This window comes from Cynocephalus volans, chromosome 3, assembly GCF_027409185.1.
Source record: "Cynocephalus volans isolate mCynVol1 chromosome 3, mCynVol1.pri, whole genome shotgun sequence".
Classification (NCBI taxonomy): Eukaryota; Metazoa; Chordata; class Mammalia; order Dermoptera; family Cynocephalidae; genus Cynocephalus; species Cynocephalus volans.
In genome coordinates, this window is record NC_084462.1 from 63358480 (window position 1) to 63490845 (window position 132366).

The 132366-nt window shown below is 47.4% G+C and overlaps 1 protein-coding gene across 1 annotated transcript; it reads left to right on the top strand.

Annotated features, from left to right (window-relative positions):
• Positions 1-54095: 54095 nt before the first annotated feature.
• TMEM266 (transmembrane protein 266) lies at positions 54096-121520 on the top strand. Its single transcript, XM_063088415.1, has 10 exons — positions 54096-54179; positions 57316-57504; positions 73710-73864; positions 76832-76905; positions 90521-90577; positions 91666-91804; positions 94997-95112; positions 108709-108898; positions 119708-119770; positions 120928-121520. The coding sequence occupies exons 1-10, from the start codon at positions 54166-54168 to the stop codon at positions 121518-121520; spliced, it is 1590 nt and encodes a 529-aa protein (XP_062944485.1). The 5' UTR covers positions 54096-54165.
• The last annotated feature ends 10846 nt before the right edge of the window (positions 121521-132366 follow it).

Sequence of the window (132366 nt, forward strand, 5' to 3'; positions counted from 1 at the left end):
TCAACAATGAAAAACTAATAAATTTCAAAGTTAAAGATATTGTTTGAATTCAATTATTCAAAAGAATAATTTCACATATGAACTAAAATTTGTACTTGCCAACCTAAAATATTTCACCTCAAAGTGTGCACTTTGTTTCACTCTTAAATTTTACACACAAATAAAAACTCTTAAGTGATCACATAGAAGTTCTGTTTCTTCATCCTTACAATGAGTGTGCTACCATTGTTTATTGAGAAGCTACTGCTTAAATGCAGGGATATGGACCAAAGGGGTTGTAGACATGAACTGTGTGTCTTGAGTTACCCTGACCTATTATGAATTTACTTGGAAATATATCCAGTAATTGAGTCCATGTTTATTGGGGCCCAACTGTATAAGTGGGCATTCTCTAAATTAATTTCCATGTGGAATATAATGTTTACTAAAGCATAAATAATTAAAACGTGCTAATTTAAAGCTTACTAAAACCTAACAGAAACTACAGAAATCATTTATTTATTTATTTTTTTTATTTTTATTTTTTTTTTTCCGGTGACCGGCGCTCAGCCAGGGAGTGCACCGATCATCCTTATATAGGATCTGAACCCGCGGCGGCGGGAGCGTCGCCGCGCTGCTAGCGCAGCACGCTACCGAGTGCGCCACGGGCTCAGCCCCAGAAATCATTTAGAATCTAGATCCACATGAGATTTTTCAGGGAGGAGTATTTTATCACTGATATTGTTTAGAATTACTGATACATAAAAATTACTGGTATAAAAAGAAGACAGACTTTTATTGGGTTTACTATAGTTTAAATTCTCTGCAGATAATGAGAATTATTAGTGCCCCACTCTTAGTATGCCATCTGCCCTTAAGGTACTGTCCTTGAAGATGGGCCTACTGCATTAAGTACAAGGGTACTTCAAAAGTTTGCAGAAAAATGGAATTAAAAGATAATACAAAAGTACTGTGTATCTTTGAATAGCTAGTTGAGATGATGTTGAATGTTCCCGACATAAATAGGTGACAAATGTTTGAGGTGATGGATATACTAAGTGCCCTTATATTATCATTGCATTCAGTATGAATATACCCAAATACATACAATTATCATGGGTCAATTAAGAAAAATAAATTTTTAAAAAAAGAGAGAGCAGAATAATGGTTACCAGAAGCCGGGAAAGGGAAGGGGGAATGGGGACTGGGAGAGGTTGGTAGACCAGTACAAAGTTACAGTTAGACAGGAAGAGTAATTAAGTTTTGGTGCTCTAGGGTGACAATAGCTAATATTGTATATTTCAAGATAGCCAGAAAAGAGGATCTTGAATGTTATAACCACAAAGAAATGATAAATGTTTAGGTGATAGATATGCTAACTATTGATTGAATCATTATACAATATATTCATGTAATGAAACAACAATCTGTACCCCATGACCATGTACAATGCAAAAAATAAATTTAAAAAATTTTAATCATATGAATCTTTTCATGAACTTTTTAAAGACCCTTCATATATTTAAGCTAGTTATGAAAAAACCTTTTTACAATTAATGTTTATTGAAAGCCAACTGTGTGTATGGTATTTTTTTTTTTTTTTTTTTTTGTCTTTTTCGTGACCGGCACTCAGCCAGTGAGTGCACCGGCCGTTCCTATATAGGATCTATATAGGATCTGAACCGGCGGCCGCGGCGGGAGCGTCGCTGCACTCCCAGCGCCGCACTCTCCCGAGTGCACCTCGGGCTCGGCCCTGTGTGTGGTATTTTGCTTTGTGTTGTATCCACATAGTTAGACACATGAATGTTGTTAACTACAAGTCAACCATATTTATTTATTAAAGCCACCTAAGCAGGATTTTTAAAAAAAACAAACAAACCCACTTTGCTAGTAGTTATTGTGTGTACTTAAATCTTAAATATCATAAAAAGTCACATATATTCCATTTCTTTTCAGAAACTCAGATTGGCTTTCTCTATGTACATTCCAAATAAGTGAGGGCACACTATAAGCCAACATTTAGAAGAGCTTTCAAAATATTAACGTTTTCGTAAACATTAACAATTTAAGGACTTTTTAACTCTGATATCAATCTTTTTCAGACATTCACAGGATTAATATAACCTCCAACTTGCTCTCCCATAATCTTGCAGCTGCACACATGCACACATTTTCTGTTTATGTGATCCTGGTACTCTGGAAAAGACAGCTTAGCAGAAAGAAAATCTGACTTACCTCAAAAGGCATCTTGGTATGGGATATCACACCAGTTACAGCCACATTAGAAACAAGTGTATCTGCCAAAAAAAAAAGTGACACAAAAGGCTTTTAAACCCACAGTCAATTTCTTCCACACCTGCTTTATAGCTCCTATTTTCCTGCTATTGGGTAGCTCCTTCATCTACAAAATTCCCTCTCATTAGTCACCTGCAGTCTACTGAAGCAGCACCTGTACTATTTATAGCTCTAGGATTCCCCAATTTCTCCTATGGATAAGAATCACCTATTCAGCTCCCTGCACCAGAAATAAATAAAAATAAATAAGAATCACTTGGGGCAGTTAAAAATAAAAATCAGAAGTCGATCCCCTCGAGATTAGATTTCAAGGGGTTTGAGGTGAGGCTCCAGAATCTGATTTTAAACAGTGTTCCCAAGCGACTCTTACAGGCCAGGCAAGTTTAAGAGTGAGCCTCCACCCAAAAGCAAGGACTGTCGTAGATCTTCAGTTCCTCTAAATTAATCAGCCTCAAGGACTAATCCTCCTCTAGTTGTTAGGTCTTAGGGTATTTGAAAAGAAGAGCAGACCAAGTTTGGAGTAAGCAGAGTGGCATCTTATGTACACCTCTGATTTAGGTTTTCAAGACCCTAAAGAATTTATCATAGAGCAGAAAGATTTTAGTTTGGGTATGTGCTGTGAAGTAGGACACCACCAGGGAGCAGTATAGAGCTGACAAATTATACATGTTTGGGGATTTTTGACCACACTACACCATAAAATGGTTGCACCTACAATTTCCACAAACTCAGATTACCCAAAAAAGAAAAAAAGATAGCACACTTAAAAGACATGGGTAAAAGATGTTAGCATGTAATTTTCACATAGATTTCTCTCTCTCAAAGGTCCTTATAGACAGTCCTTGTAGGAAAAGAGTTTCTTTGAAGTAGTATGCACCTGAATTTTAAAAATTGTATTAGAACACAAAACAAATTCCAGGTAAACCAGATTCCAGATAAACCAAAGTGGTCTTCCAATTTCTCTCTCTGCAAGTTTCAAAATACTTGTCTGACTCTAATATTTAATAAGCTTTGTAACTGGATGCTTTTCAAAGGTTTTAGTCAAATCTTAATTAGAGTTCTTCTAAGTGGGGAAAAAAAGGAGTGGATAACAACTTGGGCAAGCTATGCCAAGGCTTTTCCTAAATCAAGTGTAGTTGAAATGCTGCCACCACCTGTCAGACATCTATACCTCCATCCCATGCACCCTCCCTTAAATTTTCCTAACCCATTCCTTTCTCCTTTCCAGTCCTTATCTCTTCCTTCTAGAAATGTAGAAGTAAACTCCTCTGGCAATCCAGTTAGTTTCTACAAATATCACCTCCAAGGGTTTTTTCCCTCTGAAATTCCACCACTGGAGATTATAGGTTTGGATTAGAAATGTTGCAAGGTGAGGGAGGGCCTGAAGAAGAAATTTCACTTTTTTCCCAGTTTGCTAAAATTAGATACTTACTCCCTATCTATTCCTGTGTCTAAAAGAAGTATGATCAAAGCCCCTGGGAGCATTCCATGACGTAGGTTTTGAAGTCTTTTAACTCTGCAATTTCCATCATTTAACTAGAAAAGCTGAAATGCAAAGGGGGAGGCAAGAAAAACAAAAGACATTCCTGGGAAGCCAACTAGGCCTAACCAAATGAAAACACTTAAAACCGGAAATCAAGGCCATCTGCAGGGCTAAAGGCCACCCTGAAACCTAGTGTTCTAGAAACGAGGGTTTCCATCTTTTCAAGTATTTTAATATAAAAATATCAGGACCCCAAAGGAAAATGGCTATATTTATTGTACGAGTTGATGGAGATTACAAATAATAAAAGTTACTGACTGTCCTCACAACAGCACCCGCAGACGTTAGAAAGAATGGTGGATATATGAGGACTTTTTTTAACCCACAGAGAATACCTGTGGGTGCATCCAGATGGTTCAGTGACTCCACTTACCCCACCCACTAACTAGGAACCATGGTCCTAGAACAAGCATTCCCAACCGGGGCGATGTCGCCTCCAGCAGGTGAACTCTTACTCTTTTTAGTGTGTAAAGCGCAGATACACATACAGTACACAAGCCGACTTACTTATGTCTGTGGTATTAGAATTTCACGGCGGGGAGAGAGATAAGGGGGAAATGTCTAAGAAGTTTTTAAGAGGGCGACAATGAAAAATGGGACCGGGAAGGTTGAAAAACAGTCCTACAAGGGTCCTCAGCTAAGACCATCAAATGAGGGTACTGACAAGTATTTTTCTCCCCGACAGTACCCTGAGAGTCAGGGGTCTCGGATTCTGCTACGACCGCAGCCATAAAGAGGTGTTTTCCCCTCAGTGGCCTCCAAACGCAGAGGGCACTGCGAGCCGTTCGCTCCCTCGCTGGGTGCCGCGTGCTGATGAAACGGAACAACCGGGAAAGAGCTCTGGAAACTGCAAAGCGCTGCACCAAAGCCACACGAGCTTCCCCTTCTCAGCTGTACGGAACCTCCCGGGCGGGGCCCTCCGCTTCTCTGAGGGGCGCCTCGGCCTCCGCACTTGTTGCTTCTCCACCCCGCCCGCCGCCACCTCACCCCTTCCCTCCGCCACCCCCTGCTCTCTCCACACGCACACACGCGGGCCCCCGACCCTCTCCCGCGATCCCCTCACCCACGCCACGAAGCCCGCGCGCTGTGTTTCGGCCCAGATCGGGGCCGAGGCCGGTCCCCGCCCCCTTGCCCGGCTCCCGCCGCCAGCCGGGCCCGCCGAGGCCGCGGTTTCCTAGACAGCCGCGCGGCCGCTTCGCAGCCTCCGGGACGCGCGCGCGGCCGACGACAGGCGAGGGCGCAGGCGCGGGCCCGGGCGAGCCACCAGCGCGAGGCCGCGCGCGCACTCCCGAGCGCGGTGGGCGGAGGGGCGGAGGGAGCGGCTGGGCCGCGAGGGGGCGGGGGGGCGGAGAGGGGAGCCCCGGGAGCGCGAGCCGCGGCCGGCGCCGCTGCAGAGCCGAGCGAATCCCGAGCCCCGGCAGCAGGTATGTGCCTCGCTGCCGGCCGCGGCCGGGGCTTCCCCTGCCTCACTGCCCGGGTACTGTGGCCGGGGCGCGGGGTGGGTGTCGGTCAAGGTTTTCAGGGTGCGTTCCCGAGAGGGCTGGGATCTTGCCGCTGACCTTCATTCCCCTGGCCCGGGGAGCCAGGCGAGGGTGCATGGGGCAGCCCAGGGCTTCAGCTCCAAGCCTGGGGACCTGCTTCTTATCACATGCTTTTTTATTTTTGCAAACTGCCCTGGTTCGGGTCCTGCTGCAGTTGCCTTACCTCCCATTCTTTGCCTCCGTGTGCCATCTTGCATTTATTAATAAAACATGCAAGCTTGAGCGGGGGGTGGGGGGGGGGGTTGCTGCTGAGGGGAATCCCATTGCAGTATGGCAAGCGGGCGCCTCTTTTCGGTTTTCAGACGTGGTATAGAGGTGGAAATCCCACACCCTGGGGATTTGTGGCTTGGCTGGTCGTGACCACTTCCTAGTGGGCTTCCCCCGTTTGCTTCGAGGCTTCCCAGCGGCAGAATGAGCCGTCTGGAAGGGATGGTGGGTTTTCACCGTCGGGCCAGAATCCCGTTCAGGGGACAGGTGCAAGCTAGGACAGATGGTTCCCTGCCTGTTAACTTGCCAGGGAGGCTTAAACCCAGAAAATTGTCTCACTTGATTGCCGAGAGGAGGCCTTGAACAGAAATCCCCGAGACTTGCATACTGAAATTCATTAAAGGTTTTGCTTCCTAAGATGGCTAAAGCTAGCCACCTGTTGGAAGTCAGACCCCATGAAATTCCCCATAATCTAGCCCACCAATCCCTGTTTCATAGTCACCAGTAATGAGATAAGGATAGGCCCATGTGGTTCCTTCTGTCCTCTTTAATGCTACTTGGCTTTTGTTTCTTTTAAAATAAAACCTACCTATGACATGATGCCCCTTAGGGTATAGATTGAAATTATATGATTTGTTTATATTATGTACACCTATAACATAGTGTCCTAAAGACTGAATTTCTCTTCAGTGTATGTTACCCATTTCCCTGGCTTTCCGCCTTGCTTTGAGCAACAGTCGGAAAAGTGGGATATTTGTAACTGCTTACCTTTTTTTTTCCCCCCTGAAATATTGTGGTGAAAAGAATAGTAAGAGCATAGAAAGAAAATGGTTATCACAAGATGTTGGGATAAGACAGCTGGACTGTAATTGCTTCTAAAATATAGTCAGAGTGCCACATCTCATCACGAGAGGGACACATTTCTTAATTGCTCATATGTGCCAGGTACTGAGCTAAAAGCTAGTTGTGCATGATCTTATTTAATCCTCACAACAAACCTGTGATCTCCGTGTTGAAGATGAAGCAGCTGATGCTTAGAAAGGTTAACTAACTTGCCCAAGGTCACACAGTCAGGGACAAGGTAAGGATGCAAACTTAAGTGCATCTGATTACTGGGGGTAGGGAGGCCTTGGGGGTCACCTTTAACCCAGTGCTGCTGCTCTATCTCCCTCTTCATAAGATCGAGCTTATGCATGAGCACATCGGCTTGGATCTGATTTTTCATTACATAGATTCCACACCAACTTTGTGGCTTTCCAGTAAAAAATAACTGTTGTTGCAAAATGGGTCATTGTGGAATTTTTTGAGGTGGCACTCAGCCTACAAAAAAAGGGTCCAAGAAGTGCTTCCATTTAACTCTCCTGCACAAACAGTTAAATTCAAAAAGTTCTTTCTCTCCACATTTAAACCTATAAAATATGAATGCATCAGATAGAATGGATCACTCATATTTTTCATTATTGCATACCACCCTATCCTTCTTGCCACCCTGCACACTATCTTCTGGTCTCACAACTGGTCATCAGAACATTGTCATCACACTTGCTTGTGAGTTCCTTAATAGGGAGAAGGAATCCTTACCAGCTACGGGCCATAATCCAGTCTCTGATTGTTGCAATTATTTATTTGAAGTTCTTGGAATGTGTGCATTCAGGTATGGATGTGTATTTAATCTTTTTTTTGTTAAGTGCATTATTATAATGCCCATATTGGATTTTGTGCCTATTACTAGCAGTTCTCATGGACTTAAATTGTTGTAGTTGCATCAGTGTAAAACTCACCCACTGGGACTATTAGCTTTTATTCAGGTCACATAGTTGAGTTAGTGGTGAGAAAGGTATGGGTAAATATAAGGAATTATTAGAAAAGTATATCCCATGGAAACTATAGCTTTTTATTATAAATTGATGAGTAATATTAAGTAGGAAATAAAAGACTATCTTTTGTAAATTCTATAAGCTCTGTTTTTCTCCTTGGCCAATATGACTGGTTTTAGAGCATCATGATATTACCTTTTTCATTATACTGTGTTCTGTTGGCAGTAAAGCCATTTAGATGGCATTCTTGCCTCACAGAGAAGACTCAGTTTTGGAAAAGTGCATTTCCCAGTGGTTATGGAAATGCTGAGATGGAATCTTTCTGCCCTGGGGATTTCCAGTCTATGATCAGATAAACTCAAGATGACTTCTGATGTTACTGGGGAAGAAGCAGAAATCAAAGAGAGGTGTTTCTTGATATCTGGGGAGGAAATGGGTTTTCCTATGGGGAGCATCACTATCTTGTCTGGTCTGGAGTCTCATAATTGAAAAGCATTTGAGAAGTGGACTAGTCTACTATCTTCCATTCAAACAGGAGTTCATTTAATGCAGAGCTGAGCATCCTTTTGGGTGCAGTGGCCAATTCAGGGAATGTAAAAATGTTTCTGGACTACATTTTTTTTTTCTCAAAATATATTTAAATGGAGAAAAGCTATATGGGCAACTAGGGATGCTTAGGCATTATTTTTTTTAATTCTCCTCACCAAGGGTTTTTTGGGGGGGAGGGAGAACTAAGATTTTTCTAGCTATCTAACTCACATGTCTTGTGGTGACTGATTATAATATACGTTTTAATATTGTTTAATAAAACACTGGGAACTGGAATGTCTGTCTTTCCTTGACTGACCTTGTAAGCTGCTTGCTTGTAAAATGTGGTTTTTCTTATAGTATCCCTTAATTTAGTATTCTTTAAAATGAGATTTTTTTCAGTGTCAACAATCTTGAATCACAATAGAAACTCACAGCTTACTTTGAAATACTTGATTTTCATCAGTCTCTTTTTCTCTCCTTGGTGGTAGTCATAGCAAGGGTTTTCATTTTTTTTAGAAAGTGGGTTTCTTCCATCCCCTTTCAAACAGAACCTGTCGGAGTTTGCAGATGCTGGCTAAGCACACCCATCCCAGGACCTTCTCCTGTGGTCCAGGTCTCATCCAAGAATACTAGAGCTCCCTTCAGCCCTTTTTCCATTCAGTTTCCCTATGAACCAGATGTTAGAGTTCCTAAAGTTGGATCACAGCAGGCAGGGTGGGATGGAGTCTACTCAGTACTGATAAAGGGCAGAGCCAGGAGATCAATTCTCCTGCATCAACGTCTGTATTGTGGTCTCTTGTATCCAGACTATACTGTGATTTCTGTTTACAAACGTAATATGTGCTCATTGTAAATTGTTCAGACATTACAGAAATATAGAAGGCAGAAGGTCAATGGCCAAAATTTTTGGTAATCTCACTCCTCTGCAATGTCTGCCTTTAACAGGTTAGTATGGATTCCTGCAAATTTTTGAATGCCAAAACTAAAAGCTTACTGTTTGCCAGCGACACTATACATAGATGCATACTGTTTTGCAATTTGTTTCCTTGCACTTAGTAATATATCTTGGACCTCCTGAAGGCCCTTGAGTCGTATGCTTCTAGACACCTTTTACGCGGCTACAGTGGGAGCTAGACGAGAGGAGCCCTGTAACCAGGAGAAGAGGAAGGGAACTGATGTTTGGTGGTAAGAATGTGGCATGTGCTGTGTCCTGCGGTAGGCAGTTTCATATTCCATATCCCTTTGGAGAGACCCTTTGTGGCCAACTGTTTATAGATGGGGAGAGGGGGAGCCCAAAGTGCATGACATAAGGGGCAGAGCTGAAATTCAAACCCAGATCAGCGTAGCTTAAACTCTGGGCTCTTTCCCTTTTACTGCTCTGATTGCAGAATGAAGCGTTTTCTGGCTGCCCATCCTATTCCGCTCCATGCACACCAGCCTCCTTGCTGTTTCCCCTGCCTCGGGGCCTTAGCACTAGTGGTCCCCTCTCCCTCTTTCCAGAGATATCTGCATGGTTTGTTCCCTTACCTCCTTTGAGCTTTGCTCAGTCTGACCACTCCTTTAAATCTACCCCAAACACACAGGCACTCTTACCCTCCTCCCTGTGTATGCTAGCACCTCCTAGCATACTATATTAATTAGTTGTTAACTTTATTGTCTACCACCCCCATGGAGTGAATGCTCCAGAGGACAGAGGTTTTGTCTATTTTGTTCACTCCCCTAACCCTGGTGCTGTGGGAAAAGAACTAAGTCACTGTGGCATCCTTGAATTTTTCCAGCCTCCCACACTTCTTGTTTTTGTTAGCCCTTACTGTTCCCTGCAGTGAGCAGTGAAACCTCTAAAATACAAAGGTTTTATTTGTTCTTTGGGGAAACAGCAAGGAAAGTGGAGAAGAATCTAGAGAGATCTGTCTTAACTTTTGAGCCCATGTTGTGGATAGAGGAAACTCCCATGTAGAGTCAGCTGTAAAGATGGAAAGAAAGTCACAGGAAAGTTGGGGTATGTAAGGAGGCAACAAAAGATACATAGGAATACATATATATATAAATATATATATATATATATTATATACTGTGTAATGATCAAGTCAGGGTAATTAGCATAACCATCACCTTGAACACTTGTCGTTTATTTGTGTTGGGAACATCAAAATCCTCTCTTCTAGCTAATTGAAATCATGCAATAAATTGTTAACTACAGTCATCCTGTAGTGCTATAGGTGTACCTCATTTGTACCCCATATATATATGTACAGCTACTATGTGTCAAACCTTTTTTTTAAAGGACATGGGGAGATGGCCTGGGATGAAGAAGAGACCTGTAAGCGTTCTCCTTTATTTGGGGTGTGTAATGTTTTTGAAAACTTCCAGAGATGTAGCCTGTAGACTGCTTCAACCAACCACCAACATTCCCAGTGGCCTGAGACACTAGAAAAGAAAATCTATAGTCACTCACACCAGCTTTTCACACAGGCAGGTTAGTCACTGCACTACCTGCATTAGCCTGCTGCATTTTTTAAACATTAAATACTTGTTGCAGTCTTCCCTGTTTAAGCCAGGGTGTGAGAATTCTTTGGCAAAGCACTTACCCCATGTGTCTGAGAAGTTTTGGCAGAAAGCATGCACCGTACTCATCACAGCCTGAGATTCCTTTGGCCCAAGCTATCCCAGACTCTCATACATATATCTTTCATACATCTGTTGTTCGCAGTAATTCTTGGGCCACAGCAAAATCATAGGCATTTTGGGAACTGATTCAACTTTAGAACACTTTGGACTGGACTACACTGGGATGCTGACGGGAGTTGATGGTTATGGGAAGAAGTCTGAAATTGCTCCTCAGCCACCTCCTCCTCTTGCTTCCCTCCTCCTCCTCCTTGGTGGCTCTAATTGCTGTCCTAGTCACCTGAATTACCCTCCAGGAGAGGAATTCTCCCTTTAAAAAACACAGCCTCCCTAAAACTGCTTTTGATTTGTAATAACAACTACTCAGTAGCTAGGACAGCAGCTGGTTACTCCAGTTCTCATAGCTCATTAAAACAAGGAATGCTAATAAGTATTTTTGCCCTTTGCAGCCCAGGGTTTTGGAAGTCCAGACTGGGATCAGGCAGCTGTTCTCTATTTTAGCATCAAGCCATAATACATACAGTGCTTTCTACTGCTCTCCCTTGGCTCAAAACAAGTCCAAAGCAACTTGTTTTATCCGTGATTCCCTCACACTATTCCAGCCTAGTTACAGAATTGCCATTACGTCCAGCCAATGCAATGTATAAAATCAAGTAACCCTCCTCTGTAACAGTTTTTCTTGAAATAGTTAGATCTTTGCATTTAACTTGAATTTGATGTAGCATTTTAAAAAAACAATTTCTATGCCACTTGCTAATTCTCCTTTAACCATGACTACTAACATTTGTTACTTTTGCCCATTAAAACAAAAGAACAGGGTGAAACATATTACAAATCCCTTAAATAAAGAAAAAGTTCCATTGATTTGAGAGTCTCAAAAGAAAATCTTGGAAATTTCTCTCCCATCTCTCCCTGTCTTTTCACTGCTAGTTTCTATCCATGGCTCTGTCTACTATCACTCCCCCCTTGATGCCTAACAAGGAACCTATCCTCATCCCTCTACTGAAACAGAACTCTTAAAGGTCACCGGTGATGGCCCAATCCAAATCCAATGGCTGTTTCTCAGATTTCGTTTCTGATGGCTCAGCAACATCTGACTCTATTGACTTCCTCTACTCCTTGAAATGCTCTCTGTTGGCAGCTCCTTGCTAACAGCAACTGTGTCTACGAGGTCTCTCCTCTGCTCTAATCCTTCCTGTTCTATCTAGAGGCAGTCTGGTGAAGTGGTTAAGAGTGTGGGAATCTTGGCTCCAACACTTGCTAACTGTGTAACTTTGAGTAAGTTACTTAAACCCCCTGTGCCTCAGTTTCCTTATCAGTAAAATAGGGAGAAGAGTAGCTCCATCATAGGGTTGTCAGGAAGAGGGTTAAACAAGTGTGCCTAGTAAAGGGTAAGCACTCAGTAAATGTCACCTTTTATTATTATAATTTCCTGTTTAGATATCTTTGGAGACTCCATTGTATCCTCAGCATAAAATCCTAACTCCTCCCTCTGCCAATCAGGGCCTCTAAGATCAAGTTCCTCCATTTAGCTTACTTACTGCTTCGACCCCTCCCACTGTGTGCCCACTTGTGAGCCTTCGTCTGTGCAGTCCCCGTGCAATCACCTTTCCCCTTCGTCTTCTGCCCCTCCTTCCCTGCCAGAGGAGGGAGAGGGTGCTGGGAGCAGCACCTCAAGCACAGATGCCTGTAATGGAAGACGTCCTCCCTTGGGCACGGAGCCTATCTCTCTCAGGCAGATATAAATTACTTAAGGATACCAGCTGTGATTTATACTTTTAAAAAATATCTTCCTCAGCATTTAGCACTATGCTTTACACACGGTAGGAATTTAACTCATATCTTTAAACTACCAAACAATTATAGTTTTACTTGGTCCTTCCAAAATCCTTTTTCCTTCTAAATTGAAACCTGTATTGATCAGTTCTGGAGCCCAGAGAAGCTTTACATAGGAATATTGAGTCAACACCACGGGGAGAGTTAACCACTTCGGAACCTTTTTGGAATGAGGAGGGATAGATAGAAATGATTAAAATAATGAGAGCTCAGGGAGTAATTGAATGCTTTTAAAAATTAGCTTGAAATCCTACCAACCTATGAAGCTGTTAGGATTTTTTTTAAGTGTTTGGAATTTTTTTTTTTCTATCCTCATACTCTCTATCCTCAGAGTAAAATGAGCTCTGGGGGTATGATCAGCAAATCTATAAAGCCTTCAGAGTCTGCTCCTGAGCCACTATGTTCTAGTCCTACTTACTTTTCCATTATTATCCAGGTGAAGAGGACATTGAAGTTAAGTGAAAATCAAAGGTAGGGCTGCCTACTTTTTAAAAAAAATTAACCACATTAACTGGCATTCTGTATTGGCATGGCAGAAACAGCCTGCAGTTTCATCACAGTATCTGCTGTGTCCCTGCGGTCATGAAGAGCCATGGAGTTGTGCTGCCAGTATAACACCTTCCCCTTTCTAACCCTGGGAGCCATTAAGGGCCATGTTCTTTGTGTATTGAGATTGTGAGGCAGAGTTTCTCAACCTCAGCACTATTGACATTTGGGGTCAGGTAATTCTTTGTCATGGGGAGCTGTCCTGTGTATTGTGGGATGTTCAGCAGCATCTCTGGCCCCTACCCACTAGATGCCAGTAGCACTACCACTACCACCCTCCAGTTGTGATAACAAAAGTCTCCAGAAAATGCCATATGTCCCCTGGGGTGCAAAATCACCCCCAGTTGAGAACCACTGCTCTACAGGATCAATACAGAAAACTTAGCATCTTCCTAGTTTATGGAATATAGAACTTGGACAGTTTGGGTCAAGTGAAGGTAAAGATTATAATAGACATGATGACAATATTATGAATTTGGGTTTGAAATTTCTAACAGAGAGGGGAAATTTAGTATCTATAAGCAGTTATAGATTATATCATAAATAAGGAAATGTAAGCAAAGTAGTTACAGAAATTCAGACCATCTTACTCCTAAAGGTCTTAGGAGGTCTGGATGCGACAACACATTCTTGGACCATTACAGTCATCCTTGGGGTATTTTTTTGGCATTGTATTTAAGTGCTCAAAATACTTTTAGGCTTTTACAATAAGTATATTAAACCAAATATAATTAATATTTCTGGAGAAATCTCAGTTGATTACAATTGGAGGAAATTATATTTGACCTGAGGTGGGCCAGCTCTTCCCAGCAGAGGCTGCTTCTGACCATAAAGCTGATCTAAGACAGCACTTTCAGGTGTTTCAGAGATAAAGTAGGAATGTCAAGATACTTTGTGCTTTGGTGAAAGGCCAGAATTGCTCAGTAATCTTCATGGCTGTTAGAAAATTTAGCTATAGACTTGTGATTTAAAACCCATCTCCAATTGACAATCACCATTACATTCTTTCAAAATGTGGTAGCATAAATTCCATGCCATACCCAAAGACTAAAAGTGGCAGTTAAATACATGCTTTCTAAAATATTTAAGGCTCCAACCTTGTGAGAGACCTGCTTTGGCCAAAGATTACCTTAGGCTTGTTAATTGCCTTTGGGAAGGGAAAATGTGCATAGAAGAACCCGGAGATGCTCCCTACCAAATAGTCTAGAAATAAGCCTTGTGCAATTTCCTGAATAAAGGAGGCAAGGTAGAATTACTCATTCCACAGACAATTATGAGCATCTTCAATTTCCACACTTGTGCTAACAGGTGGAAGGAATTCCAAAGATCACATCCAATGCTATGGACTGAACTGTGTGCCTCCCCCTCCCCAAATGCATATGTTGAAGCCCTAATCCCCAATGTGACTACCTAGAAATGGAATCTTAGGATGTAATAACAGTCAAACGAGGTCATAAGGGTGAGGCCTGTGAGGACACAGGGAGAAAGCGGCTATCTGCAAGCCAGGAAGAGAGCCCTTACCAGAGCTCACTTGTGTTGGCATCCTGATCTTGGACTTCCACCCTTCAGAACTATGAGAAAATAAAGCCACCCAGTCTATGATATTTTGTTATGGCAACTTGAGCTAACTAATACATCCAAAACCCTCTGTTTAATGAAACTGGACCCAGAGAAGGAAGCAATTTGCCTGAGGTCAAGCTACTAGTTAGTGGCAGAACTGGAACCTGTGCTTCCTGACTCTTAGTCCAATGTGCATTCCCCTTTCCACACTTTCTCAAGTCATGTAGTACTCTTATTTAATATCTCTATAACCTATGGCACATCACTTCTGTGAGCATCAGGGCTCTTATTCTTGCCCTGTTTATCTCAGGATTTTGTGAGGATCAGTGACACAGTACAAAAGAGATGGTTTAAATTTCTAAACTACAAAATATTTTACAAATATACTCAATTAAGATTTTGTTTCAGTAACTGGAATATGTCTGCCTCTGAAAATTGTAAGTCAGCTGTCTAGTCAAGTAGGAAGCTCTGTGACATAGCACTAGGCTAGTCTCAGGTGGTGGGTTGTCCCTTGGCTTTTGGGAATGAATCAGAGGACAGAGAAGGCAGTAAGAGGTAGGCGACCTTGCTCAGTGATATACCATCTCAAGCAAGACGATTGCTCTTTTTTGTTGATTTGTAAAAGCTGTAGATGATATGAGTTTGCATTGTAAGCAGAATGTCCCTCTTATAAGAACAGAATATCAGAGCTGGAGGAGACCTTGAGAGCTTGTGGTACCAGTCAGAGTCTCTGGTGGTAAGCAACAGAAACCTGCCCTGATGAACTTAAGCAGTTACAACAGTTTGTAAACTAGCAAATATTTTACAAATGTAAATACCATTCTCAACTCAACTTTTATTGAAAAGTGTATCTGGAAGGAATATATTCATCAGAGAGTAACAGAAAATCTGAAAAATGGTGGCTTAAATTGGTAGATAACTTATTTTCATTGTGTAATAAGTCTAGAGGCAGCAGTCCTGGGTTTGTCCTGCTACTCAGGGATGACATCAGAGGCTGATGTTCTATTTAGCATTTTGTTTCTCATGGTCATGAATGGCTGCTTCACCTCCAGACATTTCATCTGTGTTCGAGTTAGGAAGAAGGAGGAAAGATGAAAGAGATGTGTGAAAGCCTCCTCCTCTCCATATTTTGCCTTTATATTGGGGGAGGGATTTATTTCTTTATTTTATTAATCAGAACTATATCAGATGACCACTTCTTAATGCTAAGGAGTCTGAGAATTCAAGTGTTTTGCTTCCTGGCCTCTAGAGTAGAGAGAGAAAAGGTAGAGAGGGATTGAAACAGGGGTGAACGAAGCTAACATATTTATGATAGAAGAGCATGGCAGAATCATAAGGTGTTAAAGAGCCAGCTCAGAAAATAAGCAGGGTGGCCAGGCACAACCAGAGAGCCCTGGGTATTACTGTACTAGTCTGGGCTCAATGCTCGCAGTCAGCATTCACTGCCATACCCTTGACTACTCATTCCACCACAGCTAGTCTTTTGTATTCTTATTAAGGATTCAAAGTCCTGTGTGAGTCCAGGTCACATTTCCATGCTGTAACTACATGACAGGAGTGGGGAGAGAGACTATATATCCCCTCCACCTTGGGCTTCCATAATGTGGGAGAGGGGAGCTTGCCAGCCACTGATCTTGGGATTCCTCCAAATAGAGTACTCCAATGCTTGTCAGCCAAAACTGACAATTATTCACCATCTCCCTATTTTACAGATGGGGAACCTAGGGACCAGAAAGAGGAAAAGCCTCAGTCAGTACCACGAAGTAGGTGAAGGGCAGAGCCAGGATTTTGTCTTATCCTGACACACCCAATCTGGTTAGTCCCAGAGAAGCAGCTACCTTCAGAGTCTTTGCTCAGGATCTTTGACATTCCATAGTGCAAGGGGGTTTGTCTTTGGAGGCAGCTCCTCCTCTCCCTAGCAGTCCATGAGTAGATCCCTTTCTGTCCCAGGATCTGCCCAGCAGCTGCTTCCTCTTTGTATAGTTTCAAGGTTTTCCAAAAGTAAGAAGTGTTTCTTTCCTGCAAACAACATTTAGGATTCCTATAATAGTTTGTTGAATGGAATATTTTGTGAAGATGCTAGGTGGTAAGTATTCCCGCCTTCTAAAGAGGAACAATTAGGCACAACCCCTCAAGACTTATAAACAAGTGGGTGAACTGATCTGGCCACCATTACCCACCTATAGCCTGCGAGAAGAAAAGACTAGGAGAATTCATTCACTGTGCAGAGTGTGAGGGACAGAATACAATTGTTTGTCTCTACTTCTTCTAAAAGGGGCAGGGAGAGGGTTGTTTCCTCCCAGGCAAGTGAGAGGGCTCCAAGACCACTCCTCAGTTTGGTGCCACTGACACAGACTCTGGAAGTTCCCATAAGGCCTTTTGAGAAACCATAGCTGCATCCCGTCCATCGAACATTCAGGATTTGGATACCTGCAACCCAGAGAATGCTATCAGCTAAGGAAAATCGATAAACCATCAGGTATGAAGACTTTTGCCCCTTTACTCCAATCCTTGGCCCTGACCCCCACCTCGGGCCCACCACCACTGACCCTGGAAAATAAGAAACAGCCGAGGAAGGGGAGGACAGAAAGAACAAACTCTGTCCCCTTCCCCACAGTGAGACCCTGAGCTGTGGGTCAGTGGTGAGGGAAGGAGCTTTGAATTGAATGTGGGATCAAAGACTCAGTTAGACCAAATGAGATTTTTTTTAACACTTGAAAATTAGCCTTAATAGTGGTTCTTGAGATTTTGAATAACAGAAAGCTATGGAGTCTGTCAAAGTTGTCAGCAAGGGGTAGGGCAATAAAGGTATTTCTAGTTATAACCACATTCAAACTGTTATTGTTCATTCTCCTTTTTCAAAGATGACATTCCAAATTTTGAAAAGAAGCATCAGACTAAGGCATCAGGATTTCTGGAGTCTAATACCAGTTCTTCCACAAACTAGGAGTGTAACTTTGGGCAAGTCCCTTCACTTTTCTGAGTCGTGGCATCCTCTCCTGTCCAATGATGGGATTGTGCTTTTGTGGTTTAGGTCTCCCAGAATCATTTCTCTACTCTCTAAACTGTGCAGTGCCTGAAAACAGCAGGACAAAATAATTCACACAGTGAGCTGGCTTTACAAATAGTACTTCGGTTATATTTGTTGGAAGAGTCAAGCATAGATGAATGGCATTTGGCAGGATAAAACCTTAGTATATCTGAAACCCTTAATTATACACTGTAGGCAGCTTTGTAGCTTGGTCTGTGTCAAAAGACACCACATTATCAAATGACACATTGTAGAGATATTCAGAATTTTGCAGCAGCTTGTTTGTCTGTGGCATGATTAGCCTGTGTTAGGTAGGTAGCATCTACTTTTTCAAGTGAGTCTGCATTTGAAAACCTGAACATTCCTATATTTAGATTAAAGGCCTTTTGTCTGGTTCCTGTGGAGATGAGTCCATTGAAACTGACCACACTCAATGCGAAGTTTGAGACTTGTACTTCCCACTAGCTGGTGACATACAGTTTATTGGAAATACAGTTTATTTCCAGATTTTGCTTGTAGTCAAATACTATTGCCACACTAGGTGTAAGTTTTATACACAGGTTTTTATGTATTTTTATTATATAAATGTTACATAAAAATCACATAAGTAATACATTAGAAATACTTTTTTGCAATAGAAAAGTAATTATCTATACTCCTGCTACCTATAGATAATTATTATTTATCTTTTGTGCCTATCCTTTTAGACTTATTATGCATGTATACATATGTAAGTGATTTTTTATTTATCATTATTTTTAATTGTGGTAAAATTTATGTAACATAAAATTTACCATATTAACCATTTTTAAGAATACAACTCAGTGGTATTAAGTACATTCACATTGTTATGCAAACTCCATGACTTCTCATCTTGCAAAACGTAAACTGTACCCATTAAACACAAAAACTCTACTCCTTTACAGCTTTGCACTTCCCCCTACAGACTTTGTTATTGATGTCTCAAATTACCTCTTTATAGTATACTTTATGATATATTTTAACATATTGTATGTTCAGTTTAATAACTTGCTGAGAACAGCAAGGAGACATGTGTGATGAGAATACTAAGATTAGGGGGATAGGAAATAAAACTGGAAAGGGAGTTTTTAGGGCCTTGTAGACCATGGCAAAGATTTGGATTTCATTTAAAATTTACTGGGACATCTTTGGAGTGTTGAGGGCAGAGCAGTGACACGACTGAGTTTGTTTTAAAAAGGTCACTTACTATATATGGAGACAGACTGCAGGGGGTTAGGGGAAGACAGAAGAGCAGTGAGAGATTTGAGTAACCCAGGTGAGGGGGAGGTGGCTTGCACTAGGGTGCAGTGGGGGAAAGTGGCTGGATTCTGGATATATTTTAAAGGTAGAGTCAATAGGATTTGCTGATGGATTGGACGTGGGGTAGGAGAGAAAAAGGGGAGTCAAGATTGACTTCAAGATTTTTGGCCTGAACAACTGGGAAGATGAAATTGCCATTTACTGAGGTGGAGATGGAGGAGAAACAGATTTTAAGTAGGGGGAAAATGAAGAGTTCTGTTTCAATCATGTTACATTTTACAGTCTATTAGACATCTAATTGAAGATGTCAAGTCTGCATTTGGATACGCAAGTCTGGAGTTAAGGGGAGAAGATGGGGCTGGAGATAGAAATTTAAGAGACAGCATGTATGGATGATGAAATTCTAAGCCATGAGACTGAATGAGCACACCAAGGCCCTGGAAGAGTATAGATGGAGACGAGATCTGACTGTAGTCGTCCCTCAGTATCTGCCAGGGATTGGTTCCAGGACCCCTGTGGATACCAAAATCTGCAGATGCTCAAGTTCCTTATATAAAATGGCATAGTTATGCATATAACCTAGGCAAATCCTCCCATATACTTTAAATCATCTCTAGATTATTTATAATATGTAATACAATGTAAATGCTATGTAAATAGTTGTTGTATTATTCCTTATTGTTGTACTGTTATCTTTTTATTGTTTTTCTCCCCCCGAATATATTGGATCCGTGGTTGGTTGAATCCAGAGGGCCAACTGTAATGATCCCCGGGGCATGTGAACATTTAAAGGTCAAGAGGAGGGGAGGACCCCGCTACGGAAACTGAGAAGGAACATTCAGTGAGGGCAGAGAAAAACCAGATGGTTTAGTCTCCTGAAAGCCAAGCGAATAAATCCTTTCAAGGAGTGAGTGATTCGTTGTGTCTAATGTGGCTAAGATGTTGAGCATTATATTTAGCAACATGAAGATCATGGCTTAAGTTTGAGATAAAGCTTCAGGAACACCAGGGTCTACGAATACTTGGTATGACTAGTTGGGAACTCCTGAGTCAGTCAGTTCTCTTTCATTTTATTGCTTCATTAATTCAGCTGATATTTATCAAACACATTGTGTGTGTGTCACACTCTTCCAGGAGCTGAGGGTGACCAAAATGATCACATCATAGCCCTTGCCCTCAAAACAGGTTAGGAGTCCGAGCAAGACTTAGCTATATAGGAATGTCAGATCCAAGTCTTCTGATTCTTAGAATTCTTTTCTCATATATTTGCATACATTTTGAAATTGGGGCTGTATTTTGTCTACACAGATTCTTCAACACATCTCGTTAGGAGAAAGCAGCTCTTTGAGCCCTCTAAATTTTCTTCTTGAAGATCTGTGCCTTATTTCTTGTTAGAAAATCACCTCTTCCATTTCCTGATTGTCTTACCAGTTACTAGTTATGTAAGAGAACTTTCCGTTCTGAATGTTAAACGTTTTATCCTCCAGGAGACAGTCTTCTAATTTTCTAAATTAGTTTGACCTAAAATGAATACTCTCTCTTCTCTTGGCCCCTCCAAGCAAATGGGTGTTTTTTTCCTGCATCAGAATAAAGAACAGTCTTGTTGTGGTGTGGCCTCCGATCTGTGCTTTAACAATCACTAGTTCCCCTTACACTCATCAGCCAACAATTATCTAACAAAATTCCAACAATATGCTATATTATATACATTAAGTCTTCTTTGAGAAAGAAAATCCCACTCAGGAAGAGTATAGCAAGTCCCAGGCAGAAATGCTCCCTACAGGCATGGCAAGAAGACCTCAAAGCCAAGACAAGATCACAAAAAGGTGTGGAGGGTAAGGAAATGTCATGGAGGGTTCCTGAGAAGGTGGGGCATTAGGGGGCCTCAGACGGTGGAAAGGATTTAACAGGCAGGGCAAAAGATAATCATGCAAACTCATTTGATATCATATTTAAGGATTATGCTGATTATGATTATAATTCATACCAACAGGCTGGCCTGAAGAGATGGATTCACTGTCATAGGTAATTCACATTGAACCATGTACACATTCATGTGCTTGAGGGGCCTATGGTATAAAAGTTCTGGATTACCTTTTAGAGGGGTGTTGATAGTGCATACTGGTGGTGAGGTACCTTACAATTTGGAAATAAGTTTGCCTTAATTTATCTGTTTATTCTCATTCATGTGTGAGGCACTGAAGATACATCAAAACAGATAAGGTTCCAGGCCTCAAAATCCATAAATGGTGGTGTGGTAAGCCAACAAATGATTCTCCAAAAGATATCCACATCAAATCCCTGGAACCTGTGAATGTGACCTTATATGGAAAAAGAGTCTTTGCAGATATGATTAAGTTAAGGATACTGAAATGAAGAGATCATTTTGGATTATCAGATGTTCCCTAAATACCAGAACAAGTGTCCTTATAGGAGAAAGGCAGAGGAAGATTAGACACACACAGAAGAGGAAGAGGTGGCTTTGTGACCATGAGACAGATTGGAATGATGTGGTCACAAGCCAAGGAACACCTGGAGTGACCAGAAGCTGGAGGAAGCAAGGAACAGATTCTCCCCTAAAGCCTTCAGAGGAGCCAGGCCCTCCTGACACCTTCATTTTGGACTCCTTGCCTCCAGAACTATGAGAGAATAAGTTTCTGTTATTTTAAGCCATCTAGTTTGTGATGATTTGTTATAGCAGCAACAAGAAACTAATATGGGTGGTATTAGTTCTTATGTGAATAAACAAATCATGAATATGGATTTGGAAGAACCCAATACTGTAGTCAAGGTGACTGCTTTGTAATCTTAGGGAGGCAAGTCTAGAACATAATTGTAATTTATTGTCAATTATTTAACAGCCTGTTTAGAGAAAAGCTACCAGGTGGAAGTGGGCCCCAGTATACAGAGAAGAGAAATCAAAGAACTGCAAATTTGCAGCGAATGCCACAGACTTTGTCAGGCCTGAACTTTGTGGTGCTGGTGTTGTCCTGGGAGGGTCACTGGGCTTCTCTGTGGCATGGATGGAGTACCTTCAGGTGTCCTGCATCTTTGCTTTGATTGTGTACTTACAGTCACCAGTCAGCTTCCAGGTATGCTGACTCTGAGCCCTTGGTAGTGAACATGAGCATTTTGGATACTGGAAGAGAAGCCTTCTCTCTTTCCCACACATGTACAGGTGAATATATTTGCAGCCTGATTTTTATTTCTTGTGAGTTTGATTAGCATGACTTAGCTAATCATGCTGAGTTTGGCTCAGCCTTGAGATCGACCAAACGAGAGGCCACATCCTGATAGTAAATTTGCCAAACAGAAGCCACAGGATGAGATTTTTTGATACACATCTTTTGGGTCTTCCAGATACTATCCAATGTCACCATTGATCCCTCCATGCTCCTTCAGGGGACATCACACTTCTCCCTCAATTCAAAATCTGAGAAATGTACTTATCAATTTTTTCTTGACATATATGGGGGTGAACTGAGGAACTGTGAGGGGCTGGAGAGCCCCTTTAGGAAGAATAACCTCAGTTCCTGTCTTAATTTCCTGTGGCTGCTGTAACAAAGAACCACAGACTGGGTGGCTTACAACAACAGACATTTATTTTCTCACTGTTCTGGAGGATAGAAGTCCACAATCAAGGTGTCAGCAGGGCCACACTCTCTCAAGAGTCTCTGGGGGAGAATCCTTCCTTACCCTTTTTCAACAAAGCCAGGCATTCCCTGGCTTGTAGCAGCCTAAGTCCACTGCCTCTGCGTTCACCTAGTCTTCTCCTCTGTGTCTTCTCTTCTGTTTCTTATAAGGACATTTGTCATTGGATTTAGGACCCATGCTAATCCAGTATGATCTTATCTTAACTAATTACCTCTACAAAGACACTGTTTCTAAGTAAAGTCAAATTCTGAGGTACTGGGTGGACATGAATTTTGGGGAGACACAATTAAACCTACTACAGGTCCTAAGGTTGGAAAAGATTCCAAGGCTGGAGTAAGTCTTCGATTATGCTAATTAAATGTGAGATCAACCCGAGCACAGACTAAATAGTTCTCAGTTTGTAAGTGCAAGAGCTACAAGATAGCATGAAAAGCTTGGCATTAGTTCAGAGGCCACCCTATCATGTCAGCAGTGACACACAGTGATGTCTCCTTTGAAGATCCCTGATTCTAAACTGGGAGCAAGTACCTGCCCACTTAGCACTCCTGCCTCCTGTAGTTCAGGTTATTCCAGCAGTACTGCTGTACTCTACAGATGGAGCGAGTTCCCATGTCACCTGCTGTTCTTTGCTGGTGTGGCCACCTGTCTTCTGGCCCGGGGCCTTCACAGCTTTGTAGCTCTCCATGGACACTTGGCATTATTCCAAAGGCTCCTTTTCTCCTATTGGGATAATTTTCTAAGGGTTGCCCGACCTGTAATCACTTGGTTTCAACCCAGGTTATCGCTATCTTGGTATTTGTGCTCTGAGCTCAAAAAGTCGCAGGACAGCAGGTGTCGATGTCACTCTTCTTCTTGCCTATGGTCAAGTTGTTGTCCTCATCTTTAGTTAGCTTAAGCTGTGATGCACTCCAGTGTTGGTTTCTGTCTGATCCTTCTCTCCAATAACAGGATAATGTGTTCTATGCCATAGTGTTACATTTCACATTCTCAAACTACCTTCTTATCTCTCAGTTCACTCATACAACATCCTGGGGGTCAAATTATGCAAATGAAAGCCACTCTATAGGCAAAAACTGCCTCTACCACCTTGCACTGTGCCTAGGCTCACTAAAGATGATGTTCCAGCCATATTGGAGCAAAAAATCTAAAACCAGTAAGATGGAAACCAAATGACTAGGCTTCCAAGTTGCTATGGCTCTTTGTGGTAGAGCCAGATAGACTTGGGTTCCAATTCCAGGTCAGCCACTCACTGAGAGTATAGACTTGGGCAAGATTCTTAGCCTCTCTGAACCTAAGGATTTATATCTGTAAATTGGGGCTAAAACCACATACTTTGAAGAGTTACTGTGAACATTTAGCAAGATCGTGAATGCACGTGAAAACTTCCAACACTGCCAGTGGCATGGTCACTGCTCTATATGTCTGCCCACTGTGATCATGGACACAATCCATGGCACAGCTGAGAAAGAGTGGCTGTCTGACAGCACCATGCAGATTCAGAAAAATGCCCCCTGAACCATGTGACTTTAATAACGCCTCTCCCAACAATTAGAGTTTCTTCTCTAGAGCTTTCCGCATTTCTCTCCCTTTTCTGTTGCCTCAAAGAAGAATCACTCTTCCTTTTCAGAACTAATAGTCTTCATATTCTTGATTCTGCTCCTTCCCATCTAGGTCAGAACTGTATTTACGTATTTCATCTCTTCATCTCTGCTGACTATTCTCTGAGCAAATTCAAGACATGCCTTTGCTTAAAAACACTCTTCCCTCAACCACACAGCCCACTCAAGATACATGTAGTCTCTCTTTCCTTTAGTGGTCAAATTTATTGAACACTTCTAAAATTTATTAATTCAACAAATATGTACTACACAGAACCACTAATAGATACAGTGATGGGCTCTGGGGAGAGCCATCAAGGTTGTTGACAGAGGATGATATTATCAGTTCTCCTGCTCCTTGGTCTCCAGCAAGGTAGTGACCAAATCCTTAGTGACTTCTGGTCTGGTCTCTGCCTGTCTTCCCTCACCTGAGGCCCATTAGTCTCTCTTCTGCAGCCTCAACAGCTTACTTTTAGTTTCTTGAATGTTCCCATGGTCACTTCCACCACAGGGAGGGAACATACTTCACCTAATTAATTCCTATGTTTCCTTTAGATCCCAGTTCAAACATTATTTTCTTCCATGCTCTCACCCTGAACCCAATTAGGTCAGATTCTTCTTTTACCCACCGGTGGACTCATCACTCCCTTTGTTCAGAACACCTAATTCAGTTTCCAATTCTCCCTTTATGAGTGTAATCACTTGACTGTCTTTTCTACCCTGCCCTAAGCTCCACGGGAGCAGGGACCATGACCTTGACCTTGTCTGTTTTAACTCACCATTCTATGCACATCTACTCGCATATTGTCTGTCTGGAGGTGGGCCATCTTCAGACAGTGGTAGAAGGAAGGCAGGGGGCAAGAATGTCTTCCAGGAGCTGGTCAGGTAGAGAGAAGAAAATACTGTATTGTAATGCTTTGAGCAGAGTATTACAATGGAGTTATGCCCTGCATGTTACGGGAGCACAGAATAGAAGCAATTAACTCATGGGCTGGGGGTGCAGGTGTGAAGTTATCAGCAAACACTTCTGAAAAGATGAATAAGCATTAGCTATGCAAATAAGGAAGGAAATGGCATTCCCTCAAAGGAAAGGGCTTAGACAAAGGTGTGAAAGAACTTCATGAGTTGAAGGAACTCAGTGAGGGTGGTGAGTGGAGTGAAGGGATCACGTGGAGAAATAGCAAGAGGCAAGGCTGGACATTTGGGACACAGAGCATGGAGGGCCTCACCTATTACAGAACTCGAACATATCTGGAAAGAGCCAGAGGCCAGTTTTAGGTAGGGAAATAGTATGATCAGATTCACATTTGCAAAGAAATCTTTTTTGGGCAACTGGAACTCTCATACATGGTTGGTGGCATTATAAAGTGGTATAACCACTTTGGAAAGCTATTTGGCAGTTTCTTATTAAGATAAGCATATACCTATCCTATGACTGGCAATTCTACTCCTACGTATTTACTTAAAAGAACTGAAAATACATGTCCAAAAAAAGACTTATACAAAAATGTTCATAACAACTTTTTTATAAGAGCCCAAACTGGAAATAAATGAATTCTCCATCAACAGGTGAATGGGAAAACAAATTGTGGTATATTTGTATAAGAGGATACTACTTAACAATATAACGGAGCACTGATAAATGAATCTCAGGGTATTATTTACTGATAAATGCAATAACCTAGATGAATCTCAGAGACATTATGTTGAGCTAAAGAATCTAAACACAAAATAATTCATACCATATGATCGCATTTATATACAGTTCAAGAATAGGCAAAACTAATTTATGGTGATAGAAATCAGGACAGTAGTTTTCTCTGATGTCAGGGGCTTCACTGCGAAGAGTCATGAGGGAACCCTCTGAGTACAATGGAAATGTTTTATATATCGATTGGGTTGGTGGTTCTGTTCATACCCATCAAACTGTACATTTACAATGTGTGTTATTGTATGTAAACGATGAATCAGTTTTTTAAAAAAGTACTAGAAAGAAAAGACTTCTTTGGAAGCTGTGTAGAGAATGCTGGAAGAGGAGATCGAAACTGGGCTTGGGGAGATTGTAATAATGCAGCTGAAAAATTTTAGGGCCAGAATTTAAGAAGTGGCAGTGGGATTAGAAAAAGAGGGGATGAATTTCTGGATAATTGAGGTGATAGAACTGACAAGACTTAAAAAGTGATTGTATAATAGGAAGGGGTTAAAACTTCGGGTTATACCCTTTGGTAGTGTAGGTATAGTTGGAAACAGTTTTAGGGAGGAGATTTTTGGTGGTGGGAAATGAATTGAGTTTCAGAAATGTGACTCTGGGGCATCCACATTCCAATGGGCAGAACTAACTATGGGTCTGAGGCTTGGGGAGAGTCCTGGCTGGAGATAAGGACATGGGGTCATCGTAGAGATCGTCATGAATGGGGGGGAGTATATGGATTAATCAGAGACAAGAGTTAAAAACAGAACCTTGGAAACGTTGACATTTAAAGGGCAATAGAGAACACGGAGCCCTTGAAGGAATCAGAGATGTTAAAATGTCACATCATAGAAGCCAAAGAAGGGGAAAGTGATTCATAAATACAGAAGGGCTGGGTCAAATGCCGTGGAAGTCAGGTCAGAAAGAACCGCTTTCTCACCACTCCCTTTCTCTTAGTCCGTCAAATTTCCACTTCCTCCTCATGATACTGCAGTGTTTCTGTCCAAGGTGGCCAGAGACGTCCAAGTCTCCAGGTCAGGTGACCTATTCACAGCCTCATCTTCTGCATCCTTCTTGCAGCATTTGACCATCTCCTTGAAATTCTGTCTCCTACACCTTGTGACTCTCCAGGGTCCCTCTTACCCTCACACCACCCTCACCATGGCTCGTCTTCTGGCTCATTCTTCAAGGTTCTATTCTCTTTTCTTCCCTTAACACCCTTTGAAGTGTTAGACCTGTGCTAGGTGCTGATGATACCAATAAGTAAAACATAGGCCTGTCTTCCCGGGGGTGGACAGCATAGCTACAGACAAAGATGAAAATAGATAGCAGTAATGTAGCATGATCAAAAGTTATTAGAGGGGTACTCTGGGAATGAAGAGGGAGCAAGCAGGTCTAAAGAAGTTAGGAAAGAAATGATAAATATAAAAGCATAGAGTCACGAAGAGGATAGTGTATTGATGGCGGGGAATCCTCAGAAGTTTCTTGTGGCTGAAGTTGTAGAATGTGTGGGGTTAAAGGGTAAGAGAGGGGGTTGGAAATAGGAATGGGAAGAGGTAAATTGCAAAGTGTTGTGTCTAATACTAGAGCTTAAGCATTATTCTATGAGCAGTAGGGAGCCAGCAGGGGTCTTAAAGGGGGGAAAGACATGGTCACAATTTTTTTTGTTTTTGAAGATAACTAGATGAATGAGGCATAGTAGATAGGAGAGGCTGAGGACACAGGGGCCAGTTAGGAGGCATCTGAATTAAGATAACAGTGAGAATAGAGAAGGTGATGAAATTCCAGAGATGTTTCTTCTTTTTTAAAAAAATTTTTTGACTAGTCAGTAGAGACATTTCTGATACAGATTTGAGAGGATTTGGCAACTGGCTGGGGGATATGAAAGAGGGAAAGGTTGAGGATGACTCTACAGTTCTTAAATGGGTAGATTTGGGTGGATGGTGACTTCCTGAACCAAAATAAAGATAACAAGAGCAGAAACAGCCTTTGGATGGAGGTCAGATAATGAATTAAGATTTGGATAGACTAATCTTGAAATTCTTATGCCACATTTGGGTAGCGCTCTACTTCAACACATGGATGGTGGCTGAAACCATATTGCTAGATAAACTATTTCGGAAAACCCGTGTAGACAGAGATCATCAGTGGGCAGAGATGGGACATCCAAGAAAACCAGTATTGAAGGGTTGTGAAGAGGAAGCAAAAACTCAAAGGAATCAAAAATAGAGGAAAAGAACAAAGAATGTATAGTGTCCCAAGAACCAAGGGAATAGAGAGTTTTAAGAATCAGAGGGTTATCAACAATGTCAAATTCTACAGAAATTAGTAGGATTAAAAGTGTCCACTCAGTTTGCTAATTACGAGATCACCAGCTAATATGTCAAGATCATTTTTATTGGAGGGCAGTGGCAGCCATAGTGTTGGAGGAGAAGAATAAGAGAAAGCATAATATAAAATTTCAGACACATGCAAAGACTCAGAAAATTTTTTTCTACATAATTCGGTTTAAAAAATTGCTTGAGGATGTACCCCAGCAAAAATAAAGGGAATCTAGTGAAGAGGAAGGCATGGTATCTGAAGAAAAGATGAACCTCAGCCAGGATGACAGTTGTGCAGCAAATCCATGGAGCAATGTGTCTGAAATTGACCATTTAACAGGAAAATTAGAATCTTACTGTAAAATGAAGAAAACATATATTTCTACTTTCTATAAGAAGAAAGGCAATGAGAAACCTCACAGGGATAAAGAAAAACCTGTGGAAAAAGTCATGGACCAAATATGAAGCAAACTAAAATATAGCATGATTTCAAGCAATGTGATGAAGTATTAAAAAAAAAAAAAAAGAAACTCGTATAGTGGAACTTTCTCCATCCAGCAACATGGGTTTAGTAAAATAGTACTGTATCCCTTTCTGTCATGATTTAATCACACTACCTGATTCTGCAGTGAATATAATCATAATATAAATGCTGCTTCTTGGTTTTCAAGTTTGAGATGCAATTCAAGAGCAATTTTTAGTCTTTTTTTTTTTCGTGACCGGCACTCAGCCAGTGAGTGCACCGGCCATTCCTATATAGGATCCAAACCCGCGGCGGGAGCGTCGCTGCACTCCCAGCGCCGCACTCTCCCAAGTGCGCCATGGGCTCGGCCCTCAAGAGCAATTTTTAAAATCATGAAAAACTTTGTATAGTTTCAGAAGAGAATTTATTTAAATCTTGACCTGTAAAATAGTATTGGTACAGCTAATCAAAGTTGGAATGTTGAGAAGGATATTTATAACATAATAGTTAACATTCACTGAATCTGTATTATGTTCTAATCACTATTTTAAGCATTTTACAAGTTACTGAATTCATAGCAATGCTATGACTTAGGTGCTGTTTTCACATCCATTTTCCAGATAAAGAAACTGAGAGGTGAGCAACCTGCCCAAGGTCACAGCTAGAAAATGCCAGTGTTGAGATTGATACCCCAGCTGCCTGGCTCCAGAGCCTACATGTACATCTGCTGTCCTACTTCCGTAGGACAGGCAGAGAAAAGGGTCCAGGTGTCAGCAACCTCGTCATATATCCTGGAGGGGCAGGAGATACTGCCCAAGTTGATACAGGAACAGATTTTAGTAAACTTTTAAAAGTAATCTGAGATGGTTGCCTCTGCAGGTTAGGACTAGAGGTGGGAGACTGAGAGGAAAATTTTACTTTCTGACGTCTTACATACTTCTGAACCATTTGAGTGTTTATTACTATGTGCATGGACTACTTTCATAATTTAAAAGTTCTCCCCTCCTTTGAGGCCATGTTAAAAAGTTTCCTCCAAAAGCTTCCCTAATTCCTTCAGAAAAAAAATAGCCTCTCCATCCTCTGAGCTCCATTCGGGCTTTGTCTCTCCCCTCTTCAGAACCTACTACTTTCAACTTTACTGCAATTGCCCTGGAAAAATGCTTTGAGGACGGAGGCTTTGTCAGATTTTTCTGGGTTATGCCCATAGCCTTGGCACCATACTCTGTCTATGGTAGGTGCTTGGTCAATGTTAAATGAGCTGGATGAGTGGATTCTGCTAATACCAGACTGTCCATTTCCTTCAACTCAGGGAACTTGGAAGACATAGCTTGGGTATATGTCCATGTACAGTCATTTCGCTGCCACTGGGGAAGAGGATATGGACAAAGAAAGAAATGCAGAGTGGACACTCTGCCCCCTCCCTCTGTAAAGGCAGAATCACAGAATATCAACACTGAACTGGATCTTAGATCATTAAGTTCAACCCCATCATTTTACAATACAGATGAGGAAATTCAGGCCAGGGAACAAAAAGGACTTGAAAGCCCACAACTAAATTTAATGTACAATTGTAATAGCTAAATCAGCTTAGGTTTTAAAGTAGTTTTTTCTAGTGACCAAAGCAATATATGTTCATTGCCTATGTTAGGTTTTTTTCTCTATTATCCCTATATTTCTACCTGAATGTGGTTTTGAGATTTTCTTTTCCTTTTAATGGTCTAACTGTGTATGTAATATTGTATGCTGGCACAAATTCTTTCTGGATGTCAGTGGATGATGAATGAGTGGGTGGGTGGGTGGATGAATTAGTGACTTTCCCAGGATCACATGGCTGGTCAGCAGTAGAGCGGGGACTTAGCTAACTATCTCGCTGAGGGATGTTAAGCAGCTGAAGTACCAGGTGCAAAAGAGCTTCAGAGTTGCCATGACAACCACAGTAGTCCTCTAATTTCCATCATCTGTGTAAGGATCAGGCTCAGAACCGTATTTACAGGCAAATAAGAGGTTAAGACCCAAAGGAAGAAACTCCTTGCCCAGGCTCCTCCTGGGATGGCTCAGCCTAGGCCTAGTTCAGGAAGAAGCAGTTTGTTAAATGCCAGGCCTGGTCTGAAAGATGGGCTAAGATAAATGGATCCAAAGGACACTATTATCCAGGCAGCATCAGGTCATGAAGAGATACAGGAGGCAGTCCCAGGTTCCAGTCCTGGCTCAGGCACTAACTCATTGAGTGACTTTGGGCAGGTCACCACCCCTCTCTGGGCCTTGATTTCTTTCCCTATGAAGTGAAATGGTTGGACCAGTCCCTGGATGATGTTCAAGGGCTCTTCCAGTATAAAAATTCCCTAGCTCCACAACTGAAAAACGTGTCATCAGTATCCAGAAAATGCAAATCCTGTTGCTCCTGGGATTTTAGCCTCAGACCCTTATAGTGGGGTCTCCTGTTCATCACTCACAGACTGCTCTCCCCTCTGACAGCCAGTGCAGAGGGAGGGCACCCTGAAGGCCAACTGGCTGCTCGGGTTAGGAGTAGAAGTGGGTGCTCTCAGGCAGCTTGTTATATTTCAGGGACTGCCTTCCATTGGATGGGGCCCTGAGGAACCACTCCAACTACTCTCGTGGTAAACAACAGGTTCCCCAAATGGAAGCAGGGGTGTGCCTTCCTCCTACTGTGTAAAGGTAGTCTTGTGGGAGGTCAACAATACTGGGAAAAGCTGCCAGGGCTAGAGGGGCTAAGACCTGCAGAACTCTCCATCCATGTGCAGGCCCCTAGCTTCTGTCCACTAGTCTCTTCATGAGCCATGGACCTCTCTAGCCTCTCCACCTGCCTATACTCTTCTCTACTTCATTCAACAAATATTTTACGAGGACCTCTTGTTCTGGGTGCTGAGGATACAGTCATAAACAACAGATCTCAAGACAAAATCCCCACTCTCAAGGAGCTTACATTCTAGCAAGGGAGATAATACATAAGTCATTATCATATATATTATGCAGATGTTGAGACATGCTATGAAGAAAAAATAAAGCAGATAAAGGAGGTTAGGAAGTGCAGGCAGTGGTGCTATTTTAATTAGAGTGATCAGGGAAGGCCTTATTAGGTGACATTTGAGCAAAGACCTGAAGGAGGTGAGAGGAGACAAGCCATGGACACCTGCGAGAAGAACACTGCAGGTCGGGGAAGGGCCCAGAGGAGGGCATGTGCTTGGCGTGTTTGAAGATCGGAGCCAGTGTGGCCAGAGAGGTGAGCAGGAGGAGGGAGGGAGGAGAAGCTGGAGAGGCAGCAGGCAGAGTGTAGAACCCTGAAGCCACCACACACTGCCAGGGTAGGAAGTCTTGGGAGGTGGTAAGCAGGGGGGGCGACTTCGGTGACTTAGATCTTAAAGGGGCTTCTGCAGTGTGGAGGACAGGCAAAGTTAGAAATAGGGAGACAGGTTAGGAGTCGGTTGCAGTAATCCAGCTGTTAGATGGTGGGAGCTTGGACCAGGGTGAGAGAGACGGTGAGAAGTGTTAAGATTTGGGATGTATTTTAAGGTCGAACTGACACATTTGCTAACAGATTGGACGTGAGGCATGAAAGGGAGGATGACCCCAAGGCTTTTTGGCCTGAGCAGCTGGAGTTGTCATTTGCCGAGCTGGGAAAGGCTGTGGTGGGGCAGACTAGACATCTAAGTGGAGATGTTGGTAGGCAGTTGGATCTGTGAGTCTGGAGTTAAAGGCAGCAGTTAGGAGAAAGATATATCTTTGGGAGTCACCAGCAAACAGACCTGCTCTGTCCAGTAGAGAAGCCACATGTGGCTCTTGAAATTCAAAATGAATTAAAATTAAATAAAATTTAAACTTCAGTTCCACAGTCTCACTAGCCACATTTCAAGTGCTCAATGGCCACACGTGGCCAGGAGTGACCATACTGAACAGCTCAGATGTAGGAGATTTCCATCATCCTGGGAAGTTCTATTGGACAGCGCTGATATGTCTTAGGCTAGGTGAGATTTCCAGGGGAGTGGATGGAGAAAAGTGAGCATTGAGAAGTTTGGGAGATTTGTAGGAGTGGCTTGTAAAGGAGGAGGAATATCGAGGAGGGGGTAGATTCCTATATGCCAATAAATAAAGTGTGTTAAAGGGAGGCAGGGATGCACTAGATCAAATGCTTTCATTAGGCCGGGTAGATCAGGGATCGAGAGTTGACCAGTAGATTTAACAACCAGTAGGTCACTGGTGACCTCAGTGAGATCAGTTTTGAAGAAATGGGGCAAAAGCGTGAGAGCAAGAGTAGTTTCAAGAGAGAATGAGAAGAGAGGAATTAGAGGTAGCACGTGTACACACCATTTCAGAATGAATGTGCCATGAGGGAGCAGGGACGCAGGGTGGTGCTAAGAGGGGCATGTGAAGTTGAGGGATGTTTTTAGGATGGGGGAGTAATACAGCAAGTTTGAATCACTTCTGATCAATAAAGCCAGTAGAAAGGGAGGAGTTGACGCTGTGGAATGAAGAGGGAAAATTGAGAGAACTGTGTCCTTAAGTAGGGAAGGACAATGGGATCTAATCCCCAACCAGTAGGGCAGTCATGGCTAGGATGCCGACAGTCTGTGCGTAGAATGAAGGGAAGGCAGAGTCAATGCCCACGCTGAAGATAAGAGGGAGGCTGTGAGGGTGGGAGCATGTGGAGGTTTGCTTGTGGTTGCCTCGGTTTCCCCAGGGAAATAAGAAGGAGGTTATCAGATGAGAGTGAACAGAGGTGCTGGAGGTGTGAGGAGAGAGAAGGTATAAAGTAGTCACTCAGGAAAAAGGGAGGAGAGTGGGATTAGCGGATGCAAGTAGGATGCTGGGCTGTACCAAGGCCCTGCTTGAAGTTTGTATTCCTGCCAGAACCCATTTCCAGAATGTACCCTGCTTTGTCTTGTGTGTGTCTACATAAGCATTTTTTTTTTCTTATTGGAAGGTGCTTTCCACTTCCCTACCCCTTTGTCTGCCCAGCAAACTCATGGCTCTCCAGGGCACAGCTTCGGGGTCACCCACTGAGGCTTCTCTGGCACCTCCCTTTCTTCTCCCTGGTGTCTTCTCCATACTTTGCCCATCCCTCTCTTGGAGTCCTGATCATGTCACAACATTGTCACTATTTGCTTACATGACTATTACTCTAAGGCAGGGGTCGACACACATTTTCTGTAAAGGGCCTGATATTAGGTTTTGTGGGCTATATGGTCTCTGTCACACCATCCTGTCTGCCATTGTCGTCAGAAGCAGCCAGACAATATATAAAAGATGGGGCATGATTGTGTTCCAATAAAACAGTATTTATAAAAACAGGCAGTGGGCTGGATTTGGCCTGCAGGCCATAGTTTGCCAACCCCTGCTTAAAGGGATGGCAGGGATGATGTCTTGATTATCTCTGTAGCTCCCATACCTGGTGTGGGATCGAGGTACCAGGTAGAGGTCCAGAAAATGTCTGAATGGATGAGAGATGAATGGATGTGCTGGAATAAGTGTTTGGGCCTGCCGAGCTGTGTTCATCACAGACAGTGTTCCCTTGTATGTACAAGTCCTGGCATATTTGTCAATGGCCAGTCTTATTGCAGTCACATTGTGTATAGGGAAGGTTTGCACATGGAAACCTGAGCCCTGGATACCCAAGAAAGATAAAAAATGGCATCACCATCTACTGCATCAGTGCTAAGCTGCTGCCCTGTCTAGCCACCCTTTCTCCTACTGGGTCCCAGGTGCACACATCCCCTGGTTCAGTGGACCAGCGTCTTCATAAACAAGCCTCCCTCGGCCTCCCACTCCCAGCCTCTGTTACCTGCCATATGCAAGGCATGGCATATACCTACCCATGCCTCACCCATGACCTCCTCCATAAAGCTTTCTATGACCCCCCAACCCACCTGATTTCCCCCTTCCTTTCTACTATTTTTTAAATTGGCAAATAAGGATTGTATATATTTATGGTATACAACGTGATGTTTTGAAACGTGTACATTGTGAAGTGGTGAAATCAACCTAATTAACACATGCATTACTTCACATACTTATTTTTTTGTGGTGAGAACACTTAAAATCTACCCTCTTAGTAATTTTTGAGTATACAATACATTGTTATTAACTATAGTCACCATGTTGTATTCTTTCTCTTTCACAGTCCTGCCCTCCAGTGGGTTCTCTTGGGTATGAGTTCATATGTAGATGTTATCTTCCCAACCACTTTGTACAACTAACAGAGCACAAGAACAGCAGAGAATGCTTTTATCTCTTCTAGACTACTGCTATCCAATAGAAATACAACATATGCAACTTAAAATTTTCTAGTAGCACATTTCAAAAAGTAAAAAGAAACAGATTAATTTTAATATATTTTATTTAACCAATATATCCAGAATATTATCATTTGAAGATGGAATCAATATAAAAAATTATTAATGAGATATTTTGCATTCTTTTATGCATTCTTTTATTCATATTAGGACTTCAGTGTCCAGTTTGTATGTTACACGTGCAGCACATTTCAAATGGGCTAGCTACATTTCAAGTGCCCAGTAGCCACATGTGGCTAGTGGCTCCCATACTAAAGCATGCAACTCACACAGGGCACATGGTAAATATCTAGTAAGTGACTGCACTGAGTACTTCCTGTGAGATGCTTTGCACTTACTGTCTAATCCTCCTCATAGCACCCTTATGAAAGAGGAACTGTTATCCCCATTTTCTAGATGAGAAAACAGAGATTTAAAAGGTTGCTTGTTCCCAACTGGTAAGTTACAAAGCTTAGATTTGAACCCAAGACTGAGTCCAAAGCCTGTCTCTTAAAATAAAATATTTGAGCTGGAAAGTTCTTTAGAAAATTATCCAAACTGCCAGCTCCATGAATATCACTTATGTTCCCAGCACCGAGGCATATATCAGGCACATCCTAGGGGCTCAAATATTTGAATGAATGAATCTGGTCTCACTTCACAATGTGGAAATTGAAATCCAGAAAGGAAAGGAGACTTGTCTAGATCACTCAAAAGAGGGAAGTCTGGGCTAGAACCCACTGCACTGCTCCAGTTCCATGCCCTTCTGTTACACAATTGATCAGCCCCAAGAAACCATAGGAGTTTGACATCTGAAGCTTTCTTTGTATTTGGGGGAACAGAGCAGGTACCTGCTTCCCTGTGTCCACAGCCTCAGAACTTGCCATAAGTCTTTCTTGTTAATTCCCTTCTCTCCCCTTACTCTAGCTACCCAGAAACCTAAAGGGTGTGCAGAGCAGCTGAGCCTGGCTACACGATGCAGAGTCCAGCTCTCCAAGGGAAGCCTGCATAAACAGGCAAAGCTCACTACACATGGCACCACCCCCAGCTTCCCTCTCAGGGTCATGCTTTGTCGTGACTACTTGAGCTATTTCCCTGGCAGAGGGCAGCACGAATCTCCAGAAGGGTCATGCTAACTGGCAGCCAGTGGCTGCCTGCCCTGCTTGGACACCTGGCACTGGAGCCTGGTTGCTGAGACACCCTCAGGCTTGCTCAGGTCCCAGCCAGTCAGCATCCTCCCAGGGAATCCTAGCAGCTTCCTCCTGACAGGGTCATGAGAAATGTCTCAAATTGTAGAAGCTTAGAACTGAAAGGGAATTTGGAGATCATGCATCCTAGGACATTTCAAACTGAAATATACTGCAGATCTGGGGATCTTGTTAAGATACAGATTTCTGATTCACTAGGTCTGTGATGGGGTCTGAGAACTTGCAGTTCAAACAAGCTTTCAGGTAATACCAATGTTACTACTTGTCCAGGAACCACACTTGGTAAAGCAAGGATCTAATCCATCCCTGTCAGCCTTTTGTTATAGGTAAGGAAACTAAGGTATGGGGGTGATTAATTAAAGTCACAGTATAAGTCTCCTAAGTAATAACTATAGTACTAACTGTATTTACTATCTGTAGAATTCTTTGGCACTTATCACAAACTACATTAATATCTTCTTCCTCCTACTAGACTGTTGAAAGCAAGGATATATCTTATTCTACTGAGTATCTCCCTTTGGTCACACCTAAGAGGCCACATGAGCTGTGGGAACCACATGATCCCAGGAGTACATGGTGTAAAGAACCTCCCAGGTGACTCAGCCCCAGGTAATGTGCTGAGTCACCTGGGAGGTTCTTTACACCATGTACTCCTGGGATCAGAGGCACAGTGGGGTTTACCCCACTTTCTGTTTCCAAGTTGGAACCAGAAAGGCCTCAGCAGGTACAAGGCCTGAAGGGTAAGGTGAGGATAAATGTGAAAAACCTATAGGGCGGGAGTTAGCACGGTGTCCAAAGGGTCACGCTGAGTCTGAACTCAGTCCATGGACTGAGAGAGAAGGCTGCTGGCTCACCTCATCACGTGGTGCCCCGGGGACGTGGGAGATGCAGCATGACTGCTTTCCAAGCAAGGAGACAGGCCCAGCACCGAGTTCCTCCAAGGGCTGTAACATTTGTTGAATAAATGCACAAATAAAGGTCAAAAAAGACACAGTAGTAATAATTAAACATATTAAAAGACTCCACGTGTTAAGAAATGACTACACACTTCCTGTCACACTTTAGAAGTAGCAATGGCAAGTTTTTCTATTTGAGTTAAAAATCAGTTTTTTGTTTTTGTTTTTGTTTTGATGCTGGTGAATCGGGTTCTATTCTGGGCACACACAGAGCCAGGCACAAGCCATAGATGTGGACTGCCAAGCACAGTTGCCCAGCAAATGCTGGGGGTCAAAGATGGCCCATGTCTGTCTGCTGTTGTGCTTATTTTCCCAAAGATAAACAAAATATGTGATGAAAAGCCACAACCTGGGAGAAAACATTTGCAAAACACATACCCAATAAAGGACTCGTGTCCAAAATATAGAAAACACTAAAACACTTAAAAGTCAACAATAAGGAAACAAACAGCCCAATTAAAAAGTGGGCAAAAGATCTGAACAGACAATTCACTGAAGAAAATCTACAGATGTCAAATAAGCATATGAAAAGATGCTTAACATCATATATCATCAGGGAAATGCAAATTAAAACAACAATGTGATGCCACTATACACCTATTAGAATTGATAAAACCTGGAACACTGACAACACTAGATGCTGGTTTTAACAAACCACACTAATTCCACATGTTAATTGTAGGGGAAACTGTAGGGAGCAAAGAAGGGGATATTTGAGAATGCTCTGTACTTTCTGCTCAATTTTTCTGTAAACCTAAAACTGCCATGAAAAATGTCTATTACTTTTTTTTAATGTGCTACTAAATTCCAAGGGACGATCAGTTGCTGGACAATTTCTCAGACGTGTTTCTCCTTGGACACAGAGACAAGCTTGCACTGTTGCTGCTGAGGGCACCTCCACCCAGCTGTCCCCAGCACAGCATTGCCTTATTCAGAACTGTCCTTCAAGTTTGATGGATTATTGAGGAATACTTTTTGAATGCAGGAAGCACACTTAATGGGGCCCTCTAAGGGTGTTGCATTATGTTTGTGCCTTTGGAAAACCAAATCTGCCAGATAGAAATGTGCTTGAGAGATTTCTTTTTTAATTTGCTGACTATGAACCCTGACCTTAAGAAGCTTACAGTCTAGAGCAGCTGGTATGTGAGCATAAGTCACTACAACACGAGGTAGAGAAGTGATTCATACCCTGAGAGAGGTACAATTGAAATGGGCAGCAGAGGAAGGACAGATGGCTACTCCCCACCGTCCCCAAGTGGAAGCAATGACAGGGGGTTAGAGCAGGTTGAATTAGAGAGCCAGGTATGAGTGGGGCTTGTAGAATAGGGAATTTGTGTTCTAAGCAGAGAAAATTCTGCAAGCAGAGACAGAGAGGTGAATGAGAGTCTGTGTTTGCACATGCAAGCATGTGCACTGGGAATGGCGCATGAAGGATAAGGAACAGCTTAAAAGGCTGAGGCCACATGGTGGAAGGCTATGACCCTGTTCAGTAGGCAGTGGGGAACCACCAGGTGGTTAGAGTCAGGGAACGAGCAAATCACAGCTGTGCTCTAAAAGAGTCATCAGGTGGCAGTGTATACAATGTGTCCAAAGCAAAAAGTCAGAGGTAAGTACACCTGTCAGGAGACTGCTTTAAGGAAGTAACAAGAACCCAAACAGTTGGAAGCCATCTCTTCTGCCTCTGAACTCCCAAAGCCCTTTGTCCATACCTCTCTTATGCACTTACCAATTTTCACATTATTCACATTTTTAAATTAAAAAAATAGATTTAGTTCACTATAAAGGAGAATTAGAAAATATAGAAAGATATAAAGTAAACAGTTACCTGTAATCCTACCATGCAGAACTAACTACTGTTACCATTATGGGGTCTGTCCTTTCAGATCTCTTCATATGTAAGTCACACTGTACTGTGTTGCTGTTTTACAAAAGTGAACATAGTTTTAAAACATACTTTTTCAAATTACTTTATAGTGGACATCTTTCCTTGTCAATTAATATATCTAGATTTTTTTGTTGTTTGTTTTAACACCAAGGTCCAGGGTTTGATCCCTGTACTGGCCAGCCACCAATAAATAAATAAATAAATAAAATTGGGGTAAAATGCACATTCACAGTGTTATGCAGCCATTATTACCATTTAGTTCCAGAACATTTTCCTCACCCCAAAAGGAAACACTGTACTCATTAAGACAGTCACACTCCATTCCTCTTTCCCCCCCAGACCCTGGCAACCATTAATCTGCTTTCCATCTCTATAGATTTATCTATTTCTTATGAACAGAATCATACAGTATGTGGCCTTTTGTGTCTGGCTTTGTTCACTTAGCATATTTTCAAGGTTCATCATATCCAGATTTTTAAAAATGGAAATATCACTTGTCTTTTTTTTTTAAGTAAAAGACGTTCATGAACAAAAAGTTCTAAGAAATGAGAGGTCTCCTCAAGAATACTAGCTCCCTCCGTATAACTGCTGTTAATAATCTGGAGCCTCTCCATCCCAATCTTTCAGATGAGTGGAAGTTGTGGGGAACCAGCAAGTCACTGCTTCCTGCCACCGTGTTCTGTTGTCTCTGCCTTCCCATCACTTGATGTGAATGTGGGAAGATGTCAGCTTTTCTAGCCACTTTCAGGACTGAGATTCATTTTCAGATGTTAAAATATTTCATCTAAGTCAAAACTTCAATCTCTCATCTAATCAGTCCTGCTGGAAGTTGGACAGAGGTCACCCAATTCCCCACTTCCATTTGAACAGCCATTTTGGAGAAAGCCCCTCAATGATGGTGTTGGTCCTGGTCTCCCCAGTGATTGGACCCTCTGCTGTGGGTACACCTGAGTAGGTCCACATCACTTAGAAACTGGGTCATAGGAACAGATTGCAGAGAAACTGAGTCCATGACCGATGCTTCTTTCCAGCCTAGCCCTGCAGTCTCAGGACACTGCTGGCTATGGAGAAAATTAAAACAGCCCCAGGGTGCCAGCCACCATCTCTCCCTTGGCCCTCTCAGGAGACTTCCCTCCTCCTTCCAAATTCAGAGGTCTTAATGGGAAGGCTCTTTGTGGCTCCTCAGGCTGCTTCTCTCTCAATGGACATTGTGATCTGGATTGCCCCATTGTCTGCTTTCACATCTGAACTCCCTCTCTCCCATCCCTTTACTTCTTTTTGGTCATTTTAGCCAGTTACTAGAAGGGAGAGTTGGTAAGGTGGCTCTAGACTCCCTGATGTCCTAATGTTCAGTTTATATTCATTTTTATCTTATGTTTTAAATGTTTGGTGTTAACAATAACACGATAGTCACCTTGTTCAGTGCTAAGACTCATATTATTTCATATTTAAATATTTTCATTATTGACACCATCATGGTCTTACACTTCATGCATAAATTTAATATGACAGTGTGTCAGTTGATTTCATTGACAAGCTGTTATTAAATTGACTGTGTAGCTTATATTGATGGCTTTCTAGAGACAAGGAAATGTGACGGCAACAGTAAAAATTCTTCACTGCTGCCCTACTTTATCTCATACTGGGATCTAATGAAATACTGTAACAGTGCCTGAGCCAGTCAGATGTAGTCTTCATTTACATGAGGCAAAACTGGGCTCTGACTAAGGGATTTGCCCAGTTTTACAGCTGCCCAGTCTGGGGCCATTTGCACACCCACCTCCTGTGTAATCTGTATTGCTTATTAAGAGAGCCCAGGTGGTTGTTTTGTCCAGTTTGGGTCTTGGAGTGGTTTTATTTGTTTTGTGAGCCTGAACGCAGACCCTGGTGAGAATATATCTGCAGTTTGTTTTGGGTTGAAGGCAGATAAGAAAGGGCCATTGAAGCCATAGCAATGGCCCCAAGGCTAGGAACTCTGGAGATGAAGAAGGATATTCTAAGGGGAAACAAGCTGGGGATCTTAATGGGTCCACAAGAGGATTGGCAGAAGGAGAGGAGACTGGACCAAACTGAGGCTTAGAGGTGTTTGTGAAATTATAGAGAAACTGATCATGGTTCTTAAAGGAGGGACATGAAAGGAAAGGTGATAAGGGGTGGGACAGTTAGGCCAGAGTCTCTCAGGTGGTCAGTCACCTGGTTGCTCAAGGAGTCTCCAGTTCCTGGCCACCTTGTTCTGAATCTTTAGGGTGGCCCAGGGATCTGCATTTTAACCAAGCTCTCCCGGTGGTTCTCAGACCTGCTGCAGCTAGAGCTATTGGTGGAAACCATTGGCCTCCAGGCCAGAAGGCTGATGCCCTCATTACCCTTGCCACTGACTGGAGAAACGGTCCAGGGTAGGGCCAGCTCATCACACCCATGGGAAGAACCTCTCAGCCTTTTCAATTGTGTAGCCCACACTGACCTCCGCCTGCCTTAATCTTGTCATACCTTCTCTCTGTACCACTCAGCTGCATTCAGCACATATCATCTTCAGTCATTATTCACATCTTACTGCCATGGGCCCTTCATTCTGATGAGATTGAAAACTTGAGAGCAGGGATTTCTTTAAACTGTTTTGCATCTTAGTGCCCAGCACCAAGCTTTGCACCTCCCAGAATCTCTGTAAATGCCTATTACCTGAGGAGTCCTGTCCAATAAAATGGCCATCAGTGATGTAGTGAGCTTACTTTCCCTCCAGTTTCAACCCTTTTGGAAGAAATATTTGTTTAGAAGGTGAGATCCTGGGCCGGCCTGTGGCTCACTCGGGAGAGTGCGGTGCTGATAGAAGGTGAGATCCTTCCAGCATCCCTGGAGATTTCCATAGCACACCATCACAGAGCAGCATCCATGCAGCGGGACAGTTTCGAGCTGGGAGGCTTCCATAAAGACCTGAATTCTTCAGAGAGGTGTTGGTGAGTGGCACTTCCCAACTCCTAAGTTAAACCGTGCCCAACCTGGTGCCAAGGGGCACTGTGCCACTGTTGTTCAAATGAGACATTGGCCAACATTTTGACCCTTGTCATCACGTAAGGACCTGTGATCTGTGAGAGGATATTGACTTCCCTGGGAATGAGGACAGGAAAGCACTGCAATGGAGGAGGTGAAGCAGGCATGCTTTTGCCACTTCCTAAGTGTTTCTGACCTATATATTGATACATGAGTTGTTAAAAGAGAATGACTCTTCCTAAAATTCTTATCCTTTGATAATGATTTTTATCTAGTTGGTCAGAAACTCTATCAGATTTAAGCCTGCCATATTTCTAGCCACCCTCTTTGCCAGCTTGTACGTCCTGGGGTACAGGAAGAGAAAGGGCACTTGAAGAAACCCAAGGTTTAACCTCAACATTATGTGATTGGGTTAGTTAGGGGGGTTCGGGATTATGGTACAAGGAAGAAAACAGGGTCCTCAGGGGATTAGCTGTTGTTGAGATAATTCATGGAAATATTGTGACAGGGGTAGTCTGTAAGCCAACTAAGTGTTTTCTTTTGGTGTAAGGAGATCTGTTACTATTTTTAGTCTTATTACCATTATCCTCCATTTTTCTGATTTTCACTCCAGTGCTCCATGGGGAAGAGAGTATAACTAAGCAAGAATTTGGATTTGCCTGGTCCATAGTCACCCTCAACAGCTTGTAATTGATTAAGATTCTCCCCACAAAGGGGAACTTTCGTACTGGCTGTGGCGTGTGAATTGTGACAGCCCTTTGGAAAGCAATTTTGTTTTACCTATTAAAATTTAAAATACTTACTTTTAAGCCCGGTGATGCCACTGCTGGGAATCTATCCCATACAAATGAAAATACCAGTACATAATGAAATGTACACAAGGATGTTTATTGTAGCATTTTTCACATTGGCAAAACAAACAAACAAACAAACAAAAAACCTAAAAATAAACTGTATATCAACAGGGAAATTGTTAACTAAATTCTAAATTACGCAAGCATCCACACCGTGGAATATTATGCAGCCATTAATGAAAGAATGAATTAGAGTTTTCGTACTTGATTTGGTAGAGAAAGATTTCTACAAGATATTATTGAATGGGAAAAGCAAAAAACAGATAAGTATGAATAATATATATTTTTAAAGTAAACAAACTATGAAATTTGTTAGGAGAGTACTTCCAAAAGTTTATGGGAACATTCGTATTACCTTTTAATTCTATTTTCCCACAAACTTTTTGAAGTATCCCTGTATATAGTTTTACAAGCACAAGGAAAAGGAAAGATATACACAGGTCACGTACATATATTAGGGAGTACAACAGAGAGGCAGGTAATGTGTGTAAGCAGGCAAAAAAAAACCCAGACTCCACTAAAAACATGAATTTTATGACACCAATTTGTACAAAGTTATATATGTGCATGTGTATACACATATGAATTAAGAAATTAGAAAAAATATAAATCTTTATCTACTGACTGGAAAGGATGTTCATTTTATATTAAGTGAGAAATGCAAATTGCATGGTTGGTTTTCTTTTGTTAAACACAAACCCACAAAAATCAACCTCTATATAATAGTATATGCTTGCATAATGCCGAGCAAGAATTTCTATACCTGGGTATTGACATAAGGACCTCAGAGAGATTAGAACAGGAAGGGGGAGGATTAAGATGAAAGCTGGAGAGAGGTTTAGCCTTTTAAAAATGCACATCTTTGTATTATATGTGTTGCAGTCAGCATTTGTCTATAATGTATCAGTGATCTGTTGCCACAATAATAGCATGTAACAAACCACCCCCAAAACTTGGTAGGCTTAAAAAACCTTTCCTGACCAGATGGGTAAAGAAGGGGACTGTGCCTGCCAGTGTGAGGAATCATTAGTTACTTAATATTTACAGCTTCCTAAACACTCGTTTTTAATGTTTCATTATTCTGACTTCTTCGATATAAATTTCTATCTATGCATCTGTCTGCACCACTAGCCCATGAATTTCTTGAGTGCTGTGACCCTACCTTATTGTCTTGATAACCTCAGTGTTTAGTATAGTTCCTAGAACATAGAAGGTGCTAATAAATGACTGAAAAATGAATTGAAAAACAAACAAAACAACACATACAAACCTTTATTTAGCTCAAGAGTCTGTGGGTCAGCAATTTAGGCTGGGCACAGCTGGGTGGTTCTTTTGGTCTTGGCTGACCTCACTCACATGCCTGAAGGGCAGCTGGCTGTTGGCTGGTCTTGGCTAGGGTGACTGGGGCAACCATCATACTCCAGCAGGCCAGCCTGAGCATGCTGTCATGGTGATGGAAGAAGTGCAAGAGAGAGGGCAAGCCCAATCACGTAAGTGCTTTGCATGTTTGCCGACAATCTACCTGGACAAAGCAAGTCACAGGGCCAAGCTCAGTGACAGAGTGAAAGGGCAATGAAAAGTTGCATGACAAAGAGGGCATTAATACAATACAGGTAAAAAAAAGGGGGGGTTATGTTTCCAATCTTATCTTATGTAGTGTGAAAAGTATTGAAGAAAGAGGACCTTTTCCCTCCATTTACCAAAGAATAGTCATTTGTGTGGCACTGTGTAAAATTCAGTGGCAAAGTTAATTATATGTAGGTTCCCGACATATTTTGTTTAACATCACGTAAAGCAAAAGATTGCTTTGGAGATTTGCAAAGTGTTTGAAAGGTGGCATTTATACTTTAGATTTACTTGATCGGGGGTGGGAGAGGGTTGGAGGTGACAGGACAGCCACTGCAGCTCGAGCTCATTGGTGGTGGTTCCTCAAATCAGAGATATTCAAGTTCTGCAGAAGCCTTGTAGAATTCTGGAGGGAAAAGGACATCAGGCTGGGGTTGAGGAATGCTTGCTGGGTGGCATACTTTTCTGCCTAGGCCAGACATGGGCAAGGAGCAGTGGATCCTTTGTCCCAGCAGGGTCACATGGTATGTTCAGCTTATGGAAGTGTTTATTAAGGAACTTAGGGAAACTCAAAACTGGAAAAAAGATATGGAAGGGAAGGGAAGAATTATGATAATGGTCCTCTTGATTCTCTTCTCAGAATATGTGAGTAATTATGGATGATTTGTGTATTAGTCTGTTTCTGTTGCTTATAACAAAATATACAGAACTGGGTAATTTATAAGAAAACAAAATTTATTGCTTACAGTTTCTGAGGCTGGGAAGTCCAAAGTCCAGAGAACACATCTGGTGAGGGTCTTGGTGGTGGCGACAGCAACCCAGGGGTCTCACTTGGCAGAAAATGGAGGAGCAGAGAGACTAACCTCCTCATTCACTCTCCTTTTAGAGTCCTCCAAACCACACCCATGACCATCATTTTTAATCCATTCACTGTGGAACAATCCTACAATCTAATCACCTCTTCAAGGCTCCACCTTTTAATTACCATATAGGACTTCCCATTCTCTTTACACTGTCACAGTGGGGGTAAAGTTTCTAATACATAAAACTTGGGGAACATAATTCAAGCTTCAGTGAGTTTGGGGGGACATTCAATCCACTATAGTTTGGTTTTGTGTGACCTTGTTTTGTGTTTCCCGTGCTTCGTGCGAGTCTGCATTACTGTGTAAATGAAGAAGAGCAAACAATAGAAAGCAGAGGGGTCCACAGGAGACCCTGATGCACCTAGAAATGAAAGTCACTGAGGGCTGTCTGCCCAGTCAGCATATTTGCAGCTAAGTATTTTGCAATAGACTGGAGATGGAGTGGGAGAATGCTCAGGTGTGCATTCAATCAAATGATTGATTTTCTTCACTTTAGCTCCTTGTTAATGGAGCAAGGTATTAATGGGTCAGAGTAACAACAAGGATGATCTTGTGCTGTTGTACAGAAACCTTTCTCATCTAGCACAAGAAACGCATCCTTCTCTTCCTGGAGGTGCAGAACATCATGTCCATGAATGGTGCCAGCGCTCAGTGGCTTCTCCCTAGGAGCAGATTCTATAGTAGGCTTTACGTCAACACGGAAAATCACATGCGTGCAATGCTATTCCCAAATAAAAGAATCCCAAGGTTTTATGAGAACACATCCTTCAAATCTCCTGCCAACCACTCACCAATATTTGGCCAGTCTCATTTGGAGACTCAGGAAGCTTATTCAGCTGAACCTCAGAACCATATTGAAAGTGTCCTAACCTGGTCTGGCAGACAATTAGTTCTCTATGCAACAGCCCCTCCCTGCTTCTTCCTTGCTAAGAGAACCAAGATTATGTTTATGGAAACAATATGCCCATCCCCAAGGGATGAACCATGACTAGTCTAGGCTCTTATAGCATTCCTAACCCCTTGGCCAGCTACCTATTGTCCCAGGCTCCTTTGCAGCCATGTTGCCATGTGACCCAGCTCTGCCCAGGGAGACATCAGGAGATGTTGACTAGAGAACTTAGAGAGATAATGCCTATGAATAAAAGATTAGAGCCTTGTGAGGAGAAAGCCTTTGTTTGTTTCTTCTTTGGGAGCTGGTGTGAGGATATGAAAGGTGGAGCTGCCACAGTCATTCTGCAACCATAGGGCAACAAGCAAGAGTAATGCATTACATGCAAAATGGAAGAATGGAAAGATGAAAAGAGTTTGGGTCTTCTGTGCACTGAAAACCATAAAACATTGATAAAAAAAATTGTAGAAGACACAGATAAATGGATAGATATCTGGTGTTCATGGATTAGAATAATTCATACTGTTAAAATGCCCAGGCTCCCCAAAGCAATCTACAGATTCAATGCAATCCCTATCAAAATTCCAATAGCACTTTTCACAGTAACAGAAAAAACAGTCCTAAAATTTGTATGGAACCACAAAAGACCCCAAGCAGCTAAAGCAATCTTGAGCAAAAAGAACAAAGTTAGAGCCATCACACTTCCTGATTTCAAACTATATTACAAACCTATTGTAACCCAAACAGTATGATATTGACATAAAAATGGACACATAGAACAATGGAACAGAATAGAGAGCCCAGAAATAAACCCACACATATACAGTCAACTAATTTTTGACAAAAGTGCCAAGAATACACAATGGGAAAAAGATAGACTCTTCAATGGATGGTGGGAAAACTATACATTCACATGCAAAATATTGAAATTGGACTCTTATCTTACACCATAGACAAAAATCAATTCAAAATGGATTAAAGACTTAAATGTAAGACCTGAATCAATAAAACTCCTAGAAGAAAGCATAGGGGAAAAGCTTCTTCACATTGGTCTTGGCAATGATTTTTTGTATTTGACACTAAAAGCAAAGGCAACCAAAGCAAAAGTAAACAAGTGGGAACTACATCAAACTAAAAAAGTTTCTGAAAATCAAAGGAAACAATTGACAAATGAAAAGGCAACCTACAGAATGGGAGAAAATATTTGTAAACCCTATATCTAATAAGGGGTTAAAATCCAAAATATGTTAGGAACTCACACAACTCAGTAGGAAAAAACAGCCTGATTTTAAAAATGGGCAAAGGCCCTAAATAGACATTTCTCCAAAGAAGATATACAAATGGCCAACAGGTAAGATGCTCAACATCACTAATCATCAGAGAAATGCAAATCAATGAGATGTCACCTCCTACCTGTTACAATGGCTATTATCGAAAAGACAAAAGATAGCAAGTGTTGGCGAGAATGTGGAGAAAAGGGAACCTTTTTTGGTGGAAGTGTAAATTAGTATAGCCAGTATGGAAAACAGTTCCTCAAAAAATTCAAAAGAAAACTGCCATATGATCCAGCAACCCCACTTCTGTGTATTTATCCAAAGTAAATAAAATCACTGTCTTGGAGAGAGATCTGCACTTCCATGTTCACTGAGGCATTATTCACAATAGCCAAGGTATGGAAACAATCTAAGTGTCCATTGACAGATGAGTGGATAGAGAAAATGTGGTATAGATACACAATGGAATATTATTCAGCCTTAAAAAAGAAGGAAATCCTGCCATTTGCAACAGATGGATGAAACTTGAGGACATTATGCTAAGTGGAATAAGCCAGACACAGAAAAACAAATACTACAAGATCTCAGTTATATTTGGAATCTAAAAAAAACAAAAAATGTTGAGCTTATAGTAATAGAAAGTAGAATGGAGGTTACCAGGTGCTGGGCAGGGTAGGGGAAAAGGGGAGATACTTGTATTGAGTTCAAAACTTCAGTTATAAGGTGAAGAAGTACTGGAGACCTAATGTACAGCAGCATGCTGACTAATAATGGTTAATAATAATGTATGGAATACTTGAAATTGCCTAAGAGAGTAGATTGCAAATGTTCTCACTACCAAAAAAACAAAACCAAAAAAAGATAATTACGTGAAGTGATAGATATGTTGATGAGCTTGATTGTGGTAATCATTTCACAATGTATACATATATCGAAATATGACGTTTTACACCTTTAGTATGTACAATATCTCTCAGTCATACCTGTTGGGAAAATATAGGAAAATGGTCAGGGCCCCTCAGACGTTCAGAATCTTGCCGAGCATTTGATGTAAAACATGCATGTGCACCCAGGTGTTCCTTGGTTGTCTAATGTAATTGTGTATGTGCACCCAGGTGTCCTGGGTTATGATTTAAGTATAAAGGACGAGTGGCTTTGCTCCACAACACCCCCCTGCCCCCGGGGAGCCACAGAGAGGTCACCACTCCTGCTGCTGCTGGAGGCTGTTGCTGTAAGCTGTTACTGCTACTGTCTCTGGGATGTCCCGAGAGGCTGTTGCCGCTGCCACCGGGCCTGTAAGCTGCTGCTGCCGTTGCTGAGGACTAAGCTCATACCTTCTGCCAACGGCTCCTGGGACCTTTTCCAGTTACCTTAACATGGACCTGCGTGTGAGAGGTCTGGTGACCCAGTCTGTGTGACAGGCTTGAAGGGTTTGTGAGCCCTAGTCCTGACAATACAAATGGAAACTTAGTATAACTAAAATAACGAAACATTTTGGCTTTAGTTATGATTTCCTCAACCCAATAACTGGCAGTCATGTAGCTTTACAATACCTCAATAAAGCCGGAGAGAAAAAAAAGAGCTTGGATCCTTGGTGATATATATGAGCCACGGCTCCAGTTTGGAATCATGTGCCTTCAGTCCTCTTGCTATAAAAGATAATAAAAGTCTTCATTGCCTAACTGTTAGCTATTCTGTTATTTGCAAACGAAAGTATTCCTAACTGATATACCTTATCTTTGGTTCTTCAGCCTGACCAGAGTAGGTTCTGCTGATAATTTCAACACAGTAGTTTTGCAACCAGTTAACTTCATCTGCAAAATAGGGATAAGAATGACTACTTTATTCCTGCACTGGCCAGCCACCAAAAAAAAAAAAAAATTTACCTTGAGCAAACTTTCTGATTCAGTAGATCAGAGTGTAGATTAGCAGATCAGTATCCTTTAGGAATTTGTTAGAAATGTACATTTTTAGGCCCCACCCCAGACGTACTAAATTAGAAATTTATTGTGTGGTGCCAGCAATCTGTTTTAATAATCTCTCCAGGTGATTCTAGTGTCTGAGAAAGTTTGAGAACCATTGATGTAAAAGGAACAGCTGGAGTGGCTGCATATCAGAAACCACTGGGTACTTTAAAAAGCTTCTCAAACTCTACCCGTGGAGTTCTGATTTGGCATTTCTGCAAGCTGTGTATTTCCCAAAAGGTCCCCATGTGATTCTGAGCAAAACCACGCACAGAAACCACTGAAATGAGTATGAAAGCAGGTCATGTATGCCAAAGGGCTGTTACTCAGGGAAGATGAGAAATGGACCAGGGCCAGGGACAGGGGGAGGCTTCTGGGGTCAGGTGAGCTGAATTATGGCTTTTTTTTTTTACCGGGTAGGGGAGGGAACTGACTAATTGATCTTGGTAGCCTTTTTCAGCCCTCAAATGCCACGGATGCCTCTGAGAAGGTTGAGCTTTGCAGATATGGCTGGAACAAGCAAACATGATACTGATTGTTTTAGTCCGATTTGTGTTGCTATAACAGAAATACCTGAGACTGGGTGATTTATAAAGGAAAGAGGTTTATTTGGCTTATGATTCTGGGACAACTGCATCTGGCATGGGCCTCAGGGTGTTTCTACTCATGGTGGAAAAGCGGCAAGCAGCCAGTGGGTACAAGAGGACCACATGGCAAGAGGAAGCAAGAGAGAGAGATAGGGGAGGTGCCAGGGTCCTTTAAACAATCAGCTCTCGAGGGAACTAATAGAGTGAGAACTCACTCACTATCCCTCCTTCCCCAGGGAGAGCATTAATCCATTCATGAGGGATCTGCCCCCATGACTCAATCAGTTTCCAACACTGCTACATCGGGGATCAAATTTCCATGAGTTTTGGAAGGGACAACACATCCAAACTCCATAACTGATAAATATGTAGACAGACTCATGAGCAAGAAGTGGACGAGACTGGAATTTTACTAAACTCTAAAAAGCAGCCTTACCACCCCCCAGAGCCAGACCCAGTAAATCCGAGACAGGTTTTCTTTTCTCCTTTTACCAGGTTTATGAGACAGCAGGTTTGCACTTCAGATGTTCATTTATAGAGTGCTAGACTACACCTGCTTCATGCTAGGCTTGTGCTTTGAGGGTTATTTTGTTTGGAAAATAGGATTTTTAAATAGCATCCAGGTTTAGCATTTGCATCATCGTACACAATTTTTGTCTTCTAAAATGTGCTGGTTGTTAAGGATCAAGATCTCCAGCTGAAGCAGCCTACTCACTGTCCGTCTAAATTTGATTTTACCCGCTTTCCTACCTCATCTGTGCTCTTACACCAGGGAGGCCAATCATTTCTTCCCCACTCCCACATCTCCTTTCCAGGAAACTGTTGCCACCTTTTAGAGAAAATCCTCCCCCACCCAACTGCTGCTGAGTAAATGAATCCATGATGCTGCTAAAACAACAGAAACAACAATATACAGCTCATTGATCACTTTGGATTATAACAAGATACAATTCATTATTTTGAAAACCAATAGATAAAGGGGGGGGGGGGTTAAGCATTTATCCTTCTCTCCCTGTATGAACTATACCTTAGGATAATTAAAAAGTTGAGGAGGGAAAGTTTGTCTTCATAGAAGCTGATTAATGAAGGAATGATAAAATTAAAATATCACCATCTTGCAAACTCTGATCAATTAATGGAGCTAGGAAGCAATTATCAATGGCTATTAATATCAAAAAAGGAGCTGGCCAGTTAGCTCAGTTGGTTAGAGTGTGGTGTTATAACACCAAGATCAAGGGTTGGATCCCTGTACCGGCCAGCTGCCAAAAAAAAAAAAAAAAAAAAATCAATAAAAGAAGGAAAAGAAGATATTACGTGTCTCCTAATAGAAATTATGACAGCACCTATGAAATCTTATAAAAAAAAATTGAACCTGAATCTGATTAAAGTCTATGGACTAATTAAAATTTTCAGGAAATATAGGGGATAGAGGAACATGTTAAACACCACTAAAGGGATACAATCACCATAATTCAGACTGTGGGAAACTTTATGAGACAAATGACCCAGTTTTTCCAATAAATTGCATGGAAAAAACGAGATAGAGGGGAAATCTGTAGATTAAATGAGACTCGAGAGTCATATTAACCAGCGATAATGTGTGGACCTTGTTTGGCTCCTGATTCAACAAACCTTTAAAAAATTACAGGACAAACAGTGAAATATGAACAATGCTTTGATATTTAATGATACTACGAAAATATTGTTGACTTGGGTGTGATGAATAGTTTGTGATTATGTCTTTTAAAAGGTGATCCTCTTTCTCCTTATCCTTAGAGCTACAAATTGAAACATTTACAGATGAATGAAAAGACATCTAGGGTTTATTTCAAAATAATCATGAGGGGTGGGCAATGGGCAGGGATATAGAGGAAACAAGAATGTCCATGAGCTGATGACTGTTGAAGTTGGGTGGTAGGTAACTGGAGGTCCATTGTATGATTCTCTATAATTGTATATATTTGAAATTTTCCTTCCTAGAAAGTCAATGTTTTTTTTTAATTTCAAAAAATTTTTATCATTTTCATTTCTATTTTTTTTGCGTGGTTTTATATTGGCCTTAATATATTAGTGCTGTAGCTCATGTTTATTATTTATAAATATAGATTCTGGAAATTTATCAATTTTTAATTGTTCTTCATTACTAGGGGTATGCCAAAAGTTAGGAGTTTTATGTGTGTTAAACTTGCCTGCCCAGCCATACTGAAGGGTCCTTCCTCTTGTGTCCTCCGTAGGGCTAATGTCTTGTGTAGCATGGAAAATACCCATTGGGGAATACAGCTTGTTGAAATATCATTCTGGAAGGGGGTATTGCTCACCTGGCCTCCCATTTGTGGGTGCCTCTATCCTGTCTCCATTGCCAGTTGAGGTTATATAATTCATATGATCAGTCTGAATACTGTGAGGACTGTTACCTTGAGGCTGTATAATGAAAACAACAAAAAAATTTGAGATTGATTAAACCTGCACTAGGGAATAGAGAATTTTATAAAGTTGACTATGCAATTAATATGCAATCCAAAATACTAAAGAAGAGAGTTCTGTTTCTAATGTTTAGATCCTCTTACTAAGGTATACTAAGTAAGGTAAGGTGAAAAACCCTTAGTAAGGGGTGTTTACAAAACATCTGTCCAAATTCTCCCCAGTGTTGTCCCAACCCTTTGCTCCCTCCTCTTTTTTGCCCCTGCAAACATCTGGTGTGGAAATAGTTGGCGGCTCCATTCTAATTTTAGAGAGTTCTCCATCTCTTTTATTTCCAGTTGCTCTAAGTTCAGACTTTCCCAGGACTTCCTCAAATTTCTTTAACTTGAGCTCTCTTTTCTTAATTACACAGCACTTGCTTTGCAGATTTACCATCTGTCTCCTGAAACTCCTCACCCTGGGAGTGGATTTTCCTTTTGCATGAAGTAACAGTCCTCCCCCTTTGTCTCTCTAAGTTCAGCTGCCCCGCAGAGATGAGCTTCAGGCTTGGGGGAGCAGGTTTTATCCTGCATTGATTGCTTGAAGAAGCAGCAGTTTACAGTGGAATGCAACTTACAAAAGGATTGCCTCTTTGAATAGCTTCCCTAATAACTTGCTCAACATCACTCAAACCTTGGTCTGTGTTTTTATGTACTTCTTACTGGATTGTACTGTCTCCCAGAAGACTTCTAGGTGGTACTGTAGCATGGGTTGATAGAAAAATATGTTCTATTTATACAGTCCAAATTTGAAGAGGAAATCTTATATTCAGCCATCCAAAGGCTTTGGAATGTGCTCAGATTCAACAGACTGTGCAATTTTTATTTATAAGAAAGAATAATTATGATACCAAAAGCCAAAACTTATAAGTACTTACTGTGTGCCAGGAACTGTTCTGAGTCTTACATGCATTACCTCATTTAGTTCTGTTATAGATGGGGAAACTGAGGACGGGGTGTAAGTAAGGTCACAAGAGTAGTTATGGGAGCCAGGTTCTGACCCTAGGCAGCCTGGCGCCAGGATCCATCCTTTTAGCTGCTCTGCTGCTTTGTCATCGAGAGACCTAACCGAGAAGAGGAGAAGAGAATAGAGAGACAGAACTACTAGAAGGGGAAGGAAAGTGGGAGAAAGAAATACAGTCATGTACCGCATAGTGAGGTTTCCATCAAAGATGGACCACATTTATGACAGTGGTCCCATAAGAGTCTACTGGCCCTACCATATAGCCTAGGTGTGTATAGGCTATACCATCTAGGTTTGTGTAAGACACTTCATGATGTTTATACAATGACAAAATCGCCCAATGATGCATTTCTCAGAATATATCCCTGTCATTAAGCAATGCGTGACTGGATGTGGGAAAACACTTGAGATTTTTGAGACAAACCTTACTTTTGAGGTTTCTAAAGCTGAAGTTTAAAGTTATGCTGGTTTTTGCAGGCATGGCTGTTTAGTGGAAAGAGCTATAGATGAGAAGTCAGAAAACCTGGGGTCTAACCCGGACCTTCTGCCATTTCTGGGTGACACAGAAAAGTCACTTTGTCACTCTGGTCCTGTTCCATCATCTCCAAAAAAGAGAGAAATTATACCTATTGTTACACCTCATAGGATGATTGTAAGAATCTATTCAACATTACTTTGAGACGAGTGCTATATAGAAGAAAGTTGTAAGGACTCCCATTTTTAGATGAGCTTAGGAGGACGTTGGTTTGGCAACTGAAGGTAATAAATTTCTGTTTTTGTTTTCAGGTCACTATATTTGTATGTGTCTTTTAGAACCCATGCATGGAAATGCTGACAGCAGGCTTCAGGACAGCTGAGCCCCACTAGACACTAAGAAAACCCATAGCTCTGGTTGCATCTTTCAACATGACCAATCCACAGTAAGTAACGTTGGGATTTGTTCTCTGGATCCAGAGCTGTTGCTATAAATCTCCCATGAGACAAAGATTTTCTAATTCAGACAACTATTACATATATTTCCCTTATCAGGAGGCCACAGAAAATGGGGAAACCTTTCCAAAGCAAGCCTCAAGGCAAGATTAGGAGAAGTGCTTAAGGTGAATTAATATGATAGGAATTGCAAGAAAATTTAGAAATCATGAGAGGGTTTCTAAAAGCTAGCTTTATGAAAATAGGGGCAGAACTCTTAAGGGAGAATCACTTTCAGTTCCCCAAACCTAAGACACCACGTGTACAACCACATAATCTTACCAAGCACCTGCAAGGTGGTCACTTATTTTGTGTTTTGCAACTGGTTGGTAAAAATTCTAAGATGAGAATGGCACTCCTTCTATTATACCCATTGTCCTGGCCTCTCTAGTTATGGGCCTGGCTTCTCTGTCATATGGAGGATGAATTGTGATCTGTTGCCGCAGTAAAGCTGTATAACAACCAACCATAGAACCTCAGTAGAATACAGCAATCAGTGTTTATTGCGCACATGTTTATTGCACATGTTAGAGCTGTTGTCAGCTAGATAACTCTTCTGATCATGGCTGGGATCACTCTTAGATGTGGGGCTGGGCTGGCTGTCAGCTGATCTAAGTGAGTCTGGACTCTGCTCAGTGTGTCTCCATTCTCCAGTAGCCTAGGCTAGTCACCTTCTAATGGTGATGTTGGAGGTGCAGGAGCACAGGCAGATATTTACAAGTGCCTTTTCATGCCTCTGCTGATGTCATGTCTGCTGACATTCCATTGGCCAAAACAAGTCACATGAGTGAACACTGAATCAAGGGTTAGGGAAATATACTCTTCCTTTTGCAAAGTCACATGGCAAAAGGTGGGGTACAAGGAGAGGTAAAGAAAGGAGGCATTAATACATTTTGTCTGCCACACTGTTCTTCATGTCCAAGACTAGGGTGTAGTCTTAGTACTTATGCTATGGACTGTGGGACCTTCACTCCCACCAAGGAGGCCTTGTGTCTCTACTGAGATGACCACATGGCCAGAGATGGTGCTGGGCCACTATGAACATTGGCAGAAGGGGAGCGGAGGAGAGGAAAGTTAGGAAGGCAGAAACAGTTTTTTCCATGCTTCTCAGAGCCATATCCTGTTAGTTTTGGAAACTTACCCTAGTCCTCCATGAACACTGCATTGATCAGGAAATTCTATTTGTTCAGTTCAGCAATCAACCCATAGTTTCCCTGAGTAGTCCAAAAGAAAAGAGAACAAATTCAACCCTGCATCTACTTTTTGGGAAACGTTTAGAGGAACTGGGGTTCTCCCTGTAAACACCCACACTTTTATATCGATTGTTGAGAAACATAGAAGCCTCACATCCTATGACTGTTCCATCTAAGATCTTGAATCATTGTGTGTCACGAAATGATAAGTACTATTATCTGTGCTTGAAAAGTAGTAAAAAAGCAAAGGTTTAAATAAGGCCCACAAAAGAGAATTGAGGCATTGGAAGTTACTCGGTGAATTCAGGTAGTCTAGACAGTCAATCTATAGCATTCAAATAAAAACCCACTTTTCCCTCAATTTTCTGGATGATCCTAACAAAAGAGAAATAGGTAGCTTTAGCTCTGAACTTCTTGGATAACTGCTGCTGTGTATTATTGGTTAGATTTCAATAGATGTTGGAAAAGAAAAATTTATTGTTTAGAACTCTTCACCCAAGTGTAGGGACTTGTTACTCCAGAGCTCTTCTGACCTCCATATTTTTCTTATCCATATCAGATCATAGAGAAGGAATGGTTCTTAGGAATCCTCTGTTTCACCTCTTCATATTTCAACTGGAGAAACTGAGGTCCAGGAGCATCCCCATAGAAGTTGGCATTCGAGCCGGCCCCAGAGCCCAAGATCAGTTGACAGCAGACTGGACTGCGTGTCAGTGTTCGGATTGGCCTGTCATTACCTTGGCCACTGACCCTCAGTGTTCCCTCAGATATTTAATTTTTACTCCTCTCCATTCATGCCATTTTCCTTTCTAATCCTCATTGTTTGGCTCGAGGCACAAGACCCAGCCCCTCAGATTTTATAGGATGAGATAGGGTCAAGGATGTGTTGGAGGGACCAGGATGGCACTGCAGGAAGGTAAAGCAAAGTTATCTAGTGCAGCATCTCTCAATGGTGTTGCTGTTGGTGTATGGGCAGGACAGTTCTTAGTTAAGACACATTGCAGGGTGTATCATGTCCCCATCCCTACTTAAATGTCTGTAGTGACGATCTGTGGTCATTGCGGCAATTAAAAATGCCTCCACAAGTTGTCAGATATCCCCTGGTGGGTTGGGAGGTGGTGCTGCCCTGGCCAAGATGCCCTGTGATGCCAATGGAGTTGTCAGTTATTTGCAGGGCCCCGGGTAAGCCAGGCAGGAACATAGGAGGAGATCCACAACTCCTCAGACATTTGATCAAATGACCCCCATTTCCTACTCCCAACTTAAAAAGGACAATATAATAGGACCAGTTCAAGCAGAAAGGGAGTGGCAACCCGGGACAGCTGGCCCCTCCTGTCCTCACTACCCCAGGACCCACTAAGTCTCCCCAAATCTCCAGGTAGGCTTCCTAGCCACCAGCAGTACATCCAGTTGTGAACAAAAACCTCTTTTCTCTATTGTGGTAGAGATGTTAGAAATATTTCAAAAGACCTTTACAAAGAAACCCAGGAGACAAATTAAAAGAATGTATTACTCCAATATAAAGTCCAGTGACCCAGAATCCTAAAAGTCTGAGCCATGGTTTTTGCTTGTTGGCAGAGTTATCATGTGGGGCTTTCCCTCCTCCTAATGAAGGACCCTGCTCCAAAAGCTCTTCTTTTCAAATCTGAGCGATTCCTCTCCCCATGCTTCTACTTTTCCCCAACCCCTAAAGAAGGTGGGACCGGTTAGAGCCTCAGTCCCGTCCTTGGTGGCTGGGAAGGTTGTTAGGGAAGAGTGACAGCCTCGTGCTTCCCCAGCTGTCCACTAGCACAGCATAGGTTCTGGTACGTTCTCCCTCCTTTCTTTAAGGAATGGAAGAATTATTTTGTTCTTAGGGGTAACTCTTCTCTGCTGTTCCTTCTTTCCAACTCAGGCCTGCCATAGAAGGAGGAATTTCTGAATTTGAGATCATCTCCCAACAAGTAGACGAAGAAACCAAGAGCATTGCTCCTGTGCAGCTGGTGAACTTTGCCTATCGGGACTTGCCCCTGGCTGCCGTCGACCTCTCCACGGCGGGCTCGCAGCTCCTGTCAAATCTGGACGAAGATTACCAAAGAGAAGGGTAGGTGCTGGGACCAACTCCCTGGGTTTCCATGGGTACCTCTCAAGAGGCAGTAGCAGAGTTAAGAGATGTGAAATAGTGAGAGACCAGAAGTTCCCATCAGGCCATTCAGGCCCTTTTTCTCCACAGACATTATTTCCTCAGAAAAGGACTTTGGGCACAGAAAATACCTGCTGTTGCTAGACAACCTCTTATGTGACATTTGCTTGGAACTCAGAGAATCATAAAATTTGTTTTAGAACTGACCTGCTCTTTAATGGCCCATCCAACCCCCTCTCTGTGCACTTGGGAAACAGGAGACCCACGGGGATTTGGGACTTGCCCGAGATCACAGAGCCCATAAGGGAAGAACCTGGACTTCATTTTCCCTTTTTCAAGCCCACTCTCATGCAGGAAGGGACCAGGAAGAAAGCACTCTGCATGTAGTAACATGCTAAGTTTGTAAGGGAGTGTAGCAGAATTCACTTAGGAGCTTTGCAGACTTTAGCTCCCTCCCTTTCCAGTGAGAACATGCAGGATATGCTAGTCCTTCATTCAAAAGAGTGGTCGGTACCTGCTCCTACTTAGCTTGTCCATCAGATGGAACACCTTTGTTTCCCAGTTAATGTCTCATTAGCCTGATCTGTCTCACAAACATACTTTCTGCAGGTGAAGGTAGGGGGTTAGAGCTGGATGGGGTAGGGGAGACACACCACTTTTTTATGCCCTCGTTTTACAGGAGTGGGCATAGGAGCTGAAGACCAGAGAGGGGCAGGAAGGGGTCTTAGAGTCACACAGCAGGTCAGACTTCCAAGTCCCCCCAGGGCTTTCCCCAGCCTGACCCTGTGGCTCTTACACATAAAATTGTAAACATTGGCTAGGACTTTAGGAGTCAGTTCTGGTTCACTCTTCTTTTCCAGGTGCCTGTAAACATTTTGGAACATGCTGGCTGCTTTAATATAAAAATGAAGGGTGGCTGGGTATTTTAGAAGCAAATGAGAAGCCTTAGCTAAAGCTAAATTTGCAAAGCTTGGATTCCCTCTGCTTGTTTTCTGAAGGGGCTACCCCGCTTCCTGAGATAAATTGCCCAACAACTGTGAACCATACACCTTCTTTTGCAGAAACTACACCCCAGTGGCTTTCTCTGAAAATATAATTTTTCCAGGTATTGTGCATAGAGTCAGCAGGACACTGCAAAAAAGGAGTAGGCAAGCAGGCAGGAGTTAGCTAAGGAACACCTGGCTGTAGCAGCCCCATCCTGAGCATTGTCAGCACCTGTCTGATGGCAAGGTTGGCTTCTCTCAGGTCCCCACCGGCTTGAAGGCTGGGCTAAGTCCTGAGGCCCCAGGGCCAGGATTATACATGTGTGACCTGTGCAGTAGCACAGGGCCTGGTGCTTAGAAGGGCCCCAAATGCTTGGCTTAATGCTCTGCTGCTGCCGTCTTAAAATTCTTAAAGAGGCTAACATTTTCACTGTGCTCTGAATTACGTGGCCGGCGGGTTCTCTAAACACCCAGCACTGTGTCACTGCACTCTGGTGGTCAAAAGCGGTAGTGCAGTCTCCAGCCATGCATTTGCTGTTGCCAAGAGCTCATTCCTGCCCCAGCCTGAAACTATTAGGCCCTTTTCAAGTTTACAGCCCTACAGCAAGGAGAGAAGCAAGAAAACCTCCAAGGATTCTGCTTTGGAACAATATCCACATCTGCCCCTGTGGTGTTATTGCAACTCAGGTGTACCACACTATGGGTGTTCCCCTTATGGGTGTACCATGCTATAGTGTACCCCAATCGAGGTGTACCCTGATGTGAGTGTACAACTCCCCAGCCTGAGCTCCAAGGAGAAGGCTCACAAGGGCCTTGCTTTATATTCAATTTGCTTCTGAATTGGCCTTTGCAAGGTTTCTTCCAATATGAAGCGCCCGCAAGGCAGAGAGGCCCTTGATTTGATCTGAATCTCTGGGTGTGCTCAGGAAGGCTTCTTTCATTGGGTAAATAGGAAGCAGCCTGGAAAAGGGATTCACCTCGCTGCTGGAGCTCTCAGCTGGGGGCCCAGTTGGCAGCCAGAGGGCTTCCTGGAGGAAGGAAGAGCAGGCAGCAGACAGAAGCCAGGGGAAGGTGAAGCAAAACAAAAACACACTGCGAAGGAGGGGGAGACGCCTCCCTTCACAAGGCTTCTTGGCTCTTGCTGCGTTTCCTGGGGTTTTCCCAAAATTTCCAACCTGGCGCTTTCTGAAGCAATGCGAAACAAAACAAGGAGTCTCTATTTACAGTTCTGAGCTTGTCGAAAATATAGGAATGATTCTTGTCTGTAGGAAACGAAGAGACCTCAGAGACCCCATCAAGAACGTGCCCAGGTGGTGCAGCTGCCCCGCCACTTACTTCTCTTGAGCTCAGTGATATTTCAGTGCTTTTAAGTTTCCCAGAATCTGAAACTGTTAGAGCTGGAAAAGACCTTAGAAAGTATCTGTTCTCAGTATTCTAATAGATTTTTAGGCCAGAGACTGGAAGGAAATCAGTCAAGGTCACACAGTGACAGAGACAGGAATACAGCCCCATCTCCTTGCTCTAGATCCAGGCTAGCACCACTGGACTTCCATTTGTCACCTGTCCCTTTAAAACATCATGATTGTGACTGGATGAGACACATTGCACATGCAGTGCCACTCCTAGATACCCTGTCAAATGTTTTTAACTTCTCAGTGTGTGGGTTTTTTTTTTAACTTTTTTAGAAATTGTGGTAAAATACACATAACATAAAATTTACCATCTTAACCTTTTTTAAGTGTGTGCTTCAGTGGCATTGAGTACATAAACAGTGTTGGACAACATCACCACCATTCATCTCCAGAACTCTTCATCTGGCAAAATAGAAACTCTATACCTATTAAACAATAAGTCCCCATTCCCCTCTCCCGCCAGCCCCTGGCAACCACTGTTCTACGTTCTGTCTCTATGAATTTGACGGCTCTAGGTATCTCATGTAAGTGGCGTCATACAGTAATTGTCTTTCATGTCTGACTAGTTTCACTTAGCAAAAGGTCCTCAAAGTTCATCCATGTTGTAGCATGTGTCAGAATTTTTTCCCTTTTTAAGGCTAAATAATAGGCCATTGTATGCGTACACCACAATTTGTTTACCCATTCATCTGTCAGTGGACACCTGAGTTGCTTCCATGCTTTCGCTATTGTGAATAATGTTTGGATTTACAAATATCTCTCTGAGTCCCTGCTTTCAATGCTTTGAGGTTATATACCCAGAGTGGAATTGCTGGATCATGCAGTAGTTCTATTTTGAATTTTTTGAGGAACCATCCTATTGTTTTCCACAGTGGCTGCACCATTCTCCATTCCCACCAGTAGTGCACGAGGTTCCAATTTCTTCGTATCTTTGCCAACACTTCTTATTTTCCATTTTTTTAATAGTAGCCATTCTAACGGGCCTGAGTGGATTGACGTGCTTTCAAGTCCATTTCCCCCTTTTGTCCATGAGAGCCCTGTGAGGTGAGTAAGAAGGAGCAGTCACCGTAACGTGGGCAAGTCACAGGCACAGCTGGAAGAGCCCATCCTGGTCAAGCTCCTCCACGTGCCTAGCAGCCCTTTGTTCTTGCAGTAGAGCTGCCTGGCAGAGCCCACGCTGCGGCGCTGTCTGCCATCCACCTGTCTACACTCAGGCTGCTGAGGGCTCAGGGAGGAAAATCAGACAACTGTGTAGACCGGGGCCTCCCCGGACAACTTGATTTTTAGTTTTGCCTGCTAGTCCTCCTGTGTGCTCCTGGCTAGTCCCCAGGGGCTACTTCTGATCACTTCCATTTTCCTCAAGTCCACTTTTGCCCTCAGCAGATGACCTCCTCTCCTCCTTCCCTGCAAAAGCAGCAACAGTCGAGGATGGGCTGCACCCCCTTCCTCCCTCTGGGGCCCGCCCCATCTCCTGAGCGCTACCCACACCCCCACACCCCGCATTTACACTCCCACCCAGTCTCATCACACATTCCAGTCTCTCTCATCCTCCCTGACTCCGCTACCGTCTCTCTCTTCCTCTTTGCAAACTTCCTGAAAGCTTCATCTCCCCTGTGCCCCTTCCGTTCACTTCTGCATCTCCTGCAGTCTGGCACCCGTCTCCTCAAGGGCATCAACCTTTAGCAGCACCTGCTCCCTCCCTCTTGAAACCGTCTCCCTGTGTCTGCCTAGACCCACTCTCTCTTGATTTTCTTCCTCCTCCTCTGGCTGTTCCTTCTAGGCCCTTTAAAGATTGTTTTTTCTTTTTCTTTTTTGGTGAACAGCCTGTACAGGGATCCGAACCCATGACCTTGGTGCTAGGAGGCTGTGCTCTAACCCACTGAGCTAACCCAACAGCCCCTAAAAATTGTTTTTTCTTGGGTCTGGCTGGTTAGCTCAGTGGGTTAGAACACAGTGTTATAATACCAAGGTCAAGCATTTAGGATACTGTAGTGGCCAGCCACAAAAAAAAAAAAAAAGTAGCTTTTTCTCTACATGTTCCTAAATGTTGAGGTTCTTCATTTTCTGTCTTTGGCCACTTTCGATCTGCTAATTCTACACATGGGTAATTTCATCCATTTTCATAACTTAATACCCTTCAAGTGATAAAGTTCAAAGTCATGTCTCTATCCCAAATCTCTTTCTCATACTCCTGACGTGTATCTAACCACTGTCTGGATGACTTCACAGGGATCCCAGACACACTTCAGAATCCTGAGGTGTCTAGGAATTATCTAGCCTTCTGCCTCTGGGTTGGCTGCTTATTTGAGAAGAGAAATGCTCTTGTCTCCACCCAAGTCATTGCTAAAAATAACCTTTTCAGAGACAGCACTCAAATGCAGCCTGAGGAGCCACAACCGATCTGTCCATCCTGGCCATCTCAAACCTAGCCTGCCACAAACTGAACTGTCTTTTCCCAAAATGTATTTTCTACAGCCCCAACCGGTGGAACCTAGACGTTGTCTGCCCCCACCAGCCCATTACTACCAAAATGTGCATCTAGGCTCTTTTACAGTGACCCTAAGCCTCCTTCCTGCCTCAGTAGGAGCCAGTGATTTCCAAGACACCCCAAAGCTACATGAAGCCTGGCAGTCAGTCACAGTCACCACTGGAATCTGTGTTCCTTCTCCTCCCTTGCTCTGGCTCCCTCTCATCCATGTCCAGTGCCCATGAAGCCACTGCTGCCGATGGTGTCCGTTATGGGAATGCTAGCCCCAAGTACAGGGACTTCAGAAGCCAAGAGCAAGTACAGGGGCTTCAGAAGCCAAGAGCCCATGTGGCATGGTCTCTATGCAGGGTGAGGAGGGAAAGCTCCCCCACCACTGATTCTGTACCATGCTGTATATGCACTGCTTACGACCACAGCCCTGGTCCTGTTTGCTTCTGGCCTTTACCCCTCTACACCCAGGTCTCTAGTTCAATCCGGGGGGCTGCACTGGCACATCCTGTCAGCTACACCATCTTCCTTTCCCTCCCTCCTTCAAAAGTGATAACACAGAAACCTCCTTGCGTGTCCACAGAGGCCAACAGTCACTCAGGGGAGGGGCAGAACGGGGACAGAGGAGGTGTCGCAGCATGTCTGAGCCCCAGCTGAGTCAGCCACAGTGCCCTGCTGTATCGATCACCTGAGACCAGCTCAGTTCCTTCTCCCTCAGGCTCCTGTTCTGTTGTCTCCAAGTCCTGTCCATGTCGACTGCCTTAACATCTCTTCACTACGCCGTTCTTCTCACAAAGGATTGATAACACGACCAGCCAGCTGCTTTGGATTGTGTGTAACAGAAAACCCATCTCCAACTCGTTGGCCCATGTAACGTGGAGCCCAGAGCTAGGGCAGCTTTGAGGTTAGTCCAGAGACTCATTAGTATCAACAAGAACCAGATTCCTTTCATCTGTCCACTCGGCTGTCAACAGTGTTGGCTTCATTCCGACGCTGGGAGGCTCCGCTCATGGCTGGTGAGAGAGCTGTCTGAGGTGATCAGTCCACACCCTTCTCATTCATGTCTGGCAAGCGAGAAGGGCTGCCCGTCATTTTCTTTAGAGAGCCACAAAGAACTTTCCTAGAATCCTCCAGCAGCTCTCTCCTTATGTCTCATTGGCTAGAATTGAGTCACATGGCAAGGGACATGGGAAAGTCCAGAGTCCAATCTGACCTACTCCTTAAATGGTATTATTTTGCAAAATACATTGCTGTTACCCCAGTGGGGCAGGGGTAGTATGGCTATAGGAGAGTCACCCACAATGCAGCACAGCCTTTAAGAGAGCCAAGTCTCCAGTTATAGCCTCGAATCCCAAATTAGATCTTAATTTCACTGAGCCTTTCTAGGCATTGTTTGGTTTGAGAAAGATCTGCCCTCTTGGACTCTTTCTTCAATAATTTGGCCATCTTGATTCTTTCCCTCCAATGCAATCTGACCTGTGTCCATTGTCCTGGTGGACAGTGCTGGGGCTTTCTGTTGCCTGTACCAAGAGCCTCTATTCCTTGTCCTCATTCTTTAGCATTGGACACCACCCCATTCGGTGGTGGGAAAGTAAGGTGCAGAATTGCTTCCCAGTGAACCAACCATCTACCTTTGGAAGAGGAACACTGACTTTGTAGGAGGCTAACTCATGGCACAGACTAGAAGTTCCGCTTTCTCTTCACAGACTACAGTACATTGAAGGCCTGGTTGGGTTTCAAGGTCTGGGCAAGACAAGAGGTCACAAAAGAGGGAAAATCCAGAGAAGCCAGAGTCTTTACCCTAGAAAGCCTGCAGTCCGGGAAGAGAGAAGATGGTGATGCATATGTGTGAAGAAAGGGTGGTGCAAGGCAAGAGTCATCATCCCCATTTTGCAAACAAGACTCTGTGGTCATATAAGGAGACAGTGCACCCCATCTTTTTGGTAAAAATAGGATGCAGAGAGGGTCATGGAAGAGTGGGTGGGATAGCTTGTCAAAAATAAAAATAAAGTAAGAAATGAAAGATATTCAGCATTTATTATGGTAATATTTTCTATCTTAGAGTTCTAAAAGTTTCAGCCTGAGAGGTCAGGGCTGGACTCCCAGACAGGAGAAGTTTAGAGGAAGTTTGGGTCTTGGGTGGGTATAAAGGGATGTTATTACTTGGAGATGATACCAATGACAAATTTTTGCCAGAACTTCACTGCCAGAAGAAGAAAACATAATGGGGGCATAGGGATATTTTCTGAGATGTCAGGTTAGAAAAATAAGACAGACCCAATATAGCAAGCATCTCTAAATAAGGACTGCAATAATTTTAGATGTGCCAGCAAGCAAAGGCTGGGGGCAAAGAGAGGGAGGGATAGGGACCTACTAAGCTATAGCCCAAATACCCTTCTCTCTTCCTGTCCTGTCTACCTTAAAGACCACATCCTCCAGAAGCTCTTCTGTCCCCCCACCCCACCTAAGTTAACCCAGAGCCCTTTGCCTACCTCTGTCACCACATCCAGGAGTGACACTGGGCTTTCCTCCTCTCTTCCTGAGTCCATCTCAAGTACTGGACCAGGTGCTCCCTCAGGGCAGGTATCAGATCCTTTGAGCCTGGAACAGAGGGGGTGTTGATTGATTGAATGAGTGAGTGAGTGAATGGGTAGGGCTGCATTAAGATAGAAGAAGGAGAAGCCCAGTTCCATCTGGAGAGAGTTGGGAGCTGGCCCCTGGGTCTATGTGGAGTTGAGGAATAGCCATAAGGGAGGGACCAGGCTTCTCATACCTCAGGGGTCAAAGCCATGATCTGTGGCTGGCCCACCTCTTAGCATCCCTGCTAATTCAAAGCCCTCTCCACAAAGTCATTTTAAAAGAAGTCAATCAGATTTGCCTCAGAACATACCAGCTTCACTTGGTAAGATTTTAGCATCCTGTTAGAAGAAGGGAAAGCCTTTTGGGGTTCAGGGTTGAGAGTTAGATTCATCCCTGCCATGACCATGTGAGTGCAGAGTCTGCAGTTCTATTATCACACGGCTTATGAAGTCTTTTGTGTCATTTTTCCCCCAAGGAGAGAAAAAAGGAGCTTTATTTATCTACTTTCTTGATGTGAGGGACATTTGCATATAATAAAATACCACCCCTTCCTCTGGCATAACAGCTGTCCCTGGACCCCAAGCTGACCTTGTGACCCCTGATTCCCTTTATGTTTTTAGAAGGTTTGGGCTTCCAGGAAGGTTTTTGATGCCCCAACCAAGGAATAAAGATTTAATTCAGATCAAAAATTTATCCTGGTAAGCACAGGTTAGCCACCTTTCCTGTAGTCCAGGAACCCCAAAGATTTTCATTCATTAAGAAGGCAATAAATTCTCAGATTATTTTCTCAACAAAATATCCACCCATCCCCACCTACTTTCAGGGCACAGGGTGTACGGCCACGAGCGACCACTAGATGGCGGCAGAGCGCCTCTGACCACCTGGGGGCGGGGTGCCGTCTGCGCTGCCTGGAGTGAGGGGACGAAAGTTGAAGTGTAAGGCCAGATCCCCCAGGAGAGTGAGCTGAATTTATGGCGTCTGGGATGGGGAGGGGGCCCCAGTCATCTGTGGAGGCACCTGGGATCCAGACTTTGGTCAGATAGACGGAGAGGGAGCATGGCCGACCCAAGATTTGCCAAACCACAGCAAACCCAGAGGGAACTGGGCTGGGGAGAAGTGGGGTGTGCCTGAAAACTGTAGCTGACTGGTTCCCACCCGGTTAGGAAGCTGACCTAACCCAGGCAGCCCTGCCTGCAAAGCACAGCACAAAGAAGATTCTCAGACTTGTGGCCAGTTCCTGAATTGAGGACTTCAGGATGGGAAGGAGCCTTGTGGGTACTTGGTCCACAGCAACCCATTCCCTCCCCTAAGTCAAGCTTGAACCCCTTTCAAGGATCTGGGAAACCACTCCTTGACCACATCCTACCTACGTGGCAGCCCTTCCGAGATGTGTGGACAATGCCCTTGGCTGCCCTAAGTGTGTGTTGGCCTTTGTACCCCCAGAGAACGGTTATGTGGCTTGCCAAATGGAGAGACAGCTCCTGCCTCCTGGCCCTGAGCCCTTGCCACCACGCCCTGCTGTCTTTTCCAGAGCTGGTGTTTCCAAAGATGCAAGAAATCTGAGATTCTAGGACAAGCAAATGTCAGACTCTGGTGACCCTGGCTGCACACAACCCTTGTCCCGCCTACTCCCCGAGGCAGTGGGGCTAACCTTTAGCTCTGATTGCAGAACTGAAGCTGTCTGCATGGAAACTTCAATTTATTTAGTACCTCACAGGCCTGAGAGAGTCACCTCTCCCCTCCAACATGGGAGTTCTTGTTTATTGAAGTGTGTTTATGTGCTCATATTTCTAGGTCTGTGTGTGCCGCTGTGGCTTGCCTCTTGGAATGGGTACAGGGAACGAAGGGGAAGCTTGACAGTGCTTTTCCTGTTGTTCTGGTTCTCCCTGGGAGAGTGATAAAGAGGCCCCATGAACCAGTTCAGATATTCAGTAAAATGGTGTCCCTGTGGTCACTAGATTGATGATTCTTACAGGTCCAGAATATGTGTGTCTTTGGAGAAGTCATACACATGGGAGCTCATTTCCCTCTCCTGCTTTTTTTTTTTTTTTCTTTTTCTCCTTTCGTTTTTCCTTTTTAGAGTAGCCTAGGACTAGGAGCTCGTTGCATTGTCAGAGTTCACTTACAAGGCTGTAGGCTCTGTGACAATGGAGGCCCTGTTCTCGCTCCTGTGCCCAGCACCCAGTACAGTGCCTGGCATTTAGTGGGTGCATAATAACTAGATGTGGAATGGAATGAATGTTGAAACTTCCTATATTTAGGTAATCAATCCCCTTTCTAATGCCCACTTATCTAAATGATCATCATAGTTGATAATGTTTAGTAAGCAACATGTTCTGGGCTTTACAGACGTTATTTCTAATATTTTAAATCTTCACAACAACGCTGCAAAGGCAGACATCTCCATGTTGGGAATTAGAAAACTAAGGCTCAAAGATTGCACTCAGCATTTAGTCAATCAATGGTGGGGCCGTGAATTGCCACCAAAAACCAAACAGATGGAAAAGTCTGGCTTTCCCTGCCATGTCATCAGAGAAAAAAGTTAAAGGACTTAACTTTTAAAACAGCTCGATGTGTTAACATCTGTAAAGTGCTCAGAACATCTCCTGGTGCATAGTAAATATCTTCTAAGAGTTTGTTAAATCTATAAAAAATAAAGACCAGGTCAATAATAGAAGTTAGATTCCAGTCATCCTCTTTCTCTAACAATATTTAATCATCTGGAATAAGTACAGTAAGAAAAGTAGGGCCACAGGATGTTCTGCTGACCATCAAAACTGCCACCACCTCCAGCTGTGACACCCAGATCTCATGTGTTCAGTATCACAGAACTGGAGCACATGGGGCCAGGAGGGGGCCTCAAACCACTCAATCTCAGGGTATTAATCTGGACTGCAGGTATCCTTAGATGAGCCATCAGTGAGATTCAAGGAGTTTGTGCACCCCTTGAAATGTTATGCATGGTGTTGTGCTTTTGTGCATTCTTTGGGTGTAGGACCCTCGTTTCCATCAGTTGTTGGAGAGCTCTGCACCCCAGAAGGTTCTAGGCCACTGGTCTAGCAGTGCCTCCCCGAGGTCAGAGTTAGGGCAGGGTGGGGAAGGCCAGTGCTGGGGCTTCATTCTGGCTGCTGCTAGAGGACGGCTTCTAGTCTCACCCTGACTCACTCTCTCAGCTACTTTTCTTGGTGACTTGATGGATGAAAATCTCAGTGTAGGGCTGACAGGGCCATCTGGTCTGGCTGCCTCCAGGGGAATAGGTTTTCTGTAGTCTACTACTCCTCTGGGGGCGCCATGGTTCTCCACTGCCTATGAGCACCTCAGGACAACTTGAGGGTCTCCACAGTCCCCTTGCTCTAAACACTCCCCAACTTCCACCCCAGGAGAATCAGTGTGGCCACTCTCCTGTCCCCTGTCATGCCACGGCCAGCCTGGCAGCCACAGCAGCCTGATTGCACAGTGGACTGTGGAGTGAGAGAGGACAGGCCCCCCAGAAGCAAGCCTGACGCTCTGTATCTTGGCACCACATGGTTCCGTTCACCTTCCAGAACAGGGCTGTATCAGTGCCAGTCTTAGGAACACTGCCTGATGGAGCAGTGACCTGAGCCACCTCCTTCCAGGCCACTCCCATGGCTTTACCTTCCATGAAGGATTCTTTGGAGATTTAACAAAGTTTATTTTCATATTCTAGAATTTATTCTCTCAAACTTTTATCCAAACATCTAAGAATATAAAGCAGAATCAGCAAAGATACCCAGCCTCCCCTCCAGCCCCAAGATTTCTCTGAGGCCTCAGGAGTGACTACCTCACAGTAGAATACTCGCCCACCTGCTAAGAAATGCCATCTGGTTGTTGGTATTTGCAGACTTTGCCAGGCTAAGCCAGCCCCCTGGAGCTAGCTGTCCCCTCGCTGTTGCTGCACCTAGATAGGAAATTGGGAGACGCCTGCCCTCTGGTGGCGATTCCAGAGATAACACCACCTTGAACTGGCCCGGTGCCTTGAAGGGCTGGATGATGAAGGGATGGAACAGGGATCTTTTGAAACTGGACACATTCTGTTTTGCTGCTAAAACACACTCTCCTAGGAATGTCTGAGTCATCTGAATTTCAGAAGAAATTTTACTAGCAACTTGGGATTTCCAAATACAGAGTCAGCTGGAAAGTCTGCAGCTTCAGCCCAGCCTCCCAACCCCCCACCCCTCAAGGGCTCTGTCCTGGAGCCCTGGGGTCCATGGTCCTACAGCAGTAGAACAGCCCTGACCCCTGTCTCTGCTCTTCGAATAGGAGCTCAAAGCCCAAGCCTACTTGGATGCACACTCACCCACAGAAACACAGCCTGACTGCTTCACCGTCGGCTCATGCCGGGCTGGCGCTCCCCACCGCTGGAGCTGGCTCGCCCCTACTTGCCTTCACTGTCTCCTCTCTTCTGCTCCCAAACTCCTTTTGCCGTGTCCCGTTCACCTTCTGAGATACCTGTCACCTCTTGCTAGACCACCTAAGGCAGCAGCTCTCACCCAAATCACCTGGGGTCTGGGAGTGGGTTCGTGCAGCCCCCCTTTATGCAAATCCCCTCCCCCTGTGACCCCAGGACAGTGCACATGGGGGTGGACTCAACTGAAGCAGCCAGAGGGAAGACCACCTGTCAAGGAAACATGGTAGCCAGGGGCTACAGTAGCAGGTGAGGACTGGCTGCCTGGGGCAGAGAGGGGTGGAGTGGGGGTGGGGTATGCATCCAGTCGTCGGTGGTTCTCAATCCAGGCTGCACTGGGAACCAGCAAGAGAGCTTTAAAAGTCCCAGTGCCCAGGCCACACACCAGACCACTTAAACCACAACCTCTGGGATGGACCCAGGCCTCTGTGTTTTGCAGTCTCCTCAGGTGGTTCCAATGTGCAGTCAAGACTGAGAACCACATCCCAGGCCCCGTGACACTCAGCAGGCTCCGTGGCCCAGCAGCGTCAGCATCAACTGGGAGCTGGTTAGAAATAGAGTTTTGACCCTGCCCTACACTCACTGAATTAGTGTCTGGCTATTTTGATCAGTGCCTACGGAGCACTAGTGGGTGTTCAGCATTCACTTGGCTTCCAGATCTTCCCCTGCCTGTTTCTGAATCCTGCCTTCTGCCTGGTCCTCTCCCTGGCCTTTCCCTGAGTATGCACTGGAAGCAGGGCCAGGCCAGCTATCAGCCACCTTTAGACCACAAGGGACTCCAAGCACCTGCCTGCCTCTCTTTTTCCCTGCTAGGATGCCCAGGCTTGGCCCCACCGCACTTGCCACCTACAGCCTCCCTCCACTCCAGTAACCAACTCCAGCCTAGCTAGTAAATTTTTCCAACAAAAAAAAGGAAAATCAACATTCAGTTTTGTTTTGTTTTTTTTGGCAGCTGGTGGGTACAGGGGTCCAAACCCTTGACCTTGGTGTTATCAGCACCACGGCTCTAACCAAGTGAGATAACCAGCCAGCCTTAACATTTTAACATTTTAAATAGCAATACGAAGTGGCTTTTCCCTCCATGGAGGCAGGTCGAGATTTGAGTCTCCTGTTACTGGGGAACTGAATATACAGCAATACTTGTTCTGCTACTGAATGAAATACTTTGTTTCATTCCCTTCGCCCTTTGGGATTCCCATCTTGGGGCAGAAGGAGCAGTCTCTTAAGGGTGCACCCCATACTCAGGAGGTGACCAAAGGTGCAGAGGTTCCTTTCCGGCTCCTTCCATGGAACTTGAAGGTGAAGCTTCCTGCTGGCCACTCAGACAGGACACCGTCCCGGGCAGACAGCCCGCACAGCTGCCTTTTTCATTTATAACTGCCAGAAGGTGCTTGGCTCAAATTTCAAATGACAGTGAGATGGCATCAGTTTTAGGGGCCACAGACATTGGACTGGGTTTTAGGGAAAATGTGGAATTGGAGCTGGGTTTCCTTGGGCCCTGGAAAAGACAGTGCTTGCAGCTGTGGCGCAGGAGGGGAGAAGAAAACTTCCAGAAGTGCTGAGGCGGCTTGGATGGAGGCTAGGTGCGAACTTGGGGCAAGAAGTGTGAAAGATGAAAATAGGGCCGGAAGGGCGGGCAGGCGTGTCACGTTGTGGGAAAAGTAGTGGGGGGGGTGGGGTAGGTGAGACAGACGGATGGATCAGGAGATGAGAAGGGCAGCCAAGTAATGATAGCCAAAGATACCTTAAAATTCAAAGGGTCTTTTGGCTGATCACTCCTGTAGGCAGCAGCCTTAGGCTTCTGTGGGCCTCCAGCCAGGCAGTGACAAGGCTGTCCACCTGAGCACGGGGCCTTCCCTCCAGCCCCTCCGAGACAGGCAGCGTTCTCATGGGCTTTCCATTGGGTCAGCTCACCTGGCTTCTCACCTGTGTTCCAGGGTTCTTGTGCATTTCTCTGACCAAATCACAGCTGCCCTTACCTGGCCTCTTTGAGAACCCTCAGCTCTAACTTTAAGGCTATCAGATTTAGCAAATAAGGATAGACGATGCCCAGTTAAATTTGGATTTCAAATAGACAACACATCATTTTTTAGTATAACTATATCCTATGCAATATTTGGGACATACTTATACTAAAAAAAATTGTTCATTTTTTAATCTGCAATTCAAGTTTAAGTGGATGTCCTGTGTTTTATCTGACAACCCTACTGAGCACCACATGGTTTCAGTTTGGGGTTTACCCCGTAGCTTCTTGCTTGTGGGTCGGCCCATGCGAGTCTGCGAGAAAGTGGGAGGAAGCGTCTGCAGTGGGCTTCGAAATCTGTCTGCAGTGGGCAATGAAAGCTTTCATCAAGGGCCTTCACAATCTGGCCCCACTGACCTTGCTCCTCCTGTTTTCTGATTGTCCCATAATGAGAAACCCTCTCTTCTGACCTGGCTGGTTTCCTCATCCCTCATCCCATGCTCTTGGACCATGTCGGGGCTCACATCAACCCCCACCCCCGCTCCAAAGTGACCTCCTCCTCTTCCTCCATCACCTGTTGAAATCCTCCTACCTCTCTTCTTGGGACCAGCTTCTGAATCTGGGGACTGAACCCCTGTCTTTGCATTCCTCATAGAGCCAAGGACAGGGCACCTATGTCGTTCCCACAGGTACTAGAAAATATCCAGAAAGACTTGAATAAACCCAGTTTCCTGCCAGGTTTCTTGAAGATCTTTGAGCTTTGTCCTGCCTTCCAACAGCTGGGACCTCCTTCAAGCTTTCCCTGGATGGACTGTGAGAAAGAAATCTCCACCTCGAAGCAGTTGCGTTATTCCTTCAGGGAGAAGGGAGCACCTCAAAGTAGAGCTCCCCCTCCCAGCCCCGTGACACCCTGGGGATCTCCAGGAGGTGGGCACTTGTCCTCCTTGCTGCAAGCTTCAGCAGATTGGCTCCCCGTGGGAGGACAGGGGGTGATGACCTCATGTTTGGGACAGCAGATATCTTATCATCATCATGATCTTCATCATCATCATCATCATCAGTCCATTTCAGCTACATGTGCTTTACAGGTCAGATACATTCTCTCATTTAACTTTCAATAACCCTATGAGTTAAGGAGTATTATCCCCATTTTACAAATGGGGAGGTGGAGGCCGAGTGGTGAGGTCCCTTTGCACATGGTCCCAGGTGGCTGAAGGCAGAGCCAGAAGTCAGGACTCCCAGCTGATGCTGTCTCGGCCACTTCAGGGTGCCTAATTCTTCCTCAGCAAGGGAGGGCAGGCAGGTCCAGCTCGTAACTAAACTACAAGTCAGTGAGGTTTGATCTCAGCACCCCCAGCCCCGTACTCCCCATGCCCCTCAGAGATGCCCCCTCTCGTGTTTCTGGGGGGAGTGGATCAGATGCCCTGAGGGACCCACCCATCTCTGAGATTCTGTGGCCCCTCTCCACTTCCAAGCATAATCAGAAAAGATTCCGTCCTCAGTGGTCTCGCCTGTGTCTTTGAATGTGCAAGATCAACTAGTCAGGGGTTTCCCAAAAGACAGTCCATGAAATGCTGCTAGTCCCGCCAGTTGCTCTGTGACAAAGGGGTGCTATGGATCAACAAGTTTGGGAAACACCGATACTGTAATCCTTGTCGGAGCATGGTGATGTGCAGTAGCCCATTGAAGTCACTGAAATGTCCCACAGAGAAGAATATCCATTTAACTTCGTTTACCTGAATTTTCCAAAACTTACTCCATCGTGGAAACCTTTTTAAATCATGTAACATTTTTAACATTCTGTGGAACCAATGTTTCATACAACCTACGTTGAAAAACAGGAATCTAGTTCAAATATTCCTTTTTATAGCTGAAAAATGGAAAATCCACTCACTAATTCATTGAGCATTTCTTAAAGGCAAATTGAGATTCTCCTAAATGCCAGAGCCTGTGCTCGGTTCTGAGATACACAGAAGTATAACAGTAACAGCTCATTGTCACATAGCACTTCCACATAGGCAGACTCTACTAACCTACCAGAAGTTGGTGTCAAGCCATCTTAAAGATGGGGAGACAAGTACAGAGAGATGCCACGAGTTGCCATGGTCAGCACATAAACCCAGCTCCATCTCTCAGTGAGGCGTTTTACTCTCTGTGGCTCTACCCAGTGGCCTCTGGAGGAAGGCTGTGCTTTCTCGGGAAGCATAAAGCCAAGTAGAGCCCAGGAAGAGTGACACTGGTGGGTTTGAGAGCAGGGCTGTGGCCGGGATCTCCCCCCTTGTCCCCTCCTGCTCTCAGCCCCCTCTCCCCACTTTTGTCCCCACAGGTCTAACTGGCTGAAGCCGTGCTGTGGGAAGAGAGCAGCCGTGTGGCAGGTATTTTTGCTCAGTGCAAGTCTCAACAGTTTCCTGGTAGCCTGTGTAATATTGGTGGTGATTCTCCTGACTCTGGAACTTCTAATAGATATAAAGCTTCTCCAGTGTGAGTAGCAAGAGAGATACATATGCAAATACGTATGATGTCAATATTCAGTGTGTATTTGCACACCAGGGGTCCCCAACCAGCACAGTGTGATCTGCCCCCAGCCCGATGATGCTGCTGCCACGCCCTGGCCCTGTGGCTCTTGGGGAATACTGCAGGAGAGGAAGTGCATCTGGCAGCATCTTTCTCTCTCACCCCCAGCCTCAGTTTCCCCCTCTCTGCCCAATGTGGCCTCTTCAGTCCCCCTTCCCAGCATTCCATGATCAGAAACTGATGAGATAAAAAAAAAAAAAGTTGGGGACCCCTGTATGCATTTTTTTTTACTATTGTTCCCATTTAGAATTTTTCAGTTTGGAATTTTCTGTAACTTAAAGAGAATTCCCATTTATGGAGGCATTTCACCCTGTAGAAACGAATAATGACAGCAACCACAGTGATGATAAGATTCCTTGCATTTTTATACAGCTGTAAGTTGGCAGTGTTATTTATAGATATCGTGATAGTTTCGAAAGCACTTTTCTGTACATTTGACCCTAACAGCAATCCTAGGAGATGGGTAAGACTAATATGACCCCATTTTATATACAAGGCAAATTAAGATTTGGAGAAGTGAGAGGTATGCCCTAAGGAAGAGGCATTGGAGCTGGGACTTCAAGCCACCAGATCATTTAAACTGGTTGGCCAGTTCTCTTCCCACCATAGGCCCTCTTGGTGTTTGTCCTAGTTTCACATTTATGGGAGCCCGATGCATATGGCAGTAGGAGGCTTGTCTGCTATCTCTTCTGTCCTGGATGTCCCATGGCAACATGCCTGTCAGAGTGGGGGGCCTGCTTCCTACCCCTCACCCTTGCAGACCTCTGCTTGGTGCACCAGAGTCTGGACTCTTGGCTTTGGGTGAGTGAGTGGTTTCTAGTAGAGCTCCTGGTTCCCCATATATCCCTGATTCAGAAGGTGGATCATTCAAGTACAGATAAAAAGGTGAAATTATTGGCCTCAGAGACATTTCCTTTCCTGCTATTGGCAAAATCCAGGACTATAGATTCGGCTATCCCCAGACCCATTGGGTCATCTTGGGCTTGTTTTCTCAAATGCCCCGATTCCTTTTCTGGATCCTCTGTACTCGGGATCTGTCAAAGCTCCCTCCAAGTCACATCAGCTTTCTCTGCTCTCTAAGAGAAAATGATAGTGAACACAGAATAGCTTTTGCCTGGTAAGCCTAGTTGGGTTTTATGCACCTGGTGGCCCCTTGGTTCCAATTAAAGTATCTTCCAGCGTAAAGTGACCGGTACTGGTTTTACATTCAACCTGTCTTCAATTAAACCATGTTGTAGACTTTCCCTCCCACTCATCCGTACTGTCTGCTTTTTATGAGACCTGACCATAACGGAGGCTTTCTCTCCCTGTGATGGAGTGTACTCAGGGCCCTCGGCTGCTCAGGTTGTGACAAGGCATTGAGTAGAACTGAGAGCCCAGCCGACACTGGAATTTTGCTTAAAATTAAGTATCCGGGAGATTGATTTTGGTGGGAGATCCAATAGCAGCTCATAAAAGGCATTTTAAATTCCATAAAACGGACAATCAAAGATTTATTGCTCTTCTAAAGCAAACCGTAAAAAAAGGCACAGGAATTCATTTCAGAAATAATGGGGAGAGATTTTATGTTTTCAGAATCATCTGTAGGTCTTTGCGGAGTCGCACGGGCCCCAGCCTCTTGGTTCCCACTGGTATTCACGTGGCCTGGGATGGTAAAGAATCCATGGGGTCTCTGGGGCTCATCTTCTAAGGGTCATGTTGGCCCAAAGCCAGGAGACCTCAGAGTCTCCCACCTGGAACCTGGTATTGCAGCCTCTTCTCCTCAGATGTGCTCTATGACCTGGTTTTACCCCCAGGGTTTGCAGATTCCAGAGCATCGGGAGAGGCTGTGGGTTACTCTCTTTCAGGCCAGCCCCCACCCACCCACCCTCCCTGCCCAAGGCACTGGGTATTTCCCGCTGGCCCCCAGAGGATTCTGAACAGGGTGCTATGCAGGCCAGTCCCAGGGTGTCTGCCAGTATCTCTTTTAGGCCTACCCTCTGGGGAGCATCCCTCCCACCCACTCTCCATCAGAGATCACCTGACCCTTGTCCAGAGCCCCAGCACCCTGCCCTTGGCCTCTCTAGCTGATAAAAGATGCCATGCTAGGGTTTGGAGGCTGGTCGTGGCTTCCTGTATTTTAAAAGAGCTTCCCAAGATAGTGTCTTAACTCCAAGGATTGACTGGTAGAAGATGGTGTGGAGGTGTTTAGTGGCTGATGGCTGTCCCCACTCACCTGGAAGGCAAGTGGAGCAACTTGGAAGTTTAGCAGACCCCAGCCCACTGGCTCTGCCACTTTTGGGTGGGGAGGCTGAGACCCCCTCCCCATGTGCAGCTCCCTCTCCCAGTCATTGCTCCAGCCTTCTTTCCAAAAGACCCTGGCCGACACCACCATCTCTGCCGCTCAGAGTTTTCAGGATGAAAAGTCAGTGTAAGCTTACCCTGAGTCCCACTAACCATACACAGCACTTTGGGGTGAATTGTGGTGTGGATTTCTGAAAGCCCGTCCAGACTGCACTGGCGCTGTCTACCCAGGCCTGAAAGCCACGAGGTCTTCATAAGCCCCTCTGGAGGGCTCCTCTCCTGGAGACTGCCAACAGCACAAAGCCCACCAACGACTAAGCAGGAGCTCAGAGAGGCAGCCTGTGGGGGAGAAGGAGGCAGCCCCCTTGGGCTGGAGGAGAGGAGAACAGCAGCGTTGGCCCACAGACCTCCTGCCATCTCCATCGCCGACACCACTTAAAGCTGCCCTTGTTCTCTGACCTGATTTCCACCAGGTCTAAATGTTCATGTGAGCAGGCTCTGGGGTCCCAGAGGTCTGCCTTGATGCTGCGAAGCCCTTTCTAGCAATGTACCTAATTCCTTGCTCCTAAAATTGACCCTTATTTGTTGCAGTTTCCAGCGCATTCCAGTTTGCTGGCGTCATTCACTGGATCAGTCTGGTCATTCTATCCGTGTTCTTCTCAGAGGTAGGTAAAGACTCAGGCCCTATAACCTCCTCTTTAGGGAATCTGAGAAAAGCAAGCTTTGCTTCTGTAAATATCTCCTGGTATCAGGCCCTCTGCTAGCCCTTGAGGCTGCAAAGAAAGAGATGCGATATGGGGAACCAAGTTCTGCGCTAGGAGGTGGCACGGGGGCGGGGCACAGACACATGAGGAACAGCTGTCGGCCCAGCCAGGGAGGTTTGGCCCAAACAGGTAACGCCTGAGTGGAATTTCAGAGGATGAGCCGGTATTGTCCAGGTGAGTGGTGGATGAGAAGGTGAGACCAAGTGTGACATAGTTGAGGGAGCGCAAAGGGCTGGTATGGCCAGTAAGGAGCAGGTAGAAGGCCAGGCTGAAGCCAGGGAGCCTGGAGGTGGGGAGCCTGGCATGCAGAGGGCAGAGAGGCATGGGGTCACAGGGCTGGGCAGTGGACTTGACCTGGTCCTGCAGGGACACAGGGTCTGACTAGGCTGAGAGATGCGCCCCCTCAATGTGAGCAAAGGAGTATATTTCTGGAGTGGTGGGTCAGGGAGCGTGGCTGTCCTTCAGTGTTGCTGGAGTGGGCTGATAAAGACCATGTCTATATTTCCATCTGCAAAGTGAGAGGAAAGAGCTAACTAGAGGCTCCCCGGCCGCTGGGTTTTAGTGTAGGAGCTGAGCAGCCCAGTGTGGGCACAGAAATGTTTGGGAAACCCAGATCCCAGCACACTCTATTTTTACATGGGGGTGAGTGCCACTTCCTCTGAGCAGTTTCCAGGCTGGCACAGTGATACTCTGGCCTGCATTTGAGGGGAGGGCATTGGTTTGGGGCTGCTGCAGGCAGGGCCTCCCAGCAGGACTGAGAAGGCTGGGCTTTATCCCATGGGCTGTAGGTGGTCATTGAAGGATGGGAGATTTCATGTGGAAAACCAGCTCCTCCTAACAATGCTGAGGATGGCCCAAGTGGGCCATTGTCCTACTCCACCCTGTACCCCTGCCCCCCCGCCATAGCTACACATGAGCCCATGCAGAGTCCCAGTGGAGCCTTTTAGCGTGGTGCAGCAAATGGGGGTCGGGAGGAGGCAGAAATGAGTGAGGCGCAGGGCCTATTGGGAATGCACACGCACACAGAGCGCACATGAACTGCTACACTGCAGGTACAGGGGACTGTGGGCCCCAGAGCACAGTGGGGCCTTGAAGGAAGAAAGGACGCTGAGGAGGAGGAACGGCCAGGGCAGAGGTCCAGAGATAGAGTGTAGGTTGCGGTGTGAGCAGGGAACCAAGGAGTCAAGAGTGCTGGGTCTTCCTGTGGGCCAGCCCTGGCCTATCTGATGGCTCTGCTCTCTCTCCCCCAAAATCAGGGGAGGGCTGGACCTCGAGCCTCAAGTCCAGAATCCTGAGTCTGGGTGCGGGATGTGAGTCTGGGCAGCACATTCCAAGCACAGAACATACTCTTCCCCAGGCCTCCTCGGCTCCTGCAGCGCGTGGAGTTGGCCAGCAAGCCTGGGTCTGAGGCTCAGACCCTGGGGGCAGATCCCAACACTGCCTTCCTGGGAAGTGTCCCGACCAGCTCACCGAGACCATTGTCCTGGAGGGCCTGGCCCCCCAGAGCAGAGTGCCTGCTCCCCAGCTTAGTGCCCCTGTGAGGGTCCTTCCCTCCCTGGCCTGCAGTCTCTGCTTGCGGGGATTCCCTCCCACAAACACATGGGCCACGGCCAGATGTCTCCTTGATGCAAACCTTGGAAAATGTGCCGTGTGTGTGTGACTGCCAACAAAAATGTTTAATCAGTTGCTGCGGTTGTTCCCCTCTATCCCTCTGCTTTGGTTTTATTGGCTTTTGCAGAATTTATTACCCAGCGTTAATTTGGCATTCCCTTCCTGTCACTGCCGGAGACAAACCACCTGAAACAGACAAGGCCCTGTGCAAAGGAATCGCAACCTCAGAGCTCCCCACATGCACCCCCAAACCGGGGAGGGGTGGGGGCTTCCCAAGGCTCAGCAGGGAAGGCTGGGTCTGCAGGGGCTGGGGGAGAATGGCTGGTTCCCTTACCTTGGACCTCATCAATGAGAAGACAGGCAGTGGAGTTACAGGGGAGACGTGCCTCCCTAGCACTCCCTGCCCAGCGCAAGTGGAGAAACTGGTGCCCAGGGGCCTCAGGATGAGGTGGCCCAGCAAGTGAGTGTGGGTTTCCATGGTCACACAGAGGGCCCAGGAGAACCAAGCATCAGAGCCTCGGTGCTAGAACGGTCTCTTTGAGGTCCCCCACCCCATAGGGTAGAAAGCTGTGGAGTGTTTGTGCCCTTCACAGTGATTGGGGCACTTAATGGGAAGAGCGGGGGGAGCCCGATGTCCCTCAGCAGTGGATCAGGCCTGCATGTTTGCCTGCCGAAAATACTGCACAGACGAGGAGGCCAGACATGGCCAAAACCAGGCCCAGGGCTCTGGGCTCCTAGTCAGGTCTCTGGCCACTGTATCCCTTGTGGCCTTGAAACCTCAGGATAGGAGGGGACCAAGTAGTCTGGGGAAAATGCCAGGGCCAGGGCCAGGAATTGAGAAAGAAAAGGTCTGATGGAACAATACCTGTGACCACAGACCCAGGATGACTGGCGTTCCCTCCTCACCTTAGAGAAATAAATGTCACCCCTTCAGGTCTGGCCCCTTCTTTCTTGGTCAATACCGAGGGGCTCAGCCATGGGCCAAGGGTGAGAGGTCACTCCAAGCCTTCTAGGACTTAGCGAGTGGGCGTTATTTATTTCACAGGCAAATTCCAGAAAGATCAGACCCAAGGAGCTCCTGCCGCCCTGGAGGTTTTTGCTTGGCCCTGAGCAATATTCAACCCCCTGTCTCAACTGAGCCTTAGGACAGCCCTGGAAGGAGGGTAGGATATTTTATGAGTTGGGAAACTGAGGCCTGGAGATGTGTGGAAACCTGCCCAGGGCCTGCAGGAATGACAGGCGGGAACAGATGCAGGCCCCTAGGTGGGAGCAGTCCTCTGCTCAGCCTTTGCCCAGAGCTCTGAGGGCTGCTTCAGGAAGATGGGCTACCTTGTTCTGTGTGGGCCCCGGAGGAGGGAGCCAGGCCTAAAGAAGGGGTTGGAGGCTCGTTTGGGCTCAATTTGAGGATATCTGTTCAAACAGGCCAAGCTGTTCCACTGTGAGACAGATGCTTCTCAAAGTAGTGAAAGTGGGTCCCCTCAGTCAGGCAGGCTGGTGGCAGTGGCAGGGGGTGGGGTGGGGTCTCTGCAGAGGCCTCAGGTGAGAGTGGATGCCTGCAAGGCTTCCTGGGCCCTGGTATTCTAGGTCAGGCTGGGTCATCACGCTTCCACGTGGCCCTGCAGCACCATGAACAAACAGAGCCTTTGGAATCCAGATGGAGAATTGTGCAAACGATTTTTCCAAAGTGCAGCCTTGCCCTTGGCTGAAACCAGGCCCAGCTGGCCACTTGGAACCAGGGAAGCCCGCTGCTCTTCTTCCTGAGACTGCTTGAGTTCTCCGGGCCTCCCAGCCAAGGCCAGCTCCCCACAGCAGCACCCACTGCAGGCCCTGGGATGTTGGCCCCTTCCCTGGGATGTGAAAAGGCCCAGGCAGCCCCAGCTCTTTCCCTGGGAGAGGAGGAAGCTGACCTGTAGCTTGCTGTCTAGACAGGGGCCTCGAAGCAAGGGCAGTGTGGACAGCTGCTACTCTTCCCTTCCCCCACTCTCTTCCCTTCCCTCCTGCTGCTGCTTTAGATGCTAAATTCTCATAACATAACTCTTTAAAATGTACAGTTCAGTGGCATTTAGTACATACAGTGTTGTGCAACCATCACCTCTACCTAGTTCCAAAGCACTTTCATCACCCCCAGAGGAGACCCCCATACCCGTCAGCATTCACTCCACATTCCCCCTTCACCCCAGCCCCTGCCAACTACTCATCTGCTTTATGTTTCTAAGAGCTTAACTATTCTGAATATTTCATATAAACTGAATCACACAATATGTGGCCTTTTGTGTCTGGCTTCTTTCACTCAGCGTGTTTGAAGGTTCATCCACATCGTAGTATGTATCAGTGCTTCATTCCTTTTTATGTCAAATAATAATACACCGTAAGGCTATACCACTTTTCATTTATCCATTCATTGGCGGATGAAGGCTTCTTTTACCATCAGCTATTACAGCCACCTCCTTTTCCCCAAAGTCGTCTCTTGGAGCTGCCCCCGGGCTGCGCTGTGTCAGGAGGAAGCCTGGCCTGCTGGGTGACATGCACCATTTGTCAAGGGAAGTCCACTGCCAAGTCACACTGAGCCAGGGCCTCATCCTTCCACGTCCCCAGCCACCCCGAGATTCCTCCTGGGAAAGCCCTGGTTGGTGAGCCTCAGTCATCAGGTGGGAGGCGAGAGGAGGGTGCTGTACTTTCTGCTCTGAGAGATGAAGGATGGACTTGCTTCCCCCTCAGTGTCTGACCAGAACTGGGCAAGAGAGCGCCAGTTTGGTCACTAAGTTGCTGTGTGGCCTTGGGCGAGTCACTGCCCCTCTCTGTGCCTCACCTCCCCTGCAGTAACATGAAGGAATTGGAGCTGTGCTGTGGGTTCCTTCCTGGCCCTAGCTGAGGTGGAGCCGCTGCTCACCCTTAGGGATGGAGATTTTCTTCTCCCTCTCCCTCTCCAAGCTTCAGAGAGGGCGATCGGGGCCCCAGGCCTGCCTCTCCGCAGCTGTGAGAGCCCCTGCACATGGTTTCTCTTCTGACCTCACTGGTCCCATCAATAAAGTGAGCAAGGCTGCCCCACACCCCGCCCAGGATGAGCCGGATAGGATGATGAGAGGGCCGTGAAAAGACTCTGCAGGAGGAAGAAATGGGTAAGATCCCAGAGCAGCAGACTTCCCAAAGGGTTGACTTGATTTTAGAAGGTTTGGTCCTGCTGCTCCCCCACCCCCTGCTGTCGCCCTGCCCCTGGCCAGACTGGCACAAGAGCTCACCTGTAGTGACTCCTTGCTGATTTTTTGCCACTGCCCAGAGCCCTTTGTTCCAGAACTCCTCCACCAGGCCCCCTTGGTAATTGTGTAGAGATAAAAAAAAAAATCAATGCCACTATGTGAAGCCATGTAGACAGCAAAAGGGGGTTCAGCTCACACCGTACATTTGTTTGTTTATTATAACAGTTTCATGGAAGATGGCAATCAAATGTCTAGGTTTCAAACGTTGGTATATTAGAACAGTTTTCCAATAGATAGATGTGTCCTAGGGTAGGAGTGCCTTTTTCTGTTTGCACAAAGGTGCCACGTGGGCTGGTCGTGGCCTTGTCACACTCTGTTCTTATTTTGAAATTGCTCAGGCTTGTGCTGCCCACCTGGCCGCTGCCTCTCCGAGTCCGTGCCTTCCTCCTAAGCTCGGCTCACCTCCCCATCTTCATCCCTTCCAGGTGGCCTGTCCTGACCACCCCAGCCCACAGGGACCTCCCCTCCTCTCAGCTCTTTACCCATTGTCATTTCACTTCCTTTGGCACAGGTTTTGTCCCCAGCTTGGCTGTGAGCAGGGGGACAAAGCCTTATTATAGTCTTCTGTCTCCCCTTGTCACCTGGCACAGAGCTGGGCCTATAGCGCCCACCATGGAAGGAGTGAATAAGTTAAACATGATTATGAGAAATTGTTCTTCAGAATCTCGTTTTCACTTTTTCATTTCCCTTGACTTTGACAATGATCTTAGGGAACTGGCTGGTCAGATATAAAGATGAATTTTCTAAACAAGTTGGAATGTACTACTTTAGACAGTATCGAGCTCGCTGTCAGTAGAAGTCTGCAAGCTCAGGCTAGATGGCTGACTCATTTGGCTACTAGAGTGGGGATTTAAACTTGGCAGGGGGTTGGGCCATGCAACATAATATTTAAGGCCCTCCCTCCAGCTCTGAGATTCTAGGAATAATCCCAGGCCCAGAATGTTCCACCTGCCACAGCATTCTCAGCAACAACCAATGCAGGCAAGTGGAGAGAGCTGAGCTAATACTTCTAACTCCTAGATAAGAGACCTAGAAGAAAAAAATACATCCTCGCTGACACTTGGCCTCAGAAGCAGACTGAGACCTGAGACTGGGCCATCAGGGTTACATCCGGAAGGAGATGGGAGACCACCAAGTGGACAGTCCAAAGACTGGGTCCCTGGTGACTTCTCACACCTCATCTACACTAGGGTAAGCCCTGAGACTCCATCTCATCAACCTGATGTAGAAAATAATATTCTCAATGTTTATGAGAATAACTCTGCCCGTTGCAGAAAATTAAGAAAACTTAGATAAGCCAAAATAAGAAAGCAGAAGTCACATCACCCACAGATAACGACTATTAATTTGGTTTATGTCCAGTGAGCCTTTTCCAGTGCCTATATATACATACCTTTTCCCTAAGAAAAATGGGATCATAGTGAACCTGACATTCTAGAACTTGCTTTGTTTTGTTCATTAATATTTTGTAAATGTCTTTCCATCTTATTTTAGATTATTTTATAGCAACATTGCAAGGGTACTTCAAAAAGTTCATGAAAAGATTTGTATTATCTTTTAATTCTATTTTTCCACTCATGTTTTTGAGCACCCGCATATGTAGGAGCATTCTACCTGATCATTTTTTTTATTAGGAAATAGCTCAAGCATACTGGAAACATAGTGAATCATTTGTTGCACGCCTGTGTGCCCACCACCTGCTTTGTCCAATCCTAACATTTTGGCGCTCTCCTCCCCCATTTTCAGTGGCTGCATTCATTGTGTATAGGTCCCTAGTTTGCCCTCACCTCGGACGTTAGGTTGTTCCCATGTTTCTGCTGTGATAAATGGTACCAGCCCTGAAGACTCGCCCCTTCTCAGCACCCCCAGCATGGATCTAGAAGCAGCTTCCTAGAAGTAGGAAGGGAAATGGATTCTCAGCCAAACTCACAGGTGTTCCTGCAGCCCATGGAGGTGGTTTCATCCCAACACGTCCTCAGTGAAGCTGCCAGCACCTCCTCCCCACCTGCTCCTCTCACGCCCAAAGTCCTCACCACCTCTGCCCTCACCTGTCACCATTTCCATGTGTCACCAGTGGTCATGACTTACTTCTCACCCGAGAGGCCAGTTCATTCATGTGGGCCAGTGATACAGAGGGAAGAATAGGCCCAGCCTGCACAGTCAGGCCCAGGCTCTGAGCCTCCTGGTTCAACCTCTTGCCAGCTGTGTGTCCTGGAAAAGACACTTCACTTCTCCAAGCATTGAGCTTCCTCATCTATGAGAAGTTAAAAATGCCCATCTTAGAGGGAAAGTATTAGTTTGGGTTCCTGTATTAGTTTGGGTTCTCCAGAGAAACAAAACCAAACCTATATAGACACATACGTACATATATACATATGTACATATATACACATGCATACATATACATGAGGGTACTTCAAAAAGTTCATGAAAAAGTTTGTATTATCTTTTAATTCTTTCCACAAACTTTTTGAAGTGCCCTTGTGTATGTAAAATACGGAATTGGTTCATGCAGAAAGAGCAAATTCTACCTTCCGCTGCCTTTTTGTTCTGTTCAGGCCCTCAACAGGTTGGATGGTGGCCACCACCACACTGGGGACGGCCGTCTGCTTTACTCGGTCCACCAATCCAAATGCTAATCTCTTATGGAAGCACTTTCACAGGCACACCCAGAAATAATGTTTAACCAAATATCTGGGCACCCTGCAGTCCAGTCAAGTTGACACATAAAATGAACCATCATAGTTCTTAGTACAGATCCTGGCACAGAAGAGGCACTTGATAAATGGAAGCTCTTGTTGATTTGTTTATTCAGCCAACATTGTCAAGTGATTACTCTTTGTCAGGCACTGCAGAAAGCACTGGGGAGTCAGAGTCTGCTCTGATCATTAAGACACAGGCCCAGCTTCAGGGTGCTACAGTCAGCTGAGCAAACGTGGATAATGAGGGAATGAGAGCAGGGAGTGTAAGTCCCCCCAGTGGTCGTAGAGGTCTCCGGAGCACAAGCAACCTGCTCCAGGATGTGTGAGCTTCCAGGTGGGTGGTGGGATGGAAAGGACTGCTAGGTAGGGGTCAATGAATGGGCAAGGGACAGAGGCATGAGTGAATACAGTGTGTCTGGGTGTTGGATATGGCAGGGGAAATGGTGAGAGACATCCTGGGAACCCAGGCAAGGCCAGATCTCGAAGCTCCCTCAATGCCTTGCTCAGGAGTTTGGGTCTTGTTCTGAAGGCAGCAGGGGGGTCCCTGGAGGGTTCAGAGCAGGAGAGGGACATGATGAAACACAGTTTAAAGAAATCACCCCAGCAGCCAGTGTAGAGCAGGGGTCGGAGGCAGGGGGAAGACTGGAATTTGGAGACCAGATAGGAGACATGGTTCAGCTTAGGGTGGTGAAAGGTTTGGACCAGGAAAGTGGAATTGAGAATGGGGAAAGGCACAAGTTGGAGAGAGATGAAGGAGCTAAACTTGGGAGGACTTAGGAATTGATGGAAAGGGAGTGAGTGGGTGGGTGGGTAGGGAGTGTGAGGGAGCAGGTGGGCAGACTGCTAGGGGTCTGGTTTCATTGGCAAGGGGTGGTGATGCCATTTGCTGAGCTGGGAAGTGCTGCTCAAGAGATGAGTCTAAGCTGAAGACGTGGAGTATTGGGTGGCAGCCAAAGCCAAGGGTGAGATTGTCCGTGGAGGCGGTGTTGAGGAGAGAAGAAATTGGAGCCTTGGGAAACAATTTTGGTGTAGACAGAGGAAAAGAAATCTGCAAAGGTGACCAAGAAGGGGTAGCCAGGGAGGTAGGAGAAAACCCCAGAGTGTGGGGTATCCCGGAAACAAAAGGGGCACTTTACGAGCAAGACAGTCAATGGTGCCACGTGTTGCTGACCTAAGTTAGACAAATAACAGGATGTTATCCACTGGCTGTGGCAACAAAGGGGTCATTGGTAACGATCAAGGAGTGAGCAGTTTTACTGGAGCAGAGGGGGCTAAAGTCAGATTGCAGTAGGTTAAGTGGAAATGCCTTTTTTCAAGACCATGCCTGGGGGCACGGGGGGGACCGTGGCTTAAGGGAGACATGGGGTCGGTGAGGATTTTTCTTAGGAGACTTGAGAATGTTCACGTGACATGAGGAAGTTGCAGAAGTAAACCTTGCACGTCTTGTGCACCTCAGTCTCTCTCCTCTCCACCCAGGGTCTGGGACAGTGCTCCATGCGCTGTGAGCACTCAATTGATCTAAGTCATTTAATTGACTGACATCACATGTTCTTGTGTCTACCACCCCACGCTCTACAGGCCTTAGGCCTACTGTTTTAAAGTAGCTGGGAATCTGGGGCCAGGATGAGCACAGCACCAGGGAGAGACTATGCAGTCAGTTTGCCTGTGAGCCCAGAGCCCCTGGAGGGGCGAGCAACTGTGTCTGGTCAGGGAGAGTCACCTTTGGACCCCTAGAGAAGATGCCACCCCAGGAGGAGGAATCTCCATGGGTCACCAGCCACAAACCCCAGGGATTTGGGGGTAGTGAGCACGCAGGAGTGAAAGAGGAGTCTTGTCGGTCTGCTCTTGTTTTATCAATGCCTAACCCCAGGGGGCGTTCTTGTGATGCCCCACAGTCACCCTTCAAACAGCACTGGTCACCTGGCATACCTTTCTTTTATTCACCAGTTCAAGACTGGTGACAATTTCAGCCCCACAAAGGTTTCTCACATTTCTTATTTTTGCCTTATAGTTCTGATCCTGGAACCCATGTCTCCTTCTTGATGTTCTAGTTTAACTCCAGGGAAAACTTGCCCAAGAGTAGATTTTGCTTCTTGAGGAAGCACCAAGGGTCAGCCTCCAGCTGCCTGGTACCCACTGTGGGTGTTTCTTAGGCTGGCCTGCAGAGCCACGCACCACCTAACCCCACCCCTCTGGGCTGCAGGCTGGGGGCTGGATGTGTGCCCTCTCTTCTCCCTGGCCGGTGGACCCCACTTTGGGGATGGCTTTGCAGGCCGCAGGGTGTCCAGCCCCCACTCTGCTCACTAAACCAAAAGGTATAAGAGCTTGGCTCGTAGCGAATAATAAATGGTACCATCCTTGAGGTTTTGCCAAGGCTCTGGCCTTCTTGCTTATCAGAGCAACCTCCTGAAGGCAAGATTGGAATGAAAGGGGCTGAAAACCCTTAGTCCCAGGTGGGAGAGGAGGCAGCTGGAGCTGGGGACTCCAGTTTCCTCAGATCCTCCCTCAAAGCCCTTTGCAGCTCTTGGGGGCAGGATTGCCAGGCCAAGAGTGGGGGTGGTAACAAAATAATCCTGCGTTGTTGCCCTGTATTTTTAGTTAGCAAAGCACTTTCCCTCTGGAGCTCTTGAGCAACTGGGAGGCCGGCAGCATGAGAGGCGGTAGTTCTGCTCTCAGTCTAGGTCAGTGGAGGGATCTGGCCAATGTCACCTGGTTAATAAAGAACAGTCAGAGCTAGTGAGAGGACCAGACATTTGACTCTCAATCTAATGCTCCTTCTACGTGTTGCAACTGTGCATGTGGTCTCCTGTTGTAACCCAAGGCTGCCTTACCTTACACATCCCTGGGGTTCTGTTAGGTGCCCCAGGGGAGTTTTTTTAAAAAGTGTATTCCAGGCTTTGTGCTCGAAGGTTCAATATCCTGGGTCTCCGTGAGATTCCAGGAATCTGCATTTTAAACAAAATCTCCAGATGTTGCTGAAGCAGGGAATCCTTGCCTGCAAGGTTGAGAAGCACCAGCAGTCAGTGGATTGGTCAGCACATGTTTTCAGAGGTGTAAGACCGTGCTAGGTCTGTGGGTGGGGGGCACTGTGGCCTGGTCCCTGCCTCCATGGACAGGTGGTCTTGGTAAAGGTGTTTGGAGTGAGGAAGGATGCTGCAGAGGAAAAGCCAGTTGGTGGGGTTCTCGCTCTGGCTTTGACCCTGACTTGGAGCAGCCATCTTCAGGCCACCGCTTCCCCATCTGTAGCAGGAGGCTGGTCTGGGAGGGGTTCCCAAGCCCTCTCTGCAGCTGCCTCTTGCTGCTCTGCTTCCATGGGCCAGGCGGGGAAGGTGAGGCTCCCAGAGGACGTGGGCTTGAGCCTCAGAGGAGGCATCTCATGTGGACGGGCCAGTGGTCCAGCTGCTCTGCTTACTGACTCGGCACCACTTTGGCCCATAAAACCGTAAACCCCCATCTCTTCCTGGCACACAGAGGCTCCGTGTGTGCTGCCGTCCTGCCCTCCCGCCCTCGCAGCCATGGCTGGCTGTGTCCCATGCCCGGCCGGCTCCCTTCTGCATCCGCACACCACCCACCCCTGGGCCACTGCCTTTCCAGCTAAGAAGAGCCTTGCTTTTAAAGAAGTATGATGATTCCTCTTACATGAGATTGTTAGAATAATGGAATTCATAGAGACAGAAAGCAGGACAGTGGTGGCCAGGGCCTGGGTGAGGGGGTAATGGAGTTATTGTTTAACGGGTGCAGAGTTTCAGTTTGGAAGGATGGAAAAGTTCTCATGGCGGTGATGGTTGCACACCAGTGTCGTGTACTTAGCATGAAAGAACCGTAAACTAAAAATCGGTAAAATGGTCAATTCCATGTTGCGGGTATTTTGCCACAATTTTAAAAGGGGAAGGACAAGGACAAGGAGGAGGAGCAGCAAGGGCAGCAGTAGAAATTGATTCGGGAGCCCCAGAACGGGGAGTTTGGGGCGGATGTGGCTGATGTAGCATTTCAGAGGAGACAAACACCGAGTTTGAAGCTCAGCACAGTTAGAGGGATTGGACAGCCACAGAAGAAACCAGGGCGATATGTGTCTCACACAGCTTGAGTACATAGCGAAGAGCGGAAAACCTCTGGGTCCAAATGCCAGCTTCATCACCGATGGCCCGTGTGAACTTGGGCAGCTTCCTTCACCTCTCTGAGCCTCTCTGTAAAATGAGAATCACATGCGAGGAGGGCTGGCCTAACGTCTGGCAGTTATTGGCATATACTAGAAGGCAGATGTTATTCTCATGAATAATTATAAGAATTGTATCATCTAACCCACCTCTCCAGCAAAAGGGGAAACTGAGGCCCAAAGAGAGGATTTGACTTGCCCAAAGCCACACAACCAGCCCATTACTGAGCCATAACCTCAAGATGTCTTGGATCCCTCGCCTGCCCAGATCTCTTCCCACCCGTGGGAGCTGTCTTGCTGTTAAGCATAGGTCCACCAATCCAGAGACTGAGAAGCCGTATAGGAGTGGACATCAGGTTGCCGAATGTTCCTTTGTGTACTCAAAGGTAGTGACAGAACTGGCTGCCACCAGCATCCCATGTTCTCACCCTTCGTGGAAATCAGGATAGTCCTTTATGGGGAAGAGGTGGATTTTACCAGCCAAGGCTTTTTGCGGCCTAAGTGTGGCTGGTGATCCATGGACTTTCTGCAACTTTTAAGAATCTTCTTTGGAGAGAGATGTATTCTTGGTGAGGAAACCACTCCTGAAGGCAGCAGCATTTAGGAATTACTTATTCATGCATGCATTTGTCCATTCATTCACAATGCATAGTCACTCAGTGCCTACTCTATGCTGGGGATTAAGAGAGAGAAATCAGACAGTGTCTCCTGGGCCTTAACCAGGGGATTGAGTGGGTAATTACCGCAAGTTACAGTGAAGCGCTGTGGGAGGGAGATGGTTCAAGAACTATAGGAACACCGAGGACAGATGCACCAACTGATCTGGAAAGTGTGGAAGAGCTCCATGGAAGTGACATTTGAGCTGAGGCCAGAAGGACAAGAAGGCGAAAGAGCCCTGCTGGTTAGGATATAGGCCAAGCTGCTGTTAACAAGATAACCAAAAATTTACGGGCTTAAACCAGACAGGGTCCATTTCTCACTCGTGGAAGATCAGGTTGGGTGGGCAGTTAAGTCTGATTTGGTGGCTTGGGGCTAGTGGGGAACCAGCAGGCTTCCATCTCATTGCCCACCCCTCCATAGTTGAAGCTGGTTCAGCACCACACCTGCACACCCACGTTCTAGTCTTTGGGAAGAGAGAAAAAGGAGGAAGAGCTTAATCCATTCAAGGGTACAACCTAGAAGCTGTACAGAGCACTTCTGCTCACCAGCCATTGGCCAGAACTTAGTCACATGGCCACTCTTGGACACAGGGAAGGCTGGGAAATGTGGTCATTAGCTGGGTGACCATGCCAAAGCTTCAATAATTGTAGGAGAAGGAGAGAAGAGATTTGAGGTGGAGAGGGAAGTCAACCGTAGTCTTTGCCACATGCAAAGACAACGCTGTAGGAGAGAGAGCTGGCGTGTTTGAAGATCTATAAGTGGTTTGCGGCATGATCACCATGGCAAGAGATGATGCTGGAGAGTGAGGCAGGGTCCTGAGTATCATTCCAAGGGATTTGGATTGTATTTTATATGTACCATGAACACAAAGGGTTCTGAGAGAGGGCTGGTGCCAGGGGGTGCCCAAGGGATAGCACAAAGATGGATGGGCACTGAGCCTGCAGGCAGAGGGGCTGCACGAGATGGGGCTGTAGGAAGACCGGAGCTGGGGCACTCAAGGTGGGGGATGGAGCAGGCACCTCTTCCTATTACTGAACAGGAGAGCAGAGCTCCAGATTCTGAGCTCTGGAATCTTCTCTGCTGGGGAAGAGACTGGAGCAATAACTTCTTTTCTCACTTCCTCCCCTCAGACTGTTCTACGGATTGTGGTACTTGGAATCTGGGACTACATCGAAAACAAAATTGAGGTAAGACCCAATGTCCACCCCCCAATCCCCAGTGCAACTATCCGGGAAGCTGGAAAATGTCACTGTCCCATCCGTCCCAGGGTGGGAGCCACAAGAGGCCTACTCTTCCCTGCACTTGATCAAGGAAGTCCTTTCAGCTGTGCCTGTCGGGTGGGGCAGGGAGGAGGCAGAGGCTGGCGAGTGGCAAATTGAGGTAGTTTCCAGCAAAAGGATGTTCTAGAAAAAACTCCTTGAAATTTTGCAACATTTTAAAATTTATTCTTGAGTCAATTTGAAAAGCTTTTGAAATGTGTTTGAAAACAAATAAATCTATTCTAACATGGCCCAGTGGTGGGAGAGCTGTGCTTTTATAGGAAACTGTAAAAGCTCTTCCCAGCCTGGGTCACCAGTCTGCTTCATGTAAACAGGGTGGGTGCGGTGGGTGGGGATGAGGTGTGGGGAAGGCCTGGCTGTCGCTGGCAGTTTTATGCACACAGCCCAGTGCAAAGCAGTCAGTGTCTGCTGCCTACGCCTTCTTCACCACTCACCTACACTTTAGCCTCTTCGGGCCTCGTGCTTGGGAGCTGACACAGGAGGCCTGGCCATGAGAGGCTCAGACCTAGGCCAGGCTGGGCAGGCATGTGGAGGGTCAGGGCCCAGGGCTCAGTCGTGTGGGCTGGTCCCCCTCTGCTAGCCCCTGACTCCTGCTACCCACAGGGAAGGAGGCACCCACGCCTGCCTTGAGCCCCCACCTTGCCAGTGAGGGATTCAGTGGGGCCGGAGCTGTGCAGCCCAGCCTCTGCCCAGGGCCAGACACCAGATGCGGATCCTATCCTGAGAAGGGACAAGACAGCTCAATGTCATCTGAACAAAGGGCTGGAGATGGGCTGAGACCACTTGGAGGACAGAGAATGCTAAGGAGCATGTTTAGGAGGGGGAGGCTCTGAAACACCGAGGAGGGTCAGGAGGGACAGCCAGGGCTGGGGTGACCTTCTGATGGGACATAGGCCCCCTGGTGAAGTCGCCAGCACCAGTGGCTTTGCCTGACTGGTCTCGGGTCCCAGACATGCAGCATAGCCCAGAGCACTGCAATACGCCTCCCCTCACAGGTCTTTGACGGGGCTGTGATCATCCTATCCTTGGCCCCGATGGTGGCATCCACCGTGGCCAACGGGCCCAGGAGCCCCTGGGACGCCATCAGCCTCATCATCATGCTCCGGATTTGGCGGGTAAAGAGGGTCATTGATGGTGAGTGGCCTGAGAGGGGACATTAGGGCTGGTGGGGCTGCAGGGGGCTGCTCCAGAAATGGGAGCTATGGACTGAGAAGGGAGGGAGATCATGTGACATGGCAGATGGCCACCAGCATCAGGGTGGAAGATGAGACCATTGGCACACAGAGAACCAAGTCTATGCCTGGAACCACCCCCCTGCTCAGGTGTCCATGTACCTGGATGGCCAGCCCTGCAAAGAGCTTACAGCAGGGCCTGTGGTTTTGGAAAGAGCAGCTTTTGACGCCTCTGGTGTCTTGGTGTGTGCCTGCCACCGTGCTTCACTTATCTTTGGTGATACACATTCCTGGCCCCGGGTCTCCATGCCCAGAAAGAGTCTGAGCTGCTCCTGCTTTGTTCTTACCTTTGCTGCCATCGGGGCAGAGGCTGCCCTCCCCATGGAGCACCCTTACCTGAGCAGCTCTGCCCTGGCTTGGGAAGCCTTTTCTCCCACAAAATCTAACCCAGTGTGCGAAATAGACTGAAAGTGGAGTTGCTTTGGCTAACTCGGAGTGGAGGGGACCCAGAACCCACCCTCTTGCCCTCTGCCTTGTCTCCTGAGGCACCTCTAAGGAACTGCCAGGCCTGCTAGAGCACACTTTTAAAACCACTGGGATAGACATTAAGGTCTTTTCCAGCCTTGAATTTTGATTTCTAATGATAGAAACTTGGCCATAGGAACACTCCAAGTGTTTACCCAATGTGTACAAGGCAGGCAGAAGGGCCTCTAGGGTCTGTCGCCCAGAGGTGGGCACCCTCTCCCTGGTCTCCACCCCCATGCCCCACCCTGTGAATAATGTGGGCTTCAGTCCTGGTTTCCATGCTGACATCTCATCAGGGAGCCCTTAAGACAGAGTCTTCATCACACTGGAATGTGGTTGGGTCCAACTTTGGAAGGCTGGGAGGGCTCTGGGAGATATCTAGTCCATTTCCTTCATTTGACAGATGGGGAAACTGAGGCCAGGAGAAATGAGGGTCACAACAAATCAGGCTCTGAACCAGAAGAGAAGCCCAGGACCCCTGATGCCCTCCTACCCCCCGACGCCCCCGTGTTCTTTCGGCTGTTCACTCCACCCACATCCGCTCAGGGCCCTGTTCTTGGCTCTGTCCATGAGAACATCCGCTCCCCTCAGGGCAGGAACAGCGCCTTCTGGCTCTTTCTGCCAGCTGTGGACAGCTGAACACCCTCACGCTAATGGATTTTGACGGGCCCAGTTTGAACGCCCTTCCCAGCTGTTCCCCGTTTTTTCTTGACACATCAGGCGTAGCCATGCTACTAGGAGCCTCACGATAGAATGGGTGTTAATTTACTACTCTCACCCTGGGCGTGAACTGGCTTCAGCAAGGTCCAAGGAGGCAGCAGCAGCTTGGGGCAGCCTCAGGGCCTGGAGATGGGTCTCAGGGACACGTGTCTGCCCTCAAGTCTGGAAGCAAACAGAAAAGTCCCGATTTCTCTTCTCTGTATGATTCCTGTGACAGCCAGAGAACATCTGGAGGTGGAGAGGCTGTGGATGATGGAAAGGGAACTTGGAGAGTGGAGGCAAGGAAGGTTCTAGAACACAGTGGCAAGAGAGGCATGTGACCAAGGTTTTAGAAGAGTCAGCAAGGGCTGGGTTCTGGGAGGCGTGAGAAGAGCGTAAAGGGCAGAGGCCAGATCAAGGTGAGGAATTGATACTGGGACATCCAAGGAGCCCAGAGCCACTAAGCCCAGAGAGCTACCAATGGAGGGGTCCATGGGGCTGCTGCTGGCTGGGAGATGACGGGGCTCTTCTACTCAGAGTCCAGGCTTGCTTTTCTCATCTCACTGTGTGTATGTTATGAATAGGATCATCTGTGAGTAACAGAGACCCAGAATAACAGTGACTTAAAACAGAAGCTTGTTTCTCTCCAATGGAAGTCTGCAGGTAGAGGGTCCAGGGCTGATATGGCACTCACCCTCTGTGGTCAGGGTCTCAGGCTTCCTTTTTTGTTGCTCTGCTGCACATGGCCTACTTTTCAAAGTCACCTCATGGCCCAAGACGGCTGCTCTAGTGCCAGCCATCACATCCTCAGCATAGCCGGGAGGAAGGAGGAAAAGATAAAGAGGTAAAGTGAGGCCCCAACTGCCTTTCCTTTTTTCACACCTTTGATGAGATATAATTCACATGCCATAAAATTAACACATGTAAAGTGTACAACTAAATGGTTTTTAGTATATTCAGAGAGTTGTTCAATCATCACCAAAACCTAAGTTTAGAACATTTCCATCACTCCGGAAAGAAGCTCCTTACACATCAGCAGTCACTTCCCATCCCCCTCAGCTCTAGGCAAACGCTAATCTACTTTTCATCTCCATAGACTTGCTTATTCTGGACATTTCACGTAAAGGGAATCACACGATATGTGGTCTTTTCGTCTGCCTTTACGTTTTCAAGGCTCATCTGTGTATCAGCACGTAGGAGCACGGCATCCCTGTGTTGTCAAACGGCACACCCTCGTGTGGCTGTGCTACATTTTATTTATCCGTTCATCTGTTGATGACCATTTGGGTTCTTTCCACTTTTTGGCTATTATGAATAATGTTGCTGTGAACGTTCGTGTACAAGTTTCTATGTGGATGTGTTTTTATTGTTGTTGGGCACTTAGGAGTGGAATTGCTGGGTCATATGGTCACTCTGTGTTTAACATTTTGAAGAACTGCCAATCTGTTTCCCACAGTGGTTGCACCATTCTACATTCCCACCAGCAGTGTGTGAGGTTCCGGTATTCCCACATCCTCACCAACCCCAGCTGCCTTTTAAGGAAGGCTTCTGGAAGCTGCTGCATGCCACATCCACTAGTATCCCATTGTCCAGAATGTGGTCTCTTGGCCACGCCTAACTACAAAGGAGGCTGGAAAATATAGACTTTTTTCTAGGCAGCTGTGCACACAGCCAAAAAATTGAAAGTTCTATTACTATGGAAAAGGAGAAAAACAGATACCTTGGACACCATGAATTCAGGTTGTAGCCCTCTTGTACTTTCTGGATATTGTTGGATACTTGGTTACCTGCCCCCCATCCCCCACCCCCAGATCCTAAGAGAACTGAGCCTGGGCCTTGAACCTGCTGCTGACTGGATACTGGGTCGGCCCCTCCCCGGCTCAAGCCCTGCCACTGCCAAGTTTTTCATGGGGTTGTCTCTGTCTTCCAGCCTATGTCTTGCCAGTGAAGGTGGAGATGGAGATGGTCATCCAGCAGTACGAGAAGGCCAAGGTCATCCAAGATGAGCAGCTGGAGAGGCTGACACAAATCTGTCAGGAGCAAGGGGTAACGCACTGCCACGTTCAGTTCTGTTCAGTTCTGTCCAAGGCCTGGCTGGGGACACTGTGGTGCCTAAAGCCACAGGATGCTGGAGCTGCAGGGGCCCCAGAGATCAGGGAGCTCGTCCAGCCCCTTGTTGGACTTAGGGAGAACCTGAAGCCCAGAAAGGGGAACACGTCTCCAAGGTCACTGGTGCCCAGCCCAGCCAGGCCTGGGTTCAGCCCTAATTCCCAGGCCAGGTTTCTTCTTACTGCACCACAGTGACCTTCAGTTCCCCAACCTGAGCTGTGAGTCACCAACTCAGTTCTCCAGTCTTCTCAGTCTCTACAGCAGGGGACTGCTTCTGTCTGCTGAGAGTTGCTGGGCACCATTGTGTGTTAGTCATCACACAGGACATCCAGACACCCCCAAAGGGTGTTAGCAGTGCTCTTTGCTCCCCGCGAACTATAATAGAGACTCAGAGACAGGTGGTGCGGCCTTTGAGGACGTGCCCAGCCGAGCCAAAGAAGGCAGTCAGCCAAGCCAGGGAGGGACCCTGCCTGGGAATCCAGAGACCTGTGCTCAAGGCCCAGCCTCTCTGTTCCCTGCCCTGTGGACTTCGGCCAAGTCGTGCCACTTGTCTGCCCTCAGTTCCTTCATCTGTAAGATGAGGGGCTTCTTTCATGTGAGTAGGACAGAGGGAGTTCTGAGGAGGTAGACTGGGCACTCAGAAGGTGGGTGACAGCTGGGCCTTGTAGCAAGACTGCAATGCTCTGTAGGAGCACAGCCTCAGGTGCAGGGAAGGTTCCGGTACCAGGCTGTAAGATGGGAATGCCACCGAGGGACTAGCAAGGTCGTGGGAGTGTGGGAGGATAGGCCAAATGACATGCACGGTCATTCCCTTCTGCCCTGCAGATTCTAGGGGGAGGACAGAGCCACTGCCTCTTAATCCATGAGCCAGACAAGCTCGGCCTCCACCTCTCAGTGCCCCAGGGTCAGCCTGGCCTGGCCTGCCCACAGCTGTGTACTGATGTGGTGCTGCGCAGTGAGGATAGGCAGCCCAGCTCCCTCCACCCCCCACTGCCAGTACCCAGGCCCTTGCCAAGGGGGTCTCAGGGCTGAGGTCTCGCCTCTCACATGGGTTTGCCATGTGTCTGCCTATCTTGCCAACATCCTGTCTCATTTGTCTTGTGCACAAACACTCTGAATGAGCTAATTGGAGTCACCTGTCGTTCTGACAAGCCCTGTGCCATTCCACCTTTTGGGTTTTGGTCGGGCTGTGCCCCTTGCCTGGGTCCCTGCCTATCTACTCTGCTTGTGTCCTTCAAGTCCCGGCTTCCGCACAGAATATGATGCTCTGCCACAGCCCCACAGCCCTCACTGTGGGTGTCCCCAGGGCACTGGGCACTCACTGCCATTGGCAGTGGTCATTCATTCCCCGGGGCAAGGCTCGTCCAGCTCACATTTGTTCCCAGCCCTAACCCAGCACCTGTGCTGCAGGTCTCAGTAAATATGTCCTCAGTGCATCTCTTGGCTCCTCAACCCCATCCTCTCCTAGCTGGAGTGGGGTGGGAAGTGCGTGGGATGTCCCCACAGGGACATATGTGCGCAGTGTCTTCAAAGTCATCCCCTTGGAATGTCTGTCAGGAAACCAAACCTTTTCATCTACTTTGGGAACACCATGTCCTTGCATCTCAGCACAGAATGCTTATGAGGGACAAGAGGGACCATCAGGAGATGCAGCCCTCAGGGGCACATTGTCCAAGGCTTGGTCCTGGGAGTGGGCAGTCTGTGTAGGATCTTAGCTCTGGAACACAAGTGTGCCAGTCCCTACGCAGCTGGCACCACCCTCGTTCATTCTCTCACAATTCATTGCTGTCGGTGCCTTCTCTGCACTGGACTTGTGCAGTGGAGGGCAGGTGTGCCCCTGCCCTAATGGAGCTCTGGGTGACTCGGGGAGTTTGGTTGCAGTCTGGTGCGATGCATGCTTCACAGGGGGCGTGTGCGGAGGCTCTGCACACCAGGTGGGGAAGGGTTTCCAGAGGAACTGACGCTAAGCAGGGCCACTTGGAGAAGGGCGCCAGGCAGAGGGAACAGTGTGAGGCCTGGGAGTGGGTGCTATGCTAGGGGCATGGGGGCAAGCAGGGCTTCCATGTGAGCAAAGGGCCGTGGAAGGGTGGGGAGGCAGGCTCGGGAAGAGCCTCTACAGCTGGCTAGAGAGTTTGGGCTTTCTCCTGTTTGGAAAGAGGAAGCCTGAAGTGTTAGAAGCAGGGGTGGGGATCCGCCCAGAGCTGAGTTTTTGATGGATCTTTCTGGCTGCTGTTGGAGGACAGCTAGGAGAGGGTGGGAGTGGACACGGGAAGACTAGGAAGAGAGGGCGTGGGCAGAAGGAGGTATAGACAGAATCGGGCTAGAAGTTGATCAGGCAGCTCGCAGTCTAGTGTCTAACAGGAAAACTAGCACTCAACTGCGGTTGGCAATGTGAGAGACACGGACACAGGACTGCATCTACCCCTTGTAGATTTGCAGCCTCCCAGCCCAGCAGGGAACACGGTGACCCTGCCACACGCCTCACAGCAGCAGCACATGTGCCACGTGGCCAGGAGAGAATCTGAATGGCAAGCCCACCTCCCACAGTTTCCATCATGACCTCTGTCCTGAGCTCCCGGGGGATCCCAGGTTCCTGCGGTCCTGCTTCAAGTCACTCCCCACATGTGGCCTCCTTCCCGGGGGTCTCAGCCAGAGGGAGATTCCCTTAGATTCTGCAGGAAGGAGCCAATAAATAAAGACAGATTCCCTCTAGGTAGTGACATCTGGAAAAGAGATGAACAGAAACAAACCATTTTAATGTAAAAAACATCTGAAGCCTGTCATTTTAGTTAAGACAGCAAAAGGGCCAGACAGGCAGGAGTCCCGGCGGGGCGGCTGGGTAGGGTGGGAAGGTTGCCTGGCCAGGAATGCTGCTCTGCCAGCGCTCGGCCGAGCCCAGTCCACGGGGCAGAGCAGGTAGACACCTCATGTCCAGCTGTATCTTGAGACCAGGTTTGAGACTTGGCAACAAATACCCCTAAAGAAATGAGAGTGCCAGCCCATGGAATGTCAGGGAAGGAGCACATGGAATGGGTAAGAATAGACTTTAGGGACAGACCTGGGTTCAAGGCCTGCTTGACCACTTACTGGCCTTGTGGCTTTGGGCACTGATGGGACCTCTGTGGGCGTTGGTTTTCCTAATCTGAAAAATGGGGACAGTAATAAAATCCTTGAAGGACAGTTTGTGAGATTGTATAGCCTGAAGCCTGGCATGGGATAAATAGTGACTAATAAGAGCTAACCCTACCCAGTCCTTCCCCAAGCACCCAGTTTCCAAATAAGAAAACCAGACAGTGGGGTTTGCCCCAAGCTAGTTTGGGGCTCCTGAAGCCAGGAATAGATCCAGGTGTCTTAACTGTGAACCCTGTTCTTTCCCAGCCCACCTTGTGCAGGGTCATGCTCTGCCTCACTCTTTCTCCTCACGTTCAGTGGAAACACTGATCCGATTATGCACCAGGGTGTGTGCGGGGGGTCCTGACCCATAGTCTCGGGGCAGTTCTCTCTCCACAGGCACAGACCCAGCTCCACTCAGCTGTCTCAATGGCATTTCCAAAGAGCTCCTGCCTGCTCACCCCACCCCCCACCCTATTCCAGGTCATTCTAGTCATCTTTGTCACAAAATCTTGCTCTCTCTCTCCCTGCTGGAATTCTCAGTTTAATGAAGCAACTTCCAAACTGAATTCATTTATGCTGCCTAAAAAATGGACATTTACCAAAGTTCCAACAAAAGGTGCAGGGTCTCAGTTTAAGTATAACACTCAGTCTGCATGCACCACGCTCTCCCCCGGGATGTGTTTGTGTACATAGTTGCCATGACTTCACTGGCCTTAACTCTTTTTAAAAAATAAACTTTATTTTTTAGACCAGTTTTAGATTTATAGAAAAATTGTGAAGAGAGTACAGAGTTCCCGTACCCCTGCAACTGGTTGCCCCTATTATTAACATCTTACGTTAGTATCTTTGTTTGTAACAAGGAATGAACTGGTATTGATACGTTATGCAGATTTCCTTTGTTTTCACCTAACGTCCTTTATCTGTTCCAAGATCCCACGAGGGCACCACATTGCATTTAGTCTTTACGTCTCCGTGGGCTCTTCTTGGCTGTGAAAATTTCTCAGACTCTCCTTGTTTTCGATGACCTTAGCTTTGAGGAGCACTGGTCAGCATGCCCCTCTGTTGGGACTTGCCTGATGCTTTTGTCATGATTAGACTGGGATTATGGGTTTTGTGGGGGAAGACCACAGAGGTAAAGGTCATTCTCATCACATCACATCAAGGGCATGTACTGTCAACATGACTTGTCATTGTCGATATTGACTTTGATCCCCTGGCTGAGGTAGTGTTTGTCAGGTTCCTCCACTGTAAAGTTACTCTTATTTTTTTCCATCTTAGCTTTTTTGGAAAGATTAAATTGCTTCTTAAGGTGACCCTGTAGAGACTCTCGGTGACATGGTTTGCCAGTTTCTTGCATGAATGTCTTGTACATGTCATCTTCTGTGCCACGTGGCAGCTCATTTCTAACTGCAGGCCACTCCGAGGTGCCCCAGAACCACTTCACAGTATAGATGAAAGGTCCCTTGGAGAGCATCTGAAGCCCAGAGAAGACGAGAGGTATGCCCAACATTGCACAGCAGTCAGGAGGTTAGGATGGAAACAGAGGTCTCTTGTGGGCTCATTCCAGTGCTTTCTCCTGGGATTTCACTGGCCATCTGATCTGGACAGGCAGACAGGATTTACTGCTTCCTTCCTTCCCATCATCTCTTCTGACCACTGGGTACACCTCATCCTTAACGGATTGCTACCCAGAAAGAGGAGCCGGAGGGGAGGAAGACACTCTGTGGGTCAGTCTTCCCCAGGCCGGCCTTCCGCAGTCTGCTTCCAGGGTGCCCACTACTGTGCTGGAATCACGTAGCCTCAGACCCCAGGATTCAACAGTCCTTCAGCTAGAAGGTGCTTTCTGTTCACTTCTGTTTTGTTCTCTGGATCCTGGCCAGAATTTTACTAAGAGTTAATCTCGCTGGTACACAGATGGATTCCAGAGGCGGGATTCTTGTGTCTGTCCTTTAGGGAGACAGTGTGAACTTTTTGTCTCTCTCTTTGTACTGGCTGTTTTAGAAATCAAAGCTGTTTTACATGCAGCGTTTAAATCAATGCAATGATATATCCTTCTGACTCATCTTACGAAACCACTTCTGAGATTTTATGTATATCCATGCCCAGGTTCTTGCTCTAATCTGAAGCATACTCTGAACTCCCCATTATACCTGCTCTTTGCCCTCCAAGCCTTTGGCACAAAGTAGTACATTCCAACCTGGCCTGCTATGAAGTTAGTTTCTCTTCTCTGTTGGGCCCTATAGGAAGGATAGAGGGAAGTTAAGTTCTCCTTCCTCAGCACCACTCACCCTGAGACTGTTGGCAAAATACTGAGGGGTATGGAGTTCAGTCTAGGGTGACTTGAAGTCCAGCCTCCAAGGAGGCCAGTGGAATCCCTGAGTCCCTTAGGACAGCCTTGGACCTTGGGCTAGTGCCAGTTTCTGAAAGAGGAGACCTGTGTGGGGCAGCATGTGGGGCAGCATGAGGGGCGGAGGGAATCCTCTTAAATGGGGAGCAGGCATGCTCGGGTCAGACCTCAGCCCCGCCGTCAGCTAGCTGTCTCCCCCTTAGTCCCTGAGTCTCAGCCTCCTCATGGGAAAAATGGAGTCAGCAAGGCTTATATCACGTAGTTGCTGGGGGGGATCAGTCTGGCCCACTGGAGTCTCTCAGTGTTGAAAACAAGAGAGAATAAAAATAGTACTAAACTCATTTGTATAATGGTGATCATGTAGAAAGGCACTGTCATATATTTTAGCTTATTTTGACTTTGATGGTCAAAGTTGGTAGGCTGGGTACTATGAATCCCTTTACAAATGGGGAAACTGAGGCCCAGGAGGCTATTCCTTGCCCAGATCCTGCAGTTTGTCGTGGAAAGGCTGCGACTGGAACCCAGGGCTCCAGTGTCCTTTTCCCTATGCCAGAAATAGGGCATCTGCACAAATCACTCTTAGTTGGGGTGAATACCACTAGCTGCTGCATCAAACAAATCCTGAAATGTCAGTGGCCCAGCACAAGAAGGGTGTACTAGTCACTCACATCATAGCCCAATGCGGGTTGCCATGGGGGTGGGGGCGTGGCGTGGAGGGGCTCTGTTCCACACAGTCACGCTACCAGCGGCCTCCAGACTCCTTCCGTTTTGTGGTTCTGTCCCCCTCTAAGTCCTCTGCGTCTTCTCCAGTCCACCAGTCGATACAAGAGGGAGACTGGAGAACTGGGCACAGCAGGTTTTTATTGGCCAGGCCTGGAAGTGTGACGTTGCTTCTGTCCCCATCTTGTCATCAAGACTCCATTACACAGTTCTAACTAAAGACACCAGATGCTGTCAGAGTGGTCTGTGTGCCCAAGAAGAAGGGAAAACAGACACCTGCCCAGTCACCTAGCCCATAAAACAAGGCCAGTGGGTTCACAACGTTCCCTACCCTTTCCCCCTTCCAATATGGCAGAAGGCACAGTTACACTTATCAGAGTCCTCCCTGGACTTGTTTCCTGAAGAAATAAGATGATAGTGTGGCCCCCACGCTCTAGGCATTTCTGATGGAGGAACGGGGTGGGGGTGGCGGTGTCAGGCCTTCCCCCATCCACTGCCACCGTCGTTCATGTGGAGGAGCCATAGCAGACTTGGAAGGCAGTGGGGGGCCTGCTTGGGAACTGGGGCCACCTCCCATGCAGGCTTCACTCCGGACTGCCCTGAGAATGCCAATGGGTCAACACAAATCACTCGCCTTTGAGGGTGGGCTAGCAGCTCAAAGGAACACTGAAAGGCAGGGACAGCAGGAAAATAGCAGGAAAGGGGTTCTGCCCTGGCTCTGGGGATGGGGCTTGATGCAGGCTCATTCCGTCTTTTCCTCCAGAGGCCCTAAGCCCTCAACTCTGCACAATAGCCTTTGTTACCTGGGTTATTCCAGATTTCCACTGTGGGAAGTGAGGTTTTTTTTTTTTTTTTTTTTTTAACATGGGAAGTGATTTGTAAAACAGCTGATAGCTTTAATGACAAGCCTATTTAGCTGATAAAATTAGCCATCCGAGGAATAACTTATGTTATCCTTTTGCCATAATTTAAATTTATGACCAACTACCAGTCATCTTCACAGTGGATGGAAAGGGGCCAAGGTCAATCTCAGCTTCACCCTGCTCCTAAATCATTAATTTGCATCTGTCTCCCGATTTTTATTGTTACCAACAATGGCAAAACTAATGGAAATAAACATTGGATGGCATCCCAACAGCAGATGGGATGGGTTTGAAGGCAGGGCAGGCTGTGCAGACAGCACTAATAGGATGGAGGAAAATTATTACTATTGCATTAGATACCATCGAGCTGCTGGCCAAAGTGCGCATTGATCAGGCCAAGGCCCGTGTCAACTGGACTCCACAACCAGACCATTAAAGGCAGGGAAGCACTGGGTGTGCCCACCCTGCTGCCCCAGTGGGTCTGGCCCCACCTGGGCATGCATTAAAAGCCCAGCCCAATGGAAGGGGCCTGACTCACTCCTGTAATGCATGCTGAGGGCTTCCTGGTGGATCCCAACTGATTGCTCATATTATCTGATTAGAATACTTAGCTAATGATGTGCATTGAGTGGGGCTGTGACTGCACTTTAATTCTTCCCAAGTCTGGGGATGGTCTTTTTTCCCCACCAGGCCAGTTTGCCAATGGAAGATTTGCTTCACTGTGTCATCAAAGCCACCATGCACCTTCTCTCCCGGAGGCCTGGGCCCACATGAACCCTGGGGAGCCTGAGAGCTGTGCAGTTGCTGCCTGTCTGTTTTCAGCAGGGTGATGGTGAGGTGTCTAGGTGTGGTTTTTTGTATTTATCCTGCTCAGGAGTCTCTGAGATTCTCAAAGTTATGGGTTGATGTTCTTCATTAGATTTGGAAAGTTCATGGCCGTGATTTCTTTATATATTGCTTCTGTCCCATTTTCTCACTCTCCTCCTTCTGGAGCTCTAGTTTTCTATGTCAGGCTGTTTGATCATGTCTCTTTTACACCCTGTTCTGTTCCCCCATTCTCTCTCGCTCTCTCTCTCTCTCTCACTCTCTCTCTTTCTCTCTCTCTGTCTTGTTCTTTCTGGCTATAAGTTTTGATATTTTTCTATAGACCTATCTTTAAGTTCAACAACCCTATCTTCTACTATGTCCAGTCTACTGTTAAACCCATCCCACCAAGTACTTAATTTCAGATATTATATATTAAGGTCCTTGATTCCTTTTATAGATTCAAATTCTCTGCTGAAATACTACATTCATTTTGTCCATTTTCCCCCTATTTTCTTTAACATATTAATTATAGGTATTTTGAAGTCCTTGTCTATTAATGCAAATATTCACAGAAGTCAGCTGCTATTAACTGCTTTACATTTTGATAATTGATCACTTTTTCCTGCTTATTTGCATGACTAGTAATTCTTATTGTATGCTATCCATTGCTGATGGTACATTTTAGAGGTTCTGGATTACATTATATTTCTGTAAAGAGTTGGTCCTCTAGGGATGGGGCATTTCAGCAGGGAGTAGGGGATGGCCCTCAAGACAGCACCAAGAGGTGACTGGCATTTGTGTTTTATTCTGTCCCAGCTAGGATCCCAGAGCTAGTAGAGAGCTCGTCACAGACTCAGAATTCAGCTAGTGCATTTGTCTTATTAAACATAGTAAAACTGAGGTCCAGAGTGGAAAAGGAACTCACCCAAAGACAGAGTGAGGGAGGGGTGATGGCTCAAGAGCTCGGGCTCCTGCCCCCAGCCCTTGCTTTTCCTCCTGTAGGGACCTCCTGCTCTTTCCTGGCCCCTGCTACCATCAAGCTCCCCTGTATCCTGTTTGGCCAAGTTACTTCCATCTTGCCCATAAGGCTGCAAGTTCCTGGCACAAGCTCTTGGGGGATGGAAGCCAGAGGCAGGGGCTCTGGTCTCTGCCCTCCTCTGTGCACCATGTGGTCCTACCCTATCCCTCACCCTTTCCCCCAAGACAGAAGGCTTCTTCCCACTTCCAAGCCTCAGTTCACCCATTGGACTAATGAGGCCCTGATATTCCTAGACCCCTTTACAACTCTTCAGTCAATGGGGGGAACCACAGGAGGCCATGTTAAGTATAGGAGGAGCCAGCTAGAACATCCTGAGAATCCCCGGGCTGTCACAGCCAGTGACAGAGCAGAGAGCCATTTAGCCCATAGGCAGTTTCCCTCTAAAGAGTCAGTTATTCCTCCTCAGGGTGAGGGCTGAAAGCACACAGCCACCCCACACTCTCTGGGTGTGAAGCATGTCAAAATCTGTCCCCGAAGCAGGTTGCCCTCTCTGTCACCCCATTCTAATCCATGCCATGTGCTGATATTCTTGCCTCCTAAATAGTTCTCTTATCCTTCCTCTTATCTCCATCTCCAATCTCCATCCTAGTCCAGATCTGGTCATCTCTGGCCTGGACCACTGCAGTAGCCTCCCAGCTGGTATTCCCATATCCACCCTGGCCCTGTCCAATCCACTATCCACTCTGCAGTCAGCAAGGTCCTTTCAAAATGCTCATCTGGGTCACCGCACCACCACCTCCACCACTCCGCCCTTCTGCTTGAAAGATGTCAGTGGTTTCTTGTTGCTCTTTAATTAAAGGGTGAAGTCCTTAAAACATCTTACTATGGCTACAAGGCACTACCTGCTATGGCCTTTGCTGACTTCCCCAACCCTCTTACCTACTGGTCCTGTGTCTTTCGCACACATCCTGCCTCTTCTGCCACAAGTGCCACTCCAGGGCCAGCCCTTGTCTCAGAGATTTGTTCCCTGCAGTGCAGCAGACATCCCCCCTCACTGAGGCCACCCAGGACTCACCTCCAAGCTGGGGGAGGCATTTTCATTCTAAAACATGTAATCACCATGCTTTACCTGTCTTCTTAGTGAATGAGTGAGCGAGTGGGAGAAGCACAACACACTTGGAGGTCATATCTTCACCTTAAACCTTGTTTCTATACTCATGCCTATGCGCGTGTGGGCTTGGGGCTGGGCAAGCCCTGGCCTCTGTCTAGCCTAAATTCCAGTGGGACACTCTTGGGCAGCCCCATATCAATTACAAGCCATCAATAATGCATCCCTTCAGAGTGGCCTAGGAAGCCATTAGCTGGCCCTGCAAGCCCAAATGAGTAGCCTTGGAGAAAGTGGGCTGGGTGTGCTCATGGGAATTTCAGATTGGCCTGGATAGGAAGGGCTCCCAGCCCCAGCAGAGCTCCGGAGGGTTGCCTCATGAGTCCTCCATGACCTCTGAGAACTTTACTGCCAGAGGATGCCTCACATCCTTTCCCTTTGCCCAAAAGACCACCCCATAATGAGCCAGCCTCGCTTTCTCATCCTCTGAGACCACCAGCCCCGTTTGAGTGCTGGGTTATCGAGGTCCAGAGTCTGAACCCAATCTGAGACCACTGTTAGGGCTGAGTCTGTGACCAGGGTTGGGGCTCAGTGTGTGACCGGGATCAGGGCTTAGTATGTAGCTAGCATCAGGAGTCTTTGTCACAGCTTTGGGCTAGGGTTGAAGTTCATTTTGTAGCAGGAGATTAGGGCTTAGTCTGAAACCACAGAATTGTATAAAGCTAACTAGTTTCATTCATTCATTTATCCAACAATATTTATTGAGTGCCTCCTGTATACCAAGCCACAAAACAGACCAAGTCTCTGCTTCTATGGAGATTATATTCTCCTTGGGAGTGAAGGGTGGCAGTCATGTGTTGGAGCCCTCGCTGGCCCCTGAGAGCCGATTGTGCACATTTCTTCCCAATTCCCCATGACATCTTGTTGGTAGCTTGGTGGAAGTATTTTTACCACAGAGATTAGCATGCACTACAAATCAGACCTTATTTATTTTTTAACCAGCACACCACTGGGGGTGCAAGAGAGGTAAAGCGACATTAAAGAAAATGGTGAGTGGCCACACATATCTATCTGACCTCCTTCCCAAAACTCCACTAAAGTGATAGTAAAGAAAAAAAAATCATAAACACATAGGAATTAAGAAACTGTCTCTTTAAGTCTTATCCATTAGGACAAAGAGGATAGAGATTTCAGTGGATTGGGGGAAAACGGAGACTAGAGGAGAAAGTGGTAACTGATTTGGCAGAGTGGAGAATTTATAACTAAAGTGCCTACACAGGAGGACAATGAGAGAGATGGGTAAATTCTCCCCTCAGAACCCCTGAAAGTCTGGGAAGAAGGGGATGAGGTGTGAGGCTGACAACGGGGCAGGGAGTGGCTAAGAGGCTGCACACTGAATATTCCAACTCCTAGGCCCTCTTCCAAACCCTGCAGTGCCAGGAGTCTATGCTCCCCCACCCGACAAGAGCCAAGAGGTTTGTCCACTAGAGAAACTGAACCGGAGGGCTCTGCATGCAGGCTCTGGGTTAGGCAGGGGCCTGGGGAGAGGTGCAGGGCTGAAAACAGGGATTAAATGAAAGTCCTTCCCTCTAACAGTGGGACCCTTTGCCCCATTCCCCTGCCTGCTCCCAGCACAGAGGCAACCAGAGGTATAACCCCAGGCAGGAAGCTGAAGAACTCTCTGGAAATCCTGAGTGGTCCCAGAGACAAAATCTGCAGACACTGACATTGGGAGGTTGTCCAGAGCCAGTCTGTTGCCGGCCACTTAGTGTTAGTGAAAGCTTTCAGTTGTGTGCATGTTTCACTTCCATAAAAATGAAATTAGTAAAACATTAAATACACAAAAATATCAGAAGATGGTAAGTGTGATGCAGAGAATTCAGACAGGCTGATGTGACTGAATTGCCTGGGTGGCTGCCTTAGGTGGGGGGCCAGGAAAGGCCCCTCCGAGGGGTGCTGGCCATGTGATCTGGGGCAGAGGGAGCAGCCAGGGAAGTGGCCGAGACCAACACACAGCTTGGAGTCTTTAAGGAACAATGAGAAGGCTTGTGTTGTGGGGGCAGGTAATGGAAGAGAGGATGAGATGAAGGTTTCCAGGTAGATTGTGCACCTGCTTTGTAAGCCAAGGGTAAGGAGCTTGGGCTTTCTCCCAAGGGAGGTGGGAAACCATTGAGGTTTATGGACCAGGGTGTCAGGATCTGATCTAGGTTGGAGAGAATCCCCGTACCTCCTGTTGGACAGGGATGCAGGAGCTGCCACTGTCCAGGTGAGAGCTGGCAGTGGAGGTGGAAGGAAGTGGGCAGCCTGGGCATGGCACTTGGAAGTGAAGCTGGACTTGGAGGGCAGATTGGATGCTGGGGTGAGGGAAAGCGAGGAAGCAAGGGAGACGATTAGAAGTTTTGCTCCAGCTAAAATGAGATGAAAACGCTTGGGGAGCAGTTTGGGAGAGACAGTGAAGAGTCCTGTTCAGACCTGGTTGAGTTTGCAACTCCCATGAAACGTGGTGCTGTCGTGTAGGTAGTTAGAGGTGCGAGTCTGACATTCCAGGGAGGGGTCAGGGCTGGAGATATTCATTTGGGCGTTATCAGCAAGTAGGTAACCTCCTAGGTAGGGAGCCTGGGCGCCGCACCCTGCCGTTCCCTCCCTCTCCCCACTCCTCCTGTGCAGAAGCGATGCAGTGTGTGCTTGGAACACTAGGGGGCAGCAAAGGCTCTCCTTCCCGCCGAGACCACGGCCCCGCCCTTCAATGACAGACCCAACTTTGCCTAACCCCTGATGTCCCAGGAAGGCCATCTCGGCCACAAACCCAACAGGCATGCGGAAGCCTTTCTAAGAAGCTTTCCCCACAAGAAATAAGCCAAAACAAAAATGTTTGCATTTTTTACAAAGACTTCATGAAGCAACCAAAGGCCTCAAAGAGGTGAAAACCCCATTTTACAGATAAGGAAACTAAGGTGAAGGGAGTTGCCCAGGGCCGGGACTAAAGCCCGGTCTTGTCTGGCCTGGAGCGGACCACTTCCCCTGGTGGAAGAGGAAGGTGGGTGGTGTTGGAAGACAAATGAGCCAGTGGACAGACCAGCGGGCGTGCAACTCCAGGATGGGCTTGACTTCCAAGGCTGGTTATATGGGCCTTAGGTGTTCCGGGGTTTCCTGTCTTCCACGGATCATCAGCATAAGACACCTGAATAAGGCTTTCATTTTGTCAAGCCCCCCCTTAGGGTGGCACATCTGGGCAAGTAGCTAGAGCCGGATTCAAACCCAGGTTTCCTGACTGTCTGTCCAGTGGTCTTCCCACAAACCACGGTGGGTTTCCTCTCAGGACTGTCTTGTCTTCACAGCAGGGCCAGATTACAAGGTATTTGAGACACAGGATCACACTCTCTTACTTGGAAAAGGCTCCATAAACGTAGGAAGCTCTTGGGATTAGTGTCGTCGGGAGCTTTCCAAGGAGCGCACCACCCGGCCTTTGGCTGCTCAGCCCACTCCTCCTCCTCCCCACCCAGCCCCGCACCCAGGAGCAAAGCGCCCAGACCTCAGGCTGCGGGCCCCGCCCACCCCCGCCGCAGCGCACCCACCCGCGGCCCTTCTCCCCCCGCAGTTTGAGATCCGGCAGCTGCGCGCGCACCTGGCGCAGCAGGACCTGGACCTGGCGGCGGAGCGCGAGGCGGCGCTGCAGGCCCCGCACGTGCTCAGCCAGCCGCGCATCCGCTACAAGGTGGTGGAGGCCGGTACGTGGGACGAGGAGGCCGCGGCCGAGAGCGTCGTGGAGGAGCTGCGGCCCTCGCAAGGTGAGCGCGCGGCCCCCACCCGTGGCCCCGGAGTCCCATGGCCCGGGGAGCCCCCGGCCGCCCCTTCTCACCCCAGGGCTCTGCGAAGTGGGCTGGGCCGCGCCCCCTCTTCCGCCCGTGACGGAGGGGGGCGCCCGGTGATCAGTGCCCCAGAGAGGGCATTTAGTTAAGCTATCCTGACCCAAACTAGAAATGATCTTCGTGACTTGTACCCATTTTGCGCCAGTGCACTTTGCGCTCTCTACCTACCCTGTCCTCACACGAGCGGGGGAAGGGGTATGACTTTCTGTGTTGTGGATGAAGAAAATGAGACCCAGGAAAGCCACCCGAAGGCACATCGCTGATAAATGGCAGAGCCAGGCATCAAGCCACAAGTCTGGGACTCTCCTCCTGGACTACCAGGGCCCAGATAACAAGTCCAGGCCTGGGTCCCAACCAGAACAGCCCAGAACCTAAGCCTTGCAGTAAACTGATGGGCGGGTGATGTTAGTGGGGATGGGAACATGGGCCATAACCCAGGGCAGGGTACTATATAGAAGGGAGGTGTTTCTAGACTCAAATCCCAGCTTTTCTGTTGGCCAGCTATGTGACCTTGGACAGGGGATTTTACCCTTCTGGGCTTTGGTTTTGGCATATGTCAAACGGAAACAGTGCTGAGCCTTCCTCACAGAGTTGTTAGGCCCAGCGAAGTGGATGCAAGCCACCACCAGAAGTGCCCGAAATGTCCTGCAAATGTCACACAGTACTGCTTTGGGAGTGGGGGTGAATACACTCACCTGGCCATGCAGCCATGTCAGGTTTGGAGCTTCATGGATGTGTTTGGAGAGACTGTATCCTGATGGGCTCAGGCCAGGGTTCAGCCTCGGCTCACAGAGCTCAGGAGGGAGCCAGACAGAAGGGATCTGAGCTCATGTCAGAGCCCAGAGGGGACCCTGGGAGCCTCGTGTTGTTCTCCTCCCCAGGCATCGTTCTGCTCATGTCTCCATCCTTGCTGCCCTAACTTTTGTTCTGGAAAATGTTATTGTCACTAAAATGATGGTTATGGGGGTTTTTCACTTTATTTTAAATATTGACTCTATTATTTAGAAATTATTTTAAATATTGACTTCCTCCAATTTAAATTCAAAATACATTTTCAGGTTCACACTTTCTACCTAAAGGGAAGGGAACTAAGACTCATCAAGCTCCTCCATCTGGCCTCTGTATTGTGTGATCCTGTTTCACCATCACCCCCCCTTGCTCTCACACAGAGGAGAAAACTCAGAGAGGTTAAGAGAATCACACAGGGCCACCCAGCTGGAAAATGGTGCTGGGCTTGGAACCGGGGCTGCGGGACTCAAAACCCCAGCTTGATCCAGGGGCGACTTCACCTTGGTGTGCCGTGTCCCCCTTGCCAGGGCATCGAGGACAGAACCTGTAGGCTGAGCAGGGTGGGAGGCAAGAGGCTGAGCTCCAGACTCTGCCAGTCCCCAGCTCTGACTTGAGGCTTCCGTGTTCCCTTCTGTAAAATGGACTCATAGCTCCAGCTCCATCCACCTCACAGGAATTGTGAGGAACCCATGGGTGTGAGAAAGCTCTGTAGGCTGTTAGACACTGAACAGGCTTTGGGGAAAGAGGTGGTCGTTATTATGATCTTTTGAGAGATCTTCAGATCTTAGAACCATAGAATTTGGAGGCTAGTCAGTTGCTTAGAGTGCGGTGTTATAACACCAAGGTTGAGGGTTTGGATCCCAATACCAGTCAGCTGCAAAAAAAAAAAAAAAAAAAATTGGGGGGCTAGAAGGGACTTCGGAGTCTAGCCCTTCAGCTGTTCTGCAAATCCCATCTTTAACTCCCTGCCAAGAGGCTGTGTGGCCTCAGCTCACCTTCCTCTAAGAACAGGTGCTTAATATCTCCGGGGCAGCCCCCTCACCATCAGATGCTCTGCCTAGAAGACATTCTTCCTCAGACTGAGCTGAGGCCTGCCCCCCGCACCGCCTCCCCCACTTGGCTGCAGTTTTTATGCACAGGTGGGTGCCTTTCCAGCTGAGGCTTCCTTTTAGAGACTGTTTTCTCCTCCAGGGACAGTCACCTGCACTCCCACAGCCAATCCGCAGGGGACAGGCTCTCCAAGTTCCTCCCGTACTGTCACCTCTGTGAGCTCTCCAGCGTTCTGGTTCCTCTCAGTAACATCCAGAACTGAACACAGATATTGGGGAGCTGCAATTCCAGGGCAAAGTGCCCAGGGACCACTCCTGCTTTTGTGTTCTGGACCCCTGTGATGCAGCCAGAATGCTCCGGAGCCTGTGGTGGCCACCTGGCCTGAGCTCACAGCTGACCTGGGCCTCATGTGTGCCTCACGCAGCTCTGCTGAGCCCCATGTCCTGCAGCCTGTCCTTGGGCAGTTGGCTTTTTGTGCCCCCACGCAGAACTTCACATCCATCTGTGGTTAGCTGTAGCTTGTTTGATTCCTGCCTTTTCTGTAGGCCTTGATAGGTCCTAATTCACAGCCCATCACCAGTTCCTGCTGGTTTTACTTCCTAGGTCGATCTTGAAACATTCCCCTTCTTCATCTTCATTGTTCAGTCTTCGTTTTCTCTGGACCTGACCTGGCTCCCTGACCTCAGCTTTGCCCACACATGTGTCCTCTGCAGTCTCCCCTCCCTCACCACGCAGTGATCTGTCCAGAATCTTTTACCTTTACTGGTTCTTTGTGTCCCTCAGGAAAAAGCCCAAGCTCCTTAGGGTGGTGTATTAGTTTGCTAGGGCTGCTGTAACAGAGTTCCACAAATTGGGTGACTTAAACAATAGAAAAATGTATTGTCCCTCAGTTGGGGAGGCTGGAATCTGAGATCATGGTGTCAGCAGGTTGGTTCCTTCTGAGGACTCTGAGGGAAAATCTGCCCGGGCCTTCCTAGCTTCTGTGTTTTGCTGGCCGTCCCTGGCATTCCTTGGCTTGGCATCTTCCTGATTCCTGCCTTCACCTTCACCTGGTGTTCTGCATTCTCCCTGTGTGTGCCTGTGTCCAAATTCCTCTTTTTATAAGGCCCCCAGTTATATTGGATTAGGGGCCTTCTCCAGTTTGACCTCATCGTAACTAATTACATCAGCCACAAGCTTATTTCCAAATAAGATCATATTCTGAGTTTCTGGGGGTTAAGACTTCAACATATGAATTTGGGGGGTGGGTCACAACTATTCAACCCATAGCGTGGGCATATGAGACCCTTGCAGACCTTGCCACTGGCTGCCTCCCCAACTTCATCTCCTCCTACCTCACCTTGGCTTTCACTCTAGTGGAACAAAACAATGGCCCTTAGTTCTCTACGTGTCCTGTGCAGTTGCATGTCCCTGAGCCTTTCCACTTGCTGTTCCCGGGGTGGCCTGGCCTGCCTGCTAAATTTCTCTTCATCCTTAGAATGCATCTCAGAGTGAACCCTCAGATCACCATCCTCTTCCCTGGAGACCTTACATCAACTCCCACCGGGCCCGATGGTGCCGGGCTGCCATAAGCGTTTACATGGATCTTTTCCCCAGACTTGTTTATCTCCAGGGACTGCCCGGCCCTTGCCCTCAGCAGGCTTTCCATGGGGTTTTTTTGCACTGAATGCAGTCTGTAAGACCACCACTGCTCAAACAGATGAGGCTCTCTGGGTCCCTCCAACCCAGCATCTTCTCTGGGAGCTCAGAGGCCATTGACACCAGCCCACTCCGAAACTGCACATTTGGCTTTCAGCTCCCCAGGCTGGTGCCTGTGGAATCCACCTTCTTATTCTTTCTGAAAGTTCTTCTGGAAGGCAACAACCACTTTTGCCCGCTTAGTCTTGCTTCCCAAGGCTGGAGGAGCTGGTTTACAGTCTTGTGGCTCATCTTGGGATCTCCTCCTCGATGGGGATGGGGCAGAGTGAGTGCAGGAGCTGCGGATTTGCTGTCCCAGGTTGAACCAGCCTCTGCCTCGCTCATGGCCACAGGAAGGCCTCCCTGTTGCTCAAGGCCCATTTTGACGCTGCAGCTCACCTGGGGCTTAGGCCTGCCAGTGCCTTCTTCCTGCAGGTCTTAGCCCTTGCGGTACAGCCGCTCTCTGCAGCACCTTGTCCTGTTTCTCTCTCACCAGGGTCCTTAGCTCTAGAGATGACAGCCTGGTCTGTTGTTGACCTGGTCTTTTGTGGCCTGATGCCACACTTGAGCCCACAGGGAGCCAAGACCTGGGCTTGGAGGGCCACAAACTCACCAAGATTTTAAAATAATCCTGCTCATTCCAGGAGTACTATGAAGCTCTGAGTCCCTGCCTGTTCACCTGCTGCTTCTCTCTCTGCAGCCCCCATACTGGGAGACTTCTAGAAGGAGGGAGGCAGGGGCAGGAGGGAGAAAGCTGGGTCAGAGTCGAGGGCCTCTCAGAGTAAACTTGATGAACTGCGTGTCACCAGCCAGGGTGTCACGGGGTCTGTGCCATCCCTGCTCACTCTCCTAGAAACTACGGGGACGGGGTGTCTGGACAAGGCAGCCTCAGGGTTCCCATAGAGATACCAAACATGCACCCCTGGGAGCACTTGATAATGCCCCTCCTGTCCAGCCCTGCTCTCCTTTATCTCCTGTATGCCACCCCCTGGATACCTCCCAGCTCTCTGGATGCACACCTGCCCGTGCCTGCCCCAGCCTATGAAGCCACCCAGGCACGATGTTTCACAGCCAACCCAAGAGCCATCAATAGCTAAGCCAATGCTCCAAGGAGAGGGCAGAACATGGGGGCTAGCAGAGACACGCATGATTCACAGCCTCAAACGGTCCAGGGACACAGGGCATGCCCCAGCTGATCGCTCTCTGACCAGAGCTGTGTCCAGAGAGGGATTTCCATGACATAAGAAATTACAGCCAGACAAGTTGGGGGCAGGCACTCTGGGCCACTCTGGAGACAAAGAAAGGACAGCATTTGTTGCTGACTGTGACCTTCAGGCCAGGAGGGCTCTGAGGCCCATCTTGTGCGCAACAGGGCACAGACAGTCCTAGGATTAACCTGCAGACATGGGCAGTGAGTCAGGGGAGTCACGGGAGGGGGCCAGCGTCTTCCCTGGGTGGGGGCGGGTGGCCCAGCAGGGCAGGAGTGCCAGCCCCAGCCCCATGAGGAGGAAGCGGCTCCCGCAGTGTCAACAGTTGCCAGCGGGTCACAGTCAGACAACGCAGACCAGCTTCTGTTTAGACTTGCTCTAGCACAAATCATTTTTAAAACCTGGGCTGCAAAGTTCCAGGCTTTGGGGCCTGCCAAGTTCACGGTGCCCCTGTGTAGTCATTAATATTTCTCTCCCAAATTTATTGGTCTTGAAGCTCACGCATAACTTATGAATTATGGCCCCTGGTGGGAGTGCCACAGATTTCACTGTATATCACAGCGAACCTTGGCGTCCCCTGCGCTCCTCCAGCGTCCAGAGGAGCCGCCACAGAGGTGTGCCCAGCCAGCCTGCTCTGTGCCTTCCCTCTGCCAAGTGGCAGCGGGGGAGGGAGCTGAGCTGGCACCAGTGTTTGCCCTTGGAGAGGAGAGGGCCTGTGTGCTCATGGAGGAAGGCACCCTGCTGGCCTCCAAATGTGTGTGCCTGACAGGGCACTGGGGACCCCAGGAGCCCCAGCTGTAGGACTAGACCTAGGACAGCCTCACACAAAGCAGTATTTGAAGCAACCAGAGGGAGGTAGATTTAGGATTCAGATCTGGTTTTGAATCTCAACTTGGCCTTGAACAATTTACTAACCTCTGAGCAGGACTGGCTTCATGGATGCGTGACCTGCATAGTCACACAGGGCCCCAAGCTTGGTTCAATGTTCTGCTGTCACTCTACCGAAATTCTTAATACTTTTTGAACAAAAAGGGGGCTATCAACTGTGTAGCTGGCTCTTCCTCTGAGCCCCAGTGTTTCCAAAAAGCAAATAGTATAAGTTTTTCACCGAAGATTATGCATTCAGATGTATGCTCAGCTCTCGTCCCTGGTATACAGTAGGTGCTCAATGAATATAGTGTCCTCCTTCAGTGAGAGCTGCCAAGCATGGAGCAGCATGTTGGAGTTTGGCAGCAGGAGCCCCAAATCAGGAATCGGCCTCCCCCGGCCCTGCGGCCTGAGTCCACACAGGACATGTGGTCCAGCATCTCCACCCACATGGAGTCCGTGCAGTTTGGTCAGGCCCTGCCACCTCCAGGAGGCATGGACCATCTGACCCACCCCCTTTCTCTCCACCTCTGCCTCATTGGGCAGGTCAGGGGCTCCGCCCAAGGGCAAAACCGACATAATGAGCATTGCCACCGCTGCACTCGACTGGCTTTAGGAGGATTAGTCAGGTTGAGTTTGCAAAGCACTCACACCCTGGGAAGAAAGGCACCGGGCAGCAGAGAGCAGCTGCCGTGGAAACCACCCGAGACTTTGGGGCCAGCAGGGTTCAGCAAGGTGAGGGATGGCCCTAGGCTAGATGTTCATTATCTCAGTGAATCTTAGAGCTAACCTGCAAAGTAGGTATTTATTATCCCCATTTTATGGGTGAGGAAGCTGAGGCTCAGAGTGGCTAAGGCATTTGCTTGAGACCACGCAGCAAATGCCCTACAGAGCTGGGGTTGGCACCTGGGTCTGTTTTGCTCTGAAGCCTGTGTTTGTACCTGTTCTTCTTTCCTGCTCCTTCATGGTCTGCACAGCTCAGCCCCGCTGCGGGCTACTTCCTACATGTCCCTAGGATTCCTCAGTGCTGAATCAAAACATACAGGTAGTGAGGGATTATTCTTAGGTGGAAGGTGGGCAGCCCTGTGTGCATCTGACTGTGCAGCTGGTTTCCAGCCACAAGCATCTGTGCCTGCCTCTTCTCCTGCCCCCAAGCTCCACATACCCAGCCGTCACTAGTCTCAGTAGGAAGTTCCCAGGAGTGGGGTGAGGCTGGTGCTATACGGTACAGAGCACCACATAGTGGCCCTGTGGCTCCCAGGAGGGGGTCATGCTGGGAGGTCCTGCAGGCCTCTGACCTAGCCACAGTCTTCTGTCCAGTCCACCATAATGGCACCTGGCATATGCCAAGCCCTGCGATAAGCACTGGGGAGACTCAGTGACCAAAATGTGGCCCTGGCCCCCAAAGGCTCTAGAGCCACTGTGTGGATGGGGCCAGATCCCAGCCCAGTGGTCAGTTCTGGGAGAAGAGGCTCATAGTCTCTGTGAAGCAGAGAGCGGGTGGGCCAGGGTCAGCACTGCCAGGGAAGGCTGGGCTGGTGCCACATTCAGACTTGTGCCTTAGAGTAGAGCTCACACTGAGGACCCTGTGGAGGTACAAGTCTGGAGCAGAGGGAGTGGGGCAGAGGAGCAAATGCAGACAGGACAGACCTCCAGCGGCCACCTGCGGACTAAGGCTCCATGTCAGGCACATCCAGGGAGTCAGTGATCCCATTCATTAAACCCGCAGGCAGGATGAAAGTCCCAAGGGGAGGCCATGATGTCCAACGCAGGGCCATTACAGAGGGGTCAGGGGACCCTTGACTGGGCACAGCCTTGGTGGTAGTCGGGCCATTGGTAAGGAAAGATAGAGGCACCGAGAAGTGGCCAGGATCCCAGCCTGGGTGGGCAAGAGAACCAGTCACCAAGCTGGAGGACATGGGAGGAGGAGGGAGAGACTGGTTCTATTTTAGACACGTTGAGTCAGAGGTAACTGGAGGTCATCCAGGAAAAGGTGTCCGGGGACAGTTGGCCAGACCAGTCAGAAGCTCAGGAGAGCTGTCTGGGCTGAAGGTCACCTGGCTTAGGATATTTTTATCAGCAGCTGGGATGAAGATGTGAGCATCCTCCAATATGTCATCAACAGTGAGATAGGAGAGAGGTCTAATTCCTTAGTAAACTGAACCAAGACTCAGAAGGTTTCCACGGGCTGTGCCCCTGGGCTGAAACCACTGCACTGACATTCGCCCAGCGTGATGACCACGAAGCCCTGCAAAGGGCTGCACGAGTACAGGGTGGCTAAGGCCTGGCCTGTCCCCAGCTCCTGCAGAGAAAGCTGGGAATCCACGCCAGCCACAAGCGTGGCGTGAGTCAGCAGAGTAGGGTGGTTGCTAAACGCACTTGGAGGATGTTCGGCTGCGTTAGGGGAACGGTCACGCCGGATCTTGGAAGGGCTGGTCTATTAAATAGTCACGGCCTCGCAGGGCAGTGGTGGGGGTTAAAGGAGGGCAGCGTGCAAGGTGCCGCGCGGCTCAGGAGCTTTGATAGGCAGGTGGGAAACACTAGCTCCCTCCCTCCCCCTCCTTCTCCCTTCCTGGTCACAGCTGGAGTCCAGAGTGAAGCCTTCAGTGTGGAAAGGCTGGAAAACCAGGGAGCGGTGGAGAAGAGACAGGCTTCCCAGGAGAAGAGACGTCTCAGGAGGAATGTGAGGGCTTTTTGAGTGTTGGGAGGTCTGTCGCACAGGCTAAGTGGCAGTGGGCTCGTTCTTGGCACCTGGGTGGGAGGCAGGCCCAAGCCCGGCAGGCCCAAGCCCGGCAGGCCCTGCACATATGCCTTGCATTCCCTGATGAAATGGAGATTGGCTGCTTGGCCGTGGTGTGGACATCCGCAAAGCCCCTGCCTGTGCTCCCTGGAGGCAGGGAGTCCTGGCCTTGATAGAAGGCAGAGGATTAGGCACACTGTGACTCAATTGAGCACAAATGAATGAGAAGCTGCCCAGCAGCTGATTATCAGAGCTCCTCAGCAAAGAGGTGGGAGCTCCCTTCCCCAGAGGTGCGCTGGCCCGTGGGGAAAGAGCCCTCATCAGGCAGGCAGGGAGGCGATTCCTGCACTAGGTGCTAGGGGGATGGTCCAGATGCCTGGTCTCTTCCCACTCTGCTGTTACTGTCACCTCTTAGAACTTCAGAGCCATCTAGTGCAGCCATAGCACAATCTGTAAGAGCCTCACCAGCACCCATGTAGTACAGACGAAGACAATGAGGCCCAGAGAGGGGATGTGGCCTGCTAACCGCACTAGGACAAGAGCCCAGGATCTGAGCTTTTCTCATTCACTCCAGCCCCCTCCTGCAAGTGGCTGTCTTGGGATAAACTGTCATGGGTCTGTGGATACTTTAACTGAGCTCCTGGTCCTGGCCCACTCGAGTGGCTCTCTCGAGTATCTGCAGGTATGGCCTCAGGATAAAACCAAGACAAGTGACCAGGTCCTCCTGGCTGGCCCTGTGAGCCTGGTGGTCCTGTGCTTCTACTGCTTGCTGGGAGCATCCACCTTCCACTTGCTAGGGCAGCCTGCAGGGCTGGGCAGCGTTTCAGCATACATGATGAACGTGCTGCTGGCTGATCCCGGAGCAGGGCCTGGAGCCAGCCTGGGGCCCCTCCTTCAGCTACAGCATTAACACAGAACACACCTCTGACCGCAGGCATTTAAGATCAAAAGAGGCCAAAAAAGCTTTTAAGAGCCAGGCCTCTGTCACGCAGCCTCTGGTGTCAGGGCACATTGGCTTCTGCAGCCGTCTCAGGTGTGCCTGCAGACCGTGGCTCCTCGGAGAAGCCCCCAGCCCTGGAGCACCTGCCTGGACTTTCCCAGGAGAGGAAGGACAGCCCTCGAGTGTGGAAAGCCTTCTATGTGTCTGCCCTCACTCTAGGAATCTGACACTCACTAGCTCCTTTAATCTCCATAACAACTCTGGAGAGTAGGTGTCATCAGCCCCAGTTTACAGACAAGGGAACAGAGGCTCAGAGAGGGCCCCTCAGCTAAACACACAGTGGAGTCGAGGTTTGAAATCAGGTCAGATTCCCCCATTCTTCCTTGATCCCAGGGCCTGGTGGGCTGAAGGAGCAACCCTGCAGCTGTCTGACATATTGCCAAACTGTCACTGTCACTCTCCAAGCTGTGCCAGGCCCCTCCTAATTATCACTTGACCTGATCCCTCCCTCTGTCCCATCAGGCCCCCCCCATCCCCCACTTGGGCACAGCAGTCTCTGGTCTCCCTGCCTGAAGTCTGGGCCCTTCCAAACCACTCTCCCCGCATCCTTGGGAGTGACCATTCCAAATCACACCTGACCATGTTCACACCTTCCTGGGGATCCTCACTGCCCTTAGGACAAGGCCAAGCTCCTTAGGACAGCATTTGGGGCTTCTGTCACCTGCTTTTCCTCCACTCTTGGCCCACTCTGAAGATCTCCCCTCTTCTCTCATTTCCTTCCCAATTCTCCCTGGACGATGAGCCAGTATTTCTTTAAGACCCTGTTCCGTGTCATCTCCTTGACCTGGACGGCTTTTCACCTTCTTGTTTGTTATTCGTTCAGTAACTATTCTCTGAGCACCTCCCGTGTGCAGGACTGTGCAGGCAGTGGGGATCCCCAGCACCACCACTCCCCACCCACACCCCACCCCCCATCTCCAGCTCCATTCCTGGATTGTGTGGAAGACTGGAGCCTGCAGATGGACCAGGCAGGGGCTCCGTCCAGGATGCATCACCGCTGCTGCTGGCTGTGTGGGATTTCAAGGCTTCTGTGCTGACAGCAGCATTTCTAGTTACCCTGTGAACCACAGGCGGATTCAGAGACTCGGGCCATCCAGACAGAGAAAGGCCTGAGAAGCTATTTCTACACCCCTTATCTCAGAAATGGGGAAACCAAGGACAGAGAAGGAAAGTGTCCCATCCAGGTCGGGTCAGAACCTGGGTCCCCTGGTACCTAGTGCAGTCTAGCTCCATGTCCCCATGGAGAACCAGGAGGTAGCTCCTGTCACACAGGCTTCTGATGGCTGTGGGGGCAGGGGTGGGAGTGTTGGGGGTAGAGCATTAACTGGTGCAGTCCCTGCCTCCTGGACCCTCTGACAAGGCATCACACTCACTCTCCTCTGTCCCTACCTCTATAGAAGCTGCGGTCAAAGATGACATGAACAGCTACATCAGTCAGTACTACAATGGGCCCAGCAGTGGTGAGTCTGGGTTGGGCCTATTCTGAACATACCAGAAACTCTGGGCATCCCCTCACCCCATGAGACTCTGGCAGCCCCTAACCCGAGGGTGAGGACAACTCAGCTTGGTGTCAGAGATCAAGGCATGCCCATCCCCTGGTGCCTGTGAACCCGAGCTCAAAGTTAAGATACCTGGAGCTCCAGCTCCCAGCCAATTCCAGTGCTGGAGCAGGGGGTGCCCAAGAGCAGAGCCTGCGATGCTGGGGTGATCCCCAATAAGAACTGCACGTGGAACCCTGAAATGGAAAGGGGACTGGAACCCAGAGCTCAAAGTGACCTCAGCACCCCAGCCTGAGACCCTCCCAGGGTGAGCTCGACGGAGGGTATTAGAACAGCACCCCTGGGCCTGAGAAGCAGCAGACCTTGGGCATGACTTTGCTTGACTGACATTTTGTTCTTGCACTTGGAATTATCTCAGGGAAGCCCATTGGTTTCTACTTATAGGAAGCATTGAGTTTTAAAATAATTCCCAGCCCTTCAGTGTCTTGTTTCTATCCATGTCTTATCCTTGAGTTTGGATTTCACAGCCCTTAAGTCCTCATATGCTCTGCTGTATTTGAATTTTGTCTTTCCTCAATTTAGCCCCCTTTCCATGCCTCATCCAGTCTGCTGGTTTCAAAGACCACCCTCTCCAGCCCAGGCCTCTGTCCCAGCCCACTACCCCCACAATGTTGGGTAGAAACCTCCCCACACTATACCACTGCAACTCAGCCCCTTGCTGAGTAAAGAGCTTCTGAGGGTCCTGTCTCCCCATGATGCATCCTGAGAGGTTAATCCATCTTCTGAAGGCTGGGCTCTGGCCATGCCACTCCCCGGCCCCCACGCCAGCCCATTTCAAACTTGGAATGACTCCTCAGACTGTGAAACCCAAGTTCCTTGTCCTGGCACAGCGTGCTTTCTGTTAGTCAGAATATGCCTCCGTGGCAGGTTAACCCGAGTCTTGGTCGTGACTCCAGCACCCAGCAGACAGAGCAGCCATCATCTATTCTAGAACATTGTTGGTTGCCAGCACAAAGCACCTGTTGGTTCATAAAGCTTCTGCCCAGAAGTGCCTCATCAGGATCCACTGTGGGGTGGCAGAGGGTGAAGTGTGACTGGTATCTCCTTTTTTCTTGCAGACAGCGGTGTCCCAGAACCAGTGTGTGTGGTCACCACGGCTGCCATAGACATCCACCAGCCCAACATCTCCTCAGACCTCTTCTCGGTTGACATGCCCCTGAAGCTCGGTGGCAATGGCACCTGCACCAGTGCCACCTCAGAGAGTGCCTCCCGTCCCACCCGCAGCTCTGTCACCCGGGCCCAAAGTGACAGCAGCCAGACGCTGGGCTCCTCCACGGACTGCAGCACCGCCCATGAGGAGCCATGCTCTGAGCTCGGCCCCTCTCCCATGCCACTGCCACCACTGCCCCCGCAGCAGGTGGCGGAGGCCAAGGTCCAGGACCTGCTGTCCTCCCTGTCAGAGGACCCCTGCCCATCCCAGAGGGCCTTGGACCCAGCCCCTCTCGCCCAGCCCAGCCCAGCGGGCTCAGCCCAAACCAGTCCCGAGCTGGAACACAGGGTAAGTCTGTTCAACCAGAAGAACCAGGAGGGCCTCACTGTCTTTCAGATCAGGCCTGTCATCCACTTCCAGCCTGCGGCACCCATGCTGGAGGAGAAGTTCAGATCTTTGGAATCCAAAGAGCCAAAGTTGCACAGAGTCCCTGAGGCCTAGGGCCTCCAGGTGGGCTGGGTGGGAGGAGGGGAGACAGCCATCTCAAAGCTCTCCTGGGACCCGGGAGGCTGCCAAGGGCCACATGTGGGCCCAGGAGCCCACTTGGTCTCCCTCAGGGTGCTGCTGCCTGCCCTTAGGGAGGTGATGCCAGGCCAGGAGGCCACACGCCTCAGACCTCAAAGTACACAGCTGGCGCCTCCTCTCGCCCTGCTCAGGGGAGGGTGGTGCTTGGGGCTGGGTTTTTTTAAACCATTTTTACAAAAAACCAGCCTGTGGCCCAGCTTCAGCAGGGTAGAGTGCGGGGCCAGCTCAGCCTCTTCCGTTGCCTTCGTTCCTGAAGCCACCCTGAACCCTCGGGAACCGCACTGTGAGCAGGGGCTGTCCAGCCCCACCCCAAGCCGTCTTTTCCAGGAATCCTGGGTGGAGGCGACACGATCACAGAGACCACATTTGAGCCTCTTTCATTTGTTCTCATTCTCTCATTTCGGCATGAGCGTTGCTGAGTCTTTTCAAGACAAATCTAGTTTTCACCTTCACAGCACTTAAAGGGATGGATCTGGAGGTGGGTGGGAGGGTAGTGGGGGGCAGGGGACAGCCATTTTCCAACCTTGGCTTTAATAATAAAAACCAGCTACACTGAGATGTCCACTGGCAGAGGTTTTCCTTTGGTTGCTGGCCCACATGATGTGTCCAGAGCAGTTCACTCGGATCTGGGTTGCCTGACACAAACACACTGGCGGCCCCAGTCCCTCACTGGCAGCCCTGAGGCCTTTACTAGTGGAAGGAGCGCCCCCTTGACTGTGTGTCTGGACAAGTCCATTCCCTCCCTCATCTCCCCTGACCCAGAGCTCCCTTCCTCAGGGACCCCAAACTCAGCAGGTCCAAGGCTGAGCTCAGCATCTTGCCTACAGCCTGCTCTTCCTGGGATCCTGCTGGGGCACCGCCATCCCCTTGGTGATGAACATACGTGGCACTGCAGCTCCCTCTTCGTCCCCATAAACAGTCACGAGTCCTGGCCATCCTGCCCTCCAAACGCCTGTCCCCAGCCCCCATCGCAGCCATGCTGGGCTGCAGCAGCCACTTCCTGGCGCAGCCTCTGGTTTAGCCCTCTTTTAGCTTAAAAGCCTTCATGGGGTTTGTGTTTATGACCACCATGTTTTCTTTTATATGCAATAGAAGGAGGAGTGGAGGTGAGGGGAAAGGCTTTATTTTTTTAAGGGCTCCCGTTGCCTTGAGAGAACTCGAGCAGGGCCCATAGCCCCTCTGGCCACCCTCCTGCGCCTTCTTTCCAACCAGGTCATTCTCCTCTCCATCTTTTCCTGGGTTACTGTCATTTTGTGCATGTCCTGCCTGTTGTCACTAGTAGGCCAGGTGTCCTCCAGGCTCCGATGGCCCCTTGGATCATGCTGACAGTGCAGTAGTCCTGTAGCTTGGTCAGCACTTGCTTCCCTGCCTGCTTTCCCCCTATCCCCCAGAGCAGAGATCAGACTGGAGTCTCATTAGAACCCTAAGACCCTGCCCAAGGCCATGGGCCTGGGCACAGAGCCACTCGGGAAAGCTGGCTGAATTGGAAGAAGGGAGGGAAAGTACACGTGCAGGCAAAGAGCACCCTCCTGGTTCATGGGAGCTCAGCAGTTGTCAAGGTTCATGGGAGCTCAGCAGTTGTCAAGGTTCGTGGGAGCTCAGCAGTTGTCACGGTTCATGGGAGCTCAGCAGTTGTCAAGAAAGATGTTAGAGGTGACAGTCCCCAACAGAGCAGATCTTGGGGTGTAATCAGAAGACCCACCAAGGGCATGAATTTCTAAAGGACAAGGGCAGCTGTCCTGAGGCATCCTGGGTCACCAGCAGCATGGTTACAGCTTTCATTACTGAGGCCTGTACACACAAGGGCCCTTTTAATCGTAACAACCATGTGAGGCAGGTATCACTAGCCCTATTCTACAGATGCAGAACCTGAGACTCAGAGAGGTTGAAGAAACTTCCTGAGGCTAAACACTAATTACAGTACCTGAAACTGGAGTCTAAATCTGGCACTGTGCTAGGCACTAGGAGTCCGGGGGTTTAGAGCTTTTGGAAGCAAAGTGATCACTCTCAGCTTCTGCCACTTGATGGGCTGGAGGGCATGACATGATTTGTAATCTGTAGGATGGGAACCAGTGGGTCAGTAACTACTGGTCTTCACCACTGGACTAGAAACAGCCCCCTCCTCAGCTAGGCCCAGCTTGCTGAGCTGTGGCTGGGCCAACTCTACCAGGCTCCTGTCGTCCCAGCTCTAGGGCTAGTGGCTGCCACAGCAGATAAATAAATGAGCCTGTGCCAGAGGATCGCTGCAAGCCCCAGCTGCTACCAGCGCTCGGCTGCCGTGATTTCTACTCCAGAGAACCACGAGATGGGGAGGAAAGGCATGGGGGAAGATGCTGGGCAAGTGGCTCCTGCTCTTTAGCTCAGTTTCCCCCTCTAGAAAATGGGTCTACAGAAGAGTTCCACTTTTCGTTTTGTTTTATAACCACTCCACTTTTAAAAGCTGGTTTCTTGGGGGTATTGACAAATTGTGAGGTGAATCCTGTTGCCTCCATGTCATGTTAGAACTACCACGAGTAGGTAAAGGCAGGAAAGAGAGAACTGGTGGTCCCTGTCTCTCTGCGCGCAGAGTCCACAACAGCCACAGTGTAAGGGGTGCCACAGACAGAGGAAGCTACTTACCTGCTTGGGACATCTGAAGTTCTCACAGCAGAGGAAATTAAAGGGGGATCTTAAAGATACATACTGTATTGCAGAGCCAGCTCTTCTGTTTATGCCACGTGGGAGAGGAGAGCAAGTTTCATGGGGTAGTTTCAACACTGAGCTACAAAACTGACCCACTTCCGGAAAATGTGAGCAGGAATTTTGGATTGTTTTCCTGACAAAGTCACTTGTTAAACCATTTAAAAACAGCAGGAGTGTCAGATGGAGATGGCAAGACAGCAGTGCAAGCAGAGGAACAGCAGTGTGCCAGGCAAGGCCTGTCTGGGAACAGAAGTCTGGTGTCTGGAAGAGGAAGGGGCCAGGTGGGGCCACTCACTAGAGGCCTTGAATGCCAGGCCGAGCTGGAGCGTTCACCCAAGAAGAGATAAGGCGCATGGAAGGGCTTTTGTCAGGGCCTCCTGGTAATTGCAGGGGAATAACCAGAGGGAGGGGTCAGAGCAGGGGCAGGTGTCCAGAAAGGGCGGCTGGGACACTGGGAGACCCAACAGGACTTGGCACTCCCTTTATGTGGAGTGAGGCGGAGGGGACCAGCAGAGGGAGCAGAAGCTGCCAAGCCCAGTCTGCAGTGTCTGAGACACTGTGCAACATCGGGATGGCTCTGCCTGGCACTGTGGCCAGCGATGGAAAGCACTGCAGTTCCTTCTGTGGACCGCCCTGCCCTCTCCCAGGGCAGAGGGCAGAGACCAGGCTTTGGTCACAGCCCATCCCACCGCAGGTCCTCAGGGCAGGTCCTTGAAGCCTGGAGTGCAGGAGATGGACTTGTAAAAGCCTCAGCTTTCAGGGCTTTCACGGCTCCCCTGGGCGCCGTAGCCCAGAGTTATGGCCCGCGGGCAGCTGGGGGCGGGTGGAGATGGAGCCCAAGTGCACCCTGGGAGGGTTGCAGCTCTGGGAAATGGCACCCCCTGCTCACTCACCCTTGCAGAGAGCCCACTCTGGTGGCCCAGGGGAGCTGTCTGAGGCTCTCCCAGAAGGGAGGAAGGTCCGAGTAACAGCCACTCTCTCCTGCTACAGGATAACAATAATGGCTCCCACTCATTCATTTCCTGATGTGACAGGTGCTCTTTATGGTCTCCCTCTTTATCACAGCCCTGCACAGTGAGAACTATTTTCCCTGCTCTACAGAGGAGAAAACTGAGGCAAGAATGGTTAAGTGACTTGGCCAAGGGCACACAGCTAACTAGAAACTGTAGTGGTGGGATTCAAACCCAGGCCTATCTGGATTAGATGCCATGCTGGATATGGTGAAATGAACTGCCTGGAAACAAACCAGGTACTATCAAGAAAGGCAGTGATAGAAATTAGGACTCCAGCCCCCATGGTTCCCTCGGGCTCTGCAACCCTGTGGCCCTCCTGCAGGGCCGGCCTTCCTGCTCAGCCTTGTGCTGGAGCTGCGAGAGGAGCCAGCCCCATGGCCAGGCTGCCACCTTGACATATCAAACCCGGTAGCAACGACAGCAAGGCTCAGAGCCAGCAGTGCTGGTGGCTGGCCCACAGGGGAGCTGGGACAGGGCCCTGCAGCCCTGGCCTGAAGCCCACCCAGGACTGGGGAGCTATTAGGCCTTCCCTGAGTGGTACAACTGGTCCCTCTCCAGCCAGCCCTCAACAAGGCCTCCAACCCAAAGCTTGACTTTTCAGATCAAGTCACACAGACTGGTGTGTAGTATGAGTGGAGGCGGGGGTGGTTCACAGACCCTGTGTGGCCAGAGGCTAGTGGCCTGGAGTCCTCTTCAGCATGGTAGATGTTCATTCCATCCATCTGACCCTCAACTCAAGAACTCCCTTCTCATTCCAAGACTGAAGCCAAAGTCAAGAGACCACACCTCTAGGCCTGGCGCTGCCGCTATGCTCCTCTCCAGTGCTGTTTGCTTATTTCTAAAGAGAAGACAGAGCTGGACCCCACTCTCTGGGAACTGTTGAGAGCCTGAGATGAGCTAGGGCCAAGGAAGCCTTCTCTTTACTAAGAAGCCAGCAGTACACTGTGCCCTACCCAATACTGGTATAGGGTTACACTTAACAAGGACATCCAATAGCTGGGGGCTGAAACAGCCAAACCTAGATTTTGAATGGACATCTGAGGGCTGGAGAGAAGTCTGGTCATCCCACTCCCTCCCCCCCCCCCCTCAGATGCTGCTGTACCTATACAGGGTGCATCAAAGCCTGGGCACCTGGATTCTCAGGCCAGCCCTGTATTTAGTTTGCTATGTGCTCCAAGCGAATCCCTGGACCTGTTTCCTCCCTCCACCCTCACATAACAGAAATAATGACTTCTGCGCCCCCCACCCTCCGAGAGGGTGGCTGGGATAGCTAATGACATAACGCAAGGGAAAGCCCTTTGAGAATGTTACAAGTGTTACGAGGGAGACACAGCAGAAGGCACCTTATTAATAATGGATGCCTGGGTGTTTCACCGCCAGCGCATGTTCGGCGCTTCTGGCGTCGGCTGCCCGGGAGATGCTGTTATTTCACTTGCTGCCACTGATAGTTGGGTATGGGACATATGGGTGCTCAGAGGCCATGTGCCCAGCCCCGGTGCTGTCTGTTCCTCTGCTGAGCTCATTCCTGCTCACGCACCCCTCCGGGCCCCTGTAAACAACCCCTTGGAGTCTCCCCGAGTTGGGTAAGAGAGCGCTGTTGTTCCCCTACAGGAGGTGCCTTTTCTGCCTTCCTTTCCCTTTTCTAGTTCCGGCCCAAACCTACATTTCTCCCACATTAACTAAGTGAGGAATTCATAGCTATTCTGGATTGTTTTGGCTCCACTGCTGAAAAGTTTGGTATTGTCTCCTGGTGAGCAGTTAATTTAATTATCCAAAGAAAATGATGGAACATTTGCTACTAAAATTTATTGCCAGCTACTAGAGACAGCGCTGGCATCATCATTTTATGCAGAGCCCCAGGCTGCAGCATAGGGGAGCAGACCTCCTATTCATCCTGAAACAAGCAAATGAAATTGACTACCCGGGAGATCAATCAGGACATTAAACACTGTGATGAATGTGGCAGAACTCTTCAGTGTCTGAGATTTACGGGGCACCTTTCACCCAGTGATCCAGGAGCCTCCCCAACATCAATTAGGCCTCATAACTGGTTGGGCTCATCTCTGCTCCACTACTTTTAAAGGGGTTTGGGGTTCTGGGAGCTGGGCTATGCTAAATGCCACAAAGGATAGCCAATGTGCAGACTGGATCCAGGCAGCAGTACAATGACTCTGCTCCCCTGAGCCAACTGTAGTTCCGAATAGAGGAATGTCAGGCCAGAAGGGGACTCAGGGCGTGGGGTCCATCCCCGCAAAGAAAGAAACTGAGTTTGTCAGGTTCCGGGGCACGTCTGTCTGTCCATGCCAAACCATCCACATCTGTTGATTTTGACTGCTCTTCTGAACTCGGCAAGGCTGCCACCCTGCTCCCCTCCACTTCAGTCCACTCAGCCCAGCTGTATTAGTCATGAACTCTGTGCTCCCAAAGAGGGACTCAGGATGTGGCATGTGGCTGGAAGGGAGTAGACTTTGGCTTGAGGTTCCCACTCACTCACTGGCTGAGTCCTCAGGTAAGCTCTGCAGGCTTTGGTTTGCTCGTCCGTACAGTGGGGAATACTACTATACCTTGGAAGGTTGTGAGACTTAATGAGATCATGAATGTAAAGGGCTCAGCACAGCATCTCGGGCATAAAAAGCCTCAAAAATGGTTACTGTTTTCTCCATCTACCTATCCTGTAAGAGGTCTGCCAACATATTCACAGGTTAAAAAGCTTGAAGATACTCAAAAGATTACCTTGTTCAAGTTGCCATTTTATAGATGAAAATGAAACCTAAAAGAGAAAGGTGACCAGGGTCCCTCTCAGGCAGTAGTAATAGGAGCAGGTTGAGAACCCAAGTGTCCTGGTGCCAGCCCACCTACTGGTCCCAGACCCACAGGTAGCCCTACACCAGGAAGGGAGCACAAGCTAGAGGGGAGCACACCATCAGGCAGCAGTCACCTGCCTTTAGCCACATGACCAGCTGTGGCAGGTGAAGAAGCCAAAGCCCAGACAGGTGAAGCCTTGCCAGGGCCTCCGTCTCATCACTCCAATGCCACAGAAAGTAGATGCCAGCTTACTTTGCAGTAAATCCCTAATTCCACCACTGTTCCTTGCTTCTAATGACAAGCTTGCTGATTTGAGGATGGAGTCCTGGAGAAGCTGGAAGGTGACGGGAGGCTGCCCAAGCTCTGCAGACCTGGAGTGCAGTTCGGGGGGTCCTCATCTCACCAACTGCCACTCTGGTCATTTGCCCCTCAGCTTCCTTCTTCATCCGGAAAGTAGGGGTAATGATACCCACCTGATATCCACTTTGGAGATCATTGTATTAGAAGATTGTACCTGACACATAGGAGGTTCTTAATAGATAGTATTTAATAGAAACTCTAGTGTTCCAGTTCCACCACTTGCTTTTGTGACACGGGGCAAATCACCTCCTCTCCTGAGAGTCTGATATCTTGAATGTTTCCTACTCTTTCCTCGACTGATGGGGTAAAGTGCTTTATAAGCCAAAGATTATCACAACTCTTCTTCATTTGGGCTCCCTACAAAGATTTTTAAAACCTAGGGCTATATGAAATTGGGGCAATATATCACTCTGTAAGGGCTTTTTACAAGCTTATCAGTCAAGCCTTCTTTAGTTCAGCAACAGCTAAACAAATGTGTCTGTTACCATCAGTGGTATTCTCTGGTTTCGAGACTCCTCAGCCCATTTTTATGTAGACCAAAACAAAAGCCCCTAGTGAGACAGAGAGTGAACTGTAACGAAGCTGACCACCCCTTTCAGAAAGAGCAGAAAGCGCACTTATGGCCAGGGTTCCCAGCCCTCCAACCCAGCACAGACACGCCCAGGCTCTGGCGGCAGCCTGGCTCCCCCGCTGTCCTGAGAGGAAGAGCCTCGCTCTCTGCCAGCCTCACCCACTGCACTGGACCCATTTCCATAGTCTCTGGGGGCCCATTCTGTAGCCAAAGAGCTTTCAGCCAAACCCATTCAGGGCATAAGGCCAGAGGATTCCTGCAACAGCTTCCATCTTCTCCTCCTTCCTCCATCTGTCCTGAATACACCACCAGGTTATGTTATTCCTCCGGGTTAGGTTATGGGCCTTCCTCAAAAACTGCCAATGGCCCCTGTTGCCAGGAGGTGCTTCTTACCAGACTTGTTCAGGTGGCAGGGCCTCAGGAAGTCATGCAGCTCTTTGTAGAACACTCTTGATATACTGACATTTAATTCTAATATACAAACAAGGAACAATTACCAACTAGCAGAAAGTATTTTTAAGTATTCAACAAAATCACCCCATATGTTCACAAGACAAAAACTGTGGAGGGTCAGTGGCTGCTGCCCTCTTTTGTCCATTCACTTTGGAATCTGCTCATATTCCCAAGGAGACAAGGGGTAGCAACCACCAAAGTTTTAGAAAAAAGTATGCAAGGACGACTTAAGATTTGGAAATTTCTTTTAATTAATTTTTCCTACAAATCAGGAAAAGACATCCATGGTGTAACTTTCACAGTACCATCCCTGGTCCAGCTCCTGAAACGGCAGTGTTCCTTAAGGGCAAAGTTTGAGAACTACTGATCTATGAGGATAAAGGCCTTCTCAGACTGTCAATCAATGTCCTCTACAATCTGGTCTCAACTACCTACCACTCTCAACCCCCTCCCTGACCCTCAAGCATCCATGTGAGCTCTGAGCTCAGTTTCCAGTGCTGCCCCCACCCCCTGAGGAGTGGCCGTGACTGGCCCACTGAGGGTCTGTATGCTGTCCATGCTGAGTACCTGTTCTCTGCTTTTACTACTATCTCACCTCATCTCTCCTGGGAGCTGCAAAACTCTTGAGGGCAGGGGCTGTACCTCCACACCTTGTAATCCCAGAGCCTGGCGGGATACTGTTCCCCCAGTTAAGACCGCAGGCTACTTTGGGGGAGAGGCTGAACCAGACTCTAGGTATTTGCTTCACGGTCCCACACAGCACAACTGGTGAGACAGAGAAGCCAGCAGGGAACAGTACTGCTGACAGAGTGTGGGACCTGGGGAAAAGTTCAATTCTGTCCCCTCTCCACTACTGTAACCCAGGACAAGGGCCCTCACTGAGCCTCAGGCCATCTGCAAGTGAAGAAATCGTCTGCTAGTTCCAGATGGCCCTGAGGAACTATTCAGCTCTGCAATAGCTCTGCCCTCATAGGGCTGCTTTTCTGCATTCTTGTTTCTGCCCTCTCAGGGACTCTGCGTTCTGCCAAAGTAGCCAGGCTACCAAATTCCCAGAGGCTGTGTGAGGTTGACCAAAGACCTCAAAAGACTAGGAGACAGGCAGGAAACATACATATGCGCGTTACTAAAGCTATTCCTAACTCTTTTCCCCCACATTGCTTCCAGAGCTACTGCAAGGGGTCCTAAGGCCAGAGGCAGGGGCAGAGTCAATAGGAACTGAGTGTGGTTTAATAAAACAGAGATAAAAAGGGCATATTAAATTGCGCCTTGTGGCATATATAATAGTTTCAATAATTTTCCGCCACCGCACACAGCTGACTTTTTAAGGTAAACTCTCAGTGAGCAATCAGAGGGACTTCTGAGTTGAATAAAATCCTGCTGGAGAGACTATCCCAGAACCCCATCTCTCCTTCTCATCAGAGTGCTAAATGTGCCCCACCCACCCAGCACAAAGCATTAGTGCTCTTTACCTGAGATTATGTGCAGCGAGTCTCCCTGTCCCTTGGGCCAAGGTGTGGGAGAATCACATCCTAGTGAAGTCACCACTCTGGAGCCTGACTGCCCAGTTTCAAATCCCGGCTCTCCTTTATAAGCGGTCTGAATTTGGGCAAATTATATAAACTCTTTAAGCCTCAGCTTCCTCATCTGTAAAACAGGGATAATAATAGCATCTAACTTGCAGGGTGTTGTGAGGACTGAAGGGATTTAATAGAGTAAAATGCTAGAACAGAGCCTGGTATATAGTAAGCACTACAGTTAATGCTATGATGATGATGATGATGATGATTTGCACCCAATGAATATTGGCTAACTGAACAGCTACTTGGAGCCAGGACAGGGCAGCCATGACAGGAGGGAGGAAAAGGGAGAAAGACCAGTCAGTTCGACCCTGAGGCAAGGATCCATGCAAAGGCACCACTTGGGACGCTCCCCCTGAGCCCACACACCCTCTGCTGGGGGTGCCTCTGCAGCTGTCACCTTGGCCATCTCTCCTGCCCCCTAATTATAGCATCCAATAGGGATGAACGGTAAATGGAGAAGGCCCTGAGCAAGGTTATCCCTCTTGAGAAGAGCCTCAAAGACAGCAACAATGATATAGGAATTACTTTCACGAGGGTGATTCAAGCCATGTGGCCTTTGGCACGTCACTTTACCTTCCTCACTTCTCCGTGCCTCCGCACCCTACCTGCACAAGAAGGGGGCTGAACCAGACGATCACTCAGCTCTGACATTCTAGGATCTATGATTCCAACACAGATATTACTTGCAAAGGGCATCGTTTTACTGCTCTCCTCTCACCTTGCCAAAAGGTTGAAGTGCCAGAGACACAACTTCTAAAAGTGTTTCTTTCATAGCAAGAATGATTGTGACACAAATCAAAAAGGATTCAACAGTCAGCAGAGGAAGGGCCCCAAGCTGGCCCTTCTGCCCCTCCCTTCAGTCATCACTGGTCACCTCCTATCTTTTCCCTGCCATCTGCTTGATCCAAGTCACTTCCCCAACTTCTGCAGACCTGCTTCAGGAGGGCAGTTCTGTTCATTCTACGTGCCGGCTGACTCCTGGCCTTTCCACGACCCTGGATACCTACCTTGCCTTCCTGCCAAGCCCTCTCCAGCCTCTTTTCTTGGGTCTGTACCCACACCAGCTTTCAGCCCCTGGTGACATTCTGGACCTCAGCTGTGCCCTATGCAGCAGAGTGAGAGTGCCAGAGGTAACCACACGTGAGGCCGACTCTCTGAGAAAGCTCAAAGGAGGGCATCAGGAGGACAAAAGAAAGGCCACAGAACTCTCTGAGCAGGATTGGAAACATTTAGAACAATATCAAACTATCCATTCACATAAGAGGCCACACTGCCTCAAAGCAGTCCCTCCTTCCCCA

Excerpts from the sequence above, each read along its gene's own strand:
- TMEM266 (XM_063088415.1), top strand. Across the intron at positions 91,805-94,996 it reads GGTAAAGAGGGTCATTGATG|CCTATGTCTTGCCAGTGAAG; the intron begins GTGAGTGGCCTG and ends TCTGTCTTCCAG. Across the intron at positions 119,771-120,927 it reads CTACAATGGGCCCAGCAGTG|ACAGCGGTGTCCCAGAACCA; the intron begins GTGAGTCTGGGT and ends TTTTTCTTGCAG.